Raw genomic sequence first — 144179 nt, forward strand, 5'->3', positions numbered from 1 at the left:
TAATGTTGGATCAGTAGAATGGATTAGGTACATAAGACATAGTAGAAAATGACTATAGTAATCTACTGTTTGACGAACCCAAAGACTCCAGCTTCTGGGGTAAGAACTCACTATTTGACAAAAACTCCTGGGAAAACTGGAAAATAGTATGGCAGAAACTAGACATAGATCAACATCTCACACCATATACCAAGATAAGGTAAAAAATGGGTACATGATTTAGACATAAAGATGAGACCATAAGGAAATCAGGAGAGCAAGGAATAGTTTACCTGTCAGATCTATGAAGAAGGGAAGAATTTATAACCAAAAAAGGGAGAGAGAACATTATGAAATGCAAAATAGATAATTTTGATTATGTTTTGTACAAAGAAAACCAAAGCAAGCAAGATTAAAAGGAAAGCAGAAAGATGGGAACCAAGTTTTATAGCTAATGTTTCTGAAAAAGGCCTCATTTCTCAAAAACATAGCGAACTGAGTCAAATTTATAAGAATACAAGACATTTTCCAATTGATAGATGGTCAAAGGATATGAATAAGCAGTTTTCAGATGAAAAAATTAAAGCTATCTATAGTCACATGAAAAATGCTCTAAATCACTATTGATTAGAGAAATACAAATTAAAACAACTCTGAGGTACCACATCACACCTATCAGAGTGGCTAATATGACATAAAAGGAAAATGATAAATGTTGGACAAGACATGGGAAAGTTGGGACACTAATGCATTGTTAATGGTGTTGTGAACTGATCCAATCATTCTGGAGAGCAATTTGGAACTATGCACAAAGGGTAATCAAACTGTGCATACTCTTGATCCAACAATACCACTACTAGGTCTGTATCCCAAAGGGATTATGAGAAATGGAAAATGACCTACATGTACAAAAACATTTATAGCAACTCTTTTTTGTGGTAGCAAAGAATTGGAAATGGAGGGGATGCCCATCAATTAGGGAATGGCTGAAGAAGTTGTGATATAGAAATGCAATGGAATACTATTGTGCTATATGAAATGATGAGCAGGTGGATTTCAGAAAAACCTGGAAAGATTTGTATGAACTGATGCTGAGTGAATTGAGAAGGAACAGGAGAACACTGTACACAGTAACACTGTGCCATGGTCAACTATGATTGACTTTTGTCTTCTTAGCAATTCAATGATCTAAGACAATTTCAAAAGATTCATGACAGAAAATGCTATCCATATCCAGAGAAAGAAGTATGAAGTCTGGATTCAGACTGAAGAACATGATTTTTGGTTTTGGGGGCTTTTGTGGCTTTTTCCTCTTGTTCTGTTTCTTGTTTTGCAACGTGACTAAGGTGGAAATACGTTTCTATGACGGCACATGTAAAACTTACATTAGTTTGCTTGCTGTTTTGGGGAGGGGAGAGGGAGAAAAATGTGGAACTCAAAAACTTACAAAAATGAATGTTGAAAACTATCTTTAAATATACTTGGAAAAAAGAAAATGCTATTTACAAACAATCCCCCCAAACTGAGGCTCAGGGAGATTGTGATTTGTCCAACATTGTTTCCCCTGTGCCACCCCACATCTCTGCTTTATGGACAGCTATCTCTATTAGAGGAAAATGAAAGAGATTGCCAAGACTCACTAAAAAAAGAAATCTAATGTTTTATTTATGGAACTATCAACTGATGAAATAGGAAAGATTTTTTAAACTGTTGGGATTTATTTGGAAGCAAATACTTAATAATGTGGTTGGGCAGGGTGAGAGATTTTTTTAACCCCTGCTTAATCTATCACAGTAACTATTTCTTTCTAGTTGGCTTCTTGAACGTTGCTGATAACCTTGCCTATCAACCTACTGCAGGTCATAAGCTGGCAGCCTTCCCCCTCTTCTTTAAATGAACAGGGAGAATAGAAAAAAAAAAGATGTGGAGAATGAATGATGCAATTGCTGAAACAGCCTTTCATCTTCCCCCTGGTACTGAGTGTTGTTCAGGCAGGCAGGACTAATCTTAAAGATACTGTTGTGTGCTGATCTGGAATCATCCAGGCTTTGGCTGTCTCCCTGGTTGGGAGGGCTTGGAGAGCACGTTAAGCTTTTTTTTCCCTAATGCTGAAAATGCCATCATAAGGGATCCTTTGGCTAAAGAAAGTGTTTCATTTCAAAGGGCAAAACCCCTCACCAATTATTTAGACTTCAGTGTAGATGGAATTCTCAGACCTTTCCTATTTTCAGGCAGGTGGCAGTGGCTGTCTGAGGTGAAAGGAGGTGGTGGATCCATGATGGAGAGGTAGAACTGATAGGACTTGGCGAGACTCCCAAAAGAGAGGGAGGGCAGAAAACTCCCCTGGTTCCAGACATGGCCAACCAGCCTCAGGTCAGGGTTTTTGTGACTCAACCATATGTCATAGAATCAGGATACTAGTTACTGTAATGCTCAGGTGCAGAGAACCATGGGGAATCTTCTTGCTAGTTTTCTCTTCACGTTATTTCTTTCTCCCACATTGAAATTTTTTTTTGCTGTTGCTGTTGTTTTGTAAGGAAGTTTTTTTTCCCCCTTAGCTACTTGCTGCTTAATGCTATGACACCTTGGTTATTAACTTCAGCTGAAAATGTCAAGGCTGACTGTGTGGGTAGTGAAACCATTAAAAAGGGAGAGAAAATGAGAGAGAGAGAGAGAGAGAGAGAGAGAGAGAGGAGAGAGAGAGAGAGAGAGAGAGAGAGAGAGAGGGAGAGGGAGAGAAATAATGAGAGACAGAGAATGAGGGGAGAGAGAGAGAGACAGGAGGGTAAAGAGAGTAAGAGGCAGGTAGGAGGAGGGAAAAGAGATGTAGACAGACACAGAGAGATAGAAGGAAGGGAGAGCAAGGGAGGAAGAGGGAAAAGGAAGAGAGAAGCTAATAATAAAGCAGAGAGAGGTTGGGACTAAAGGTAAAAAAGGAAAAAAGAAGAGTGGGATAAAATTGGTTTGGCATTTTAAAGAGCAAAGCAGGAGGCTTATTTTCTGAGAACTCTTTGTCTTTGGTTTCTAATATGGAACATTTGTAAACAGGTTTCATGGAGACATTATCTCTAAATTAAATTGATTAAAAGCCATGAAGTCATGACTATCCCTTCTTCTTTCTTACTTCTGACTGCAGCTTGGGCCCAGCTCCAGGCCTACTCATTCTTGTAGCCAGGTAAGAGAGCTTCTATGAGGACTTATGGCTATTTTATAGAGATTGAAATCAGTGGCAGACCCGTTGGGGTGAGGAGGATGTCTAGCCGCTCTTTGTGCTGTCAGAATTATCCATATAATAAAGAAGGGGAGTTAAAGGTGCTTTGAATCTCTTCTAACAGGAGTTGCCATTAAGAATTTGTAGAGTTCTAGAAATGGAAGGAGCCTCAGAGGTCCTTTAGGGTAACCCTTGGAGCGTGAGCCCCCTGGACCATATTCTCCTCCCTCCTTTCTTGGTTTTGGGTGTGGTGAGACAGTAGGTCAGTGACTATTAAAGACATGAAAGACACAGCCTTTACCCCACCTGGAAGAATTTATAATCTCATTGGAAAAACAGGGCACACTTGTATCAGTAGCTTAATTTCTCATGTTAACAGCTATCACATGACACCAAGGTTCCAGGCTCAGTGCCCCAAATCAGACCGCCTGGAAACTTCACTATCTGATATCGACCAGGGTATTTTCACCAATTTTCTCAACAAACACGAGTCACAAATCTCATATAAGAAAATGTATATTTTCTAGGCAATGAATATAAATGAATCTACAGAAATAACACCTGCCCAGTGAACACTCCCTCCCCAGTAACTTATGTAGCCTCAGTTACTTAGAAGCATGTACTGAGTAAAGCTCTTAAATGCAACTTTCTCATATGTTTCTTCAGTGCATTTCTCCTACAGAGGCTCTTCTAGTCACTATATGTGGAGGTATGATTGCATAGCAGTTGTTCTGAAAAAGATTTGGGGCCTTAGTGGACTGCAAGCTTAGTAAGAGTTACTACTGTGATGCAGCAGTGAAGAAAAGCAAGTGTGATGTTGGGCTTCATTAAGAGGGGCAGAGCTTCCAGGAAGAGCAAAGTGTTAATCCCACCATACTCTGCCCTTGTCAGAAGTCATCTGGAGTTTCCTGATCCTCTCTAAAGCTAATGACTACTTTTTCTTTTTGCCAAGTTAGCCTGTACATATCGTGATCATATGTAGTCATTTGCATGCCATCCCATCTGTTAGATTGTGAATTCCTTGAGACCAGGGACCATCTTTTCCCTTTCTTTGTATCTCTAGCACATGGCACAGTATCTGACACATAGTAGGAACTTCATAATTCCTTTTAGTGGACTGACAGTATTGCTTTTATTTCTAGACTCCTTTTAAGGAGGATATTGATAAAAAGGAGAATGTCTGTAGGAGGGCAACCAGGATGGTAAAGTGCATCAAGTTCTTGTCAAACGAGGCTCAGTTGAAGGAACTGAACATATGGTAAAGACTGGAATTGGGGCAGGGTTGGGGGGTGGGGCAAAGTGCATCATTGTAGCTGTATTTGAAACGCTGTCATACAGAGGAAGGATTAGATTTGTTTTGTTTGGCCCCAGAAACTACAATCAGGAGCAATGAGTACAAGTTGTCAAGATGTTGACTTAGGCTTGCTGTCATAAAAACAAATAAACAGAAAACAAAACCAAAAAACTTCTTAACGATTAGAGTTATCCAAACATGGAACGGATGCTTGGAGATGTAAGGGTTTCATCTTCCTTCAAGGTTTCCGTCGGAGGCTGGGTGGCCACCAGTTCTATACTACAGTGAATAGCCTTTTCCTGTATGGGTTGGCCATTGCTGAGGTCCTTTCCATCTCTCAGATTCTGTGGTTCCAAGGTTCTCTATTAGAATTCTTTTCCATGGTTACTCTGGCCACCTTTTTGGTATAGCTCTTTGCCATCCTTGTAGTTCTTTCTAACTCCCAGGACATGATGGAGCTGTTGCCGCTATTGTAGCTTCTCATCATTATTCTTCCATGTTTCACTCCCCCACCATCTTTTTGTATAGCGCTCAGCTGGCAGAATCTTAGTCAGGTCACTCCTCAAATGAAAATTTTATATAGAGATGAGAACTATTTCTTTTTTCTTTTTGGTGAGGCAATCAGGGTTAAGTGACTTGCCCAGGGTCACACAGATACTAAGTGTCAAGTGTTTGAGGCCTGATTTGAACTCAGGTCCTCCTGACTCCAAGGCTGGAGCTCTATCCACTATGCCACCTAGCTGCCCTGAGATAAGAACTATTTCCAAAGATCCTTCTGTAAAAGGACTTGTATTAGGGCATACCCTGGTCTCCTAATACGGAGGCACTCTGCTATGCCCACCCAGATGGTAGGGGACATCAAGTGATTCTGCTTTAGATGAGCTGAGCACCCTCGAAAGGCCCCTCGGGTTACTCTCATGTTCGATTTGGATGTTCCCAGCACAAACCCCATTAAACACATTGTGTTGGCTTGGAACACTTGAGTTACCCAAATGTGGTTCTAACGTAGTGGTACAAATGAGCATCCTCTTGATTTTGCTTTTGTTGTACAAGTCTACTCGGCTCTGGACTCATGGAGATGTGCCCAGCTGCTATCCTCCCAGTTGTTCCCAGGGTGCTCCATGCCCTCTCTAAGCAAGGATTTGTCCTCCAGCAACCATGAAAGCTTCATTTCAAATCTCTTATCTTCCTTTTATAACCATTTAGGGGGGATGGATGAACCAAATCAGCTACTTTGCTGAACACCACCACTGGATAGGGAGGAAAATGCACAGCTCCCTTACACATATAGAGAGCAGGGAAGAATGCAGCAATGGTAAAATACCAAAATGAGTAGTCTAGAAGTGATATAGTAGAAAGGGCATGAGTTTGGAGCTGGGAGTCCCAGGTTGAATCCTGGCTTCGTTACTCATTACTATGTGGGCAAGTCAAGTTGCTTCATCTCTCTGGAATTTACTTTTCTCATTTTTAAAATAAAGAGGTTGGCCTTCCATCAGTTTGCTTTGATTCATTTATTCACTGGAATTTCACTGGACAATGACCTTTGGTGGTTATCTCCATATTGTGGAAGGTCTTGAATTTCTGGATTAGGAACTTATGCTTTCTTTGGTAGGCAATGAAGAGCTACTGAATGTGTTTTGGTAGAGGAGTGCCAGGAACATGGCAGCATAGTTAGATTACTCAAATAAGAGCATAATAACCATGAAGTGTATCCTCCTCATTTTATAGAAGTAGAGACTGGAGCACAGAGAGGTTCAATGATTTGTTCAAGATCATGCACAAAGTAAGTGACAAAACCAAGATATGAATTTCGCTTGTATGATTTTAAATTGAGTGTTTGTACACTAATATCACATAGTCTTGTTCATTTATTGTGGGGAGGAGCAAAACTTGCAGAGTAATGCAGGGATTCACCTGAGCTCTACCAAATTCCCCTCCAAACAACTTAAAATAGTGGCTCAAAATGAATTGTGGAGTGGCAGAACTTACAAAAGGATGGAGTGAAACAGTTTTCCAGTCCCAGACAATTTAAAACGTCGACAGGAGAGATCTGTCTCACTGAGGTGAGAATACATTGCAATCTCGTACAGGCTACTCTTGGCAAGCCAGGCCATGCCTTGAAATCCAATAGCTCCTTGGCAAGCCAGCATTAGGCAATGTGACCATAGTAATCTAGGGTTGGATAAATGCAAAGATCCCAGCTTTAGGGATAAGAACTCACTATTTGACAAAAATTGCTGGAAAAACTGGAAAGCAGTTTGGCAGAAACTAGGTATAGCCCAACACCTCACGCCATATACCAAGATAAGGTCAAAATGGGTACATGATTTAGACATAAAGAGTGATACCATAAACAAATCAGGGGAGCGTGAAATGGTTTGCCTATCAGATCTATGGATAAGGAAAGACTTTATAACCAAACAAGAGACAGATAGAATTACAGGAGATAAAATGGACAATTTTGATTACATTAAATTAAAAAAGTTTTGCATAAAACAAAACCAATGCAACCAAGATTAGAAGGAAAAACTGAGGAAAATTTTTTTCAGCAAGTTTCTTTCATAAAGGCCATATTTCTCAAATGTATAGAGAACTGAATCAAATTTACAAGAATGTGAGTCATTCCCGAATTGATAAATGGTCAAAGGACATGAATAGGCAGTTTTCAGAAGAAGGAATCAAAGTTATTTATAGGTATATGAAAAAATGCTCTAAATCACTATTGATTAAAGAAATGCAAGTTAAAACAACTCTGAGGTACCTATCAGATTGGCTAATAAGACAAAAATGTAAAAATGTTTGAGGGATGCGGGAAAATTGGGACACTAATGCATTGTTTGTGGAGTACTAAACTAATCCAGATGTTCTGGAGAACAATTTGGAACTATGCCCACAGGGCATAAAACTGGGCATACCTTTTGGCCTGCAATACTACAACTAGGTCTATAGCCCAAAAAGATATAAAAAATTGAAAAGTACTTACATGTGCAGGAATATTAGTAGTAATAATTTCTGTGGTGGCAAACAATTAGAAATTGAGGGGATACCCATCAATTGGGAAATGGTTCAACAAATTGTGTTATATGATTGTGGTGGAATATTACTATATTACTAATATTACTATGCTATAAGAAATAAGCATCAGGATGCTTCAAGAAAAACCTGGAAAGACTTACATGAATTGGTGCAAAGTGAAGTGAGCAGAACCAGAACTCCATTGTACACAGTAACAGCAATATTGTACAATTATCAACTGTGAATAACTCGTCTATTTTCAGCAACACAATGAAGCAAGACAATTTTGAAGAACTTATGATGAAAAATGCTATCTATCTCCAGAGAAAGAACTAATGAACTCTGAGTGCAGATTGAAGCATACTCTTTTTACTTTACTTTTTGTGTGGTTATTATTATTATTATTTTTTGGTCTGTGCTTTCACAGCATGACTTTTGCATGACTGCACATGCATAACCTATGTCAAATTGTTTGCCATCTTAGAGAGGGGAAAAAGGTGAGAGGAAAAGAAAAAAAAATCAAATTCAAAATTAAAAAAAAACCAAATGTTAGAAATTATTTTGACGTGTAATTAGAAAAAATATTAAAGATTCAATTGGAGGAAAGGAAAAAAGTAATTAACAAATACCCACTATATGCTTAGCACTATGATTGTTTTTCTTCAGTAATTTTTCAGTTGCATCCAACTCTTTGTGACCCCATTTGGTACTTTCTTGGCAAAGATGCTGGAGTGTTAATGCCATTTTCTTCTCCAGCTCATTTTACAGATGAGGAAACTGAGGCAAGTATGGTTAAGTGACTTGCCTAGGGTCACAGAGCTAGTAAGTATCTGAGGCCATATTTGAATTCAGGAAGATGAGTCTTCCTGACTCTATGCCAAGAACTCTATCCACTGCTCCACCTAGCTTCCCACTATGATAGTAGCTATGGAAAATACAGAAAATTAACATGGTCACTGGCTTCCAAGAAAGAGCACAAACAAAAATGACAAGTAGGAGAAGCAGCATAATATACTGTGATAGAAAGTGTTCAAGACTTGGAGTTAATTAGACTTATTTCTGGTCTCGGGTCTCCCATTTATTAGCTATGTAATCTTGGGCAAATGAATTAACTTCTCTGGGTCTCAGTTTTCTCATCTGGAAAATGGTACTTTACTTGTCCAAAGCCTAGAAGTTGGACCAGATGATCTCTAATGATTTCTTTCAGTCTAAGATTTGTGATTCTATGCTCTTAGGGAAATTGGGGTGAGGAGCAGGTTGTATCTGTGCTGAACAATGTTTTCTTTCAAAGGTTTGAGGCTCTTATCTCTGTAATGAATAAAAGGCACTCGTTTCATTTTTGTCTTTGGAAAGAGTTAATTTTGTTTTCATATTTGAAAAAATAGTTGTTTGGTATTACAAGGAGGGAGATTGATAACAATAATTACGGGAATGAGCAAGGATAGTTTTCAATGGTATTCAGTCAAACACTGTAAACACAGATAAACCAGTCCACTTCTTTGGAAAGAACTGATAATTAGGTTCTCATAATTATATGCTCTGCCTTTCTACAGATAGCAAAATAGAAGTTTCTCAAGTCTAGGGATTGTACTTTACAAATTCATGGAAATGAGGAGGGGAGAGAAAAATTTTCCTGAATTGAGGGAAAATACAAGCCAACCAATGAAAATCTTTAGAAGCTACTATTAGAAGCTACAGTAAATTGTGCCTCTATCCAGTGCCAATTGCTTTATTGATTGTGTTTGAGTAATGCTTAAGATCATACAACATTTTAGTGCTAGAAAGGACCATAGGCAATTTAGTCCAAAATCTTTGTTTTTGCCAACAGTGGAACTGAGACCCAGAGACAGCAAATTATTTGCCTAAGTTTGCAGCTATTGCCTAATTGGTAGAGCTTATATATAGACCCAGGTGTGCCTGATCTAAATCCAGGGCTCTTTCTCTGCCCTGGAAAAATTACCCTGCTTGAGGGCCAGTGCCATGATTTATATGGATGAGGGAGCAGAGAGTGAAAAGAAGACAAATACGTGTATCTACAGTACAAAGCAGAAAGCCAGGTGGGAAAAGAGCAGAAGTGCCATGAGAAATCTGAGGGGCAGGAAATTCAGAGAAGGCTTCAAGGAGGAGGTAGCAGGTGAGTTGGGCCTTGAAGGAAGGGAAGGACTTCAATAGATGGAGGAGGAGGAAGAGGAAGAAAAGTACATGCCAGTAGAGGTGAAGGCATTAGCCAAGGCAGAGAGATGGAAGAGGGCAGGATGAGATCAGAAGACCATTAGTCACCCAGATTGGCTGGAATGTTGACCACATAAAGGTGAAGGCTATTGCCATATCATAGAGGGTCTTGAATTTCTGGATTGTGTATTTATGCTTTATTTGGTAGGCAATGAATATTTTGTTTGTGTTAGTTTAGTTTTGTTTTTAGTAATAGAGGAGTGCTGAGAACATGGCAGCGTAGTTAGACTACTCAAATAATAGCATAATAATTATAATAACATTATATTATGTAACATTTACATAATAGTTTATATTTTACAAAATGCTTTTACATATGTTAACTCATTTGTCATTTACAACAGCTGTATGAAGCAAATGCTATTATTATCTTCACTGTACACATTGGGAAACTGAGGATCAGAGAGGTTAGGTGTCTTGCCAGGGTCCTACAGCTAATTAAGTATCCATAGTGATATTTGAGCTCAGATTTTCCTAACTCCAAGTCCAGCACTCTGAATAGGATGAATTGAAGGCAGGAAGATTAGTAACAAGGCTATTAAAATAGTTTCATTGAATTGAGAAGAGAACTTCACCAACTTTGGTTATAGTTGTGGTAGATGATGAGGTTAGGCTTAATTATTTGATATTTAGGGTATCTTCTAGTACCCACAGGTGAAGATATCTAACAGCCTGCTGTAGACCACAAGGTCAAGGCAGAGGTGACAGGTAGATATATCATTTTGCAGATATCTGCAGAGAAGTGAGGAAGTCATGGAAGATCAAATCCTGCCTCTGACACTTACTAATGATTCACCCATACCCAGACTACTTACACCCTCAGAAACTAAGTTTCTTCATCTGTATGATGGGAAATTACATCTGTAATCCCTATCTCACAGAGTTGTCTTGGAACCTAAATAAAATAATGAATATAAGGCATTTTTTAACAGATGAGGAAATTGAAGTAAACAGGATTAAGTGACTTGCCTAGGGTCACGTAGCTAGTAAGTCTCTGTGGCCAAATTTGAACTGTCCTCCTGACTGGCACTATATTCACGGTACCACTTAGTTGTCCTTAAAATGAATTATACATAAATTATCTCACTATTTATTAACTGATGAGAAGTGTTTTCTGAACACACCAGTGTTCTGTTCCAATCACATACTTCAATCTGCTGAGATTCCAAAGAAGCTCAGAACACCAGACCATGAATGAGGTCAGATATCCCTGCTGTTATCTCTGCTGCTAGTATCTTTTTATCCAACCATTAAAACAAATCAAAAGGTTTTAGGAACCAAAAGCTGCTAGGAAAATAAGTCAAGAAAAGAGGCTGAAAGAAATGGTGAAAAGGAGCTGTTCTTGAAGGTAAATAGTGTATGACCCTTAGACTTGACTAGGGTGGGTACGAATGGTGGCAAAGTCTGTCCAGAACCATCCAGGGTTCTGCAAGTTAAGGCAAGGTCACATAGACTTGCAGAAGAAAAAGACCTAAGCTTCCAGGAAGACAGTGGAGTCTGGACAAAGTATCAGCTCTCAGGCTGATTTCAGTGCTGGATATCAGTACTTGCAGTCTCTAGAAGGCATAAGGGCAGGGGTTAATGGACCAGACTGGCATTTGGCTATATTCCTCCCGCTTTAAGCCTTGGTTCCTCTACCTCAATAGGTACCCACCGTGTTTCCTTGGGATGACCAGAGCACCTCTTGATGAGCACAGAAGCTCTCATGTGATTTCATAAACACTAAGTATCCTTTTTCATAGCGACCTTTCAGAGACTGACAGTTGCTTCACACTTGCTAGTTTTATGTCCATGAACAAGTCACTTACCACCTCTGAGATTCTTTTTCTCACCTATAAAATGGGATTAATCATACTTGCTTGCCTGGAAGATCTGGATTCAAGTAATCGACTTTGATAGTACTATCTGTATGACCTTAAATAAGTTCCCTAACCCTGAGGGTCCCAAATAATTCTTTAAGACTTGAATTTGGGTAGGTAGCTGTTTGCATTGGTAGAGGAAGTTTCCTCCTTGGAAGCTCCCAATGAAATGAAATGTTCAGTTGTACCCATACCCTAAGTAGATATATCTAGATAGATTACTATATGTTAACATATTAATATATTTGCACTAACATGATTGTTAAAAGAAAAGTACTTTATAAATCTAATAGTACAATGGAAATATGGTATTATTATTATTATCCCTCCACCAAAGTACTTTACCAATAATTTCTTTTCTGAAACCTCAATTGATTTTTTCAATTAATAACACATTTATTTTCTCTCCTTCCCACCCAATCTTTGGGAAAAATGATAAAAACAAAACCTTTGTAACACATAAACATGGTCAAGAAAAGCAAGATGAACCTACAAAATGACCATGTCCAAAAATGTATGTTTCATTCTGTAGCTTGAGTACATCATTCTCTGTTAAGAAATGGGTAACATCATACATGTTAACATCATACATCTATGATACATCATCTATCCTCTAAAGACATACTTGGTCATTTCATTGATCAAACTTCTTAAATTTTTCAAAGTTGTTTGTCTTTACAATGTTATTATTGCATAAATTGTTCTCCTGTTTTTCTTCACTTTATTCTGTATCAGGTCATACAACTCTTCCTAAGTTTCTTTAAAATCATCTTTCATTATTTCTTATGGTATAGTAGTATTCCATTACATTCATATACTGTATTTTGTTCAGCTATTCCTACAATTGATGGGCACTGTGTTAAACTATAGTTCTCTGCTGCTGCAAATAGAGTTTACATATGCATGCATGTATATGTATGTGTGTGTTGTGTGTGTGTGTGTGTCCTTTTCCTATTGTTTTGATCCCTTTGGAGTATGTACCCAAAAATAGTATTGTTGAGTCACAAGGTATATGCAGTTTAGTGATTTTTGAGAAATAGTTCCAAATTACTTTTCAGATTTCTTGGATGTGGAGATCACTGCAAGGTATTGAAGACTAAGCCAAGTGAGTGTCATCTCTTATAGGTCCTAAAAGCTGGAAAGATTTTGTGTATGGTCTAGTGATGAAGTATGCACAAGTTATCTGAGAGCTAACCTACCTATATTTGGAGAGACTTGTCATGATGTTGACTATGTGGATGAATTTTTCAGCCACAGCAACTCTGCAAATTATCTACTAAGTTGTAGAAGGGCTGAGACATGTGTGTAGGGAAAGACTACTCATACACACTCCCATCACAACTCTTTGAAATGAATTATTATTATTGTTATTATTATTGTTATTATTATTTTTGATGGTGGTGGTCGTGGTGGTGGTAGTGATACTGTGTTCTACCTGTTCACTAAGAAGCAGCATAGTAATGTAGATTAAAAAAACCAACCTCATAGTCAAGTAGAACTAGTTTCAGATTCCTCCTCTGAAATATTCTGACTGAGGGAAAAGGAGCTATTTGTACAAAATATTTAGAACAGCTCTGTTTGTGGTGGCAAATTAACGGATGCCCGTTAATTGGGGAATGGCTGAACAAATTTTAGTACATGATTGTAGTGGAATACTAATATCCTATAAGAATTGATGAGCAGGATGATTTCAGAAAAAAAAAACCCAAGAAGATTTGTATAAACCCTTACAAAGTGAAGTGAGTGGAATCAGGAGAACATTATATATAGTTACAGCAATATTGTAAGTATGATCAACTGTGAAAGACTTAGCTACTCTGATTGATGCAATGATCCAAGAAAATTCCAAGAAATCCATGATGAAAAATATTCTCTACCTCCAAAAAGAGAACTGATGAACTCTGAACGCAGACTGACACACCCCGTTAAATTTTTCTTTATTTTTCTGTTTCTTTTTTTCTTTTGCAACATGGCTAATATGGAAATATGTTTTTGTGACTTCACATGTATAATTGATATGAAATTGCTTGCCTTCCCAAGTAGGGGATGGACAGATTGGGCAAGGGATGGAGAGTATTTGAAACTCAAAATTTTTAAAAATAAATGTTAATTTTTTTTACATATAATCATGAAATCTTTAATAAAATAAATAAAAATATATTTAAAAAGAAATATATTGGCTGTATGACCCAAAACAAATTACTTAACTTTTCAGTGCCCCAGGCAGCTCCCTAATACTATAGCTGCAAAGCAGCCCCTGATTTGTATTGGTAGAGGGAGTTTCTTCACATGCTCCCAGTTTCTTACCCCACTGGGGTAGCTACATGACATAGTAGATAGAGAACCAGGCCTGGAATCCTCCTGAGTTCAAATCCAGCCTCAGAAACTTACTAGCTGTGTGACCCTAGGCAAGTCACTTAATTGTGTTTGCCTCAGTTTCCTCATCTGTAAAATGAGCTGGAGAAGGAACTGGCAAACCACTCCAGTATCTCTGCCAAGAAAACCTCAAATGTGGTCACAAAGAGTCAGACATAACTGAAATGGCTGAATAACAACACCTATTCCTCATGAACTCACTGAGGTTTCATTGCTTCTACTAACCCTTCAGAGCCATCTGGTGGTACAATAGAGCCAGTGAGCAGTGGGCCTGGAATGAGGAAGACCTAAGTTCAAATCTGCCTTCAGACACTTACTTCCTGTGTGACCCTGGGCAAGTCATTTAATTTCTGTTTCAATTTCCTCACCTATAAAATGGAGATCATAATAACACCTACCTCAAAGGATTGTTGTGAGGATCATATGAAATAATATCTGTAAAAAGTGCTTAGCACACTGCCTGGCATATAGAAGGTAATATATAAGTGCATATTCCCTTCTCTTTTCCTCTTCTTTGTTCCAGAACTCTAGACCACACAGCTCTCTTGTTTTAAAGAGTCCTGGTTTTCTTTTTTCTTTCTTTCTTTTTTTTTTTTAGTCAAGGGCATTCAGCCAATACAAAGATTAATTTCAGAAATGCAGAGGAACATGAAGCATCATTTCAGAATTATAATTTATAATCAAGGATGGGAACTCAAAAAGAAAAGGAGGGGATTTTGCTTCTTTTGCTGCCAGCTCTTTCTGCTCTTTTGCATTTAGTGTTAGGAGTGGGGTTCATAGAAAGGATGCTGAATTTGGAATTAGATGAAATGGAATCTATTTTGGTTTTGGAGCTTGTAGGAGCTTGTGCAAGTCATTTTACCACCTTGGTCCTCAGTTTCATTATCTGTAAAATGACCATGAATGATCATTCAATGAGTTGGACTGAATGATCTCTGAGGTCCCTTTGGATTCTAATCCATAATCCTTGAGAACCAGGAATCATCTTTTTTCCTTATTTATTTCACAGTATCTAGCACAGTGCTCAATTAGTACTATTTGACCAACTCACATCTGTGGACATAATTAAAAGATATGCACGTATATAAGAACAAATACATTTGTCAATAGATGGATGAATAGGCAGTGTTCAAAAGAAGTTATAAACAATCACATGAAATGCTATAAATCACTAGTAATAAGAGGAATGCAAATTAAAACAATTCCAAGGCTCTACCTCATGCCCAGATTGACAAAAACAACAAAAAAGGAAAATGGTAATTGCTGGAGAGTCTGTGGGAGGCTAGGAATATCAACATACTGTTAGCAGAGCTGGGAATTGGTCCAAGTATTATGGGGATTGTTTTAGAACTCTATCTCAAAAGTCAATATACTATGTGAGTTCTGTGACCCAATGATGCTACTACTAAGCATATTCCCTAAAGATGTCAAAAACAGAGAGAAAACACCCATGTGTAAACATGAGTTACCCTTCGTAGTTCATTTGTATGAGGCATAAGTCTGCTTCTGAGAAGAGCGGCTGTTGATTCAAGGCTGGCTTAGCAGTTCATTTATTTGAAGCACAGATCTGCTCAGATTTTGAAGAAAAAGCTATTCTGACTAAGAGTTCTAAGACATTTGTTGTTCATTTTGAATATGACAAGCTGTATTACACTGGGACTTTATGAATGCCAGAACTATTTTATTAAATGGGACATATCCGATTATAGACAGGAGATGAGCATTTGACTGCTAATCACAAACTTAAGGTGGGGGTCATTCACATAGAAGAGCAAGAGTCTAAATCCAGAAAGATGATGATGATGATGATGATGATGATGATGATGATGAAAGACAGACAGACACAGTTAAAAAGAACAGATTTCAGAGCCACATCAAGTAAACTTGAAGCTAGAAGTTATGGTTAGCATAGTTGTTGTTAAAGAATAAGTCCAGAGGGCAGCTAGGTGGTACAGTGAATACAGCTCCAGCCTTGGAGTCAGGAGGACCTGAATTCAAATCCGGCTTCAGATACTTAATACTTACTAGCTCTGTGACCCTGGGCAAGTCACTTAACCCCAACTGCCTCACCTAAATAAATTAATAAATAAATAAAGATAAAGAATTAGTCCAGCTGAGTAAAGAAACAGCTTGGAAGCTGAGGATCAGAGATGCTACCCAGAAGACTGACTGGTTCAACTGAAACAGGATGCTGTACTCAGTGAGGTGTTAGTCAAGTTAGTAGAACCATTTGTTCAACACAGAAACTAAGTTCATTAATAAACTTTTATAGATTATTCCTAGCTCCAAAGGCAACACTAAAGTTTATAGTCCCAGAGTTCCAGTGGATCAGTTCAGCTTAGCAGTGGAAGCATCTATTCAATAAAGAAGTTATGTTCATCAAGGACCTTTAATGGACAGTTCCTAAAATAGAAAGAGAACACCAAAATTTACCGTTCTGCACTTACAAGTTAGCCTGAATACTTGAGTTTTCCTCTCTTTATGTGCTTCTCTCCAGGTCTTTTCTGCAAGTGTGTCTGCTCACTTTCTCTCATATATACTGAGTACATGTTAAGAGAGCATTGCCCTGGTTTAGTGTGGAGTTTGATGGGTTTATTATTCCTGCCATTAGTTTGGCTGAGCATATTATTCTCATGGATGAGTGCTTGTGATTCTATTATTTCTTTTGTCTTATTCTTAAGTAAATGATTTTGTGTAAGGTCTAAATGTGTCATCATTGAGTGTCTCATTTTGTGTAAATAGAAGCACTTCAGTCACGTCTTAAGAGCTGAAGTGTTGAATAGGGGAAATGCATTCCCTCACAAAAGGGTTACACTTAAAACTCTAAGCTATTTGAGGGTAACTGCATTGTTGTAGTCTGTTTGTGGGAACATAAACCTGCCATCTTGGAGGGCAGATCGGAGTGTGTGACAGGTATGAGGCACTATTGTGGAGGTGGAGACACCACACTCATTTGTCACATTAAAATTTAGAGCAAAATTTTTCGTTATAGCAAAGAACTGGAGAAAGTAGGTGCCTATCAATTTGGAATAGATGAATAAATTATGGCACATGAATACTGAATATTATTGCACTGCAAGAAATTGCAGAAAGAATAGATTCAGAGAAACTTGGGATGACCTGTATTAACAGATATAACATGAAGTGAGCTTAATGATTAAATGATTAATCAGTAAATGATTTATTAAACGATTAACCATTTTCCTCTGTCATAAGGGATGGTGTTGGTCGGCACAGGGTATATTAGAAGTGAGCATGATGTCAAAATGGGCATCAATAAAAGTTCCTAAAATTCCAGGAGAACAATTTATACAATATCTACAATAAGGGAAAGGCAAACAATTTTGAAAGGTTTAAGACCTCTGATCAATGCAGTGACTTAAGGATACTGATGATGAAACATACTTCCCACCACTTGGCAGAGAGATGTTGGACTAGAGATGCTTAATGAGACGTATTTTCAGACATGGCCAATTTGTGAATTTGTTCCCTTTGACTAATTTGTTACAAGGGACAGCTTCTGTTTGGGGAATGGGAGTGATAATAAGGCAGAAAAGAGGAAAATGAATGCCAATGATTTTGTAAAAATACACAGAAAGAGCAGAATTTCAGAAAGGAATGCAGACAAGGACAGGTTTGTTATATCATGTTAAATATACCACCAACTTTTTTTTTTAAAGTTCAGTCCCATATAAAATCTTCTTTTTCTTTTCTTTATATATTGAAATGTTCATGTTTGTCTAGTCCTTAATAAAATTAAAAAGTGGAAAGCAATGTATGTGGAAAATTATTAATATCAATACTGGAATATTAATATTGATAAGTAGCTCATTTTATAGTGCTACTTTCCTCACATTTTGCCCTTTGGTGAAGGGGTAGAATGGCATTGCTGGAAAGCTGGGACCACCATTTGAGAAGCTGGATTCATGAGGGTTTCCTTTTAATAGAAACTGACATTTTACAATGCCACTTTCCTGCTAATTATCTGGGAAGGTGGTCAGTACAAGGATTATTGTCCTCATTTGACAAACAGGAGAATGAGACTCACAGAGGCAAGATGTGTGGAAGATCATGCAGCTATTAAATACTTGAGCCCAGACCCCAACCCATATTCAAACTCCAGATCCAGAGCTCTTCCTGCTCTCATTTTCACTGGCTGAGAACCTGTTAGTAGAACGGATTTAAAGAAATCACGATGATGATGACAGCTGGTATAAGAAAGATGCAATTCTGTGAAGCATCATCCAGTAAATGTTTTCAATGGTGGGGGGGGTGATGGGTGAGAGGAACTGTTTTTTGGCTGTTCAATACCTGTCACCCTTCAGGCATTGAAGGTTCTTGATGGGGTTTTGGCCCTACTCCTGCTTTTCTCATTGAGTCATAATTGAGGCTGATTTAGCCAGAGCTCTCTCTTATTAAGGTGCACTTAGCCCTTAGGAATGGCTGCATTGATTTTTACCTTTTTTCCTCAAGAAATCAATATTTTGGGAGAGGCAAAGAGCCAGAAATGAAACATTTTGGATCAAAGTCACATCCAGAATTAGAAATTCTCCTTGAATTTGACACAGAAAATCTTTCTTCTTAGAGAATTTACAGCCAGAGATGAGAAAGGAAAATCTATGCCACAAACTTGCTCAGAGATCCAAATTAGATGTATATTTTTCCCCAGAAGCCAATGGCCTACTTTGCTTAAGAATTGTGGTTAAATAAACTGTTATATGGGGTTCTCAAATGATATTTTTGAAATGTTTTTTTGGGAAATATTGGTTCCAAAAGATAGACAACCTTGGTAGAAAGGCAAAGGACTTAAGGAGCAAAAAATTGAATGTGCTTTCAGAAGAGATTACTGTGTCCATTGATTTGATTAACCATTTCACTCTATCATAAGAGATGATGCTGGTGAAGATAGGGAATATTAAAAAGTGAGTATGGTATCAAAACAGGCATCAATAAAAATTCCTAAAAGTATTTGACTGCCATCAATAGTTACGCTATTTGATTCAACAAACATGCATTAAACACTTACTATGTGAAAAGTTCTCTGATGGGCATTAGATAGGAAAAGAGATATGGAGGGACCGTAACCCAGATTCTCTCTGGTAGTGCTAGGCTGAGAGTTAAAAGACTCAGGTTCAATCTTGACTTTTCTAAACCTTAGATGCATGACCTTGGCAAGTCATTTTATGTCTCTGAATTTCGATTGCTTCTTCTGTCAAATGAGGATAGTCATACTTGCCACATTTACCTCACAAATTCCAAGACCAATAGTGTAATGCACTATAAAGCTTAAAGCTTTCTTGTGGCTGTTGTTATTGCTGAATGGTTGAATGGATGAAATGAATGGTTTAGAGGCCAGGAGTGGGGAGCCTGCAGCCCCGAGGCCACATGTGGCCCTCTAGGTCCTCAAGTGCAGCCCTTTGATGGAATCCAAACAGCCACACTTGCAGACCCAGAGGGCCACATGTGGCCTCGAGGCTGCAGGTTCCCCACCCCTGGTTTAGACAGTTACTGTTCTAGGAGTTTGACAATTCTAGGGCAGGGATTTCTAAATGTCATTTAAAGGCGAAGCCTCTGCCAAGAGCTCTAATCTCCTAATTAAAAAGAAGTAATAAAAATCTCCGCACGTCAAAGGAAAAAAATGTCAATAGTGGTATATTGGATCAAAGTGCAACACCGCATGTCCAATTCCATCCACAAGTATTTATTAATTCCTCACTATATGTAAGGCACAGTGTTAGGTACTGAGGATGCAACATAAAATGACTCTTGTCCTCAAAAAGCTTCTATGCTATTATGCAAAAGACCTAGGCGTGGGTAGGTGGTTGTAATAGACCACAAGCTGAGTGTGAGTCAGCAGTGCCATAGCAGCTAGAAATATTCATGAGAACTTAAGGAACATTGGAAACATAATATTCAAGAATGAGGGAAGGGATAGCTCTGTTGATCTCTGCCAGGGCCAGGTTACATTTGAACTAAAATTTGGTTAAGGATGGACATTGTTGGGAAGGACATTGAAAAGTAAAGCACATTCAAAGAAGGGCCACCAGGATGGTGAGGGGGTCAAAGAACATGCCTCGTAGAATGAATGGAATTAATTGGGGCGATTTAGCCAGGAAAAGAAAGGCCACGGGTGGTAGGTGCGAAGGTGGTAGAATGGTAGCTGCCCATAGGTATCTGAAGGGCTGACATATTGAAGAGGAATTAGGCTATTTCTTCTTGTCCCCAGAAGACAGAACTTCAAACAGACCTGGATGACCCTCTGGCAATAAAGCTGAAGAAGAAATCCTGCTCAAGTAAGGATTGGACTACATGACCAGAGATTCTATGATTCTATGCCCTCTAAACTCCAGACAATGGCTGACTTCATTGAGACAATATGGTAAAATAAAATGCAGCAAAATTCAGTCTAACCAAAACAGTTGGCACAGCCCTTTGAATCTGGGGGTCATGAGTTTTGACATGGGGACTTGGGCAAGTTCATAGGATGTAGAGTTGGAAGGGACCATAGAAATCATTTAGATGAACCCCTACATTTTACCAATGAGGAAGCTGGGACCCACAGAGGTGAAATCTCTTGTCCAATCTTAAGTAGTAAGGAGCACAGCCAGAATTGGAAACTTGGGTCCTATAACTTCAAATCCCATGCTCTGTGAATCGTTTTCAGCACTGTTTCTCCACTATCTGGACTTCTGTGAAATGAGGGAATGAATGAGGGCTAATGTCTCTTTTAATGCTGATGGTCTGTGCTCCTATTTTAAGAACACTATCATCTCTAATATTCCATGAGTCCATAACCTACTCACATTGTTGGCTTCAGCCAACTGCGTCAGAACTACAGAGTCGATGGTGAGAGTGAAAAAAAAATTCTACTGTGTCTTCTCCTTCCTGAAACTGTTTGCAGCCCTGAACAGAGCGCCCCACCCCCATCCTGCTCACATACACGTCAACCAAGTAAAGCCCCCTTCCTTGTGATTAATCTCTCCTTGCTGAAAAGGCTGCTTTGGGTGTTCGACATTTCCCGAGTCCCTTTGCTTCTTTCTCTAATTCTCCATTGAGGTTGTTTTTCTTTTTTTTTTTTTAAATTTTATTAGTATCCCTTCCCACTCCAACCCCAAGAAAAACCTTTACTAGTTTTATGACTGGATTTGATTTTTATTTTTTTAAAGCTCCAACAAAAACGACCAGAAGGGGGAAAACAAATGATGCCCCCTTAAAAGAAATTGCTGCCTGCTGCAACCTGACAAATCTTCCCTTTGTTTGTTCAGTTTTTCATAGCCTGCTAATAAAATTCCTCAGGATGGCACAAGCCTGCTTCCCATGTTGGCTTCTGGTTACCATAGCAACTGAGCTCTGGCAAGAGTTCCAAACCTAGAAGCCTGCGGATTTATTTGTGGTGCTTATGGGGAGCAGAACCGTATGTACTAAGGTGGAATGAGCGTTTGGGTCTCTCCAGCTCACTCTTTGGTGAAGAGGTGGGGGTGGGGCACTGCTGTGAAGCTGTATTCACAAGGGTCTCCTTTTAATCGCTCCATCTCAAGGAGTCCAGGCTCTGTTTGCCTTAATCCTATCTAAAATGATCCAGTGTGGAGTGACCCAGGTGAGGAGCAAGCAGCAGGAGCTGGGGACGCACAGAATGAAGGGAAGGATTGTTCTTTTGCACAATCTGGCGGTTCTTATGTCCAAGGACACACTTTGTGAAAGCCAGGCCTGGCAGTTCTCTCCGTGCAGAGGGACATGTCTTGAGGGACTGCTGTGAGATCATTCATTCATCATCAAACATTTGTTAAACATCTATTGAGTGCAAAGGCTGAGTTAGGCGAGTCTTTGAGATTCTAGAGTTTCCCTGAGATAGGATTTCTTCTCTTGGACTCTGGCAGGGACATGCAAATCATGTTAACAAACTTTTGTTACACATCTACTACATTTAAGGCACTCTCTAGGCCTGGGAAGGAGCAGCTAGGTGGTGTGGTGGCTAGAGTGCAGGGGCTTGAGTCAGGAAGACTAATTTTCCTAAGTTCAAATCTGGCCTCAGACACTTTCTTGCTGTGTGACCTTAGGCGAGTCACTTAATCCTGGTTGCCTCAGCTTCTTTATCTGTAAAATGAGCTGGAGAAGGAAATGGCAAACCACTTCAGTGTCTTTGCCAAGAAAACCCCAAGTGGGGTCATGAAGAGTTGGACATGACTGAAATGACTGAACCACAGCAGTAGGCCCTGGGACTACCGAGACGAAACGAAGCACAAAGATAGTCTTTGTCATCCAGAAGCTTACATTCTACTGGGGATGCACCATGTATACAGAGAAGCAAACAGGAGATAGATGGAGGAGGGAGATTACCAGCAAGTTGGGCAGGAGTAGTGGGAGATCAGGGAAGACTTTAATGAGGAGGTGGCTCTTAAAGAATGGTAGAGGAATCTTAAAGGAAGGTAGCAATTCTTATGAGCAGAAGTAAGGGGGGAATCCACCCTAGACGTAAGTGACAGCCTATACGAGAGCATAACAGGCAAGAGTGAGGGAGGAAGAAGGGATGCAATATTGTATTATAACTGGTGCCATCTTTTCCTCAGAATCTGAAAGGTGCTGGTTTAAAACCAGACCTGGAGTCCTCAGGATGAATCTTTAGAAGGCTGATTGTTCTACTTCTTAAATAATAAAAAAATCACATTTCTGTAGCATTTTAAGGCTTTTTTCTTCTCATAGCAATGCTTTGCAAATGGAAGTCTCAGCAAGATGACAATTTGTGCAGGTGTCACACAACTAGTAAGGTTTAAAGCTAAGGCTTGAATCCAAATTTTCTGGTTCTGAGTGTAATGCTCCTTCCAAAATACCATTAATGAAAATTGTACCCTCCCTCATTTTTATGCCTGTGTGTAAGCCTTGACTCTGACTAAGATTGAGTCTCCCCGTCTGCAAAATTAGACTGAAATCCCTGCTTTACATGCACTCTTTGGATTTTATGCTCTTTAACTCTTATTGGGCAAAGATTGGAAGTCCCTAATATCCCAGACTGAGCTTCTAGCAAATTCCCAATCAGTCAAGATGGTCTAGATTTTTTATAACTGACTGAGGCCCTCAAGTCTGCAATTTCACTAGTCTGGTAGAGGCCATGCCTAGATCTGTTCTGCATTTATATCTACCTCTAATTTTTAGGTGAATGTAAGTAGATTTCAATAAACTTCACAAACAGCAAGTTTTTTTTTCTAATCCCTTCACCCATGAAAATTATTTCCTTATGAGGATTGATTGGGACAGATCTTCTCTCCTGGTTTTCCTTTTACCTATCAGACTGCTCCATCTCAGTCTCCCTTGCTGGATCTTCACCCAGGTCATGCCTGATAAACATAGGTGGCCCACAGGTGGCTCTATCCTGGGCCCTCCTCTCTTCTCCTACTACACTATTATACCTGGCAATCTTATCAGTTTCCACGGATTTAATTGTCATCTCTATCATGAAATGATAATGGTGATATGATATGATATGATATGGTCTCTATGCTGATGATTCTCAAATCTAATTACCCTGCCCTTAGCCTCTCTGTTGACCTGCAGTCTCACAGCTCCAACTGTCTTTAAGACATTTTGAACTAGATGTTTAGTAAATATCTTAAACTCAAATGGATGTCTAAATCTGAACTCATTTTCCCTCCATAAAGACTCTCCCCATCCAAACATCCCCATTGCTGTTTAAAGCATCTCTACTCTCCCAGTTCCCTAGGCTGGCAAGCTAGGTGTCACCCTTGACTTACTCTCTCTTACCTCCTATATCCAATCTGTTGCCAAGGTCCGTCAGTTTCCCTTTGCAACATCTCTTCGATATGCCCCTTTCTTTTCTTTAATAGTGCCACCAGTTTGAAGTAGGAGCACATCACTTTCTGCTTGGACTAATAGAATAATCGCCTGCTGGGAGGTTTGCTTGCCACAAGTCTTCCCCCACTCCAACCCATTCTCCATCAAGCTGCCAAAGTGATTTTCCTAAAGTGCAGGTCCAGCCATGTCATCCCTGCCTCCACTTAATAAATTCCACTAGCTCCCCAGACACTCTCCCCTACCCCAACTCACCTTTCCATTCTTTTTATGCCTCCCTCCATGCCACATACTTTTTGATCCAGTGACCCTGGCTGCCTTGCTGTTCTGTGAACAAGAAACTCTATCTTTCAATTCCAGGCATTTTCTCTGATTGTCCCCCGTGTTTGGAATATTTTCCCTTCTCATCTATAACTCATGAATTCCCTGGCTTTCTTCATATCTCAACTAAAGACAAATTATCTACAAGATAAATTAGAAGTAATTATTAGAAAGAAAGCACTAGAATTGAGGGTTTGGGAAACAGATGGAATTTACTATAGGGATTTAGAATTAGGTCATCATCAAAAGAAATTTCAGAATGGTTATTCTTAGGGAGCCTAGACTTATTGACCAATATGGATTATGCAGTCAAATGATGGAAATTATACAATATATCACACAGGCTGAAAAAGTTGAGCATCTACTGGATACCAAAAAAGACTTAGTGAGTATCAAAGGTTGGGGCTTTGACCTAAGTTTCTGGTTCAAAATCTAATACTCTTTCTACTAGAATGATATACTAGACCTCAGTATCCTTTGGTAGCAATGTTGTAGGGTGTATCAAACTCTGGACTGAGAGGTAGGAAGTTATGAGTTCAAATTCTTCCTCAACTTGGTAAAGTTGATTAAGTCACTAACCTCTCTGAGCCTCAGTTTCTTTATGGGAGGAAGCATCATATAGTGGAGGGGGAACTGTATTTGGAGCTAGGAAGACCTGAATTTGAATCCTGGGGTTACATGTCTACTCACTTGTGATACTGGACCAGTCACTTACCTTCTCTGTGCCTGTTTCCTCATCTGTAAAATGAGAGAGTTGGATTTAACATATAAAGTCCACTCTATGCACTTAAAATTTAAGAGACAACATATCCTCGCACTATAAGTACAAACCCCAAAGCACCCTTGAGAATTTAGCAAATTATTTAGAACCAGAGCATCATTACAGACAGAACTATTGTGCACATTAGCCTTGCCATAACATTGATCCACAACAATTTAAGAACAATGTTTTTAATAGATCTCACCCATTTTGAGTACTTACCATCTCCCAACTATGTGGAATGAAAAGCTTTCAAAACATAGAAACCTAGAAGAAAAACTGAAGCCTTGTCAGAACAGGTACATGTCCTCTTTGTCATTCTCTCTGCTGTTGGAGCTGTCCCAAAGATGTTTTCAGTAAGCTTACAGAATTGCTTCCCAATACTCTTAAACAATTATGAAAAGCAGTGTTTTTAATCTATCTGTTCAACAATCCTGAGAGAATTAAATATAAAAGAATAATAGTAGTATAGTGGCTTGTCCCTGGACCACTTCTGCCTAATCCCATCAAAAAAGATGACACAATGGAGATAACCATGCAAGTACATATAGCAGTGGAACTAGCTCATGCAGTTTTATTTTTATTTTGAAGTCTGGAACTGATTCTCTGTCAGGATATTAAAAAAGATAACCATCATAAATTAAAAGATTTATAACTAGAAAGGACCTTGGAGATGATTTAGTTCAACAGTTCCCAAAGTTGGGTCTATAGATCAAAACGATTTTCATAATGGTATTATGGCATTTTAATTTCTTATGTGGCAGCTATTGATAGATATACCCTCCCCCCCCCAAGACAAAAGCTTTGGGGTTCTCGATAATTTTTAAGAATGTAAAGGAATCCTGAGACCAAAGAGCTTGTGAATTGCTGATTTACTAAATGTTCTCATTTTACAAATGGAGAATTTGAGGCCCACATTGAGGTAGTGACTGAACAAAGCAGAGCCAGATTTCAAATCTAAGTTCTCTGATTACAGTGGCTAGATGGTACAATGTGTGGGACTTGGAGGTGGAAAAAACTGAGTCTGAATCCTTCCTCACATACTTATTAGTTTTGTGGACCTGGGCAAGTCATTAAATCTCTTTGTGCCTCAGTTTCTCATCTATACAATGGGGTTAATAACAGTACCTATCTCACAAAGTTGTAAGGATCGAATGACTTTCACATGTAAAGTGCTTTAAAAATCTCGAACCTCTATGTAAATGCTAGCTACTGTTATTTCCAGACTCTCATACTGCCTTTGATCTTTTGTGCCTTTGTTTTTCTCCTTTCAGCAGTTCCTTGTCCTTCTTCTTGACATGCTACCCCTTTCCTCCAACCAGGACTGCCCTGCTCTATCCCAGGCCCTATCCTAACCTTATTCCACATAAGGTCTTTCTAAGGTGTTAGTAGATAAAGCTTAATATATTCCAGGAGTATTTGCATAGTGACCAAGAAGGTCTCCTAAATGATTTTTAAGATCCCAAAATCTCCAAGGCCCCTTCCTACTCCAAATTCTATACTTCTGTGAATGAAGTTATAATGGTGTAACTTTTGGCAATGTCCTGTTTCGGGCTAGTACCCCATGTAACCAATACCCTTTCAAATCGTGACGCTTATTCATCTGTCAGCTCTGCTGTTTGTTAAGAATAGCCCAAAGAGTATGTATGAAAGACGGTATAACATCTAACTCCTCAAAGATACACAGAAAGGCTCCAAAAGAGTGCTTTTTATTCTAGACATGCATGTGTGGGTAAAGACTAAACATTTCTAAAAGAATGTCATTTTTTTCCATTCTGTGATTGGCTAAAGGAGTTGTCCATAGCAACAGCTTTTATTTCTACTTAGAATAACCCAGCAGGACAGTGCTGGGAAAGATTGGTGGGAAGTAGAGTTGTTTGAGGACTGACTCTGAGCCACTACACCCTGTCCACATTTTAAAAATGCCAACATGGATTATTTTCCCCCTTGAATTAATCAGACTGTCCTTTCCCCTCTCCCAGTTCTAATCCACCAGATAATTACTTAAAGCTACAATTCGTTTGTCTGTTTAGACCTGGACAAAGCCTTAAATAACCTGTTCTCTCCTCACCTATTAATGAATTAAAAATAGGAAAAATATTGGGTAAGAGCATAGAGAATCTTGGATTGGGTCCTGACTCTTCTACTTAATTACCTGTGTCTTTTTAGGCAAGTACCGTTTCCTCTCTGGACCTCAGTATACTCATCTGTAAGGGGATGGAGTCAGACTAGATTATTTCTAAGCTTTTTCTAGCTTGAAATCTTATATTGCCTTCCCTTAATGAATAATTCAGTCTCTCTCCTGCAGTCATATTGGTTTATGATCTGCTGGTCCATTGGCCAGTTGCAACAGTTTTAGCTTGTTTTATCTTTAAGTTGCAAGGGCATTTTCAGATTACATAACAAGAATAAAGTTGAAAGAAAATTAACCAAGTCCATTTAACTGTTCAAAAAGTAATAAGACCAGATTTTAGCACCTAATTTAATGGATGGTACTTAATACGGATTATAACACTTTGTTTTCTAACTCTCTTACCCACTTACGTAAGATTTAACGTTGTAGTTACATGCATTGGTATCTAATAGCACAGCAATTGACATTTACATAGTACTTTTAATTTTCTAGAGGGCTTTAGATACATCATTTCCTCTGAGCCTCTAAACAACCCAGTGAGGTAGGACCCCTCTTTAAAAAAAAATTCCCACTGTTCAGATGAAAAAAAAAAAACCCTGAAACTCAGAAAAGTGAAGTGATTTAGTCATCATCATGCAGATCATAACTGCCAATGGTGGAATTTGAATCCAGCCCCCATTGAAGGCGGGGAATATCTTTCCTGAAATTGGTATCTTTCTTTGTCCCAATCAAGCACAGAGTTCTTCATAAAGTACAACCACAACAGTTAACATGTACTAGTGCTTTGAATGATTATAAAACACTTTACATATATTATCTCATTTTATCTTCAAAACAACCCTCATTAGACAAGTGCTAAGAGATGCTTAATAAATAGTTTAATTTCACTAAATTTTTAAGATTTTATATCAAGCTACAAGATACCCACCAGTATAATCCCACCAGTTTTATACAACAGAAAAAAGTGAGTTATATTCTAGACGTGTTAAAAATTATACCAACAAACATGCAAAAAGTGCTATTTTAGTTATTAATTTCCATGCTACTCTCCCAGGAGTAATAATAATCATTTAATCACAAGGACACGTTACTAGCTACTTACCTGACACTATTCACCAAAATGACTCAGTCTTGCGAAATCTCATGCTCCTCCTAGCAGATATAACCTGAACCCTTCTCTAGAAGGAATTTCAGGAAGTGTTGAGCTCTCTGTGGTTTTCTAACTATGTCCACTAGCAGTGCCACCTAGCTTCCTCTTACTATTGCTAGATTGTTATCAGAGCAGCTTCTGTCCTCTATGTCCAGTGCTTTCTGGATGGCTGTACTTGTCTGATCAGGTTAAAGGGCATGGTTAGTGTTGATTTACCCAATCTGAGTTAGGTATGGTGCTCTTAGCTACTGGAGACTCTACTTTGTTTTTCTGATATTTCACTAAGCTCTAGCTGGCTGACCTTGACATAATATAGTTAGCTACCCAACCAAATGGAAAGATGTGCAAAGTTACAGAATAAAATGTTTTTACTCAATCTAAAATCAATAAAAGGAAAAAGTGAATACATAATAGAGCATCTACTCTTTCATTGCATGCCCACGGCATCTCCTAGACCCAGACTGTCTCTAATCAATGCATAGATATTATCCAAACCCATGCATTGTAGAAGAGACGACTTTTAGTTGCTTTAGTCTCCTAGGTTGTTTGCTCTTTCCTGGGGCTGAACAAAGGGTTTCATACAATAAAAAAGTAGTTCCCAATTGCTGTTCACCTTATGGCATGGAGGTGGGATGTCAATGTTTAAATTGAGGTTAGGGGAAGCTCAAGAGACAGGCTGGCTGTCATTACTACTATTGTTTCCACTTAGAATTTTGGCACAATCAGCAATCTCTCGTTTTAGCAATTGCTTCGTAGCTCATTGTTCATGAGCTGGATTTATACAGAATTCTGACTACTTTCTCTCCTCGACCCCCCAAGCTTGTTCTTGGTTAATGGAGTTCTGGGGTACAGCCAAGGAAGGACTAAATATTAAATAAATAAATAATGAATAAACTTTCTCCTTACTGATACTCAGGTTTCCTGCTTGCCTCTGTTCTACAAACTCCTGTGGCACCTCCTCCGTGGTTGCCATGTCTCACTAGTTTCTTGTTTCTCTTCTGGTCAACACCAGAAATTGGCTGATACCTGATTAGACAAAGGGCCCAAAGAGAGTAAGGTGGACGCCACATATAATTGAAATAGGAAGGGACGTTAGAACATAAAACAGAGAGTGTTAGAACTCAAAGGGACCTTACAGAATGGAATGTTGGAGTTGGAGGGTATCATAAAATATAGACTGTCAGAGCTAAAAGGAACCTTAGAATGGATAGATGAATGAAAAATCATTTATTAATCACTTACAGAGTGCCAAGCACTCTACCAAGTGCTGGGGATATAAGGAACTCGCACTGTAAGCATAAGACTTTAGAACATAAAACAAAATATTGGCACTGAAAGGGATCTTAGAACACAGAACCTTGAATCTTAAAGGAACCTTAGAACATTAAACAGGATGTTATAGCTGGAAGGGACATTAAAACCCAATAGAAAGAATGTCCCAGTTGGCTCAGAATGTGGAATATGGGATGTCAGAGCTATAAGAAATCTTTATATCTCATGTAACCCAACTTCCTCATCTTCCAGATGAGTTAATTGAGGCATACGGTAGTTAAGTGACTTCCCCAGAATTGCGTAGATAAAAAATAGCAGAACTGAGAATAGGATCCAGTAGGAGACCCACTGACTCTAAATTCAGTGTCCTTTACTCTACATCATAATGGTAACAATGGCAACTCTTTCCCAAATCTCAATATAGAGACGCAAGTGATCGTGCATCAACATTTTTTAGTATAAAGACAATTCTACTGAGTTGTTCTTTGGGTTACGCAAGCGTCTGAAAACTCCCAGTTTGCCTAATTGTTACCTCTGTTTTGTTATTAACTTTTGAGAAGGTAGTGCATTCCATTTGACTATGTGCACCTTTATTTATCATTTCTTACAATGGTTTCTCAGGCTAAATTATTCTTCCCACCTTCTCTCTACTTACAAAAGTCCTACCTGTTCCTCAAGGTCCAGGTCAGGTTCTTCCTGAAGCTTTCCTCGATGAGGCCAGTGTGCATTGACTTCAAATTCTTTTGAATTCCATTTCCCTCTCTGAGCCTCAGTTTTTCCTACTGTAAAATGAAGCAATTGGAGTAGATGATCTCTAAGTTCCCTTTGTTCTCTGACAGTCTATATTGTAAGACCTTTTCTGCCTCTGTTATTCTTTACACTTATGACAAGTTTGAACATGCTACTCCCTATTCAAGGGTAAAACTAGTTAATAATAATAGATATCATTTATATGGCATTTACTGTGTGCCAGGAGCTGTGCTAATTGCTTTATAATTATTATCTTATTTGCTTCTCACAACAACCCTGGGAGATAGGTGCTATTATTATGCCCATTTTACAAATGAGAAAAGTGAGGTTAAGTGACTTGCCCAGGGTCACACCATTAGTGAGTGTCTGAGGCTGGATTTGAACTCAGATCTTCCTGATTCCAGGTCCACTGCACCACCAAGCTTCCTGGTAGTTCCGTGTGACTTCTTTGCAAAAACAGAGAATCCTCCATTTGACAGTTAAAGTTAATGACAATACATCTGTAGTCTATTTTTATAGGTTGATTACACATTACTTTTCTCCTTCCTCTCCCCATGTACACATACATGCTCTATGTTCCAACCAAACTGGCCTTTTTGCTGTTTTTCATACATCACACTGAATTTCCGGTCTCTTTGCCTTTTTACAGGCTGTCCTGGGCCTCCCTCTTCCCTTAGCTAACTTCAGGTGAGAATTAGCTCAAATGTGATTTCTCTAAAGAGACCTCTCTAGATTCTTTCAGTTTTCAGTGTCCTCTACCCCTATATTATGTTGTATTTTTCTTGCATTTACTCATCATGCATTTAGAGCTGAAAGGCATCTTGGAGTCCAGTTTATCTAATCTCCTTTTATAGATGAGAAAACTGAGGGCCAGAGAAGTTACATAACTTGCCGTCAGCCACACGCGTAGCAAGAGACGGGTTTGGGGTCCAAACCAACATCATGTTGTTTACCAGTAGGATATAAACAGGGGCCACCTCACCTTTATCTTTGTATCTCCAGGGCCCAGCATGTGGGAGGTAAAATAAAGGATTGCTGATGGAGTAAGTTTCCTTGTAGTTCTAATGTTCTATATGCTATGCTCTAAGCTTTTTATCTTCTCCAGTATTTGTTCATTCCAATGACAGTAATTGTCTCTGCTTTTATTATTCTATGGTCTTGATTATTACTTCATCTGTACGTATTTTATCTGTCTCCCCTCCTTTTCCCTATTATATTGTAAGCTGCTTGAATTCAGACACTATGTCTCATATTTTTTGTACCACCTGTGGTGCTTAATTATTTTTCATGAATTGAATATGAAAGAAATAACCAGGTGATCTACTTGTACTCTGGGGAAAACCTAAATCCTGAAGGATTCTAATGTCAATGCTGTGCTCGAGCTAGTCATTGGAGATCATTTCTGGGTACCGATGTCTGATCCCTACAGTTAGAGTTATGACGGCAAATCTTCAACAACTGACTTTCTGAGGTAAAATATACATAGGAAACACTTTTAAATTAAATCTGCATTATTAACATTTTCTCCATCACTTTCCTAAATCTAGACAATCAACAAAACAGTAAGTCAAGCCCTTGTTTGTAGTGTTTGCCAGTTTCCGAGATATAAAAGCTCCCACTGAAAATTTAACAATTGGCTCACAAGCTAGCTCCAGCATACCTGTCCCTCCAGTTCTCCATCAATGTATACAATTCTCCCTGAAAGAAGAGTCATGCTCTGGTACAGGAGGTGAATTGAAGGTCAGCCAGGAAATCCATCTTGGGCAAAGATGTTTTAGAGGCCTGGAAACAGGAATGATCTTTCCCAGTGCTGCTAAATCAAGAAGCAAAAAGAAAACACTGCATTTAGTAAAGACCAGGTCCTTAATAGGAAAATCAGCTATGTCAAAGACACAGGAAGAAATTGGTCCCTTTTAGTGAAGCAGCAACAGCATCAATGTAAAAGGATCAAAGGCAAAGAAAGACATGCAGATGATATCGGTTACTCAACACGTATTTATTAAATGTCTTTAAAGTTCCAGGAGCTCTACAAAGGCAAAAGTCCTCGTTCTCAAATCATTCTATGCATTCCCTTCTATAGAGAGGAAACAATAAATACACATATAGCATATACAAGACATATACAAAAAAAATTGTAAGGGAATTGGGCAGGGAGATCAATCGTATTTGAGGGCATCAGGAAAAGCGTCATGTAGAAGGTAGGTCTTCAGCTTGGTTTTGAACGAAATTAAGTGTTCTAGGAGGTGGAGGGAAGGAAAGATTACATTCCAGCATGGGGGACATCCCTACAGGCCTGGGAGATGGGGTGTGTGGGGAACAGCAAGATGCCAGATTATTTGTCCTGAAGCATGTGTGTAGAGGACTAAATGTATACTGAGCTCAGAAAGGGAGGTTGGAGCCAGGCTGTGAAGAGACTAGGCATTTGATTGCCTAGAGGCAATAGAAAACTACCGGAGAAGGGGAGTGAGGGGGCCAAACCTGGGCTTCTTTTTTTTCACTTGGACAACTGTGTTTAAGTTTACTTGGAGAGAAGAGAGACTTGAGGCAGGGAGATCAACTAGAAGGCTACTCTAGGAGAAGAGGATAGGTGTAGAAGAATAAGGGAGGTGTGGGGAGACAACAGTTCATATAAAAGGTAACTGGTATTTTAGTGGAACATAGGTTCGTATTTATAAGCAGCTAGATGGCTCAGTGGATAGAGCACTGAGCCTAGAGTCAGGAAGATCTGAGTTCAAATCTGACCTCAGACACTAGCTACAACATGAAAAAGGGATTATACTTGTTCTGCTTGACCCCAAAGGGCAGAACTGGCTGCAGTGGGCAGAAGTCTCCAGAGGCAAATTTATGGTCAAGGTAAGGGAAAACTTCCAAATTAAAGAAGTCCAGTGGTAGAACTGAGGCTGGTAGCAAGTTCCCCACTATTAGAGAGTTTCATACACAGTTTCAAAGGCTACTAGTAAGGGTTGCTGTTGAGAAAATTCCTACTCAGGTATGGATTTGATTAGGTCCTTTCCAGTTCTGAGATTCCATCATCCTATAATTCTAGGAACCCAGAAACTTAAAAATTGCATCCTGAAAGATGATTGTAAGTTATTTGCCAACTATCAATTACTATATCTCCCTAATTTCTTCTTCTAACTTGATTCCTTCTATTAGTGGTGCTCTTATTAAGTGATTTTGATATTCTTTCAAATCTTTCATTAACAAGTAGCTTGGTTGTGAAGGTACAAGTGCCCTCTCTGGAATTCTCTCTGTATCAACTGTCACTGCCCTGTTGTAGTTCTTATTGACAGTTTCATTATTCAGGTCAATGGAGCCTTTGAATGAGTCTAAGACATCAATTATAAAATCTTGGGATTTTAAGATTCATGGATTGGGTTCTGGAAGGGACCACAACGGGTATCCAAAGACCAAATTTATAGTTTCACAAATTAAATAAGCTGGTCACTTACCAAACTGACTGGGAGACAGGGACAAAATTGGCTAAATTTCCTGTTTGGAACTAGTCCTTGGAAGATATATCACCAGGTTGTAGAAATTCATGAAAGAGAAATACCCTTGAAATACTTTTGTAGTATTTTTCCTTCTGAAAAAGTTTTGTTCTGAGACAGGTGATGAGGATGGAAATTTATCAGCAAGAAATGATAAGATTGACTTTGATGATGAGTGGAGGGAAAAGAAGAAAGTGCTGGTCAGGATAAGAGGCAACATGGCCTAGTAGGAGTTCCAATCAATCCATCAATAAATAAGCTGTCATTCAGTACTCACTTTGTATCAAGCACTCTACCGAGCACTAGGATTTGGAGACAAAAGATGAAATAGTTTCTCCTGGGGAGGAGGTTATATTCTGTTTAAGGAGACAACACGAATACCTATCAGTATCTACAAAATGGTGATATACAAAATACTTATAGCTTGAAGTTGGGGTCCTAGGTCTCATACTTGCTGTGTAAGCTTGGTTGAACAAGTCATTTCATCTCTCTGAGGCTCAGTTTCCTTACTTGTAAAGTTAGGACATCCCTCATCTGACCGATTTTGTAAGGTAGTTGTGAGGCTGCATAAAACTTAACCATGATACAGAAATGAGTTCTTAATACTTTACCTTGGTTAAGAGTTTAAGGTTGGAGCTGAGGACGCTGAGTGGTTTTATATGTGGAAACTGAGGCCCAGAAAAGGGAGATGACCTCAGGTCACAATCTAATTAACTGCATACCTGGGTATCAAACCCAGGTCTTCTGTCTCCTAGTTGAGCATTCTTTCTACCTCTGCATAGGAAGCTTTCTATGTTTCCCAAGATTTAAAAGTAGCATTTAAATATGTTGCTGTGAGGAGGAGGAGGAGGAAAAGAAGTAGAAGAAGGAGAAGGAGGAGGAAAAAGAGGAAGAGGAGGAAAAAGAGGAGGAAGAGGAGGAGAAAACAAGGAGGAGGAGGTGAAAGAGAAGAGGAGAAGGAGGAGGAGAAGAAGAAGAAAGAAGAGGAGGAGGAGAAGAGGAATAGGAAGAAAGAAACAAAGGAAGAGAGAAAGAAGAAATTGTGGCAAATGGTAAAATATAACTGCCCTTTTAAAACAATTTCAGAAAATAACAAAGTTGGCTGGTCACTTTTGACTGTGGTAGGCAGCTATTATGTTCCAGAATAAGTATCAGCATAGGACTCAGGAGACCTGAGTTCACACTCTGGCTTTGTCTTTTACTTGCTGTGAAATCTCAGGCAGTCATTCAGCCTCTCTGGTCATTAGTTTGCTCACTGTGAAATGGAAGTGGCAGCTTGAAGGATCTCGAAGATTCCTTCCAACAACGTTGCTTGCTTTATGTGTAAAGGTCTTTTTAATGACCTTACCAACTGTCTCCTATGATTTTGGAGAAATTTGCTTCTTTGATACAAAGATAGAAAGACTATGAATTCGAGGAAGTAGGAAGTCTCTATAAAGTACTGAAATGAATTTGATTGTCATACAAAGGTTAGTGGTATTCTAAGATTGTCAGGGTAAATCTCCTGAGTCATTTTTTTCAGTCTGAACTGTTTGGTGCAGAGGAACTAAGGAAGATTAGAAGTGACTAAATAAAAATGCACAATGCTCTAAAAAAAAGCTTTGCCTTTATCATAAAGAGAGTAGGATTAAAAAAATTACAGAAACATCTGTGACATGGATTCTCTTTCTCTTGCCCTGGCTGGCTGACTGGCTGAATCACCCAACCTGAATTTTCATTGGCAGATTGGGAGTTTCCAAAGAGGGTAGCCACTGCTGCACCACTTTTTCTCATAGTCCTAGGGCCAACCCTGATTGGATGGCTGCTTCCCTGCTGCTAGACTCTTTAGCTCCTCAGCCATCACCAGTGTGCTTTCTACTTAATAAATTGGCCAAAATGAACTTAGTTAACTAAATCAGAAACATTTACTAAATAACAATAACAGTAATATAACATTCAACTCATAACTGAAAACATGCTCTCCTAGCAGTACATGCATCCACTGGGGCCTAAACTTATACAACCATAGCAAAGAAGCACATATTAGGGAACCCGTATGCCAAGGTCAACTGATAACTATGCACTGTTGACCTTAATATTCTTTATTTTGCTCAGAAATAGTCAATAGAACAATTTAATGATTGTAAGTACTTCAGAGGGAGACAGGGGGGAGAGAGAGAGTGTGCATGCGAGGAGGGGGGAGAGAAAGAGAGAGAGAGACTATGAGAAAGAGAGAGGGAGGGAGGAAGGGAAAGAGAGAGAAAGAGAGAGAGAGAGACAAAGTGAGAGATAGAGAGAGAAAGAGAGACAGAGAGAAAGAGAGAGAGATTGTGAGAGAGAGAGATAGAAAGGGAGGGAAAGAGAGAGAGAAATTATGAGAGAGAGAGAGAGAGAGAGAGAGAGAGAGAGAGAGAGAGAGAGAGAGACAGAGACAGAGAGACAGAGAGAGAGAGAGAGAGAGAGAGAGAGAGAGAGAGAGAGAGAGAGAGAGAGAGAGATTCAAGTCCATGCCACTGATAAATAGGGATGGCCCTTTGCTGACTGCTCTGCTGTTGTTGCTTTTCTTTTGGCCTTCTGAGTTAGTGTTTCATTATTTCAGCAAAAGCAGAAACCCTTAGCCAGGATCTGCAGAGATTTTCTAAGTCTGCTCCCTTGACTGTCCTCTGAGATAGTATCATAATCTCTCAGTAAAAGCAAAAATCCCAAGGCTGGGTTCTACAGAGCTTTTCTGTGCCTGCTTCCTTGGCTGGGCTCTGACAAGTTTCCATCTCTTAGACAATAGGTGACAGACAGAACATTTTTCTTCCTAAGTCAGTTCTTCCAAGCAGCCGTTGGCAATACAAGTCTTGAACTCTCTTCCCACTCAACCAGAGGTCTTTCCTGAGATCAACTCTCTACTCAGAGTTCTTCTCTGACGCATGAGTCAGGAAGACAGGAGTTCAAATCCATTTTCAGACAATTGTTATTTGTTTGACTCTGGGCAAGTTACCTAACATCTGTCTTCTTCAGTTTCTTCAATTGTAACATGCAGCTAATAATAGCATCTACCTCCCAGGGCTGTTTAGAGGACCAAGTGAGAATATTTGCAAAGTGCTTAGCAGAGTGCCTGGCACATACTAGGTGCTTAATAAATGCATGCTCCCTTCTCTTATTTTATTAGTATCAATAGCATTTGTAGGAATATTTCTAATAATAGTGAAAAGGGGAACAGTCTTATTTTAACTTATGTGGCTTCTATATTAGGTTATGATAAGAACAGATAAGAAGTGTTGAGGCCATGGTTGATGTCTGAGAGACTGGAGAGAAGGCAGTGGAAGACAGATGATTCCATGCTGTAGTTGACAGAATTTACCAACTGATCATAAGATTATTTATCACTGGAAAGGACCTTAGACATCACCCAGTCCAACCTTTACCCTCCATCTTCTTTTGTGGTTCTGTCTTCTATATCTTCCCTGTCCTACTTTGCTCAAATGTGACCTCACTCTCCACATGTATCATTCTTTTCCCTTGTTACCTCCGGATCTTCACTGCTCACCTGCTCCTTCCTCCAAGAGACATGTGACGTGTAGGCAGGAAGGATCTTGGAAAACTGCACAGATGAGGGTTGTGGCCAAAGACCATTACAGAATGGGGCATGAGCAACTGGCATGGGGAGAGAATGGGGGAGAAAAGAACATTGTATAGCATATGATTACAGTAATAGAAGAACAGTATTATTATGTTGGTGATATTCAAAATTTATCTTGAATGGATCACATAAATATGTGGGTATTTTTTCGAATTTCTTTTCTGGAGAGCTATTAATATTTGGGGGATTAATTTCCCATGCTTTCCCAGTTTACAAAAGCAGGATTTCTAAGGCCTCTTGGTATGTAGTAATTATCAGATCACAGGATTTAGAGTGACAGTAGAAGGTACCTTAGAAGGATCAAGAGCTGGAAAGGAAAGTCCAAGCCTCATATTTTACAAACAAGGGCACTGAAGTCCAGACATATTAAATGACTTTTCTAGGCTCAATCCCTGATAGGATTAGGACTGAGGACCTCTAAAGACAAATCCAAGGATCTTTCCAAGCCCCTCATTTTACGTATCAGAGCACTGAGACTCAGAGAGTTAAAGGCTTTGATCAAGGTCATACAGTAGGTGGCAAAGCTCAAGATTTGAACCGAGGTTCAAATTTCAAGCTCATTTGTCATGCCCTGCTAACTGATAGAACAGTATGAGATAATGTTCATGGGGCAATGGGCATCCAAATTTGGATGTAAGTGACTAACCTTCCTTGTGGCAATAACAATGAAGATTTTGACAGCAGCAGACTTTGTAGAAAGAAGCACTGGATCTGATTTTCACTGGAATAGAGAACTCCCAAGTGAGAAGGCTCCTTTTATCAATGCAGGCCACCCCCACCCCAGTCATCTTAGAAAGTTGCCTGCAGCTCTGAAAGTTTAAGAGATTTGCCCTAGATCACAGAGCCAGTATTTGTCAGAGGTAAGACTCGAACCCAGGTCTTCCTGAAGAGGCCAGCTCTTTATCCACTACGTCACAATGCCATGCATTACATCAGATGCATTCCCTTGAATTCTTGCATCAGGGTGTCAGAGTTGGGATAGAATATGTAAATCCTGTTTTCTGGTTAGTCTATACCGAGGAAGAACTTTTCTTTCATCTGTTTGAGTTCTCTTAGCATCACTCCAACCTCACTCTGCATCACCCTCCCTGTGTCTGCCTCTCCACCCTTGTGCATGACAGAGGTGTGTTTTCCTCCCTAACAAGCACAAATTCCGCCAGGAAATGCCAGCTGTCCAGACACAAGTTCCTGCTGCTATTGCTCCCCCAGAATGAGATCAGTGTGGAAACCAAAACCAGGCCTCCAACTGAATTACAATCTAGGACACATTTTGTCTTAGGGGTTCAGGAGAATAGAAATCAGACTTCCTGAGGGTGTGTGTGTGTGTGTGTGTGTGTGTGTGTGTGTGTGTGTGCACTTCTAAATAGAGTCAAGTCCAATGTAATTCCAGTTTCCCTCTCTCTTCTCTAAGTCCTTATATCTGTGCCTCCTATGCAACCGGGCTAACATGATGCCAATTTTTTTCAGTGGCAGGGAAATTCCATGGAGGGAACAAGGAGGGAGTGGGGCATGTTTAACACGGAAACATAAAGAAATTGGGCCTCCATTGACTTTCCAAAATTGTTTCAGGGCAGCATAATTGAGGATCAATCAATCAGGCTGATCAGTGTGCTTGAGGATGAAGGAAGGGCAGGCTGGCCCATCTGAATTAGAAACCCCCAAAGGCAACCTTTCGTGAAGCAGGTCATGGAGGTCAGTGTTTTGGTGTTTCTTAGAGGGGGAGCAAAGGGTTTTTGAGCTGAAAGTGACCACACAGAGATGCTTTCCTTTGACAGCCTCATTTGACAGACAGGAAAGAAAATAAGCATTTATATATGATGCCTACTGCATGCCAGGCACTACGTTAAGCACTTTATAAGTAGTATCCCATTTGATCCTCACAATAGCCTTGTGAAGGTCGTTGGATATTTATTATTATTATGCTTACTTTACAATTGGGGAGACTGAGTCCAAGAGAGATTAAGTAACTTACTGTCTCACACAACTAATAAGTGCCTGAGGCTGGATCTGAACTCAGTTCTTCTTGACTCCAGGCCTAGTGCTTTCTACACTCCACCATCTAGCTGCTTCCAAACTAAGGCAAAGTTCCAGCTCATATAGCAAGAGGGTGGCAGAGTGAGGACTCAGACCCAGATCTCTTGACCCCTCATCCAGTGAGCTTACTGAGACCCACATTTTATAATTCAGCAAATATTTAATGAACACTACATGCCAAAGACTGATCTGTGCGCGGTAATGGCGGCAGTATGATGAAAAATGCCGCCGTTCCTGCTGTCATGGAGTTTATGGCCAACTGGGGGGAATGCAATGAACACAATGCGAAGACTCTAGAGTACAGTGGAAAGAGTGCTGGATTTGGAATCAAGGGACTTGGGTTCTAATCTAAGCTCTACCACCTACTCCCTATGTGGACTGGTATATTTCTGCTCCTCAGTTTCCTCATCTGTGAAATGAGAGGGTTGGGTAATGTGACTTCTAAGGTTCCTTCCAGCTCAAAGACTATGCTTATATAATTTCAAATATGACATATGGGAAAAAGTAATAAAGGCAAAGAAATCTAAAGTGGAGGCAATTGCTTTCATGTGAGGCATAGGGAAAGCCTCGCCGAAGCCATGACACCAAGGCTTAGAGGAAGATGGCAACAGGCTGAGCATGTGGAATGAGTGCTCCATCAGCAGCCCTTGGATGGTCACAGATATGGGAGAAAGCAAGTTAAAATGGGGAAACACCTCGTGCTTTGAACACTGAGAACTAAAAACGGGGAAGCGTGAGATGATGTCTGAAAGGTAAAATGCAGAGATGTCATAGGGGAAGGGAATAAGCATTTATTAAGCGCTTACTGTGTGAGAGATACTGTGCTGAGCATTTTACAGATATTATCTTATTTGATCCTCACAACCACCCTGAGAGGTAGATGATCCCACCTGTAAAGTGATCCCCATTTTATAGCAGAAGAAACTTAAACAGACAGAGGTGATAGAGTCAAGTATCTGAGACTGTATTTGAACTCAGATCTTTCTGACTCCAAGCTCACCACCCTAACCACTGCACAACCTAGCTGCATTGGAACTTAAATTGTGAACTAAAAAGTTCATATATTAGAGGCAATAGGGAGCCTCTTAAGGCTGTTGACCGGGAGAATGACATAATCATTTCTGTACCTTAGGAAAATTATTTAGACAGGTATGTGAAGAATGGATTGGAGAGACAGAGAATAGGCAAAGGGAAATCAGTTAGTTGGCCCTTACAATAGTCCAGGTTGCCAGTGATTCTGACCCATGTTTTGCCACTGGACCCCGATGATTCCAGAGGAGAGAGTGAGGCTGGTGACTTTGCACACCCCTGCCTCACTTAGATCCAATTCACTTGCAAGTCAAAACATCACCCTTGATGTCAATGGTCCTCTTTAAGAACAGAGGAGGAAAACCAAACCAAGTCTGGGTGAGAAATGGGCCCTAAAGGAGAGTTGCAGCAATGAAAGCGGTAAGGAATGGAGAGATGCAAGGGAGAGAGAATGATCACGGCTTGATAACTGACCGGATACAAGACACAGAAGTTTCAAAGATGACTGTGAGGTTTGGGGCCTTTGTGTTCTACTAAGAATGCCATCCATGATGGTGCCATTAACAGAAATAGGAGAGAAGAGACAAGAGGCACATTTAAAGGAGAAGGTGGAGAGTCATTTCTGAACATGTGGAGTTTCCCCTCCTTTTGAGGGGTGGCATTCACAGAGGTAATCTCTGTGGTAGTAGTTCAATAGACCTCCAAAGTTTACAAGGCACTTTCTCCTCCCAACAACCTTGTGAGGTAGGCAGTGCAAACATTACTGCTTCCGTCTTCTGAATGGAGAAGTTGAGACTCAAAGAAGTCATTTGTCATGACAGAATCAAGGGACTTCGAGCTGGAGGACGTGTTAAAGCCCACATAGTCTAAGTACTCCTCACCTCTCCTTTCTTCTTTGACTTTCTACAGATGCCTCTTTTGGCTACCTGGCCAGGAATGCTCCTTGAGAGTGGGATTTCCTTAATTCTCTCTACATGTATCTCCAATGTCTAGTACAGTGGCAGTGACTACCCATTTACTGTCTCCTGTAACGTACACTTCTTCCACATCCATGGTGCCTGCTTCTATAAGTGCTTAATATTTGCTTGTTGATTAATTGATTGGGAGAGAGAATAAGATTTATTAAGCACTGACTATGTGCCAGGCATTGTGCTTAATACTTTACAAAATATTATCTCAGCAGTGATCGACAACGAATAAATGAATCTGAAAGCATTTCTTAAGCATTTACTATGTGCCAGGCACTGCGTAATATCTGTAAAATGGGAGATGGTCTCTGCCACCCTAGAATTTGTATTTCTATAGGAGAAGACAATATATATCATGCTGTGATTGCCAGAGAAGGGAATTTTGATCCAGGAAGTCACAGGGAGTGTCCATAGGGCAGTCAAATGCTTTACCCTTTTCAGAACAAATGGTAGCATTTATTTAATTGCTGTGACCCAGAAAAGGGTAGGGATTCAGTACTTGTGGCATATTAGGGAAGGCACCAAGAGAGTCTGGGTGGTTGGGGCTGGATGGGGTGGGAAATATGGGCTGGTGGTTGGCAGCTGCCTAGCTATAGTGTGTGGCCTAGGTAAGGTTGTATTCTCTCAATTGCCAGTTAAAGTGTCTCAGCCCTGCAAGAGCATTCCAAAACCAAGTGGATTAACGTTCCCAGAGTCTGGCGGCCCAGATTCTGGCAACCTCATGTGAAAGATATTGGGTCAGGGTAGGTGAAGATGAGCAGGGTAAGACTGGCTGTCTTGTGAGCTTAGGCTAGAGGTTGAGTGAGTGCAGAAGTTCATAAGGTTGAGCTGGAGGGTTTGGGCCTGTTCGAGTTGGAGAAGCCCTGACATGGGCCAGCTGCTGAACGCACTGGTGTCATGGTGTTGTTGGCTTTGCCAGCCATGATGGCCAAATGCCAAGGAGAAAGGAAAAGCTTCTCTTACTCTATGGGCAAGGGGCCAATCCCCTTTATCCCTCGATGAATCCCCATCTGTAGCTGAGCTGCTGTGATATGAGAATTACACGGTGACATCCCAGAGAAATGCACAAACATCTCCCTCGAGTGATGAGAGCTTTTTTCGTATTAGCAAACAGATACAGGGATCAAATAATCATGGGCCCCCAGGCTGGAAACCCAGCCAAGCCTCTGTGGGACACTTTCTTCTCTTTTGTTCTTTAGTTTGATTGTAAGCAAACCATGTTCCCTCCCCTCCTTGCTCCACTCCCCCGAAGGCTCAGGATGAGATTTTCTTAGTGCTAATCGAAGACACTCAGCTTTCCAGAGGATAGACTCTCATACCACTGACATAAAAATCACTCAACAAACCCCAATATTCTTCTTTCAGTATTTTACAATACTAATTCTGGTCTTGGGGCAACTAGGTGGCACAGTGGATAGAGAGCCAAGCCTAGAGTCAGGAAGGCTCATCTTCCTGGGTTCAAATCTGGTCTCAGATATCTACTAGATATGTAACCCTGGATAAGTCACTTAATCCTGTTTGCCTCAGTTTTCTCATCTGTAAAATGAGCTGCAGAAGGAAATGGCAAACCATTCTAATCTTTGCTAAGATAACCCTAAAAGGGGTCGTGAAGAGTTGAACACAACTGAAATGGTGGAAAAGCAAGAAGTCTGGTTTTTATATACTCTTTAAACTTTTCGAAATAGATTCACAGTGATTTTTATATCATATCTTCAAAGCAACCTCCTAAGTGTGGCAAGTATCAGTAGCCCCCTTTTCCAGATAAGTAAACATGTATATGCATAAATGTTTAATCCTAAACTCTGGCACAAATAGGAGCTGCACAAGCATGGGATGAGGGAGACATGACTAGTCAACAGACTGTGTGACAAATATCTCTGGGTCTTAAATTCCAAAAGACTCATGACAGAAAATGCTGTCCACATCCAGAGAAAGAATTATGGAGTCTGAATGCAGATGAAAGCGTATCATTTTCACTCTTTTATTTTTTGTGGGTTTTCCCTTTTGTTTTGATTCTTTCATAACATAACAAATGTAGAAATATGTTTAACATGATTATACATTGCTTGCTGTCTTGGGGAGGGAGGGAGAAAAATTTGGAACTCAAAATCTTATAAAAATGAATGTTGAAAACTATCTTTATGTGTAATTGAAAAAAATGAAGTACTATTTACTAAAGGAAAATAAAATATCAAGAATGCTTTTAAAAATATATTTATGGGTCTTAGTGGACTGAAAATTTACTAAAGGTCCGTAGAGTGACAAAATGTGAGATCATGTCTATGAATTGATGCAAAGAGTAGAAAATCAATTCAAAAGGACAGTATATATAATGACTACATTGAGAAATGTTCAAATTATACTAAACATCATAATTCTAGTCAAATATAATGAACAATATTAGTTCCAAATTATTAAAGTTAATTTCCTTCCTTTCTGATAAGAAATGGTAAAGTGGACATTTATGTATGCCTTCAATAGCAATTATCATATTAGAAAATTTTGTAAAATTTTCTGATGGGAACATACTATAGGAGACATTGTTTATTGTGAAATGACTATGACATCAAATTGAAATTTGCTGATTAAAAAAAACAACAATGTGACACCACAAACAAAAAAATGATAAACTGATAACAAAATTGCTAAAAAAAAGTAGTGTAAGTTCCAATGGAGGGCGATGATAGGCTAGTTATCCTTTGCTCTGGCCAGACTGTGTATGCTCAGTTTTGGGGGCCACATTTAAAGAAGTCCATTGACAAACTACCTCCAGAAGAAGATGGACAGAATGCTAAGAGTACTGGGGAGCACATCTGAAGAAGGTCAGTTGAAGAAACTGGGGAGGTTTAATTTGGACAAGAAAATTAATCAGTCAACAAACATTGTGGAAGACACCATGACTAGCATCTGGGGTGTGGTCATGATCACCATGATCCTGTATTTGAACAACATTCACATAGAAAGGTGTTGTTGTTCAGTCATTTTCAGTCATGTCCAACTCTTTGTGAACCCACTGGGGTTTTCTTGGCAAAGATATTGGAGTGGTTCGCTATTTCCCTCTCCAGCTCATTTTACAAATGAGAAAATCGAGACAAACAGGGTTAAGTGACTTGCCCAGGGTCACATAGCTAGCAAGTGTCGAGGCTGGATTTAAACTCAGATTTTCCCAGCCCTGGGCTCAGTGCTGTATCCTCTGTCCTGGAAGAAGGATCTTCAGCAGCTAAGTGGTGGATATGAGTTCTGGAGCTGGAGTCAGGAAGACTTGAATTCAAATTCAGCCCGAGACACTTGCTAGCTGTATGAATCTGAGCAAGTCATAACTTCTCTCTGCCTCAGTTGCCCATCTGACCTCCCTCAAAGGGTTGTTATGAGAATCAAATGAAATATTTCTAAAGCACTTTGCAAACTGAAGTCCTGTATAAAAGATAAAAATAATAATGATTAGACAGTTCTACTTGGTCCCAGAAAGTACTAGGAGTGCTAAGAGGTGTAAAGAGGTAGATTTTTAATCCAACCTTCCTGTCAGAGCAGTGCAAAGTGGAATGGACTGCCTCAAGGGGTGCTGGGTTCCATATCACTGGATGTCTTCTAGAAACAGCTGGATGTCCTCTGACAGGGCTCTTATAGAGGAGCTAACTGTTTAGACCTAGCTTGGCCAATATGTCGACTCGTGGTCTTCGCTCTCCTGGGCTTCTGAGAAATCGTTAACAGCTCGCTTTCTAGGATGTTTTAAGGAAAGGAAATAAAGGTATGAAGCTCTTCCCTCATCACAGTCTTACAGGATATCACACATAGCTGTGACAAAGAACAGGGTCTCCTGAGCAGGGTCTGTGGTGCTCTTTCCAGTTCACAGCCACAGGCAAAATGCATTTGGAAGGGCTCTTGCTGGTCATTTAATCTTAGGTTTGCCTTAAGAAAGACTTTTGGATAATGAAGGAGTGAGTGAATTTGTAGCCTCTAGATTACCATTGCCTTGTGAATAAAACTTTAAAAAAATAAAAAACAAAGAAGTATGTTTGATAATTAAGGAGGAAGAAAGCTTGGGCTCAATAGCCTTGAAACAGATTCATATAAAACATTTGGAAAATTGCTTAGGGGCATGAAGGTATTACTTACAAAGGTATTGCTATTATTAGGTAGCTGAGCTTTGTGGAACTGTGACAAATTACAGTATTATTAATGTAGATTTGTATCACCCAGCCAGAGATGGCCTCCAATGTGTTCCTTAAATTCTGGGTGGAATTTGTAGTCGCCCTGAATAGGAACTCGAGTTCTTTAACAAAAAACAAAAACAAAAACAAAAACAAAAAAAACCAACCAAACAAACCAAAAAACAAAAAACAAAAAGGCAAAATAATTTAACCATTTAGGGAAGTTTTCTTCTACAGACTATAACACCTGAGCCAAAGGAAAGTGCTATTTCAAGTGCTAATGGGTGAAGGAAAGCTCCCCTGCTGTTTCATCAAGTCACTGCATTAGGAAAGATGTATTTTTCAAAATAATCTGATTCCAAAACAGCCTAAGAAAAAGAAATTTCCCTTTATAATATTAATATTGGAATTAAAATGATTGCTGTTTCTGCTTTTGCTATTGTACATGATGCTAGCACAGAGAATTAAAGAGCTTTCCTGAGTTATCCTCAGCATCTTTGGAGGGATTCAGTTGATACAGGTTTCAATGCCAACATTTCTATCCAAACCCACGGATTTGTAGCTTTGCATTCTGCCTCTGTGTAAATAACGAGGCAGAGCCCCTGGCTTACTGGGGGTAGAGATGTTAGTCCCAGATATACTTAATGGCTGACACTAGGAGTTTTTAAAGTGATGGAAATACTTCTCCCTTAATATTAATACATGTAGGATCAGGGAATGTAGAGTGGGGGGGGGAGAAGAAATAAATCCCATTAAACTTTTACCTTTGGAAACCCGCTTAGTTTCATGGTAGAATGGTAGAATGATGAAGATGCTGCTGATAAGAAGAGTAGAGGGGGGAAGGTAAAGGAAGAAGAGAACAAGAAAAATAATAATTAGGGGCAGCTAGGTGGTGCAGTGGGTAGAGCACCAGCCTCGGAGTCAGGAAGACCTAAGTTCAAATCTGGCCTCAGACACATAACACTGAGTGTTATGCCTCACCAATTGCCTCACCAAAAAACAAACAAAAAAAGAAAAATAATAATCATAAGAAGAATTATTTCCATATTTTAAGGACTTGTGAGTCCCTTGGTGTTAGTAGTCCTTTCACTGATACAGCTTGCAATCTTCTTTCTCCTTTGTAGATGATCTTCATGGTTGTCTGTGGCTAAAAAGAAACCCATCAGCCTCTGATCAAACTAGTGAGGATCTCTCCGAATTCATCTAGGCTGGCCACTGGAAGAAAGAGGGATACTCAATCACTGGAACCATACTCAAAGCCTTTATTTCTTGGTAAGCCCAGGCAGAACTGCTGTTCTAATTGGCATATTATGGTACCTTCAGGAGAGAGATCATTTAGTAATATTAAGAGGAAGAAATGGAGATCTCTACTGTGAAGTACAGCAGTGACATAAATGATCTTTCAACCTCTAAAGTAGATTGAGGAAATGAACAGCCATCTGAGAAGATAATAGTTGAGAATAAAATTTGGATTTATTGATTATGGCTCAAAATATATAGATGCTGGGTCTTTGTCCAAGGATAGGGTACACCTAACAAGGGCCAATAAAAATGCTTTCCTGAAATTTTTCCTACTTACTTTTTGATATTTGTTTTTAATCTTCTATTTGAACACCATGGTCATTTCCCCTACCCACCCCCAATTATTCTTCTGGTGGGAAAGAAAAAAATATTTAAGTAGAGGCTACTCACACAATGACCACTTACTGATGTAGTCCTCTTACTGATCAAGTGACGGGATAGAGGGAGGTATTACTGTCAGTACTCCAAGATCTAGAATGTTCATTACAATTTATCAGTATTTGTTTGTTAGCATTGTTACTGTTTCTATTTTTGTAGTCATTGGATATTGTTCATATACCTTCAACTTGTTTTACTTCATACAAGTCTTCCCATGTTTCTCTGAATTCCTCACATCATTTCTTAGAAGTAGCTCGGTGACACCATGGACAGAACACTGGATCGGGAGTCAGAAAAGCCTGAGTTCAAATCTGACCTCAGATACTTACTAGCTCTCTGATCTTTGGCAGATCACTTAAATTCTGTCTGATTCTGTTTCTTCATCTGTAAAATATGGGTAATAATTGCATCTATCTCTCAGGGTTTTAATGAGGATCAGATGAGATATTTGCGAAAAGCTTTGCAAACAGAAAATGTTGTGTAAATATTAGCTATTATTACTATAGTGTAATAATGTTCTACTATGCCCATATGCTACACTTTTTTTTAAAGCAACTCTTTATCAAATATTGCCTGGAAATTTGAGAATCTGATCAAAGGAATTTAACTGAAAATAGGGAGAGGGAAGGGGGAAAAACCAACACATTTATGTCTGCCAAGTAACATACCATGGAGAGTGGCATGTGAAGCATAGAAAAAAAGAGTGTTAGAAGAGAACAGTAATTCACAGGAGGCAATATTTTAGAAAAGAGTTAGCCTTGAAACCCATGGCTCCAGATGTTTATCTATAAAAGTGTAAGGTATGGATAGTAAGTGGGGTAAATGATGCAAGGAGCCAAATTTAATCACATAGGAATCCCTGAGACTTAATATGGGATTTATGCTTTGAATATGAATTTGGAAAGAAATATGTTATTCAAAAGAAAGAAGAGATAAAAAGAACAGTGGAGTAGCATTGTGTAGTAAGACATACTAATGTGAGAAAACACAGGAACCTTAGGGAGCGGTAGTATGGGATTTAGGTGAGGATCAATGGAGAAAGAAACAGAAGCAAAATTGGAATGGGAAGACATAAATTGAAGATATATGTTGCAAATGTGGTGTGGAGTCATGATCACCTATCTAGACTTATTTGCATTCCTCTCGTGTAAGTATTAGATCATCTGTGTTGCCTGTGGTCATATAGCTAGGGACCAGCAAAGTTGGGATTCCTGTTTAGAATCAGAGTCTGAGTTCAAATTACAGAATCATTGAATATCAGAGCTGGAAGGGACTTCAGAGGGCATGTAGTCAAACCCATTCTTAAGCCAGAATCTCTCCTACAGCACTCCTTAACAACTGATGTCTTCAGCTTCCATTACTTCCAGTCTTGATGAACTTATTACCTTAAGAAGCATCCCAGTTCACTTGGGGAAAACCTTAATTGTTAGGACATTTTCCCTCTTCCTCAACAAGCCTAAATCATCTTCTCTGCAGCTTTTATCCATACTTCCTAGTTCTGCCTTATAGGGAAGGTTCAAAAAAAACCCCAACAACAAAATTCTTGATCCTTGGTGTTCTCTGTTGTGAGAATCCTGAAAGAGTATTTAAGTGACCTTGAAGGATAGCTCAGCTGCCTTTGGTTGGCGAAAGGAAGTTACCCATTTTAATTTTTTTTTCCTCCCAAGCAGTATTGATAAAGTTGGTGGGTCCTACAGGTTGATGTGAATATTTTAAAAAGTGACAACTGGTTTTGTATAACCCTATAAAGTATACAGAACGCTTACCTCTGCTTCTTTTCCTATTTGTTAGTCCTTGAGGCACTCTAGAAAGTATTTTATTTTGCTTAGTTTATTTCATGCTAGCCTAAAGGAACTCTAAAATAATTAGATTTGCAAGATAATTAGAATTGGCCAGAGGGCAAAATTATGACCTTGTTAGCCTGAGTTTCTCACCCCATGGCTATTCCATTTGCCTGGGATATTTTCCTTCTTTTTTTTAGTTGAATTCCTATTAATCCTTTCTTACCCAAAGCAAGGGTCACCTCCTCCCTAAAGCTTTCCTCTATCCCTCCCATCCCAGGGCTTCAGCTACAGTCTTCTCACCTGAACATCACATAACTCTATCTAAACCTCTCTAATGCCCTTACCATGTACTAGAGGATAGTGTAGTTACTTCTGTTTCTGTAGCCTCCTTTTCCTATAATGTCAGCTTCATTGGAAGCAAGGCCCAAGTTATCTCAGGTTATTTATGTCCTCATGTGGCCTAGAATAGTTCTCTGCACATAGTAGGTGTTTAATCCATCTTGCTCCCTCCTCTCCTCCCGGAGGAACTAGAGAAGAGCAGCTGCCCTCTGCTGTGTGATGGAACAGGAAACAATGTATCTTTCTCAGGCAGTGAAAGAAGGAGCTTGCAGCAACATCATTTCTCAACTAAGCTTGCTTTTCCCTTGTCCAATAAAGTTCAGCATTTAATTTAGGACAAGTTTTCCAGTCTTTATCCCATGGACTTGGACTTCCATTCTTTTCAAAAAGAGGAATTTAGAAAAAGTTGAATACCTACGGTGTAGGCAGCATAGTGTAGTAGAAAGAATGTTTGGCCTGAAATCAGGAAGACCTGGGTTTGAATGCCATCCCAGGCACTTACTAGTTGTTTGTGACTTTAATTTTTAATTTAAATAGTAAATTATTTCTAATAAATTGATGTAAATCAATTTAATTTTATTAAGTCATTTAACCTCTGTGGGCCTCAGTTTCCTCATCTGTAAAAGGAAGAGAGCACAGTGACTTGGACTTGGTGACTCCTAAGATTTCTTGTAGCTCTAAACCTATGATCTCATGAAAAATCTCCCATAGCAAGACTATGAGACCAATTAGGAGTGGGGGTGGTTCTAGTCTATAAAAGAAATAGAAGACAAAACAAGTAAATATAAAGCAAACAAAAATACATTTATACACATACATACAATTTATTATTGTTAGTATATAGATTATACCTTTTTTGTGACAAGGGTTCAGAGAGAAGGAAAATGGGGAAGATAAAAGACTTTTCCATTTCTATCTCCTCAGAATGTATGTGATTTCCCCATCCTCATTTTAATTATTATCATGATTACATCACAGGCTGAAATAGCCCATTTGCCTCAAACTCAGTGAAGTCGCTAAAGTTGATGAACCACCTTACCTCTCTGCCAACTTTCATATTTTGTGACTGGTACAACTCCTGTTTGGCCAGTGTTTTGACTGAACAAGATCTGGTGTTGAAGACCTTGGTTTTGATTTTGAACCCTCCATTTATTTGATATATTCAATCTGTTACCAAGCCGTAACTTTTCTTCCTTCAAAGCAGTTCTGTGTTTTGCACTTTCCTCTATGGTTCATTACCCTAGTCTCACCGTAATGACTTCATGCTCAGATGGTAGCAATTCTTTCTGAGATCACAACAATCACAGAATTTTAGATGTGGAAGAGATACGAAATGATGTAGTTTAACCTCTCAATTTCACACATAACGGGAATTGAGCCAAGAAAACAGTATATACAATGACTACAACAATATAAATGGAAATCATAGTCATAAAAAAAATGTCAAAGGGAATGTCGAAAAATTATAAAGAACCAGTATATCTTGAAAGAAGAGATATGAGAAGACTCCATCCCTTTGCAGAGGTGAGAGAGACATATGCATACTATATTACATATATTATTAGACTTTTTTTTGATATATTGATCAATTATGCTGATTCCTCCCTTGTTTTTCTTTTTTTCTGTCTTTAAAAATGTTGTTTGTTTATGAGATAGCTCTTTAGGGGAAGATGGGAGAAAAATAATGGGAGAAGCTATAATAATATAAAAAAAATACTAAAAATGTCAATAAAACTTTTTTAAAAAAAGGAAAAAAAAGGAATCAAAGTCCACAGAGGTGAAATACTTTGGCCGAGGTCATACAACAACAGAGTTGGGCCATGCCAGGACTGGAACCCAGGTCAGTGGATTCCCAATGAATTTCAATATTTCACTGGATCAGCATCTCATTGAGCAGGGCAGTCTCTTCACTGGTACAGATTGCAGTTCCTCGGTGCCTTCTCATTCTGTTCCGTTGTCCCTTTCTTCCTAAAAATCAACCAGAGAGGATCTGTCCATTGTGATGAAGCCTTTCATCTTGATCTTTTGTATTGGGCCTGTACATCTCTTGTACTACCATGATCTGCTCGCTTCCTCCAATCATTAGTTTCCTCAATGAAATCTTGTCTTTCTGTTCATTCATATACTCTTTCCCAATCATTCTTCTGATAAAATCGTACATTTAGAGCTAAAAGGGTCCCTAGAGATCATCTGATAAGCAAGTACATGGCTCATTGCATAGAGTATTGACTTGGAGTCAGGAAGACCTGAGTGGGAATTTTGCCTTAGCCTGTTATTCTTCGGGTCACTCTGGCCAAGTCGTTTAGCTTCTCCCACCCTCAGTTTCTTCATTTCCCTCGTTAGACGTGACTTCCCAGAGAGAAGGGTCTGTCTTGTCTTTCTTCACATACTTAGTGTTTGGTACGCAGTAGGCTTGTTGTGAGGATGAAATGAGATAATGTGTATAAAGTGGTTTGCACGCCTTAAAGCGCTCTGTAAATGGCAGCGTGCTCCCCTCACAGCAACCCAGATCAATAAGTCATTCACTTTGTGTCTTCACCTGAAGAAGAATTTAGGTAAAAAGAAAGGGAATAAGCCTTTATATGGCGCCTACTATATGCCAAGACTTGTGCTAAATGCCTTACAAACATTATCTCATTTGATCCTCACAATAACTCTGTTATTATCCACATTTTACAGATGAGGAAACTGAGGCAAATAGGTTAAGTGTCTTGCCCACAGTCACAAGAAGTATCTGAAGCTGGATTTCAACGCAGGCCTTTCTGACTGTAGACCTGGTTCTCAATCCACCATCTTCTATCTGCCTAGCTGCCTTTATAGACATAAATACAAAATCCTCCATGTGAACTGAGATAGGTAGTACAAATGTTATTATTCCTAGTTTTCAGATGAGGACACTGAGGCTCGGAGAACCATGTCATACAGAAGTAGTCAGGAATAGAACCCAGATCTCCTGGCAATGAATCAATCCAAGGCTCTTTCTATTGCATATCTATATAATTTAATCAAACTATTTTAGCATCAATTAAATTTTATTTTTAACCACCACAGTGGCCAATTGTTAATTTATTGGTGACCCTATCATCTCAAAGGGGCGTCATCCACCTGCTTGGCAGTTCACTCAAGGGAAAAGTGTGAGGCCCAGACGTAACAAGGACATTCCAAACTGGAGGGCTTTTGTTGGGTGACAAATTCTTTAGATTCCTCTGTCTAATTAACACTGGAATCTCTCTGGCCATAGATTCCCTGCTTTAAGCATTACCATTTAGTCATGAATTAAGAAGAAAAAAATATTCCTCTTCCATACTTCAGATAGAGTGAAATCTAATAGCCTGAAGTTCTTTTTTTTTCCATCTTGGTCCTATTATTTCTAAGTGGGGTCTCAAAGAGAACTTAAAAAAGGAAATCAATTAATCTTTGCTAATGGAGAGTATTGTTGCTGCTTGCCCCCCTTTCTTTCTGGGTAATAGAATTTCTTCTGCGCAGATGTATCCCCCCCCCCACCCTCCACTTCCGCCTTGCACAGCTGCAGCATAGATATCAGTAATGGGGCTTGAAGGATAAAAACAATCACCACCATCTGCCTGTCATGGATACTAGCTCATGCAATATATTTTATCTGCTCACCTTGAGTCAGGACAGTAACTCTCATCTTGGAAATCACCCCCATGGGGACGTGACAGCAGCCCCTGGTATATCTGCTGGCGTTGCAGGAAAGATAAGAAATAGTTCCAGGTTATGGTATTGCCTGTTGGTACCACAATTATGTATCTCTCTCCCACTGCAGACAGCAGATGTGTTGCTTTGCTCTCTGGGGCATATTCTTCGCATATCAAGTGCTATTGTAAACGTAAGCTCAGTCTCACCCTGGGAGCGTAGATTTGGAGTGAGAATTTAGAGAGAACCTTTCTGCAATGGCGGTCACAGAACTTGAGTTCTAATCCTTGAGCTGAGGCTTACTGTGAGTGACTTTCAGCAAACCACTTAAGCTGTTTGGTCCTTGGTTTACTCAACACTAGGAGGTCAGGCTAGATGGTCACTGAGGCCCCTTCTAGTTCTATATGGGATCTATGATCTTGTGATCCTTAGAGATCACCTAGCCCAGGAGTGGGGAACCTGTGGCCTTGAGGCCACATGTGGCCCTTTAGGTCCTCAAGTGCAGCCCTTTGACTGAATCCAAGCTTCACAGAACAAATCCTAAGGATGTAGTCAAAGGGCCACACTTGAGGACCTAGAGGGCCACATGGGGCCTTGAGGCTGCAGGTCTCCCACCCCTGACTTAGCCCAAATTTCCCCTTGACCTCTTAGTACTGGTTGTTTTACAAATTGCCCTCTATTTGGGGACAGGAAGGCCATGCTTCATTCTCCTCCCAGAATGCTAATTCTCCAGACTTCAAAGGTGTGACTTAGCTCTCTTCTCACCTTGGAACTTGCTTCAGCTTCTCCATCTTTCTTCCCATTGGTGAATTCCTTTCAATGTTCTCCATCTTGGGGATGGGCCCTGGCTGACTATGTTTCGTGCTTTTCCCAGCTGTGCTTCTAAGGCTCCAGGCTTTGACACCATGTCCCCGGCTTGGCATCTTCCTTCTCCCCTCCCACACCTGATGCCCTGCCACTTTTCATGTGTTATCTCCCCTTTTCAGACTATAACCTCCTTGAAGGCAAGGACTGTCTTTCATTTTGCTTGTTTGTAGCCCCTTCACTTGACCAATGCCTATTATGTGAGAAGCATCTAATAAATGCTTGTTCACTCACTGCCCACCTTAGTCCAACCCCCATCATTTTACAGATGAGGAAACTAAAGCCTAGAGAAGGAATGTTAGTTACCCAAGATTATACAAACAGTTAATAGCAGAAATTAGATTCAAATCCATCTTTTAACTCAAAATCCAGGGCTCTTTCAACTACTTCCTTGTCTGAAGCAAGAGCTTGAAAAACATTTTATCCAATGGTGGTCCATTTGGGAGCTAAAAAAGTACTACACATGGAGAGGGAGGGCCAATTTACTCTAGCAAAATCAAAATAAACAAAACCAAGCTTCCCCTGAGGGTAGGCAGGAGCAAACATCTGTAAATGTTAATGGAAACAATTTGGGGAAGGAAGGCTGGAGTCAATTTTGGATTTTAAAATCTTATACTTCTCCCCTCTGTGTTCCCACTCCACTGGATTTCTCTCCCTTTTTGCCTCTCAGCCTGGCCACTTATACATCTGTATCTTTGTTCATACTTTCTGAAATGGCCTCATTGATGCCCTCTCTGCTTGTAGAAATCCCTTCCTCTCTTCATGGCCAAGATCAGATCCTTCCCCATATCATCTACTCCTCCCCTCTCCCCATGTGCTCCTCACCCATGAAGTGATCTCTCCCACCTTGACTTTCTCAAGGTCCTTTGTTAGGTCTTCTTTGTATTTATTTCATTCTACTTTGCATCATGGATATTTATCCACCTATTCTTCCTATTTGGACACAAGCTTCTGTGGCAGAAGAGAAAGAACCTTGGTTTTCCTTTCAGAGCAATTGGGTTTGAATCCTGGCTTTACTACTTCTGATCTGTGTGACTATGGCCAAATCACTTGACGTCTCTGGGTCTCATTTACTACATGCATAACATTACACTCTTATACTCTTTCTATAGCATTCTCACCTTAGGATCATAGATGTGGATCTAAAAGGGACTGTAGAGATTATCTAATAGCTCTAAGTTTTATAGGATGCTTTCTTTGTCTATCTATCTATCATCTATCTATCTGTCTGTCTGTCTGTCTGTCTGTCTGTCTGCCTGTCTGCCTGCCTGTCTGTCTGTCTATCTATCTATCTATCTATCTATCTATCTATCTATCTATCTATCTATCTATCTAGATATAGCTATAGTTACAGTTATGGTTATATTGTTATATCAAGTGGGTCATTACCCAGTTTGGTAGAAGATACAAATCTTTTCTCCATGAAGAAGGCTTTATGGAGATGTGTCAAGTGCTGGACTAGATGGGAGCTGCTAGGTGGCACAGTGGTCAGAGCTCTGGGCCCGAAGTCAGAAAGACTCATCTTCCTGAATTCAAATCTAGCCTCAGACACTTACTAGCTGTGTGACCCTGGACAAGTCACTTCACCCTGTTTGCCTCAGTTACCTCATTTGTAAAATGAGCTGGAGAAGGAAATGGCCAACCACTCCAGCATCTTTGCCAAGAAAACCCATGTCATGAAGAGTTGAACACAACTGAAATGACTAAACAACAGTAACAAAAAATGGACTACATGATTTCTAAGTCTTCTGCCGTCTCTAATTTCTTATAAGGGCCTATGGTATATACATCTTAGTATCCCCACTGCCAATACAATGCCTTGTAAATACTATGCACTTAATACATACTCAATGAATTGAACTAAAGCACTCCACATATATTGTCTCACTTGATTTTCACACAGCCCTGTGAGGTAGTTGCCATTATTATCCTCATTTTACAGATGAGGGAAAGGAGGCTGATAGAGGTACAGTAAAGTTACTTGCCCAGGATCACACAGATAGGAAGGATGAATGTGAATTCAGTACTCAATCTAGTATTCCGCCTGACTCCTTCTAAGTGCTCGGTGTGAGAGGTGAGGGAGAGGGAGAAGTCAAAGATGGCCCCAGTGTCACATATGGTGAGTGGGGATGCCTCAGAAAGAAAGAATTAGTCTAAATGACCATCAGACTGATTCAACTTTGACATAATACAACCTAGTCTCATGGAATGTCAGAATTGAATTGAATGTCAGTGTCTATTTTACAGAAAACCTACAAACGACTTTGCCCCTGCAGCTCTGCCTGGTCTCGATGCCACAGAACAGAAAATGCCCAGCAGGAGCTCATTACCAGAAATCTCCCTGTCATGCTGTTTAACTCATACTCAGTCCCTTCCCAACTCCCTCAGCTTCCTCTCCCTCTGACTAGAGGACTGGGACAGTAGAGCACGGAACTCTACCCAAAGCTTTTCTTTTGAAGGGGCCAATTCAATTCAATCCAATAAGCATTTATTAAATGCCTGCTATGTTCCAGACACTGTGCCAAGATCTGGGGATACAATTAATAAAATAAAAAACAGACCCTGCCCTCCGGGAGCCTATAATCTAAAGGAGGAGACAACATACAAAAAGAGGCAGGAAAGTGTGGCTGGGGGAGATGAAAGGGTACCTAGTGTGGGGGAATCGTGTTCCGTGGAGCTGAGACAAGGTAGGGCAACAGAGGCAAAGTGGAGTGAGCCAAAAAGTCCGATTTCTACTCTCTGTAAAGGAAGGCATGGGAGGAGTTTGGTACTCCGCTCTCCAGTCAGAGGTGAGGGAAGGGATGTCAATCAAGGCTTGAATTAGCACCATGGTGGAGAGTTTAGAAGGGGCAACTTGTTCCGTGGAGCCGAAGCCAGACGGAGCAGCAGATGCAAAGTGCGGAGCTGGATTCTCCAGCTCATTTTCTACTTCCCATCTGTAGCTCTATTTAGTCTCAGTTCTGTAGGATAGGAGATCCCCTCTCTTTCCAGTTTCTACTTGTGTGTTGTCTTCTCTCATTAGATCGTAAGCTCCTGGAGGGCAAGGACTTTCTTTCCTTTTCTTTTTGTGTATCCCCAACGCTAAGCACAGCACCTGGCACTCAGCAGTGCTCAGTAAATATTTGTTGTTGTTGAACTATAGTTCCCTCGTTTGACAATTAAGGAAACAGGCCAAGAACAAGGAAGCGCCTTTTCTGAGGGAAGGCACATAGTTGTTGATGCAACTTATCTCTGACAAATTCTGTGATTTTCCTTCAACTGGAAAACAGAGTTTGGACTCCATTTTTAGAAAGTTTAATGGGGATAGTTTCTAAATTTAAAAATTATCAAGAAGCCTGAAATGTTCCATGGTTCCCAATTCAGAACAGATAGAAGGTTCACATGGGAGCTTGGTGCCAGTGTGGGATATAAGTTTTTTCTGCAGTCATCTTTGCATGGTGTGGGGAAAGAGCCCTGACCCTGGACACCAATGGCCTCCCTCTGACACTAACCATCTGTGTGACCCTGGGGAAACACCTGACCTCCTGGGCCTCTGTTTTTGCATCTGAAAAATGAGGGAATAGTACCAGATGCCCTTTGAGGCCCCCTTTCGATTGAATCCCGTGATCCTATAATTTGTTTTCTAGCCTCTATTTCATGAAGATTGTTTCAGTCTACATTCAGCAAAGTGCAGGAGAAGAGCTTTGGAATGAGCAAATGTACCTGGGGTTGACTCCAGCTCTACTACCTATTACCTGTGTGGTGACTTAGGCAATTCACTTTTTGGTACCTTTTTCTGGGCTTCAGTTTTCTCCTCTGTAGAATGAGGGAATTGGAGATGACCACTCCCAGCTCTGACAGTCAGAAAGTCTTTTATGTGTGTTACTTTTCCCAACTAGGTTATAAGCTCTGTACAGGCAAGCACTGTGTTATTCATCCTTTGTCTACCCCACCCACCACAGCATCTAACACAGCATTAGACTTGGAATATGTGTTTAATTAATGCTAATTGACTGCGGAAAAAAAGGGAGGAAGGTTAATAGATGATCCCTAGGGTTGCTCTTAGCTCAAAATCATTATCCTCCCCACTTCTCCCTAAGCTTTCCTCTTTCTATTCCTATTGAGGGCCCTGCCATCTTCCCAATCACACATCTTAGACTCCTCACCCTCACAACCCCTCCCCCATACCAATGTGTTGTTAAGTCCTATTAATTCTACCTTTTGTCGCATCTTTCCTATTTCTCTCCTCTAACACTGTCCCTATCCCAGTGCAGGCCCTCGTCCCCTTACCATTGTATTAGCCTGCTGATTAGTCTTTCAGCCTCAAGTCCCCAACCAGGGCCTCCTCTTCTTTCTCTAATCCATTCTATCTTCCACTCTGCTGTCAAGGTAATTTCCCTAAAACCCAAGCCTGTAACTCCTCTTTTCAATAAACTCCAGTGGCTCCTTATCACTTTCAGGATCAAATATACAATCCTCTGACTTTTCAAGCCTTTCATAACTTGGCTGTCTCCAACCTTCTAGTCTCCTTATAACTTACTCTCCCCTCCATACCCTGCAATCCAGTGACACTGGTCTTCTTAGTGTTCCTTTACAAGACAGTTCATCTTCAGACTCTGGGCATTTGCATTATCTGTCTCCTAAGCTTCAAATGCTCTTCCCCTCTAATCTCTATCTCCTGGTCTCCCTGGGTTCAGGTCTGAGCTAAAGTGCCACCATTTATAAGAATCCTTTCCCAATCCCCCTAATGCTAGCACCTTCCCTCTGTTGATTATCTCCAGTTTATCCTGTCTATATCTTGTTTGGACATAACCATTTGCATGTTGTCTCCCCCATTAAACTGTGAGCTCCTTGAGGGCAGGGGCTGGCTTTTGCCTTTTTTTCTCTTTGTATCCTCCTTACTTAGCACAGTGCCTGGCATGTTGTGAATACTTCTATGAGTAAACAAAGTTCCACGCAAAATAAGAAGGCAGAGGTAGGGAAATGAGGTGAAAAAACAACAAAAAAGGCAGGCTGGGAGTAACAGTCATTTTTCTCTAGCCTCCAGAAAGTGGCCATTTATGGACATTCTCCCTCACCAAAGTGTCAGAGAGCCAGCTGTAATGGGACTCAGTCATACGGCTGTTGTGCTCCATTTAAAATGAAGCCAATATGTGTGAATCTATGTTTACAAAAGAAACAAAAATAGGGGATAATTTTTATTCTTACCAAACAAAGAATGGCAAACTAAAGCAGGAGTTCTTAATCTTTTTGTGTGTGTCATCGACCTTCTGGTGATCTGTTGAAGTCTGTGGACCTCTTCTCCGAATCACATTTTTAAGTAATTGAAGGAAATGCTAAATTTCAGTTAAAGGTTAGTGAAAATAAAGATGCAATTTCTTTTCCCATTCAAATTCATAGACTCCCTGAAATTTACCCCCAGACTGGTCTGGGGCCCCCAAGTTAAGAACCCTGAGATAAAAGATGTTAGATTTTTTTTTCCTTACGAAGATATCTAATGGTGTGGTGGGGAAAAGGATTGATTTAGAGCTTTGGGGACAGAAGAGGACCTTGTTTTGAATGTTGACTATGATTTACTAGCTTTGGAATCTAGGTCAAATTATCGCTATGTCTCCAAACCTTGGCTTCCTCACATGCAAAAGGAGAGGGCTGATTAAATGATCTCTAATGGTCCCTCCTAAGCCCTAAATCTCAGAGCATTCATACAACAACTTCTTATTTCTTTAAAATAGTATTCACTTTATGAAAATTGATTATCTGAAAGATGATATCTTCCGGAATACATCTGTGGATAAATCACTTAACCTCTTGGACCCTCTGTTTCCTCATCTATAAAATGAGGGCTGTGGTTGAGTCAAGCTTTCCCATTTCCTGCACCAAGGATTAGCTTTTCCTAAAAAGCAGTCAAGCTGCCTTGGGACATGACTGGCCCCTGCTTTCTTGAGGAAGCTTCCCTGTTACCTCAGGTCATAAAAAAGTCCCCACTATGTGCAGTTGGCCTCCCTCTGATTTGGATCCCTGAATACCAGGAGAGTTACTCAGACCTTTACCATATCCTGCCCTGATGACCAAATGCATTTCCGTGTGAATACAAGAGGGAGGGGCTGGGCCCAAAAAGCCAAGAGTCACCGTATCCTTGTCACATATCTTTGCTAAGCCTCCAATGACTTTGGAGCTCCTCATTTTGTCTCAGCATTGAACCTGAAGTAAGAGAGTGTTGCGTAAGAGCCACCGACTTCCAACAAGGTCGGAGGGCGTTCAGACTTGATGCTCTCTAAGACCCCTTTTATCTCTAAATCTGCGATCCCATAATCCACCAATGGGGACAATTCTCTCCAGAGGCTGGCCTAGCAATCTCTCTCTCTCTCTCTAATCTTCTCTAAGCCCCCAAGACTTCTGCAGACTGGTAAAGGTTTTTTAGACTCAGATCAATCATGTATCTCTGACTTTTTTAAAGCAGTGATTCAAATGTGCAGTAAGAGGATTTAATTCATCTCAACAAGTATTTATTAAGTGCTTACTATGTCTAAGACATGGCACTGGATATGGAGACAGAAAGATCAAGACAACAATCTTTACCCTGAGGGGCTTAAATTCTACTGATTTCTACAGTCCCCCGCCCCCGCAAGAGGTAATTTTGAAAATCACGTGTAATTGTTAAAGGGGGAAGCATTTATTTTAAACATATATACATGTATGTACACATACATATATGTACATATATGTATATACATACATACATACATAGACAGAGAGAAAGAGCGATGTAATATTCCTTAGACTAGTTCAATTTTATAGTATGACTATATGGTGTCAGCCTCCCCCAGTTTCTTGTTAGACGTACACTTCAGTAAGACATCTAATACTACAGGCATCCTAGGAAATTGAACCTACTTAATTTAAAAACAAACGAAGAAACAAACAGAACACCTAGCAGCTGAAGGAGAAGCAACAAAATGTGAGGCCCAACATAACTCATCTTCATTAGAATGGCTGATTGCCCATTTGTTTTAGAGCCCTCTTCCTCTGTACTCAGCCCCCTTATATCTTGCTTTACAATAGTTTTGCTACCTTCTTGAATCCTTCTAGAACACTGCTAACCATCTCTTCAACACCATGAGCCATCATTTGTCCAGGCTGAGCAGACGTGTCCTGGAAAACATGGCCCCACAGAGTGGGAGTTCAAAATGGAAGGCAGAGATCAATCTGTCCCAGAGGCTTCCAAGGCTTGTCTTAACATAGACATTCCTATTGGAGTAAATGCCCCGTTGCTTTGCCACCAATTTATACTAAGCAACAAGGACCCTAATCTCACCCTCAATCCGGGGGAAACGTGTGCTTTGGACGCTGGTTTGTAGTGAGAAAATTGAGGGTTTAATCAAGAATGTGTTGGTAAATGTTTAACAACTGGCTCTCTGGGAAATAATGCAATTGCATTTAAGTTTACTTTTAAGTTTACTCTGAATTATTAAGATTTTTTTTCTCATTTTCTTAAGTATAAAAAATAAAACAATAAATCAAGTCCTGATTTGTAGTATTTGCTAATTTCTGAGTTATAAATGCTCACACTGAAAATTTAACAACCAGCTCTTGTTTCCCCTCTGGAACTGGTTCCCTAATCTTGATTTTGCTACTTACTACCTGGTGTGACATTGGGTAAGTTAAGTAACCCTAACCCTACTTGACCCTCACTTTCTTCATTGGTGAAATGAAGGACTTGGACTAAATGTTTTCAAATATCCCTTATAGCTCTAAATCCTATGATTCAATGAATCTTGCCATAGATCAGCTATAAAATGCCATTGGCTGCTTTGTGAATTTTTTGCCAACTTTTTGCTAATTAGAAATGCTGCTAATGATATTAGAGTTTAGAGTTATTTACACACACTAACCCTAACCTTCTAACCACCTAATAACCCATGACAGACTTAACATCTATGTGTAACCAGTACCCGTGCTGTGCTTTCCTCATCTATTCTGAATTAACATTTTACCGTGGGGCTTGGGTAATGAAAATTTGAGGACACAGAGGGAAAGTGACTCGTCAGAGAACACTGACAATAATTACTGTGATTTCCCCTTTTCTTCATAGGGAAAGAGAGAGTGTGTGCTCACCCAGGGGCAAAGCCTGGTAATAGAAGGGAACAGAAATAAGATCTAAATTTAGGGGTCTAGGACTCTTTTTAAAATTTTTATTTTTTCCCCTTTCTTGCCCTTGGGGATTGTAGTAGAAGCAATATACTTATAAAGACCTACTTATGCAGGCTTGGCTCATTTTTTACTTAAAAGCTGTTGAAACTGTCCTCAAGACAATTGGCTTAGGGAACTAAAGCTTTGGATGCTGGTATAGTTACCTGGTGGGCTAAGTACAAAGGCAGGTCCCCCATGAGGAATGTGTTGCTTTTCTCTCAGGCTTTTATAGAAAACACAGACTAGAGGAAGCTTTACTGTTGTTGATGTTGAGTCTGACTCTTCGTGCCTCCATAGACCATACCATCCCAGGTCCTTCTATCCTTTACTAGCTCTTGCAGGCTGTCCTGGCTCATTTTCACTGTTTTTTATCTCTCCATCTCATCCTCTGCATTCCCTTTTCCTTTTGCCTTCAATGTTTCCCAACATCAGGGTTTTTTCCAATGAGTCCCGCTTTCTCATTATGTAGCTAAAGTATTTAAGCTTCAGGTTCATTATTTGACCTTCTCAGTGAATAGCCTGGATTAATTTCTTTTAAGTATTGACTGATTTGATCTCTTTGCTGTTCAATAAACCTTCAAAAATCTTCTCTAATACCACAATTTGAAAACAGATTCTGTGCTGCTCAGCTTTCCTTATAGTCCAACTCTCACAGTCATACATGGCTACTGGAAAAATTTTAGTTTTGACTATACAGACTTTTGTGGCCAAGGTGGTATCTCTGCTTTTTAGTATGCTGGCCAGATTTGCCATAGCTTTACTTCCAAGGAGAAAGCGTCTTTTAACATCATAGCTGCAGTCTCTATCTGTAGTGATCTTTGAGCCCAAGAATATAAAATCTGACACTGCTTCCATTTCTTCTCCTTCTGTTCATCAGAAAGTGATGGGACCAGTTGCCAAGATCTCAGTTTTTTGATGTTAAGCTTCAAGCCAGCTGTGAAACTCTTCTCTTTTACCCTTTATCAAGAGGCTTCTTAATTCTCTTTCACTTTCCGCTATTAGAGTAGTATCATCTGCATATCTGAGATTGTTGATATTTCTTATAGGAACCTTAATTCTGGCTTTTGATTCATCCAGCCTGGCATTTCTCATGATATACTCTGCATATAAATTAAATAAGGTGACAATATGTAGCCTTATCATACTTTCCCAATATTAAACCAATCAGTTATAACTGTTGCTTCTTGGCCTGCATACAGGCTCCTCAGGAGGCAAGTAAAATAATCTAGAATTCCCATCTCTTTGAAGATTTGCCACATTTTGTTGTGATCCATGGAATCAAAGACTTTAGTATAGCAAATGAAGCAGATGTTTTTTCTGGAGCTCCCTTGCTTTCCCCATAATCCAGCAACTGTTGGCAATTTGGTCTCTAGTTCCTTTGCCTCTTTGAAAAGCAGCATGCTCTCCTGGTAACTCTTAGTTCATATACTGCTGAAGCCTAGCTTTCAGACATCTAAACATAACCTTGCTGGCATGTGAAATGAGTGCAATTGTTCAATAATGTGAATGCTCCTTGGCATGCCCTTCTTTGGAACTGGGATGTAAATTGATCTTTTCCAGTCTCTAGCCACTATTGAGTTGTCCAAATTTGTTGGCATATTGAATGCTTAACTTTACCAGCACCATGTTTTAGGGTTTTAAATAGCTCCCATCACCTCCACTAACCTTACTGTTAGCAGCGCTTCCTAAAACCCACTTGACTTTGCTCTCTAGGATGTCTGGCTCTGGGTCTGTTAGATCTCTAGATCTCTAACCACACCATAGTGGTCATTGGTGATGTTCAGGTCTTTCTTGTAAAGTTCTTTTGTGTATTCTTGCCGCCTCTTCCTAATCTCTTTTACTTCTATTAAATCCCTACCGTTTTTGTCTTTTGTCATGCCTATTTTTGCATGAAATGTTCCCTTGATGTCTCTAATTTTCTGGAAGAGGTCTCTAGTCTTTCTCCTTTTCTTGTCTTCTATTTCTCGACATTGCTCATGCAAGAAGACCTTATCTCTCCTTGCTATTCTCTGGAGCTCTGTGTAAAGCTGAGTGTATCTTTTCCTTTCTCTCTTCCCTTTCCTTACGTCTTCAGGTATTTGTAAAGCCTCATCAGACAGCCATTTTGCTTTCTTGCTCTTCTTTTTCTTTTGAATTTCTTTTGTTTTGTTTTTGTTGCTGTCTCCTATACAATATTGTGAACTTCTGTCCTAAATAACATCCCTTACGAATATGAAGTGGAGGTGATGGATAGATTTAAGGGATTAGATCTGGCAGGTACTAGATCTAATCCCTTAAGTCTATTCATCACCTCCACTTCATATTCGTAAGGGATGTTATTTAGGTCATATCTATATGGTCTGATGGTTTTCCCTACTTTTCTTCAATTTAACTCTGAATTTTGCATAAGAAGCTCATGATCTGAGCCACAGTCAGCTCCAGGTTGAGTAAGATACATTAAGCTGAATCAATGCCATCTCCTTGATGATTATCCTTTCCCTGCTCAGAAGAGACTTTCTTTTTTTTAGTGGCTAGGTAAGCACAATTCTTTCAGTAACTCCACATATCTCATTCAATCCCAATGTGGAACCTGAACCATCAGACTGACCTGAGTAGGGCATGGCCTACCACAGGGATAGACTCAATGGCATGTGGTTTTGGTACAAGATGCAGAGAGAGAGATGCTGCTGGCTTTTGCTATTTTGTCGTTAGGCCTGAGAATAACACAGAAGCCATGAGGATAGTGATCGTTGACTCTGCTGTGGCCAAGGCCTACGAGAGATTGTATGTTGAGGAAGAGAAATGACTTGAGGTAGCATTGCTTTGACTCTGAGGCCAAATATGTCAGTACTAATGAGACTGGGGCAGGTGGAGCTTAGAAGGGATGAGATGGGGAAAAGGGTAACTCTTTTCCCCTCCCTTGTTTGTTCTTTGCTTGCAGAGTCAACTCTACGTGGGTCCTAGACATGTAATCTATTCCTTTGAGCTTTCCTATGGAGGTAGAGATGGGGTAGGGTAAGCACTTTGAAACTGTGTCCCTGGGACTCAGTTGGTAGGAGGTTTTGGGAGACAGTTGGTCAAAGCCATGACCATGAAAAGAACATTTGCCAGTTTCCTTTTGAATTTTGCTAAATTTGCTGTATTTAATATACTGTACAGTTATGCATAGTTAATTGCCTATAAAATATAAATATAAAAGATCAAACTGTAGTAGGAGATTGCCAAGACACAGAGTTGGGGGCCTAGGGAGTTATATATCACACTCCCTTCTTAGGTTAATTAATTTTAAAGTAACATTCTATCTTTCTGTGAGATTAAGGAAACTAGGAGAGGAGACCCTTTGGGCTACTACTGTGACTCGGGCACCTGAAGTGTCTCATGAACTACCCACCAAGTACACAAACAGTCTGCACCAATGTCACTTAAGAATTTATTAAGGTATTTCTTGAACTTGCTCAAATTACAGGGTTGACAAAGATGGTCAATCATAGCTCTATGATTCTATAATTCAATTTTTAAAAAAGCATTTATTAAGCACCATCTTAAGCACTGGGGAAATGAAGAGAAGAGAAATAGTCCCTACCGTTAAGGAGCTTACCTTCTAAGGGAAGAGAGTAATGAGAACATTCAGTCAATCAATAATATAATCAATTCAAATTTATTAAGCGTTTACTATATGCCAGGCACTGGACAACAACAATAGCATTTATATAGTGTTTTAAGGTTCACACAGTATTTTTAATAAATAATTTGTTCCTCTCAATAACCCAGTGGAGGTGGATGCTATTATAATCTCCATTTTACAAATGAGGAAACTAAGACTGAGAGAATTTAAGTGAATTGTTCAGGGTCCCACAGTAAATGTCCGCGGCAATAAATACAGAGATGTGTAAAAGATATATCTATATCTATATCTATATCTATATCTATATCTATATCTATATCTATATCTATATCTATATCTATATCTATATCTATATCTATATCTATATCTATATCTATATCTATATCTAGATATAGATATAGATATAGATATATCTTTTACATATCTATATATATATATCTTTTACATATCTATATAATACATATATTATACATATATATAATATATATACACACACACACACACACACAAAATATACACATATTTTGTGTGTAATTCAAAGAAGTTTTGGGAGATAGGGGACATTGAAAACTGAGCAAATCAGGACTGGCTTCTCATAGGAGGTGATCCTTGGAGGGACCCAGAATTTCTGAGGTAAAGGTAAAGAACATACCAGCCTATGCCAGGGCATGGTGGTGAACCCTGGCTGGGGAACCTCAAAGCAGGTTAACTTGCTACCATATAGAATGGATGAGGGAGAGTTATGCAAGCCCATAGCAGCCCAGGGGAAAAGGAATGCCACAAGCCTTGTACTCACTGTCTAGTGGAAAGCTTCCTCTTCCTAAGAACAGAATTTGGAGCTGGCATGGACCTTTGAGAGCATTTAATCTTATCCTCTCATTTTTTAAGGGGGAGTGATTTGCGTAGGATCAAAAATGAATAAATAACCAAGCTGATATTTGAACCCAGGCCCGGTCTAGTTTTTTCCACTTTTATTTGCCATAAATTGACCTCTTTTGAGTTTCAAGGGGAAATCTCCTACCTCTCATGTGCCAGGATTTACTGAGCAAGTCCAAATTCAGCCTCCCCATGCCCTGAGTGACATTATTTATCAACTAATCATTTTTGCTCAGACTTCATTTTCCCAGATGGAAGAGCCCTGTATTTCTAGTCCACCCTCATAACATCAGCTTGGGGCTCCCTGTAAGAGATCAGGGAATTGCTGATGGCTGCCTGTTTGTACATTGTTAACAAGGAACAACTTTAGACAGGGAGTATTGCCAATCCTGCATCTGTCCAATGAGGGGCATGACCTCGTGCATATCTAAATAGCTTGGGGTGGCTCATATTTGCAAATCCCTAGCACTGAGCATTTATCTTTCTCTCTGTTATGATGCTATGTTAGGCAAACTGCCATACTCTGGAAATAATGATCAACTTGAAGAATCTCAGCATGTTGAGCACAGTGAGAAGAATGTTGCGTTTAGAGCCAGAACAACTGGTTTAAACACTGACTCTCTTTGCTACCACACAATGCTGGGATGATGTTGGGCACAACAGTTAACCCTCTCTGGGCCCATTTCCCCCCTCTATAAGTTATTTAGTTATTTAGTTTTATAGTTATTTCTCCAAGGTCCCTTCTATTTCTCTAAAGCCCCTTCTGACTGGCTTTGTTTCTGCACTTTTACTAAGTCCTGTGATTTTGTGCAAGTCATTCATCCTCTTTGACCTTCAGTTTCTTCTTCTGTAAAATAAAGAGGATGAGCTGGGTGATTTTTAAATTTTCTTCCAGATGTGAACCAAATGAAATCATATTGCTCTTCTCTCTGAGGACTTCCACCTTTATAGACTCGAGTCCTCGAATTCTCCATAACATCACAATGAAAGCAGTTGGAGGGCAGAAATTCAATTCAGTCCAGGAAGCATTTATTAAGCCCTTACTATGTGGCAGGAAGTGTGCTAGTATTTGGTGTTCTTGGACATGAAGGTGAGGAAGGAGGATATTCTAGGTCTGGGCAAAGGTACAGAGGAAAGAATAGACCACAGAGTTCAGGGAACGCAGAGTATAAAGAGGAATAATGTGTAATTAGCTGAGAAGCAGACTGGGATGAACGTGACATTCAGCAGAGCCCTACAAGCGTTGTGTTGCAGTGGAATACACATTGGATTGGAATGGTTTCCCAACTCAAAATAGGAATAATAACAGAACTTATCTCATGAGGTTGTTGTGAGGATTAAATGAAATAAAATGCAGAGCTGTGTAAGCCTTAAAGAGCTACATGAATGATAGTGCTAATAGTAATTATATATTCCTCGTTTTGTTATATCAGTATTTGTTATTATGAATTAAATATACACTCTATCTGCAGTTGGAGGACCTGGGTTCCAATCTCAGCTCTCTCAAGTCCTACCTGTGTGACCCTGGGTAATTCACCTCCTCTCTCTGGCTTCAGTTCTCTTTCTGTAAGGTGGATGGATGCTATGGGCCAGCCTTTTCTTTGAAGTCCTTTATCTCCAAGGTTCCTTCTGCTTTTAAAATCCTTAGAACACTATATCGTTGCTTAAAAAATATAAGCCATTCTCACTGGTTGGATAATATACTTCCTTGGGCACCGAAGAGCAGGTGAGCATGCTGCTTGTTCCTGGGCTCAAAGCCACGTGAGGGGGCTGAATAGTGCCTCTCCTTCCGTGGTCACTGTGGATTGCCCAGGCAGAGCCTTGTTCCCTCAGGGAAGGGACTTAGAGAACTTAGAGCTGGAGGGGACCCTTTAGAGCGTGAAAGCCTGCAGGTTCCATTTGTTCTTGTTGTTCAGTATTTCTATTCTTCATGATCCCATGGATCATACCATGCCAATACTGGCCATAGGGATTTCTTGGCAAAGATACTGGAATGGCTTGCCATTGCCTTCACCATTAGATTAAGGTTGAGGTTAAGTGACTTGCCCAGGGTGACACAACTAGTAAATGTCTGAGGCCAAATTTGAACTCAGGTCTTCCTGACTCCAAGCCCAGCACTCTATCCACTGAGCAACCTAGCTGCCTCCTGAAGAGACCAAAGAACATTGATAACAGAAAATCAGGGCTGGAAGGGATCGTCGAGGTTCTGGGACACAATATGCTCATTTTACAGATAAGAACACTGACAGTCAGGAGAGCGTTTTTGTTTGTTTGTTTGTTTGTTTGTTTTGTTTCATTTTGTTTTGGTTTGTCACTTGTTTTTTCCCTAGGTAGTAAGTAGAAGAAACAGAATTTGAACCGGGTTTCATGACTTCCAACTCCAACTCCTATTCCACTGCTTCTATCTAAGAAACGGTGGTATCTTGCTAACTTACAAAGGCAATGTTAGCTGTTTAATCCTGAAGACACTTAGGATCTCTCTATATTTCATAATTCATTTATGCCCATTATTCCTCACATTAACTTACAATTGTTCCAAGCTCATTGCCCAGATCTGGCTAATTAGGATGAATTGCCTCGATGGTTGGCAGATCACAGAGAAGGTAATGCATAGTCTGTTGACAAAGTCCAAACCCCAGATTTCTCCTGACATTCTTCCCTAGGTTTTGTGAATGGTTCCTATGACCTGAAGAGCAGCATTTTGGTTTTCCACAATCCGCATCACTCTCCTGATTGTTTTCCTGTCTGTGACCAAGCTACGGAGTAAGTGATGCGATTTAATTCCCATCCCATCGCAAAGCAAGGATTTCACAGCCATGAGGTTTGACTTTATTTTATGGCATTTATTAACACAACCATATGCCCCATCATAAAACGATGCACGGAAATACTATAATAACCAAGGCTGTAGTAAACAGTAACCCAGGTTGAGAATGCCATAACCAATCAGTTGCTAAGCACTATGAATTCTACCTTTGTATTATCTCTTGCATCTGGCTCCATTCTCCTTATTCCCACTGACACCACCCTCATTATCTTTTACATTTCATTTTAACAAGCATTGATTAAATACCTATACTGGGTGCCAAGTGCTGTGCTGTACTCTGAGAATACAGAGACGAAAGTGAAATGGTTCCTAGTCTCCCTGAGTTTCCATTGTACTTATTATTGTAGCAGTCTAACAGACTTCTTTGCTTTCATTCTTTCCAGTAGAGTACATATGCAGCACAGATCTGATATCCTTGCCCCCCAAGTTCATTGACAATTAATATGCCTTCACTCTGCCAGGTTGGCTGCTATGATTGCTACCCTCATGATTCTAGAGCTAAGCTTTGTGCAGGGGTGTGTTGGTAAAATATTTAACAACTGGCTCTCTGGGGAAAAAATCTGTTTGCCCATCTATATCACATACTTTTAATTTTACTCTGTCTTGTTAACATTTTCTCCATCACTTTCGTGAATCTAGACAATCAACAAAACAATAAATCAAAACCCAATTTGTAGCTTGTGCCGATTTCTGACACGTAAAATGCTTATGCTGAAAATTTAACACAGTTTCCAGAGATGGCTGAAGCTGGCTACAGCGTCCCCCCACCTTTTTGGTTGGCTGTTCCTGCTAACAACACTTTAACTCCTGAGTCTTCACCAGTGAAATTCACATTAACAAGTCAGTCATTTGATTCAATTAACTCTTCATTGAATGCAGTGTTTAAGATGAAAATTAATAATAAGAATTACATATCATTTCACCCATAAGAATAGTAACAAAGACAATAGCTAGCATTTGTATAGCTACTCATGTTTACTTTAAGGTTTGAAAAGAACCTTATCTGTACTCTGTCACATCTACAAATGAGCCCTCTGGGGGAGAGTGGGCACAACCAGAGCATAATGGTGGTGAGGCAGATGTGTGAGAAACAAATGGGGTGAGGGCAATTCACAACTCTGGATCTGTGGGCTTCAATCTTTTGCTTTCTTGGACACTGTCCTCACCACAAAGCTCTCCAATGTTTGTGGCATCTGTGTTGAATGGGTGGCCCCACCACTGAGCTGGCTTTCTCCATGGCTGTTTAGGACTAATGCCTCATAGGGCACAGTATCTTAGCTAGATGGGACAGTGTGGTGGATTGTTTTTCTGCTACCCTACTACTAACCTAGACCATTCCTCCTTTCTTGGGCTTGCTCCTCAAGGGCAGGTGAAACTCCCGTCGTTTCCGATTTCAGAGCCAGCTGATGCTTTCAGCTGAAATCAAGTTATGCTTTCTGAAAAAGAGAGTGCAGTCGGCCTAGTTAGCCTAGAATGGACAGGAGCTCATCTAGTTTAGATCCCTTGCCTGGCCTCTGAATTTTCCTCTATTTCCCAAGGGAGTAAGTAGCAGTTGAAACAGGTATATCCTTTCTTCTTTATCTTCTCTGCTTTCCAGGTTGCAGGTGGCAGGAAAGTTAGAAGTTCCATCAATCACTTCTTCAGGCAGCATATGGAAGAGGTGCAGTGTCGCCTTCACACGGTTCTGAGGTTTTTCCTTTGTCTAAATTTTCCTGCTTCAGAAACAAGTGTTCACAGTAAGAAACTTGGCTCCAGTTTGTGGTGAATAACTAGATCCTTGTCTCTGTTGGTTAAGCCATAACTAGGCAACATATACTTGTGCAATAACTGCAAAATAGTTCTGGGACTCAAAACTCTTCAGTTATTAATATCAGCATTCTCTAGTCACTTCTATGTAAATAAGCAACTGTAACAGAGAACATTAAAATAGATTTTGCCTTGGCCAAGCACATTATGTCTGTGGCTTTTTTCTTAATGTTTTTAATATGCAAATTTCACTTTGGATTTTGTCTTTGCTACTTTCAAACATCAAAATCCTCAGAATCTTAAGAGGCCTTCTCTTACACATACATCACATCATTTGTTCCTAACTATAATTGGAAGACTGGTGCTATTACTGTTATTCTCATTTCATAGACAAAGAAATTGAGCATCTAAGGTCAAATAATTTGTCCAGAGTCACATAGCTGGTGAGGTAGATTTAGAATCCAGGTCTCCCTGATGCTAATTTTAGTGCTTTATCCACTATGCAACGTTGCCCATAGCATCTAAATTCCAGAACGTGGCCCTCAAAGCTTGTGATCATGTTCTAACCTGTCTTTCTAGTCTTTCTTTATAGTATTCACCTTTAATCCCTCTCCCCACTCCTAATCTCCACACGATCACGTTCTAAAAATAGCCTAGGGAGACCTGAGAAAATACCTGATTCAGATAAACAAGACAAGAATAAATCTAAGTAGCAGCTTGTCACCACTCTTCTTCCGTGCTGGCATGTCCTCCCAAGTTGTGTATGAGGGGCCCTGGACCCAGACTTCCATGAACAGCCCATCTTGTATTATACCTCGATCAATTAATAGCCAAGTCGCAATAGTTTTCCAGTTTGTCTACCACTGGCCGTCTCTCTCTTCTGTATATGCTGACTGCCTTGTTTTCCCACTCACTATCTACTCAAACTTTCTAGGGCTCTAGGGGTGGGGAACTTGAAGCCACAAGGCCGCATGTGGCCCTCTAGGTCCTCAAGTGTGGCCCTTTGAATCCAAACTTCACAGAACAAATCCCCTGAATAAAACAATTTGTTCTGTAAAACTTGGACTCAGTCAAAGGGCCACAGCCAAGGATCTATAAGGCCACATGTGGCCGTAAGGCAGCAGGTTCCCCACATCTGTAGACTCTCTCCATCCAACTTCTTCCCCGCCGACGTTCACAAAATGTAGTGATTTTTAAGTCACGTGCGCTTCAAAGAAATTCGTTCTCTGTTTTCCTTTCCTATATCTCCCATCATTACAGTCATGGTAGTGTCAATCTGCCTTGTGACAAATGGCAGGTTCAACATCACACTTTGCTGCCCCCAAATAAAGCAAAAATAATCCATCAAGAGGGATTTATTAAATGGCTACTGTATTCCAGCCACTATGCTAGGTTCTAGGGATGCAAAGTCAACAGCAAAATAGACCCTGGCCTCAAGGAGCTTACATTCTACCAGGAAAAATGAACACACCTATATACCATTCTGTACAAAATATAAGTTAAATATATAAAGACAGCTATTGAGGGAAAATGCCCAAGCAGGTGGAGAGTCAGGAAAGGCTTCATTTCATGTAGAAGGTGGTCCTTGAGCTCAGCCTGGAAAGAAACAAAAGATTCTAAGAGACGGATGTCATGAGAGTGCGCATTCCACATATTGGATGTTGCCAAGGAACAGGAATGGAGGAAAGGGAGATGAAGGATTTCATGTCGGTAATAGAAAGGAGACTAAATAACTGGACAGTATAGTGTGTGAAGGGGAGGGAGGTGCTGGAAAGATAAGTTAGAGCCAGAGCTTTTGAAAAGAGCTTTAAATACTCGGCATTCAAGCGTCCCACATGTGAACAGCTATTTCTGCTTTCCCATTTGGCTCTATGTCATCTTTAACTAAATACTCCCTCTAATTTGATCAGTTTATTGCTAAATGTGCCTTAGTAGGTCTTTATCTATTACATGTAACTGCGTATTATCAATATAAAGAAGAAGGTTGTGGATATTCAATACAATAAGCATTTTAAAATGGGTTGTCATTCACTTTAAGAACTCAAACTTGTCTTGTATTAAAATCAATGATTTTTGAAATAAAAAAGACTTGAGATTTCATGGTGACCCAGGGTTGCTATAACTACTAGAGAGAATCAAACATGATGTCACACAAAGTTATTATTAAGGACCTGGTCATTGACAATTGAGAAAATTTCATGTAATAATGATTCTTGTTTCTTCAATTGTAAAAAATTGAAATTGGCCTTGGAAAACTAAGGTCCCTTCTATATCTCCCAGCAGAGGATTTGGAGTTCAGGTACATGAATGACGGTTGCCACAAGTGGGAAACAATGAAGCTCATTCAAGTTAGGAAGTGTGTCCCCTGCATGTAAGCATTTTCCTGCTAGTGATATTTCTGCCTTTCAACTTTACCACCATATAGTCTATGTTCTAAAGTCCCTTCCAGAGGACTTCATGGTCTGTGATTCTTATATGTCATAGCATTATTGATTTAGAGTTGGAAGAGAGCTTAGCACTCGTCTGCTCCAATCCCTTTTCTATGCAGATAAGAAAACTGACACCAGAAGAGGGTAAGTGACTTACCTAGGGTCACACAGGCAGCAAATAGTGAACAGGGGTGACACACGGGAATGCAGGTCCTCTGACTCCAGATCTTCGCACTGTACTAGGACGCCATCTTTTTTTCCTTTTTGCAGTTTATGGAAGGTAGAAAGAAGCAAAGCAGTTTGGGTATCTAAGTATGCCCTGTGTAATTAATCACTGAGTGAATACTGATGCTGTGTCTCTGGGTAACTAGCCATGAAAATGTTACCTGCATTTACTTTTGGCCTTCACCGAGCTCCAGCAGTTACCTCTGTCTGTCTCTCTCTTTCACTTTCCTGACTGAGAGAAATAAATGCTAAACCTTTGTTTTTCTGGCCAAAATGTCTTAGGGCTCCCCCAGCTGGATCTATAATGAAAGACAAATGTTCCTCTCAGAGCTGGTCTGACACATCACCTGTGTAACCAGGACAAACAAGCAGCAGGTAGAGGGACCTTAGTGTTCATCTGGTCCATTCACTTGTTAATATAGGGGATGAAACTGTGACCCAAAGAAAGGGACTTTGTCAAAGGTGACATAGGGAATAAATAATAAAGACAACACTCAAACCGAGGACTTTGGATTTAAAAATTAGTAAATTCTAAAAACACCAAAAACCCCTCATTCATTCATTTATTCACCAAGCATTTACTAAGCTCCTATTCCACCCCAGTTACTTCATCAAAGGAATTATAAAGCACCATGAGTCTTTCTATTTCTTTTTCTTTCTATCTCTATTTTCTTTTTCTTTCTTTCTCTCTCTCTTCCTTTCTTCCTTTCTCTTTCTTTCTTTCTTTCTTTCTTTCTTTCTTTCTTTCTTTCTTTCTTTCTTTCTTTCTTTCTTCCTTCCTTCCTTCCTTCCTTCCTTTCCTCCTCCCTCCTCTCCTCCTTCCTCCCTCTTCCCTTTCTCTTTCCTTCCTTCTTGTCCTTTTCTTTCTTTTTTAAAGAAAGAAGTTAATCAGGAACAGAATAGCAATGTCATTCTACTCCAGCTCCCTCCTCCCTTTCCCCCATTGCCCAATAAAATGTAATAGGAATTAATTTTCTCCAGGAAATGGACCCTGCAATTAGAAGTCTGTGGCACCAGCTCTATTGAAACATCATCATGACTGGAGCCCTTCGATAGCAGCCCCCTTTGAACCAAGCAGAGACATCTACAAATTATCATGAAAAAGAAGATAATGGGCCAGACTGCCCCTAAAAGCAGGATCTGGGGAAGGTTTCTCTTTTAATGGAAGCTAAACGCTGGCCAGTGATAATCATTAAGCAATCAACATTCTTCCTCAGATAGGCTGACGTCAGTCTGCTGCAGACAAACCAGCAATTACAATCCCCATCCTATTCAAGTGGGCAGCCTCCCATTTCCAGTGGGAAGCAGATCCTCAAAGGATCCAGGAACCACCAGCTGCCTTCACTGCGATGCACAATTTGCAGCGGTCTCAGGGTATGAAAGCTTCTTTGAGCCTCTGAAGTCTCGATCCCCTCGCTAGCTGAGAGGTGCGGGTTTATGGACAAAGGATCCTCTACTCCCTCCATCATTTTCTTTCTCTACACTCAGGTCTCTTACCCTTGTTTGCATTTGTTTAATTCAAGGATACATTAAATGAGAATAAAATAAATTGAATTTGTTTTAGAAAGTGATGTGCTGCTTAAATCTAGCCTAGGGAGAAATGAGCCACAGAATGAATTTGATGTGAGATGGTAAGAATTTAGACGACATGCAGAAAATAATTCTGCTACTCATCTGGACCAGATCTTCTGACTTGGAGAGAGTGAAGTGGGGGCAGGTGGTTTTGTCTTTACAGAAAAGATGATCATGGCATGGTCCTGTTCACTCATCCAGGTCAGTGAAATAATCACCAATCTCTTGAAACATTGCTTTGTTCAAGATCAGACTTCCATCAGGAGCTGACCACCTTTGCTAATTAATTTTCCAAAGCATCTGGCCAGTATCCCTTTGTGCAAAACCTTCTTCTAGCTTTAGTACCTCCCCCCCCCCCCGAAAATAAGAATCTACCATTCTTCATGATCCAGCTCCAGGTTCTTATGGCCAATCCATCACTTAGTCAGTCAGTATGTTTATTAAGTGTTTACCATATGCCAGGCACAGTGTACATTGGATCATGTCAGTAAGTTCTTCCTCCACCCTCATATGGTACTTATGATCCTAGCAACCTATATCTAGAATTAATTTGGAGGAATTCTACCTGCAGCTAGGTGGTGCGATTGATACAGTACCTGACCTGGAGTCAGAAAAACTCATTTTCCTGAATTCAAATCTGGCCTGAGACATTTACTAGTTGTGTGACCCTGGGCAAGTCATATAATCCTGTTTGCCTCAATTTCCTCATCTGTCAAATGAGCTGGAAAAGGAAATGGCAAACCACTACAGTATCTTTGCCAAGAAAACTCCATGGACGGAAATCTATGGGATCATGAAGAGTTGGACACAACTGAAAAACAAAACCATCTAGTTCAAACACCTCATTTTATAGATAAGCAAACTGAGTTTCAGGGAGGCAAGTGATTTGCCCAAGGTCACACAGACAGTAAGTTGAAGAGGTAAGGTTTGAACTCAGGTCCCCTGATTCAAGAGACAGTTTTCTTCCCCTGTACTATAATGGCATTTAATCATATGCATCCCATACTTGATTATTTCTAGCTTATACACATTCTTTATCCCACCAACAGAAATGTAAGCTCTTTGAAGGTAGAAACCATACCTATATCCACATAGAACTTTATATATAATAAATATACAATAAATTTTCTTTCTTTTTTTTTTTTAAAGGCAATTGGGTCTAAGTGACTTGCCCAGGGTCACACAGCTAGTAAGTGTCAAGTGTTTGGTCTGATGCCGGATTTGGACTCACATCCTCCTGACTTCAGGGCTGGTGCTCTATCCACTGCGCCACCTAGCTGCCCCCAACAATCAATTTTCATTGGTAAAATGGATGATGACTTATGTAGTCTGGAAAACCCAACCAATTCAGTGAGGAATTCAATTTAGCAAAGATTTGTTAAGTACCTACTATGTACAGAACACTCTGGTAGGTATACAAAGGCTAGATAAGATGGGATCCCTGCCCTGATGGAAGTCACAGTTTGCTTTGTAAGGCCTCCGGGAGGGGATGAAAAGCTTCTTGGAAAAAATATCATTTGTTATAGCTTTTAAAGGATGAGTAAGAATTCAACAGATGAGGAAGGTGGAGAGAGACACTCCAGGTAAAGGGAATAATGTGCACAAAAGGCATCAGGGCAGGGATGCCCAGGGATGGGGCAGGAATGGAGAATGGTCAAATTTGATGGAAGCATAGAATACGTATAAGGGAGTAATCTGAGATTAGGCTCCAGACGTTTGGGAAAGCCAAGTTAGAGAGGGGCTTGAATTCCATACAAATCTGAACTTGTAATTAATAAGGGACCACTGAAGATTTTTGAGCAAATGATATGACCAGATCAATATATATGGGGGAAAATGTCTGGCATGATTTTTAAGGATGCATCAGAGGGTGAAAGAGTAAATGGTTGTAACCAAAGACTGAATTAGTGTTTCAGATAAGGAAACTTCCTCTACCAAGGCGTATTAGTACATTCTTCACAATTTTAGTGAGTTGACCAGTGAGAGCTCAAAGGACTTGCTCAGAATCACACAGCAAATTTGTGTCAGCATGGAGCTCGATTCCATGTCTTCCTAGCTGTGGGACTAGCTCTCTATTCCCTACTTGGGATACAGAATAATGAGCTTAATCTTTAGACATGTTGAACAGCTAGGTGGTACAGTGAATAGAGCACTGGGCCTGAAGTCAGGAAGGCTCATCTTCATGAGTTCAAATCCAGCTTCGGACATTTACTAGCTGTGTGACCCTGTTTGCCTCAGTTTCTTCATCTGTAAAATGAGCTGGAGGAGGAAATGGCAAACCCCTTCAGGATCTTTGCCAAGAAAACCCCAAACGGGGTCACAGAGAGTTGGATACGACTGATATGTTTCTCTACGTGTGTGTGTGTGTGTGTGTGTGAGAGAGAGAGAGAGGGAGAGAGAGAGAGAGAGAGAGAGAGAGAGAGAGAGAGAGAGAGAGAGAGAGAGAGAGAGAGAGAGAGATGTTGAGCTTTAAGTTGTGGTGTCACAATCAGGTAGAGACATCTGATAGGGAGGCAGGGTTGTGGCTATGGAACTTAGGAGAGAAGTCAACTTGAGACATACATTGGAGGACTATCTCAATAGAAACAATAGTTAAATCCCTAAGAGTGAGAGTGATTGCTAAGGTAAAGAGTATATAGAGAGAAGAAGATTAAGGACAGATCCTTCGTAGACACCTACTTTAAGGGGTGAGGTACTAGAGAAATAAACAGAAGAGAGGTTAGAGAATTAGGAGAAAAAAGAGGAATGTGTGTCTTTAAACTCAATAGAGGATAGAGTATCTACAACTAGGTAGAGGTAGGTCAACAGTGGCAAATGCTATAGAGAGAACAAATAGGATCCGGATTGAAACAAAGCCATCAGATAAGGAAATTATGATGACATAAAACTGTAATCATGGATACAGACCTAGAAGGAATCTTCAAAATCATCTAGTCCAGTGCCCTTACTTTACAGAGGAAGAAAGTGAGGCCAAGAAAGTGTATATGACTTTTCCAAAGTCATACCAGTAGTAAGTAGCAGAATCATGATTTGAACACAGATCCTCTGACTCTAAATGTAATGTTCATTCTGCTGTACCAAAGGCTTCTCAAAGGTCATTGCTGACGAAAGCAAGGACCTGAGAGAGAGGGAGGAATGGTAAGATGCTGCTGAAACACCGTCTTGCCTGGACCCCTGGAAGCCATAGCCTATAGAAGAAAAGTCACTCAGCTTTGGAGCTTTACCCCCGAGTCTTCTTAGTGCATTAAGAGGGTAAGTAACTTGATGTCAGGATGGAAGATAATAAGTTCTTTGAGTTCGGGGACCATGACTAATTTAGCATTGCAATTTTTTTTAGCACCTAGCACAATGGATTGTCCATAGTTGGTCTTTAATGTTTGTGGAATGAATGAGTGAATGAAAGAAAATTATCACAATGGTATTGAGCTACGAGTCTCCATCATGGTGCATGACCACATGTACCATCTCTGCCATCAACCAAAAATGTTTAAAGAGCCAGGTCTTATAGGGTTTAGATGAAGAGTTTTTCATGATCATAGATAATGAGTTCTAACTCTTCCCTTTTGAGCATGAATTGTATACCATGTGCACAACAAAGAGTGTCAGGCAGGCATGTCACTGAAAGTGCACCTTAGTTAACAGGGTAATTAATGTAGAAACTAATGCTGCTGTCTTCTCATGCTCAGTTAGTTCATCACTTTTCTGGGCTCTATTAAGCCAAAGAATGGCACATGTTTACAACAAATAGTTCCAAAGAAGGATGTTAGTTACAATGCTAGTGAGGTGAGCTATCCATGTGGCGAATTGAATTCTTATCCATTATATGGATGAGGAATGATTGGGTGTAGTGGAAAGAGCAACAGATTTGTGGTCCCAAACTCCAGATTCAAACAGACCGTCTCACTTCTCTGATTTTTAATTTTCTCCAATGTGAAGTGATATTTCAATTTTTTTGTTTTGTTTTTTGGTGAGGCAATTGGGGTTAAGTGACTTGACCAGAGTCACACAGCTAGTGAGTATTATATGTCTGAGGCTGGATTTGAACTCAAGTCCTCCTGACTCCAGGGCTGGTGCTCTATCCACTGCTCCATGTAGTTGTCCTGATATTTTAAAATTTAAACTTGAAATTGATAATATTTGTTTTCTCTCCCTCCTATCTCCCCTACCCTCAAAGTGAAAAAGAAGAAAAACAAAACCTTTTAACTAATAAACATAGTAAAAAAAATTTTTTTTAATCCCTCATTGGTCGTGTTCAAAAATGTATATTTCATTCTGCATGTCAAATCTATCACTTCTTCATCAGAAAGAGATTACACGTATCGCCATTGGTCCTCTGGAATCATGGTTGGTCACAGCATTGATTAGAGTTCCCAAGTTTGTTCTAAGTTATTTGTCTTTACAATGTTGTTGTCCTTGCATAAATTGATCTTCTATTTCTGTTCACTTCACTCTGCATCAGTTCATATAAATCTTCCCAATTTTCTCTGAAACTGTCACTTTCATCATTCCTACAATGCAGTGATATTCCATTATAGTCATATACTTTGATTTGATCACTATTCCCCAGTTGATAAGTGCCCCCTTATTCCAGTCCTTTTCCACTACAAAGAGAACTGCTATAAATACTTTTGTGCTGATGATTATTTTCCCTCTTTATTTGATTATTTTTGGGCATAGACTTCATAGTATCATTGGGCCAAAGAGCATATATGCATAAGTTAGTTAATTTTTTTTGCATGGTTCCAAATTGCTTTTGGCAATATTTGTATTACTTACCGCATGGTAAGTAATGTGAGTAATTATTATTTTTATTAGAATATGGAAACATTACTAGATTGTGTAACTCAATGTGCCCTGGAAAAACAGGGAATGTCTGCAGTATTTGCTTTCTTTAAGAGACTAGACAATTCTCTTGGATCCTGGAAATTAATTTAGTAGAGGCAGTAGAGAAGAACCAGGTGCCTGGCATAATATGAAAGGGAGGAGTTGGATGAAAGTTGAAAAGGGAGGTTTTTATGTAAAATATTTCACCTAGAACAAGAACAGATTTTAGGGAAGGACTAGGTAGACCCATGGAAAGATCAGATTTCTTGGAAACTCATAGACGATGGTAAGGCCTGAGATTTCAAGGAATAGAAAACAATTCCACTGTAAGTTGATTTATTAACAGCATGCAAACAATTAGTGAAACACTTAGAGAAGAAGGAAGCTAGATGTGTAGAAACAAGATATTTGCATATATTATATCACTATTCCAAGTCCTAGATTTGTTCTGGTTGTAAAAAATGAAGTCATTTTAGGCAATAACAATGAGAATCTTCTAGACAAAAACTAAATTCAAACAGCAGGCTGGTTTTAGGAGACTATTAGGGGCTATGTGCTTTTAAACTAAGGTAGACAAAGGGAACTGGAATATGTTCGTGTGTGTCTGTCTATCTATTGATCTATCTATCTATCTATCTATCTATCTATCTATCTATCATCTATCTATCTATCTTTCATCATCTATCTATCTATCTTTCTATCATCTATCTATCTATCTATCTATCTATCTATCTATCATCTATCTATCTATCTTTCATCATCTATCTATCTATCTTTCATCATCTATCTATCTATCTATCTATCTATCTATCTATCTATCTATCTATCTATCTATCATCTATCTATCTATCTATCTATCTATCATCTATCTATCTATCTTTCATCATCTATCTATCTATCTTTCTATCATCTATCTATCTGTCCATCTGTCTATCTATCTATCTCTCCAATCTAAAGCAGGTTAGATATGAATGAACACAGAGACTGTTAGAATTCATTTGGTGTCAGGACTTATAGTTACACATCTTTTTCAGACACTTGACTTGTCCCTACCTGTATGTGACCCTTCCTCCATCTAGGTGAAAGAGACCAGCCTAAATAGCTTGCAATACAAGATAAAATTTGATACTGATTTTATACTGTTGGCTTCAAGGACTGGAGAAGACTTATGAAGATCGAATAAAGATGCTGGGGGAAAAAAAGCTGTTCCCAGACAACAAAGATGGAATGTCGTGCTGTTTATTTTCTTTTCTTTGTATACCTAGTGCTTAGTATAGTGCCTGGCATACAGTAGGTGCTAAATAAAAGCTTGTTGATTGACTGACAGTGTGCTTCTTCTCAATACCTGTCCTTACTTACTAGCTGTATGATGTCAAGCAAATCCCTTCCCTACTTTAGGCCTTACTTTCCTACATTGTAAAATGAAGAGATTGGCCTAAAATATCTTCAAGATTCTTGGTAAACTAAACTTTATGATTCTATGACTCCACTCTATATCTATGGAAACCATGACTTCCTTACAGGTACCATAGGGTAATAGAAGTCCCAAGACCTGGGTTTGAATACTATTTCTGCTAATAGCTGTGTAACTTCAGGCGAATTAATCCTTTAAACTCTTTGGGCCTAAATTACTTGAACTGAAAAAACAAATGAACAAACAAAGGGGTGGGATTCAATGACCTTTAAGGTGTCTCCAGGGTATAAAAATGAAATCTTGTGATCCTGTACAATTAAATGACTTCTTCTTAACCTTCCAGTTCTAAGCCTACATCCATACCCACACCCCCACACCCATACCCACACCCCACACACCCCATATGTCTATGTCTATGTCTATGTCTATGTCTATGTCTATGTCTATGTCTATGTCTATGTCTATGTCTATGTCTATGTCTAAGTCTATGTCTCTATGTCTATGTCTATGTCTATGTATATGTACACACACATACATGTGGGCATAGTTGGCAGAACGCCAGGCATGAAGTCAGGAAGACTTATCTTCCTGAACTCAAATCTGGCCTTGGATACTTACTAGCTGTGTGACCCTGGGCAAGTCACTCAACCCTGTTTGCCTCAGTTTTCTTATCTACAAAATGAGCTGGAGAAGGAAATGGCAAACCATTCCAGTATCTTTGCCAAGAAAACCCCAAATGGGGACATAACTGAACTTGTATATGTGCATACATACATATATGTGCTATATGTTAATATACTCCTATACATAAGGGTTTATTATACACATACACATAATACTTTTCCAGCAGGATCACAGATGTGGGAATACATAGGTTTTCCATTGGGAGCAGAAGCAGGTTAAGACTTACTGATCTGCCCCCATGAAATCATATAAAACTTGGAATATGGAACATTTATTTAGTCATGTCGATGCCATTTCTCTTATTGTCAACATTGCTGCTATAGCAATGTAATTTAAGACTTTATCAGCTTTTTAGGATGATTCACCCCATTGTTGATTCATGTTGAGCTTGCTATTTACTGAAACCTCAAGACCTTAATTATATGACTACGGTTGCCATTTGTCTTCTATACCTATGAAGTTTGTTTTTGTTTTTGATTTTGACTTTCTTTGAGTCTGCATGATGGTACTTTTTTTTTCTTAGCAGATTTGCCCAACAGTATCTAGAATGTCACAATCTTTTGGAAACAAGATTCTCTTGTACAACATGTCCACTGTCCCTTCCAGATTTATGCCATTTGCAAATAGAATAAGCCTAAGGTCATCGTCTTCTTCCTAAATCACTGTTAAAATTGTTGAATGGCACAGGGACAATCATAGATGCCAAGGGTGCTCTGCTACAGCCCTCCTCCAAGGTGACATTGATTCATTACTTAAAAAGTTGACTCTACATCTGATTTGAAATCTCTTTACTTTATTACCTAGCATCACATTTCTCTGCCTTCTCTATAATGACGGTATTAGACAGTTTTGTCAAATGCTTTGCTGAAATTTAGTTATATTATATCTTCAGCATTTCCATGATCTACTTGTCTAGTAACTTAGTATTAAAAAAAGGAAAGAAGTTAGTCTGTCATGATGCATACTTGATAAAACTGTGATGGTTCTTTATGATGATTGCTTCCCATTCTAAATGATCACATACTTTCCCTCTTATATAAGGCAGCTAGTTCTTACAATGGATAGAGTGCTGGGCCTGGAGTCAGAGAGACCTGAACTCATATCTAGCCTCAGACGCTTACTAGCTGTGTGACCTTGAACAAGTCACTTAATCTCTGCCTCAGTTTCCTATAAAATGGGGATAATAATAGCACCTACCTCACCGGATTAATGTGAAGACCAAATGAAATAATATTTGTAAAGCACTTAGTAACAGTGCCTGACACATAGTAAACACTATATAAATGCTAGCTATTATTATTATCAATGCATTTTAGAATTTTTCTAGGAATCAATGTCAAGCTTGGTAAGACTATAATTTGCAAACTCCATCCTCTTTCCCCTTTTGAAAATTAGGACCACATTAGTCCTTTGCCATTTCTGTGGGATCTGCCTATTCTTCATAATCTTTCAAAGATCAATATTAGTGGCACAGACACCATATTGGCCAGGTCTTTCAATACCATGAGGCACAGTTTGTCTGGGCCTGGCAATTTGAACTAATTGAATGGAGTATGATCTCAGTGCTTTCTGACTATCACTGAGCAGAAGCTGCTCTCAGTGTCAGAGCATCGGTTCAGAATGTAACCGTTGTAACTTGATTATTTTAGAAAAATATAGATAGATTTCACTAAATAATGAAGAGTGAAATGAGAAGAACCAAGAGAATACTGTATACAGTACAGCAATATTGTTTTAAGAACAGCTTTGAGCAATGAAGTAATTTTGGCTATTAAAAACATCCAAATTAACTATAAAGGACATATGATGGAAGACTCTGTCTGCATCCAGAGAAAGAACTAAGAAATAGAAGTATATATAGAATGATTTTACACACACACACACACACACACACACACACACACACACATTTATGTCTAATTACAGCCATCTCTAGGGTAGAAGGAGGGAAGAAAAAAAGGAAAAAAATTTAAATGATAACTCATTATGTATTTAAAAAGAATAAGAAATTGTATATAATAGATTTGCAGTTTCATGAGCAATCTTTTAAAAAATTATACTATGCTATGGAAATGCTTGTTTTATTCCATAAATTAAGAATAAAATAAATAAAAATATTTTAAAAGAATGTAACCATTGGACTCTTTGGGGTTTGCAATGAGAGTTGCCCCTACAGAATTCAGATTTCTAGTACCAAGGCAAGAGGAGTGCCTGTGACTTCCATCTCTGTTACCACAAAAGAAATGCTGAGCTTGTTAGAGAAGGTGTGCATCTTGTAGAATGTAAACTCCTTGAGGGTGAGGACTGTTTCCTTCTGCCCTTTGTATCCCTGGTGGCTTGTACATTTTTTTTTTGTCCAGACCTATGATTTCTTTGGTGCTAAAAGATCCTGTTGAGGAAAGCCCCTTTATCAATGCCAATTAGCATCTCCTCTGCAATTGAGAATCTTAGAGATTTGTGTGGCTTGAACTATGACCTCTTCCTCCAGAAGGATTCTCTCCTCAGTGCCCCATCCATTGCCTCTAATTATCAGGTAGGTCTTGGCCCCTCAATAGGGGATGAGGACTGAAAATCAGGGCCTTTTGTTGCCAGAATCTCAGCATTCTTCAGCACTCACCAGGTAATCTCAAGCTTTCAGGGGAATGAGAAGTAGTTTTTCCCACCAATAGTTTGGAGACCTCTGCTTTGTTCTGTGAGCTCTTTAACTAGCTCATAAGCATCCACAGTATGGGGTCTCTATTTAAATGTCTTTGCATGACATTTTCATTATAGTGTGTGCTCAATAAAAACTTGTTGACTAATTGGTAGACTGCCGCCATTTATGAATTCCCTTCCCATCTTGTTCTGTCAGAGTTTCTGTGGTTGACCTTTTGAATGTGATACAAAATCAATCTTTTAAACCACCTCTGTCCTGCTGGGGTAGGAAGACAATAATAGTATCTATTTAGCCTCAGAATTATATGATTTTTAACTGGCCATATCAGTGAGTCCAACTGTCTCTCTTGACAGAGGAGGAAACTGAGGCTCATAAAAGGGAAGTGGCTTACACCAATTTATACCAGTAGAAAATAAACAGTCAAACTCGGTCTTCTGACTCCCAATTCAAGTGCTCTTTCCATTGCTCAATACTCTCTATTATGCCTTCCCTACCTCCATTCTAACCCTTCCTCTGAAATCATGATTCCAATATTGGTCTATGTTGCTCTAAACAGAATACTTGTTCTCTGCATAGACCCTGGGGGCATTGGAGGTCAAGGGTATAATTAGAAAGAAGAAATCTAAAAATAGAGAAATTCCATTGATGCCCCAAGCTCTTGTGCTACTGGAAATTTTGTTTGGCACAAGCCACTTCATTTCCAGATGTCACACCAAGTCATGCTGGTTAGGCAAGGACCAGGGAGAGAACCACTAATTGGTAAGAGCTCATTAGCTTTTGGCACTTCAGGCCACTTCTCATGATCTTCAATGCTGCTTTAAAAAAAAAAAAAGGTCCCCTTGTCCAAATGACATAGGGGTTGGTGCTCTGTACTTCATCTCCAGCCGTGACTTCTCCATCAAATCTTCTCCCCTGGCAAGTCAAAACAAGGTTTTCCTAACTGCTGATACCACAGGCTCCATCTGGAGTTTGAAAACCATGCTGTGTTCTCTGTACTTTCCACCTTGCATCATCACCAACAGTGAAGATTTTGAAATCAGAATTCTGTCTGGGAGCCAGGGTTAATGAAGCATGATGTGGACCAGAGGAGACATTTTTCAATAGAAACAAAAAATGATATCTTTCCCCACAAGCACATGAAAGGAATAATTGAGTTAACTTGGTAATTAGCTAGCTATGGTAACATTGAGGGATCCTAGGTTTCCTTGACTGAGAACTGGAAGGGGAGGGGCAGAGCCAAGATGGCAGAGTACAGGCAACATCTCAGCCGAACTTTTCCAACACTCCCCTCCAAACAACTCTAAGGAACACCTCAAATCAAATTTTGGACTGAAAGAGCCAACAAAAGGTTGAGGTCAGATATTTTTCCAGCCTAAGACAACTTAGCAGGTCAGTGGGAGAGATCTGTGACACCAGGGTGTGGAGCTGGCCTGTAGTCCAGCAAGGACACCAGCAGTGGACCTTGGAGGCAATTGTCACAGCAGCGGCAGCAGCTTCAGGAGCTCTCAGTGCAGAGATGGTAAGGGGGTCAGATAACTGATCAGAAAGAAATCACAGGGGACCATTTGCTAGCACCAGGTTCAGCTGGAGCTGATTGCAATGCTCTTGCCCATAAGCAGTTTTGGGTCACAGTTCCAGGGTGAACAGGAGCACTTGTGATCAGTCACAAGGGAACAGAGGTCCTTGTCACAGTTCTAAGGCAGAGAGGAATACTAGCCTCATGACTACAGGAGAGCAGGAGACCTGGCCATAATTCCAGGGCCGAGAAGAGTGTTTGTGGATATAAGGAAACAGGGACCCTTCTTGGGTAAAGACCAAAGCACAGACCAGGAGAACAGTGACTACAACTCTCTCTGGATCAAACTACCTTGGAAACACCAAAAACTTCCAGACTTCCAGATCTAGCTCTGGAAATAGCAGCATAAAAATACCTAAAGCTTGGGACAGTGCCTTCCTACCCTCAGCTTAGCAGAGCCCAACTTTAACATGAAGTTTAAAGTCAAGAAACAGGCTAGAAAATGAGCAAACAGCAAACAAACAAACAAATAAATAAACAAACCAACAAATAAATAAATGGGCTGACCATAAAAAGCTAATATGGTGGCAGTGAAGACTAAGACACAAACTTGAAGACAACCACAATTTGAAAACAGCTATAAACAAACCCTCAAAAAATGCTAATTGGAACCAAGGCAAACAAGAATTCCTGGAAGAGTTAAAGAAAGAGTGAAGAGTAATAGAGGAAAAATTGGGAAAATAAATGATGTGATGAAAGAAAATAATGAAAAGAGAATTAACAGCTTGGTAAGAGAAACAAACAAACAAACAAAAAAGAACAACACTGAGGAAAATGACAGCTTGAAAAAAAAATTGGCCTAATGGTAAAAGAGGCACAAAAATTCACTGAAGAAAAGAACTCCTTAAAAAGCAGAATTGGTCAAATAGAAAAAGCTGAATAAAAGCTCACTGAAGAAAATAATTCCTTAAAAATTAGAATTGAGGAAGTGGAAGCTAATGACTCCATGATGCATTAAGAAACAATAAAACAAAGTGAAAAGAATGAAAAATAGAAGAAAATGTGAAATATGGCATTGGAAAAACAACTGATATGGAAAATAGATCTAGGAAAGATAATTTAAGAATTATTGGAATATCTGGAATATGTGATAAAAAAAAAGAGCCTAGATATTATATTTCAAGAAATTATCAAGGAAAACTAGCCTGAAATCTTAGTTCAAGAGGGTAAAGTAGAAATTGAGATAATTTCCTGTTTTCTTCTTTGAAGAAATCCAAAAATGAAAAACTCCCAGCAATATTACAGCCAAATTCCAGAGCTCCCAGGTCAAGGAGAAAATTACAAGTAGCCAGAAAGAAACAATTCAAATAACATGGAACCAGAGTCAGGATAACACAAAATTTAAGCTTCCACCTTAGAGGAGTGGAAGCCTTGGAATATGATATTCTGGATGGCAGGATTACAACCAAGAATAACCTATTCAGCAAAACTGATTATAATCCATCAGGGTAAGAAATGGAAATTTAATGAAATAGAGAATTTTCAAGCATTCCTGATGAAAAGACCAGAGTTGAATAGAAAGTTTGACATTCACACAAGACTTAAGAGAAGCACAAAAAAGTCAACATGGAAGAGTAATCATAAGGGATTCAATAAAATTGAACCATTTCCATTTCTATATGGAAAGAGGTACATGTAACTCCTAACTACTTTATCATTATTAGAGCAGTTAGAAAGATTCTACGTAGGCAGAGGGCATGAGTGTGAAGAATCAATTATGTTGGGATGACCTCCCCCATAAAAATGAGAGACTGAGAAAGAGGGATGCACTGGGAGAAGGGGGGAGGTAGAATGGGGAAATTTTCTCACATAAAAGGTATACAACTTTCTATCTACTCTGTGTACCTATTTACGTGTTAATTTTGAATGCATGCTCCTTAAGGGCAGATACTGTTTTTGCTTTTCTTTGTATGTTACATCGCTGGTATTTGTTTTCCTACTGCTGGTGCATAGTAGGTGCTTAGTAAATATTTGCTACTCAATTATTGTTTTGTGTCTCTAATACTTAGTATAGTTCTCGGCACATAGAATATGTTGAATAAATACTTTTTGATAGATTCTTGATTTGTATTTTCATGACTTAGCACAGTGCCTAGAATATACTAAGTGCTTAATAAATATTGGCTTGAAAAGAAAAAGGTGGACAAGGAAAAGCTTTTATAGTAGAGGGGGAATGGGGGGAATGGGCAATGCCTGAACTTCACTCTCATTGGAATTGGTTCAAAGAGGAAAGTATATACATATATAACACATACATATGTAACACATATACATACATATGTGTACATGTGTATGTACATATATATGCATACATACATCTCTCTGTATGTGTGTGTGTGTGTGTGTGTGTGTATCCATAATATGTGTATATACCTATCAGAAATGACAAATGCTAGAGGGGATAAAGGAAAATGGGTAGATTAATAAACCGTTGGTGGAATTGTAAACTAATCCAATTATTCTGGAAAACAATTTGGAACTATGCCTGAAAGTCAATAAAACTTCATACCCTTTGACCTAGCAATACCACTACTAGGTCTGTATTCCAAAGAGATCAAAGAAAAAACAAAAGGATCTAGAGATACAAAAATATTTATAGAAGCTCTTTTGGTGGTGGCAAAGAGCTGGAAATTGAGGGGTTGCTTATCAGTTGGGAAATGGCTGAACAAATTCTGGCACATGATTGTGAAGGAATGCTATTGTGCTGTAAGAAATGATGAGAGGAGTGGTTTCAGAAGAAACATATGAGGACCTATATAAACTGATGCTAAACGGAGTGAGAAGGATGAGGAGGTCATTGTGTACAGTAATGGCAATGTTGTAATGATGATCAACTGTGAAATACTTGGCTACTCTGATCAATACAATGATCCAAGACCATTGCAAAAGGCTCATGATGACAAAATGCTATCCGTCTCCAGAGGGAGAACTGATGAACTCAGTGCAAATTGGAATGTAATTTTCTAGCTTTCTTTATTTTTTTTTTTTGCATTTTCCCCTCAATATGGCTAATATGCAAATATACTTTGCATGATTTAACATATATAATTGACACCATATTGCTTGCCTTCTCAGCAGCCATGGAAGGGATGGGAGGAGGGAGCGAATTCTAAAAATTTATTTTAAAAATAAATAAATAAATAATGATAATAAAGAAAGCTGGAAAGGACCTAAAAGACCATCTAACCCAATCACCCCCCCCCAATTTTACAGAATATTGAAGTGTGGAGAGAGTAAGTGACTTTTTCCAGGCTCACATAGCTATCAAATATTGAAGGATTTTTAACCCAGATCTTTCTGACTCCAAGGCTACCATCCTAGCTACTACATTTTCTAGAATTTATTTCTTTTGGCCACTGGCACCCTTGAAACAGCAGTACTCATTAAGCAAGACTGATTCACTTAGCAAAATGCTGAGATTTTCCCAGGACTTGCCTTGGGTTATATGGGGTTTGTTTGCCAATACCATATGGTTGGAAAAGAAATCAATCTGCTTATCGTTTTCCAAACTGAAATACTTCTTGGTTCTGGTAGAGCCAGATAACTGAGGCATTTAGTGAGTGAGAGCTTGGTGCATGTCTTACCTTATGGGTGACTTGGTTCCTTAGCTCAACAAGTCAATGAAAAAGAGAAATTTTGTTAACTGTTGCTCCCAAAACTTGATAGAATCAAGGAAAAAACTTTCAAGAGGAACAAGATTATTGTGGATTAATTCAACCTTGATTTGGAGTTTCATGTTTTTATTAATATGGGTCTTCCCTCCATTGACACAGACACTTATTCCTTTCAGGCCTTTTATTTTGGCTGGGGGTGGAGGTGCAATCATCCTCTGGTGGGACCTCTGAAAACAGAGAAAATATCACCCCAGAAAAAACCCTGGAACAGCTGAACTAGAAGAAAGATGGGGAGCAGCAGTGCAGCAGCCCAGCAAAAGGGTCTCCCAGTGCCTCAGCAAAAATAAGGGAAGTAGTACTACAAAGGGCCCCAGGTGGATAAGCACCCTGCAGCATTTATCTGAAAGGAGCTGAAGAAAGCAGCCTAGAGTCTTCCTAAAGTCCCAGCCTTGCTGATTCCAACCCAACACCAGGTAAGCTGTCAGAACCCTGCAGCCTCCAACTGTCAGCCAGGAGGAGATCCTGAAGCCCAGGTGGTAGAGCAGGCAAACACCAACACCTGGACCTCCGAGTGCCTCAGTGAGGGCAGGGGAACTGGTTGAAACCAGCTCAGAAAACCACCAGGTACCTCAGCACTGTACCACAAAGGAATCTCCCAGTGCATTAGCAGAAACGAGGGAGACAGCACTGCAAGGGGCCCCAGGCAGATAAATAGCCTGCAGCACCCATCTAAAAGGAGCTGAAGAAAGCTAAAGGAAAGGAAAAGCAGGCAACCTAGAATTGCCTAGAAGTTCCAGCCTTGCTGATTCCAGCCCAACACGAGGTAAGCTGCCAGAAACCTATAGCCTCCAATTGCCAGCATAAGAGGCCCCAGCACACAAAGCCAGTGACCAAGACCTAAGCTCCCAGCACAAGAAGCTTGGGTCAGTGCCCTCTGTTCCCCAGCAGAAGAGCTCAATCTCTTTAAAGGCCAGGGAATAAAGAAACACTACGAGTAAAAAGAAATGTACCATAGATTCGTATAATGAGAAGAGTGAAGATCATGATAGAAATTCTGAAGAGGGCAACATTGTCAACAAACCCATATCTGCAATCAAAAGGAATATGAACTGGTCTGAAGCCCAAAAAGCCTTCTTAGAAGAGCTCAAGAAGGATTTTAATAGTCAAATGAAAGAGGTAGAAGAGTCTTTAAAAAATACAATTGGCCAATTGGAAAAAAAAGTACACTGAAGAAAACAAGTCCCTAAAAAACCCAACTGGCCAATTGAAGAAGGAAGTACAAAAACTAACAGAAGAAAACAATCTGTTAAAAACTAGAATTGGACAAATGGAAACTAATGACTCTATGAGAGAGCAAGAATCAAGCAGAAACAAAAAAATGAAAAAAAAATAGAGGAAAATGTAAAACACCTCATCGGTAAAACAACCAACCTGGAAAATCAATTCAGGAGAGACAATTTAAAAATCATTGGACTGCTGGAAAGTCATGATGAAAAAAAAGAGCCTGGACATTATCTTTCAGGAAATCATAAAGTAAAACTGCCCTGAAGTCCTAGAACCAGAAAGTAAAATAACCATAGAAAGAATACACTGCTCACTACCTGAAAGAGATTCCAAATTGAAAATACCAAGGAATATAATAGCAAAATTCCAGAATTACCCAATGAAAGAGAAGGTGCTGCAAGCAGCCAGAAAGAAACAATTTAAATATCAGGATTACACAGGACCTTGCCGCTTCTACATTAAAAGACCACATAGCGTGGAACATGATATTCCGTAAGGCAAAGGAGCTTGGATTGTAGCCAAGGATCAACTACCCAGCAAAAATGAGCATGATTTTTCAAGGGAGAAGATGGATATTCAATGAAATTGGGGACTTCCAAACCTTCCTGATAAAAATACCAGAGCTCAACAAAAAATTTGATCTTCAAGTACAAGATTCAAGAAAGACATAAAAAGAAATGATAAATAGGCTGACTTCAAAAAAAACCTGGAAAGACTTGTATGGTCTGATGCTGAGTGAAATGAGCAGAACCAAGATAACATTGTACACAACAACAGCCACATTGTGTGATAAACTTAACCCTTCTCAGCAATACAAGGATCTAAGACATCTCCAGAGGCCTCGTGATGGAAAATGCTATCCACATGCAAAGAAAGAACTGTGGAAGTTGAATTGCTATCATTTTTTTCTCTTCAGTTGAGTTTTGTTTCCTCTTTCTGATGGTTCCTCCTATTGGTTTTAATTTTTACTTACAGCTTCACTAATGGGAAAATATGTTTAATAGGGAAATGTATAGCCTATATCAGATTGTGTGCTGTCTTGGGAAGGGTGGTGGGAGGAAGGGGGAGAAAAATTTTAAACTCAAAAGCATATAGAAGTGATCATTGATAAATCAAACTAAATTAATAAAATTTAAAAAAAGAAAAAAAATCATCCTCTTGTGGCCAGTGTTCTCATGAAGAGCCTTTTCAACCTTAGTTAAACTTGTTGCTAGACAGCATGGTCATTGTCCATCACTGGACCATCCTTAAAGTCTTGTCAACTGATAAGACCTAAGGACTTGGAAAGAGAATATGCTGTCCACTGACATAGCTTTCCAGAATCCGTAGTTATCTATACACCAAAATGAGATGTCAGAGGAAACAATAAACACTCTAATCAAGATGACTTGACTGTTCCCAGTCAGTTAAAACTTTACACCTGAAAAATGTCATGGCATAGTAGGGGTTATAATGAATAGGGTATGAGACTTAGAGTCAAGAGGACCTGAGTTTGAATCCTGCTTCAAACACTTACTAGCTGTATGACCACTGGTAAATCACTCAACCTCGCTGTACCTCAGTACAAATAGTAATAGCACCTACTTTATAGGATTGTTGAGAGGGTCAAATGAGATAACATGTGAAGTGCTTTGCACACCTTAAAGTTCTATATAAACATTAGATGATGATGATGGATACAGATTTTTCTGAGATTTATGGAGGCCTGCCTCTGACATGTACTGGCTGTGTTAACTTGAGCAAGTCACTTTAATTCTCAAAGCCCTAGGCAACTCTCTAAAGAAATGCATTGTAGACAGTTGCTGATCTACTTTGTTAAAAGTAGTTTCCTCATTGCATGAGGATGCATGAATAGATGAAATCACAGTTCCTGATCCCTCTCGACCCTTCCAAAAATGGTCTTGGCTCAGAAAGGTAATGGTCACCAATTTGATCCCCTGATTCGCATATAGGCTAGTTAGTGTCCCTTTGCTTCAAGGCCATAGACTATAGCACTAGTTGTGAGAAGTTGTCTCACCATTACATGCCATTGTGGGGAATGTGAGAGTGATGAAGACAATGCAAGCTATCCCCACTTTAGAAACCTAACTCAGAGATCTCACTGCTAGGTGAGGAGGGACAGAGTTGGAGGCATGGAGGAGAATAAGCGCTAAGGGAGACAGGAGGTGGAACTAGCAAGTGGGCCAGGATGGTTGGATTGTCATAAGCATAGAGGAAATAATACATAAGAAAGCTGGAAGAGCAGATAAGGGGTCAGGTCTTAAACAGAGATATTCACATTTGATCCTAGAGGTAATAGAGAGCCACTAGAAGTTACAGAGGAAGGGGCTGACATGGAAGCTGCACCTTTGGAAAATCACTCTGATAGCTTTGTGGAGGAAGGATTAGATACCCCAGATTGTCCCACATAAGACCTTCTGAGGATGTGGACAGAGGCCAAAAGCTTAAAGGGAGAAGGGAGAAAACTCATTCTAGATGTCTTGAGTCTGACTCCTGAAATCATGGTCAGGTGGGTACAAATTATGGAAAGCTAAAAGTTTCCATCATGGAACACTCCAGAGAAAGGAATGGGCAGGGATACCGGGAAGGAGGAGAGAGCATTTCTCGAGTTGCAAGAAAGACCAGGAATCAAGAAAGCAAGATATATTTTTCTCTGATTACCACAGCTTTAAAAAAACAAAAACTTTCTTATGTGTCACTTTTCTCTCTATTACAATAACATGCTGAGGGAGAATGAGTTTAAATGAAACTAGCAATAAAAGTATAAGATGTTGAATCCAAGTCACATCTGCTACTCTTTTGAATCCAGGAGACACATTTAAAGTCTTCTCCCCTAAGCAGAAAGTATATAGCACTTTCTGCTCACGTCCCAAAACTTGCAACAATTTGGCTTAATCCTTATTTATAACAACCTTCGACAGCATGGGCAAGAAGAACCAGTTCTATGCATGGATTTTCAAGGATCTCTGACTCTGCCCTTTCCCTCTATTTTAAACCTTTACCCTCTCACTAAGCCAAAATAGCCCCATGAACTTGTGAGTAGTGAAGATGATGTGTTACCACTTTCACTGGGTGTGGGTAACACATAACCTCCACTAGTGAAAAACCATGGAAAGATGCTAATGATGTCCTCCTAGGACTCAATCTCTTCTGTCCTTTTGGAATCCAAAGGGCTTTAGTCTAATCACTTCTCTTTGTCCCTGTCCAAGATGCTGGTCCTTAACCTCTTACCCTAATAAAGCAGGTGTGTTGTAGCATCCCATTCCTTTTCTCAAATGAATTAGGGTTATTTGGGAAGCTCTGTGGGAAATCATTGAAAAAGAGAATTGATCAGATTCTACTGTCATAAGACTTCCTGCATTAAAGCTACCCAGACAATGCAGAAGTCTGTGGTTTCAGATTGGCAAGTCAAGGAGGGCAACTCCCAGATGGCTTATAGCGTTGCAGCCTCAAAGATGGGGAGAAAGAGCTCTCGATGGGGTGCCAGTGCCAAAGAAGACTTGTCAGATTTCCTTTTTTGTGTGTATGTGTGCAGAAAGGATCCCATTTCTAATGCTGGAGGAATGTTTCAGTTTTCTAGTTTTCGAGGATTCTAGGGCTGTGATTGACTAGATCAGATGACACATTTAGGATCAGAAGGTATATAGTTCTTGCCTCTACTTAGGATTCAGGAAATCTGTTGTTCATAGGAACTTGGATTACTACAAAATTATGAAAAAAAACCATGAGACAGCAGCATGGTGATGTTCTTTCAACAGGATGCTAGATGTTCACAGAACTTTGGGATATAAGGAAAAACAGTGGAAGTGAAGAACAGCATGGCTAGGTAAGGAAAAGCAGCAAAGGAACTTTCTTTATCTTCTTAATAGTTTTTATATGGCCAAGGAAAATGACCTTAAGGAAAGTTCCTTTGAGGAAAATAATAGAAGCTTTCTTAGGAAGAGTTTAGAGCTTTCCTTATTACATTTTCCAATAAGCAATGGTAATTCATTCAAAAGGGTAGCATTGAAGTTCTGAAAGTACTATATAGCAGATACATCTTTCTATGTGTATTCAGTTATTTTGGTTGTGTCCAACTCTTCATGACCCCATTTGGGGTTTTCTTGGCAAAGATACTAAAGTGGTTTATCATTTCATTCTTCAGCTCATTTACAGATGAGGAAACTGAGGCAAAGAGGCTTAAGTGTTTAGCCCACTGACACACAGTTAGTAAATGCCTGAGGCTAGATTTGAACTCAGGTCTTCCTGACTCCAGGTCCAGCACGCTATCCCCTGCACTTATTTAGCTGCCCCACATCTTTCTATATTAATGCATACTCCTTCTCTCATGGTTGCAGTTGACTTGAGCACTTGTGAGTTTTTGCTCACCTATTTATTATTTACTCAGGAATCTTTTCCTATTGCTCAGGAAGCCCCATCCTCCAACACTGTTTCATCATTTAACATCTCTCCAATATCATTTAACCAATTAAAATTAATGAGATTTTACCAAAGAGTATATAATGAGAAGAAAAGGACCAAATTGCAAAAACACCCTCTCAAACTTGGAAGTGCACCATTCTCTCTTCAAACCCACTTGGCCCCTAGAGGGAGTAGAATGAAATTTAAAGTAGTTTCTAAACATTATATATTTATATATATATATATATATATATATATATATATACACACACACACACACACACACACACACACACACAGAGAAACAGAGAGAGAAAGATAGATTATATATATATATACAGATAGATAGATAGATAAATAGATTTCTTCCCCCTTGGGAGTAGGGAGAGGGAAGTATTTTCATGCCCTGGAAATTCTTTTATCCCTTTAGGAATTCTCTATTAAGTTTACTACTGGGAGGGGCATAGCCACAAGATAGGTCACTCTCTTTCTTCCAAGACCTGGTATCTCAGTTACCAGGTTGATTCATTGGTGGGCTGAGTCAAGAAGGATATTCCTCCGGGCTGGCTCCTTACTGAACTCATCTACTGCTGCTGTCAGCTCTGGTTACTGAAGGAACATTTTATGGCCCTTCTGACCTTTTGAAGCTCACAAGGCCATAAACTTGTTTGTTCTGTCTCTGATACTTATTCACCTAAAATTAGGGGGGAAATAAACACAAAAGCCAAAAGAAACAGAAGTGTCCTGAGTATATGGACACCTGGAAGCTATGTAGGAGTTAGCACCTAGTATCTCTCCCATTTAGAGTCCCATAAAATTTCTCCCTGCTCATTCGAGAACTGCTGAGAGTGGGGAGGGGGATGAGGAGGACAAAGAGGGGAGAGAGAGAGAGAGAGAGAGAGAGAGAGAGAGAGAGAGAGAGAGAGAGAGAGAGAGACAGAGACAGAGAAAGAGAGAGACAGAGGAGAGAGACAGAGAGGAAGAGACACAGAGAGATGGAGAAACAGAAAGGCAGAGAGACATAGACACAGACACAGAGAGAGAGAGAGAGAGAGAGAGAGAGAGAGAGAGAGAGAGAGAGAGAGAGAGAAATTGTTTATTTGAGCTTCATATATGACCATTCAACTATGGTTCATAACCAATTGGTGTTTTCTATTACCACAGTAAGCTAACAGGAAATGGTCAGAGGATATTTGTATGTGCTCTAAAGTAGGGAGAGGAAATTTGTCACACACACCTGAAAGCAGGTCCACCAAGCCTGATTAGTCTTGGGCAGGGCATATTACCCATACTCCAAGGCTGATGCCCTCGCTGGCCATTTCCCCCATTCCAGCTCCCTTATTCTGCTGTGACAAATTCTACTGATTCCTGGTGTTGACTCAGACTTGAATTGGTTTCTAAATTTTATTATGCCCTTTGGTTTTCACAGAGGGGTTTCCTTAAGGGAAACTCAGCCTGGCTGAGGCAATTTTTTAATCCCCTGTGTGAAGGGAAATGCTAGATGCACTTCTCCCTGGGGAAGGGTTAGGTGAAAGAAGTAGGACCTTTGGCAGTTTTTCTAATACCATTTCAAAAGAAACAAGAGGCTCTCCTTGGATCTTGCCTGCCCCTGACTTCCCAAGTTCTGTTAAGGATACAATTACCTTCCCACTCACTCTGAGCCATCCTGGCTCAAAACCTTAGTGAAATCTTTGGCCTTTTTCTGTCTTTCACTCCACCACCTCCATATGAATCAGTTGCTGAGTCCTGTGGATTCCACCTCCACAATTTCTATCAAATCCATCCCCTCCTCTACATTTGCATTACAAATGCCTTAGCTCAGGCCCCCATCACTTCTCACCTGGACTATTGTAATAGACTCCTAGCTCGTCTCCATGCAACCACATCTCTCTCCTCTCCCATCCATCATCCATCTTCACACAGCTGTCAGAATAATCATCCTAATGCATCCATCTGACCGTGTCAAGCCCCTACTGATTAAAAACTTTCTGTAGTTTCCTGTTGCCTCGAGGATAAAATTTAAAATCCTTAGCCTGGTATTTAAGGCCCTCCACAACCCAGCACCTTGCCTATTTCTAACCCTATATTCCAGTCAAACTGGCGACTAGCTTCTCTTTCACTTGCTCTTTCCTTCTCCTACCTCTGCACCTTTGCTTTGGATAACTCCCAGGCTTGAAATACATCCTTCCCTCTCCTATCCCCACATATTGAAATCTAAGAGCCTATAAAAGGGGTACTCTGAAATTCCTTTTTTTTCACCATTAGAATGTAAGTGATTTGTGAACAGTGATTCTTTCCTTAGTGGTATTCGAATCCCTAGCATCTAGCACAGTGCCTGGCAGTCCACCATCCTCATAATATCCCAAACCATTCTGATTCTGGGATTCGGCCATAAGCCTAGTTTGGAGCTTCATTTTTGTACTTGACGTAAGTATTGAGAATCAGCATAACATTGTAGGCAGTGTGCTGGCCTGTAGTCAGGAAGACTTGGGTTTAAATTTTGTCTAAGATATGTATTAGCCATGTGATACTAGGGCAAGTCATTGAATGTCTCTCTGCCTCAGTTTTCTCATCTGTAAAATGAGAAGGTCTCTCCAAGCTTTAAAGCTATGGTTCTATTATCCTAAAATCCATGTACTGCTTATCAAGCACATGCAAGCATGACCATCTCCCATCCATCAGCATAGTACGAAGAGGTGACCTATAACTGTGAGCAACAATGTGCAGTGTGGTTATGATTGGTGACACTTAAGACCTGACAAGCTAAGATTTTCTGGCAAACTAGTCACTAACAGTAGATCATAAAATAAAGGGCTTTGAGCTTCCTCTTGTGTGTTGTCTACCTATTAGATACCTAATGTTCCAGTGACAAGTGTAGATCTGGCTCAAGGATGCTCCTCTAGCCTCAGTAACTCTACAAAAGTAAATACCTTCCCTTGCCCTTGGAATTATCTCCAGCAATTTTCCTACCCTCAAGTCAAAGGCATGTTGGTTTGTGGGACAAACTATAACCTCTGACTAATCCCTCACCATGGTCTGGGACATTTCCTAGACTCTTCAGGACCTTTTGGGGTCCTTGTGGAGCTACTATGACCACTGACTCAATCCCTAACTATTCTGTTGGTCCAGAATATTTCCTACACTCTTCAAAACCTGGTGGGGTCCAGAACCCAACAACACTGATGAGACCACTGTGAGCTCATTCATTCCTGCTGCCAATGAGAGAGGTATTACTGAATAGAGGGGACAGTCAGAAATGGGAAAGGAGATATTTAGGTGATAAATTTCTACCACAGGAATGTGTTCCTGGCAAGATAAGCCTTGGGCATGGCAGAGTTCCATGAATAGAGCCATGTGTATTTTAATATTTCCTGGGTACAAAGTCATTTCATTAATCCTGGAAAGAACCTGGCGTGAATGGCAACAGAGGTCCAGATTAGTTGCCAGCACCTCCAGAAAGTCTTTCTTGACATTATCACTAAAAGTCCTTTCCCTTCCCAAATACTTTCAAAACGCTTTATCTAGCTCTCTTTTTCGTCCATCTAACTTTCTACATTGTCATACTTATTTGAATATGTGTCATACCCTCCTTACTAGAGTGTAACCTCCCTGAGAAGAGCTAGACCATTTTCATTTTTGTACCCCCAGTGCTGAGCATAGTGACTGGCCCATCCTAATTTATTAAATGTTTGTCAAAATGAATTAAAGAGCTTTGCTGAACATTAATAAATGTCTCTATCTGTAAAAGCATCTCTGGCAGAAGGTGTCCTACATTCCAACATTCTTTCCCAAGTACCACTGTAAGTGATTACCTGCTATTGGCTCTCATTAACTAATCAAGAGGCAGAATGGTTCAATACTTGACTACTGGCCATGGGCACCAGACCAATTTCTTAGCTAATCAAAAGAAATACTCTGCTTTGCCAAGTGCTCCATCCTCCCCCCTGCCCCCCACCCGAAATCTTCTAGAGATTTTGCTTTGGGTATATTCTTTCTAAGGGAAAAAAAATCAAACCTATCAAGAAATGCAAATTGCTGTAACAGTTTAAAAATTTGCAATTTTTGTTCACAAGGCTATGTAACAGCGTATTAAGTAAAAATTAGATCATAAAGAGTAAATATAAGAAAATCAGAGAGACATCATTGTAATGTATAACCCCAAGCAAAGACAAACTCTCCCCAGCAACTCTTTGTAAACAGCATCTGCTGAAAAATTAAACCCCAATTAAACACTTAGTCCTATTCTTTCAGGTACATAAAAAGTACTATGCAGCTTGGATACTTCAGGGCAGAATGGTAGCATATGTAGCCATCTGGGCATCCTATGGTTCACAGAACATCTCACAGAGTATGAGGAATCCTGAGAGGTACAGTAGAAAGAGAGCTGGTTATGAGTTCAAAAGACCCAAGTTCAAATACTGACTCTGGCACATACTTGCTTAGGTGGCTTTGGATAAGTAACTTGATCTTTCTGGGCCTCAGTTTCCTAACATGTAAAATGAGGTTAGTCTGGATGACCTTTAAAGTCCTTTTCATCTTTAATACTATGTATGAGAGAAGACGATTTTGTGTCAAATTTTATTCTGTTATGTTGAGACTTGGAGAGAACCACAGGGAAGGACTTTATACTTCCATGTGGATATTTTGGTCAAAAACTTTACAGCCAATCAATTTCCCTGAGTAAACAACAGTGTACATGATATGGTCTCTTAGTCCAGCATGCCAGATTGACATACGCTAGAAAAGTGTATAGCTAGAAGGGTCATCTGAAGTCATATGGGCCACCCCTCTACCAAATTCATCAGCTGTGTGGTAAATACACTGTATTGGACCTGGAGTCATGAAGACTTGAGTACAGATCCAACCATAGACCCAAAGCAGGTCACTTAATCTCTATCTGTCTTGGTTCCTTCATCTGTAAAACTGGGGACAATAATAACCCCTACCTTGTAGGGTTGTTGTGATAATACAATGAAATAACGTATGTAAAATGCTTTGTAAACTTTACAATGCTATATAAATGTTAGCCATATTCATCCAATGTTTTTGTTCATTATATTTTCAAAACTGACAAAGAACCTAGAACTCTATTTCATTCCTGAAAAGTTGGGTGCAAAGCAAAACAATGTATAGAGAATATGATTTTCCCTTTTGTTTCCATATGAATTCCAGAGATATATTCTCTAAAAAAATGAGAAAATCTAGCTGCTATGTTTGAGAATCTTAACATTTACTTCGAAGTATGCTGACTTTGTTAATGCCCAACTTATGTGCATTTATTTTCTTCCCATATCACTTTCCCTCTTAAAAAAGATAGCTCAACAGCCCATTGGTCTTCATGCTCTTTTAGGCTCATTAAAAGCAAGTGTATTCAATGTAATGCACAGTACTATGACTGTATTGGGAGTTCTTCCTATTTTCATGGGATGTGAATATTTAAGTTGTCATAGGTACTGTACATCAAGTGAAGAGATTTAAGGCATAGCAATGATATCTGGGGGATGGATACCATACAAGATTTCAGATGCCAGATATATTTGTCCAGTGACAGGAAAATGTACCTCAGAAATTGACAATCTTCACCTAAATCTCCCAACATCTCCCCGCCCCTGCCAAGAACGAAAGCTCCTCAAGGAGAGGAGATGCTTGATTTTTCATCTCTGTATCCTCAGCTCCTAACACAGTATCTTACACAGAATAGGTACTGAATCCATGTTAGCTGAACTGAATTAAATTAAGGATTTATATTTTTAGCTCAGTCCTGGAGGAGATATCAAGGGCGTGCAATTTCTAGTTGTCATAATATCTTGTCAGAAAAACAGTAAGTTTAAAAATTAAATATCCTACTTAAAACCTAAAGTGGACAAAACCTCAAAGAAATATAATATGGACACAGTCAGTCAACAACCATATGTTTATTAAATGCCTACTATGTGCCAGGCACTGTGCCAAGTGCTGGGCACATGAAGAAAGGCAAATGACATTATCTGCTGTCAAGGAATTCATGTTTTAATGGGGGAAACAACACGAAACTATGTAGAAACAAGATGTACATTCACAAGATAAATGCCAGATAATTAACAGACAGGAGACAACATTGCTTATTCTCTGGTGGGCTGACCTATGCAGTGGTAGGCAGTGGTAGGCAGTGGTGGCAGAGTGGGGATTACTGTAGGGGTGACCCCTGCTTCCTACACCTGCGTCAGTGAGATTAGGGAATTAGTGACAATGAGGGCAAAGAAGTCTCTGGATTGCAAAGGCCCACATTTCTGGAAAATAGCGTGAGCCCTGACAGAGTGGCAACAGCCTGCATTTGATGTGTTTTGGCTCGCTCAACTTCACCACATTGACTCCGACTTCTGATCGACACACCGACTTATCAACCCCTTGGGTATCAACTCCTGGCATTTTCAGGCTCTACTCTGGGAGAAGATTAACCTTCCCATGCCCCATGCAGGGATTCTCCTAACTGCTGTCATGTGTTGGCTCTGCTTTGGGGGTTGAGGAGAGCCCATAACATCTATCCCTGCATGCTGGTTTCCAGGAAGTAGTTCCTTTCACCTCTTTTTCTAGCAAGAAGATGATAACAATCTTAAGATTTACTTATGGAAACTTGTGCTCAGGAAAGCTGTACTTCCTTGAACCTACAATATTTCTATCCCACCTCACCTCATTCCACCTCAGGAATTATTAAATTATTAAAGTAGCCTGACCGTGGTTGCCTCCAAAGCCTTGTGAAAAGAAGCACGGCAGAGACAAATGCAAGGAGATGATGATGACTAAGGCAAGAAGATTGTTCTGTACCTTTTTAAGAGTCAAAAATCAGAATATCAGGGGTGGAGCCTAGATGGTGGAGTAAAAGCAGGGACTTGCTTGGGCTGTCCCCCAAACCCCTCCAAATACCTGTAGAAAATGGCTCTAAACAAATTCTCAAGTGGTAGAACCCACAAAGAGACAGAGTGAAACAAATTTCCAGCCCAAGACCACCTGGAAGGTTCATCAGAAAAGTCTTTTGCACCAGGTTGGGAGAGGAATGAAGTTCGGAGTGGGCACATGGGCAAAACAGGCCTCAGCAAACCTGGAGCAGCCCTCAGAGGACTGAATCACAGGGAGCTGTGGCTGTTTCCAGACTTCTCAACCCATGAACATCAAACAACTTAGAAGGTCAGTAGGAAAAGTCTGTGAGTGTGGTAAGAGACAAGCTTGATCCCAGCCCCAGTCCTGGCACAGTGATGGGACAGTGGCTGCTTCTGGAGCTCTTGGCCCACTGACTGAGGGGGAATCAAGTGGCTGACCAGAGGAGGATTGCAGGGATCTCTTTGCTGGTGCAGGATTCTCTTGCTTTGCCTATGCTTAGATCTGGGTCATAGTTATAGGTGGTGGTCCTAGGGTGAAGAGGAGTGCTGGCATGATGGAGCTTGTGGTGGTGGTGAAGAGCAAATCCTCCTGACAGTTTCAAGGCAGAAAATAGTGCTTGTGGTCACTCATAGACCAGAGCACAGGCCATGGAAGGAGTAAACACCTTGCCCTTCATCATACCACCTTGGAAGAACTGAAAATTTACAGGTCCCTAGAAGTATCTCTGAAAACAGCTGCACAAAATCCCCTAAGGTTGAGATAGTACATTCTCCACACTGGAAGCAGACCCCTATTTTAACAAAGAGTTTAAAACCCAAGTAATTGGCTGGGATCATGAGCAAACTTCACAAAAAAATTCAGACCATAGAATCTTTCTTTGGTGACAAAGAAGATCGAAACATACAACTAGAAGAAGACAACAAAGTCAAAGCTCCTACATCCAAAGCCTCCAAGAAAAAATATGAATTGGTCCCAGGCCCTGGAAGAGCTCAAAAAGGATTTTGAGAAGCAAGTAAGGGAAGTAGAGGAAAAACTGGGAAGAAAAATGAGAGTGATGCAAGAAAATCATGAAAAACAAGTCAGCAGCTTGCTAAAGGAGACCCCAAAAATACTGAAGTAAATAACACCTTAAAAAATAGTCTAACCCAAAGGGCAAAAGAGGTCCAAAAAGCCAATGAGAAGAATGCCTTAAAAAGTAAAATTGGTTAAACTGAAAAGGAAGTCCAAAAGCTTACTGAAGAAAATACACTCTTAAAAATTAGAATGGAAGGGGCAGCTAGGTGGCACAGTGGGTAGAACACTGGCCCCGGAATAAAGAAGACCTGAGTTCAAATCTGGCCTCAGACCAAACACTTGACACTTGCTAGCTGTGTGACCCTGGGCAAGTCACTTAACACCAATTTCCAAAAAGAAAAAAATAGAATGGAGCAATTGGAAACTAGTGACTTTATGAGAAATCAAGATATTATAAAACAAATCCAAAAGAATTAAAAATTAGAAAACAAGGTGAAATATCTCATTGGAAAAACAACTGACTTGGAAAATACATCCAGGAGAGAGAATTTAAAAATTATTGGACTATCTGAAAGCCATGATCAAAAAAAGAGCCTAGACATCATCTTTCAAGAAATTCTCAAGGAAAACTGCCCTGATATTTTAGAACCAGAGGGCAAAATACAAATTGAAAGAATCCACCGATCTCCTCCTGAAAGAGATCCCCAAAGCAAAACTCCTAGGAATATTGTAGCCAAATTCCAGAGTTCCCAGGTCAAGGAGAAAATATTACAAGCTGCCAGAAGGAAACAATTCAAGTGTTGTGGAAACACAATCAGGATAACACAAGATTTAGCAGCTTCTACATTAAAGGACCACAGGGCATGGAATATAATATTCCAGAGGGCAAAGGAGATAGGATTACAACCAAGAATCACCTACCCAGAAAAACAGAGTATAATCCTTCAGGGAAAAAATGGTCATTCAGTGAAATAGAGGACTTTCAAACATTCTTGATGAAAAGACCAGAGCTGAAAATTTGACTTTCAAGAGAAACATGAAGAGGTAAACAGTAAAGAGAAATCATAAGGGACTTATTAAGGTTGAACTGTTTACATTCCTGCATGGAAAGATGATATTTGTAACTCATGAGACCTTTGTTGGTATTAGGGTGGTTGGAGGGGGGAAAAAATTATATGTATATATATATTTCGATAGATAGATAAATAGAGGTCACAGGGTGAGTCAAAGATGAAGGGGTGATATCTGAAGAATAAAATTAAGGGGTGAGTGAGGGTTATACTAGGAGAAGGAGAAAGGGAGAGATAGAATGGGGTAAATTATCTCACATAAAACAGACAAGAAAAGGCTTCTACGGTAGAGGGGAAACAAGGGAAGGTGAGAAGGAATGAGTAAATCTTATTCTTATGGGATTTGGCTTAAGGAGGGAATAACATAAGGAGGGAATAACATACACACTTAATTGGGTATGGAAATATATCTTACCCTACCAGAAAATAGGGGGGAAGGGGACAAGAGAGCAGGGTGATGATAGGGGGGAGCGCAGATTGGGGGAGGGGGCAATCAGAAGCAAACACTTCTAAGGAGGGACAGGGTTAAAAGAGAATAGAGTAAATGGGGGGGGGAAGAGAAATAAAGCTGAACCAAGGATACTTAATCTTTTTCTTTTTTATGTAAGTTATATCAAAAATGTTGACCTAGCCAAAGAGGAACTCATTGATTTTAGGACAGAGAAGAGATAGCCAAGGTATTGTTGATTTTTTGATCATTTGAAGTTTTCATTTTTTTAAACCCAAGTTTAAGGCTTATCTATTCCTTTTCAATTTCATCTTACTGGATTTGGCTCGATGTTCTGGGCAAGGGGTGGGGAGCCTGTGGCCTCAAGGTCGTGTGGGGCCCTTTCACTGGGTTTGGGCTTTGCAGAATGGATCTCCTTAACAAGGGGATTTCTTCTGTAGGGCTTGGGCTTGGTCGGCAGGCCCTAGTTGGGCATATGGAGGGCATGTATGGGCTTGGGATCATGGGTTTCCCAACCCTAATTCTAGGCTGTCAAGATATTTTTGAATCCTGATTCTTTCATGCAGTACCTTGGCTATCTCTTTTTTATAGTTGGAATTTAACTCAAAAACTTAGGAAATTCTGGCATTCCTTGAAGGAAGCCTATCCTTCCTTACCTTATAAAACAAGCTGTGGAAGCTTTAATTCTATTTGCAACACTATATCTTCATGAATTAGGATTTTCAACACTCGTGGCCATTAAAACAAAAAATCAAAATTAATTGGATGTCCAACATGACATATATGTTACCTTGTCAAGTACCACCACAAAGTTTAATGTTCTTTTTCAAGTTAAATAGCAGTTTCCTGCTTGTATTTATTTAAAAAAAAATGAAACCGAACTTTGACTTGTCCTTGTTTTAAAAAAAAGAATCAGAATATCTCTCACTTGAAATCAGTGGACCCACACCAATGCCTGAGCATGAGTTACATCCCAGACACCTAGAGACCTCTTCCCCAAGAGAGCCTAATAAGGCCATTTTCCTGGTTCTCTGAAATCTACCACTATATCTTTTGTCTATCTTATTTCCCAGTTCTCTACATGGAGACTGTTCTCCTGTTTTCTTGTTTTCTCACTGTCTCTGCACCTGAATTATGCCAACAGAGTGTTGGAATCCCAGAACATAGATTGTTGGATTTGTAAGGGACCTTAGAACAAAGAAGTTAGAATGCCAAAATTGTAGGAAACCTGACAGAGAATCATATCATCATTGACGTAGAGCTGCAGGGGGTCTCTTAGAAGCCATCAGCTCCAAATCCCTCATTTTACAGGTGACAGAAGTGAAATGCCATAACCTTGGATCACCAAGCTAGTAAATGTCTGAGGCAGAATTTTAACTCAGGCCCTCCTGACTCCAAGTCCAATGCTTTAAAGCATAGAATATCATAACTGGAAGAAAGGATTCTTGGGACATAGAATGTAAAAAACTGAAGGTGCCTTAGGAGTGATCTAATTTGATTACTTCATTTCATATAGGAGGAAACTGGATTTGAGGTCAGAGACAGAAAGTAGAAAAAGGTAAGTGATTGGATCTATGAAGTGAGAGAGAGGGCAAAGCCCAAGAAAAAGCATGAGGATTTGAGCACAGGACATAGGGTGAATGGTGGTGTGCTCATTGAAATGACTCATGACATCTAGTTATGCCAGAACTGGAGATTTATGACTTGTGTCCACTTGGACTTTGCTTTGTCTCATTTGCTGAAGAGCATCAGGAATGATCTCATAGCTCATATATTAAAGCTTAAAATGTCACCATTTCCTGAGTCTAAATCTTATCAACAAACCATTTATCTTCCTAAGAAATCTCTCCATATATAATCTCAGTTTACACAACAGATGTGTCCCTAAAACATGTTTGTGTGTATTTAGAAAAACAAATCATTCCAGAGAGATTGTAATTTAATAGGAAATATACTTTAGTGTAGTGAATACTCACAAAACTTTGACTTGTTAAGGGACAATATCCCTGACAAGAGGTCATTGTCAACTGTCTAGAGACCTTTGGTGATGAAGAACCCACTACTTCCTGAAGCACTCTAGTAATAGGTCTTTTTGTCATTGTTTGTACATTTCCCCTTCTGCCTTCCATCAGGACTCCAGGTTTTGGTTTCTGGGGATAAGCAGAAGTTTAATCCCTAATTTCCCATGACAGCCCTTGTAGGATTTAAAGACGATGATTATGCTGCTGCTTCCCTGGCCCCCTTTGCCCAAAATACAACAAAAATCATTCTTCCTTCAACTGATCCTTAAATGTCAAAGTGTCTGGTCCCTTTGCCATTTTGATCACCATCTTCTAAATATGCTTGTTAATACTCTCCCTCAAATCTGCTGCCCAGAACTGAACACAATAGTTCTGGTGGGGTCTTACGCAGGTAAAACACAGTGAAAATGGTCTCTTTTCTCCTTGGCTTTATACTTATGCTACTAGTAATAAAGTCTAAGATCATAATTGGTTTTGGTTACCATGTTCTTTTGCTACATCATACAAACAAGGTCCACTAAAACTCCCAGATGTTTTTGCAATAATTGTTGTCTGCCATGTCTTTCTTTCATTGTATGTTTTCTATTAACTGTTTTGAACCTAGATTAGTGTAGCTTTACTTTTTAATTCTTATCTTGTTCATATAGTAGGCATGGCCAAGGCAAAAAGCCTCTTGTACTCCCAGAGAGCATTACTCTTTGGGAGAAATTCACAGGAATCCACTGTCTAAGAGATTGCATAATTAGATTCAGAATAGTTGCATCTCAAGGCAAAGATTCATTCATTCATTCATTCAGCCATGGAATTAGCAAGGTGAATACCTATAACTGAGACTTTAGCAGACCTCAGTTTTGCCACTGAGTCCAAGCAGACAGAAAATATAGAACAATTTAATTTTTCCTCTCATCCCAACTGCCTGAACAGAACAGAAAGGTTTCTTCCTCTTATATGAGAATCATTCCCTTCCTTGTTAAAGCTTAAACCCATAGGAGAATGTTCTCATTTGTGAATGTGGAAGAAGGAGATTGAGAATCACTCCACTACTTGATTTTCCCCTTTTATTGCCTTGCTATCCTCTTTTAATTATATACTTTAATATCTCATTTAGCATTCCTGCTTGCTTTGTGAATAGAATGTCCACTAGAATTGGGGCTCGAGTCATATTTGAATGCTTATGAGGTAAGAATTCTGATTAGTTTCAAATCCCTAAGAGAGGAGATTTGTGAAAAGGAATGTCTAGCATACAGGGTTGGGGGAGTAAGAAATAACAAGTTAGGCTTCTATCAGAGGAAGGAGAGGAGGAGTTTCATAAAGTAAAACAGGCATGGTGTCCCAGAACCCAGGAGTCCCAGCAGACTGCTGATGACACTGGAGCCAGCCAAGGCATCTTAGAGGTTTTCTCATACCTCCATGCTAACTAAGTTGAGAGGAGATGTGAAGGGACTGAATCTTTTCCCTTCCCTGTCTAACTGCCCAAGAAAGACAGTTTCAGTATCCTTATGCATTTTCCAAGGAGTTTTTCCTTTTATTGCCAGTTTGTGATCCTATATAAAATAATAAGCATTTATGCATTTGAGGTGAGTATGATTATACAGTTTTATTTCCCTTGTTGTTTATCTCATTATTCTGCCTCAGTTAAATGTTTTACTATTGTATTTTAGGTTCTTACCTAGTCTGTGAGAAGATCGTGCCCTGGAATGGAGGATATGACTGTATTTGTATAATTATAATTACCCCTCATTGAACTCAGGTAGTGACAGGTTACAAAATGGAGTGGGACCCCCTGTTACATTGGGTTCTGCCCAAGTGGATAACTTGTCAAGATAGCTTTAGTTCTTGCTCTCATTATTCAGTATGTTAGCTAATCTTTCCATTTTATCTCTTATGAAAGAATGGATTTATATGCTCACAGTGACCTAGCCCTACATTGTACAGATGTTATTGTTTTTCATTGATCCATCTTTTAGAGTCTAAGGATTGCTTGCCTTGATGTCTTGCTTTAGGAATGGCCTTTATGGAAAGTCAATTTGTATTGTGTGAAGAATGAATACCATTATTATGGGAAGAATCCATGTTCTTCCTTCAGAGATCTCCCCAAAAGTCATATGACTTAAGGAGGCCCAAAACAGAAAGAAATATCCCATATATACCAAATATTCGTAGTAGCACTTTTGTAGTAGCAATGAACTGGAAACAGTTGGTCATTGACTGAAGAATGATTTTCAGGCTATCCAGAACCCCTGAAATCCTATCATCTTCATAACCACGAACCTCAGCCATAGCTATGACTCTTTTTCTATGAATCAATGCTCAATTAAACTCAATTTTAAAATATTTATTAAGCACCTACTATGTAAAAGGCCCTATGCCAGGCACAATAAATAAAAAAAAAATTAAATAAACAGCCCAGCGCTTCAAGGAGGTTAGAATTTACTCAGAGACATAATGAGTACAGAATAAGTAGATAAACTAAAGTAATCTGAGGAGGTAGAGAGCATTAATAACTGTTGGGGAGATAGGACTAAAAAAATGCCATGAAGAAGGTGACAGCCCAATTAGGCACTGAATGAAGACAATGAATCTGAGAAGCAACATTGAGAAGAATGGTGACCACCTGTGTGATGGCTGAGTTTGGGGAGCAGCTAATCATGAAATGGGGCTGGAACATACAGTAGAGTTTATGTAGAGAATGGGACTGCAGAAGTATGTTGGAAATGGTTTCTAAAGGGCTTTAAATGATAGGATAGGGAGTTTGGTTTTTATCCTAGAGGCCAGAGGGAGCCTAGCTGCCAAGATGAGAAGGAACTGAGCCATTTCTGTTTTTCTGGGGCAAAAGGTTAGGGAACAAAGCCCTCATACAAACTTTCTGCCCCTTAGATTCCCACTACTGACACAATAGGACTCCCTCTATTATCTATTCAAAAGGGCATCCCAGGCAAAGTGAAAACAGGAGAAATGCTGAAAGTAGCTCTCCATGGAGGCTAGCAGAGCAAGAACACTGTTCTAGGCAGGATAGTGAATCAAAGAATAAATCCAGATGTGACAGACTAAGATAATTGACTTTGTGTTAAAGGAGGTGTGGTAAAGTCTCTGAAGCCTGCCTCTAATGCTTCATTGCAACCAGTCAGGGACCCTGATTTCTCAAATCAGTACCTTCAGAACACACGTTCTGGTAGGTTTCATTGTACTTTGAGTATTAGTCTAAGCAATGTTTTTTTGTGTCTGTTCTGTGAGTGTTAGCCTCATTAAGCATAAAGAAGCCCACAATTAGAAAGTGAACAGCCAGGGGATGGATTATTTTTGGTAACAGAAACTAATGAAGATAAAGGCATGGAGAGTGTTGTGATCTGCACTGGCAGAGGGAGGATCCATATAGATGAAATCAGAGATTAACAAAGCCATGGAATGGTTTATGGACTCTGAGTTGGAAGGACCTCAACAGAATTCTATTCCAACCTCCCATATCCATCTGATGATGGAATTTCCGCTGTAACATCAATCAATCAATCAATCACACAATAAACATTTATTAATTACTTTCCGTGTACTAATAATAGTTCTCTGGACACAAAGACAAAAGCAAAATAGCTTCTGCCTCCAGTAGCTTACGTTCTAAAATCCCTGAAAAAACAATGATGCAGCCTCTGCTTTGTTTCCAGAGACAAGGAATTCTCTACCTATCAAGGTGTACCCCTGCCCTGGAGCGAAATCTGTTTTTGGGGATAGTTCCACCTATTTGATCCAGTCCAGACAAAGAAAAATATACAGTCAGGCTACTTAAATACACAGCACTTCTTATTACCTTATGCCAAAATATGGTTGTCTATTACACTGCGGTAGACTAAGTGGGAGGGAAACAGGATGACCACTAGAGAAGGAATCAAGGATATATTCTTTGATGGAGAAGGAAATATGCTGCAGTGGAAAGTGTGCTGAGCTTGGAGTCACAAGTGTTGAGTTCTAATTCTGATTTTGCCCTCTTGCTACCTATGTGACCTTGGCAAGTCACTTAACCTTTTTCGGTCTCAAATTCCTCATCTATACAATTATGACATTGGACTACATGCTCTGTAAGATCCCTTCCAGCTCTATAATATCTATTATTTTTATCTTTAGAAATGGCAGTAAAAAGTATCCAGGAAACCTAGCCAGAGGAAAGGACAGCTCATTTAATCAAAAAAGTGGTGGCAATGGGGAGGGAGTATGAAAACAGTCACTGATTAGATTTCCTCATTAAGCAATGCCAAGCTGCTGGAAAATGAAGAAGTAAATAAGTTCTCACTCAACCTCATAACTTGGAAGTCTAGACAGGCAGCAACTCTGCTTTGCTCCATTCCCATTGTATTCTGCAGCAGCCTTTGACTTCCCACACTTCCTCCCACATTGGGCTGAATTTGGGATGCAAATAGGTAAGGAAAGCTTTGGTGTCTTTCTAAAGCTAAAGCCAGCTCAGTGCTTGCCCTGACCCAGGATGATCCAGAGAACTTTTCTGAATCTATACCCACTTTCTACTTTACTCATGTAAACAAAATACCAACCTGAAGCTCTGTGTCAGGACTTCTGGAAGACTTCAGCACCCTGAGCTAAGAACAGCACCTTCTGCTATGTTCGGAAGGCATAATAGCCTCCTTCAAAGACTCTGCATCCTCTGCATCACAACTGTGTAAAATGTGTGCCCTAAGAGTCTGTCCTTGATCAACCTTTACTTTCACTACTATCTTAGTAATACCATCCATTCCCAAGACTTCAGCTGCCTCTTCTCTGTAAGTGATTCCCTGAATGATATCTCCAGCTCTGATAGTTCTTTGGGCTCTAGACTCACAGCCCCACCTGTCCAAAGGACGTTCTCAGATGGGTTGTGCCACCAGAAACTAAAGTTCAACAAGTCCCAAACTAAGGTCATAACAACATCTTTGCCTCTTAGATATCTGTTCCTTCTGACTTCATTATTTCTGTCTGTGATAGCAACATTCACTCAGTCTCCTATATTTGAAACCTTTGGGTTAGAAAACCATAAGTTTAGAGCAGTAAGGAATGTTAGAAGCTATCTAGACTAGCCCCCTTCACAGACCAAGAAATTGAAGCCCAGAGGGGTTGTGCTTTACCCAAGGTCACATAGTAAATAGTAGAGCTTGGATTTGAATCCATGTCACAGGATCATAGATCTAGAGCTGGAAGAGAACTCAGATACTATATAGTCCAACATCCCCATTTTACAGATGAAGAAACTGAGCTATGGATCGCACAGAACCAATATAATTTAGGTGTTTACTATCAAAGGGAAGACTTTAACTCATGTCCTTTGACTTCAGGGTCAGTGCTCTTAGATCTTTCATTCTTTCCTCTCCCATATTGCTTATATCTAGGCTATCATAAATTCCTTCCAATACAGACTCCATCACAACCCTTGCATTTTCCCCTGCTGCATCCTTATTATAGTTCACCTAGACTATTCCACTATCATTCTACTAGAATCTCACCTTCATTTTTTTCTCCTCTTCTTCTTCAGTCTTCATATTGTTCCTAGATGAATCTTCCTCATGAACAAATTTACCAATTCTACTCCTTTGGTTAGAGAGTGAAGTGAGTACCAGCTTCTGAGGAAGAGGACTTGGGTTCAAATATAGCTTTTTAGGGCTACCTGTATGGCCTCAAGTAACTAATTTATCCTCTCTGGGCTTATGTTTCCTGATTTACCAAATGAGGTGTTAGACTACGGCCTCTAAGATCCCTTTCATCACTTTTTCCAAGATCCTATTGAATCTGAATAAAATTCAAATGCATTTGCCTCACATTCAAGGTTCTTTGTGATCTTACAGGACTCAATGTTTCTTTTTAAACATATTTTATTTTTTCCAATTACATGTAAAAATGATTTTTAACATTAATTTTTTTCAATTTTGAGTTCCAAATTTGCTCCTTCCTTTCCTTTCCCTAAAACAGCAAGAAATTTGATACAGATTATACATGTTCAGTCATGAAAAACATATTTCTGTAATAGTCATGTTGTAAAAGAGAACACATACCAAAAAAAAAAAACCCAGCACACACAAAAATAAAGTAAAAACCAGTGTGCTTCAATATGCATTCAGACTCTACCAGTTCTTCCGCTGAAGGTAGATAGCATTTTCCATCATAAGTCCTTCAGAATTGTCTTGGATTATTACATTGCTGAGAATAGCTAAGCCATTTAGTTGGTCATCATACAATGTTGCTGTTATAATATACAATGTTCTCCTGGTTCTGCTCACTTCACTTTGCATCAGTTCATGTAAGTCTTTTTAGGTTTTTCTGAAAGCATTTTACTCCTCATTTCTTATAGCAAAACAGTATTCCATCATAACATTCCACAACTTGTTCAACTATTCACCAACTGACGAGTATTCCTTCAATTCCTCTTTCTTTGCCATCACAAAAAGAGTTGCTATAAATATATTTGTATGCATAGGTCCTTTTCCTTTTTTGAGATCTCTTTGAGATATAGGCCTAGTCATGTTATTTCTGGGTCAAAGGGTATGTGCAGTTTGATAACACTTTGGGCATAGTTACAAATTACTCTCCAGAATGGTTGGATCAATGCACAACTCTACCAACAGTCCATTACTGTCCTAATTTTCCTACATTCCCTCCAACATTTGTTATTTTCCTTTTTTGTGTTTTTAGCCAATCTGATGGGGTGAGGTGGTACCTCAGAGTTGTTTTAATTTGCATTTGTCTAATCAATAGTGATTTTGAGTATTTTTTCATATGGCTATAGATAGCTTTGATTTCTTCATCTGAAAACTGCCTGTTCATATCCTTTGAACATTTATTAATTGGGGAATGACTCATATTCTTTTAAATTTGACACAGTTCTCTATATATTTGAAATATGAAGCCTTTATCAGAGAAATTTATAAAAACCATTTCCCAATTTTCTGCTTTCCTTCTAATCTTGGCAGCATTGGTTTTATTTGTGTAAATTCTTTTTAATTTAATGTGATCAAAATTGTCCATTTTATATTGTGTAATTTTTTTTTACCTCTTGTTTGGTCACAGAGTCTTCCCTTATACATAGATCCAATATGTAAACCATTCAATGCTCCCTTAATTTGCTTATGCCAGAACCCTTTATGTCTAAATCATGTACCTATTTTGGCTTTATCTGTGTGAGATTTTGGTCTATGCCTAGTTTCTGCCAAATTGCTCTCCAGTTTTCCCAGCAGTTATATCAAATAGTGTGTTTTTGCCCCAAAATATGAGATCTTTGTGCTTATCAAACACTAGATTACCATGGTCATTTATTATTGTATGTTGTATACTCAATCTATTCTACTGATCCACCACTACATTTCTTAGCCAGTACCAGATTGTTACAATGATTATTGCTTTGTGATATGATTTGAATTCTGGAACTACTAGGCCATCTTCCTTCACATTTTTTTTTCCATTGAAGCCCATGATATTCTTTAACTTTTGTCTTTCCAGATTAATTTTGTTATTATTTTTTCTAGCTCTATAAAGTGATTTTTGGTAGTTTGATTGGTATGGCACTGAATAGCTAAATTAATTTAGGTAGAATTGTCATTTTTATAATGTTAGCTTGGCCTTCCCATAAACAATTGATATTTTTCCAATTATTTAGATCAGTTTTTGTTTTGTGAAAAGTATTTTGTAATTGTGTTCATATACTTCCTAGGTTTGTCTTGGCAGGTAGACTCCCAAGTATTTTACACTGTCTACAATTATTTTAAATGGAATTTCTCTTCCCCCTGTTTATCCTTCTCTGTCTGTCTCTCCTTTTGCCCTGTCAATCCTCAAAAGTGTTTTGCTTCTGACCACTACCTCCCTCCAACTGCCCTTCCCTTCTATCAGCTCCTCTCCCCCCTTTTCTTATTCCTCTCTCCTACTTCCTTGTAGGGTAAGCTAGATTTCTATACTCAACTGAGTGTGTATGTTATTCCCTTTTTCAGCCAATTCAAATAAAAGTCATATTCAATTAAGCATGGTCCATCTTCTCCCTCTACTATAAAAGCTCTTTCATCCCTCTTTTATGTGAGACAATTTCTCCTCCTTCCTTGATGTTCTACATAAAATGATGATTCCCATTAGAGTTGACTTCCTTTCTCTGCCTAATGAAGTATCCTAATATTGACTTTACATAATAGAACCAGTTCTCCCTGAATTAGCAGGAGAGCCATATGGCGCATCATGGAGTTGTTCTCTCTTCTGGTTTCCTTGACTGATCAAATAATTAACTTTTTCTAAGAAGCAAACGCATTTCAAAACCACCTCAGTTAGAAGCGACGATGGTGGACCAGTGGAATGTACTGAAGTGAAGGTTGGGAAGACCTGGGTTCGAATCTGAATTCAGATATTTAGTAGCCATGTGACCACAGGCACTTAAGTTCTCCCAGCCTCAGTTTCTTCATTTATAAAAGAGTAGGTTTGAATTGCATATTGGCTACTTCTTATACCATCCTGGAACAATCATTCAATCTTACAGAGCCTCAGTTTCCTCACTTATAAAATGGGGGGCTGAACTAGATATTCTATAAGATCCTTTCCTGGTCTAAAACTATGAGCCTTAAAATGGGGGTAATGATAATTCCTATACAAACAGATGGATAGAGGGCTGAACTTGGAGTTAGGAAGACCTGAGTTCAAATGTAGCCTCAGATACTCACTAGCTGTATGACCCTGGACAAGTCACTTAACCTCTATATGCTTCAGTTTTGCCAACCATGAAATGGGTATTTACCTCCCAGGGTGGTTGTGAGGATCAAATGAAATATTTGTGAAGTACTGCAGAAACCTCAGAATACTATGTAAATAGTAGCTATCACAATCATCATCACCACCTTTAGTACCTGTTTCGTTAAGTTGTTACGAGGTTCAAATCAGATATGATTGAAGCTCTTTGTAGACCTCACATTGCTATATAAATAAAAGCTGTTGTTGTTGTTACCAGCAGCTGTCTTTTGCTCTAAGAAGTTGCACAAAGATAGATTTCTTTTTTGCATTGGAATAATACTTATTACTGATGTAGTCATATAGATTTGCTGGTATTTTTTGCTTCAGGCTTGTGATTTCGTTGGTTTGGGGAAATCAGAGCAGAAACCCTCTACTGATGCAATAAATTCATTTGTAACTGAGAGAATTCCCTAGGACACTGATAGATTAAGGGACTTACCCATGGCCGTACCACTAGCACATTAATGTGTTAATTTGATCAAATTACATAATCAAATTATATAATTTGGTGATATACATCCATGAAGGGATAGCCACATTGCACATTTCATAGACACTGAAATAATGAACTATCCCTAATTCCCAGCACACACTGGGTCGGGGGGGGGGAAACTTGTCTGGGTCACTTGGCTGAGCTCCATACAAGCTGAAGCTACAGTTATACACCATGAATTGATTAAGATTTTAAGTGCCTTATGTCCCAGGATCTTAGAAGCGACAGAGCATAAGCCTGGAGGCAAATTCACTAAATGAAAGAAAAAACCTACAATAATACATTATATCTTGTTGTTATGTGATGTTAAGTTTGTAAAGCACTTTCCTCACAATAACTCTGTGAGGTAGTTAGTGCTAATATTTTTATTCCCATTTTATAGGAGTAGAAGTTGAGGCTTAAGACGGGTTAAATGACTCAGTCAGTGTTATACAGCTAGTAAAGGCTACAGTCCACTCTGAAACACATGTATTCTCATTTTAAATTTAATTTTCTTTCCACTTGACCATGGTACCTTGGAAGCTCCCTCCTACATCGTCCACAATCTTGTCACCATAAGCCTCTTGAAGGCAAGGACTTGTGTCTTTGTATTCTTTACACCTGTCACCACACTGGGCACACAACAGGCACTTAATAAATTCTTATATCCCACTACACAAGTGGGCTTGCTGTCATAGCTAGGCTGACTTAGCAGACACATTCATTCGAGTGCTCCAACTAGTCAAAATGAGTTACTAGGAATAACGTTGCTAGTAGTAGTAAGTGTTTAAAGTGCACTGTGGGTCCTTTACTGTGCTAGGTCCTCTAGCTTTCATTCCTTTCAAGAACCCAGGATATGAATGTTCATGGAACATGTGATTCTAAGACTGGCACTATCAGTGAATTAATAATAAAGTTTTTGCTTTAACTAGATTGGGTTTGTGTGTGTGTGTGTGTGTGCGCGTGTGCGTGAGAGAGAGAGAGAGAGAGAGAGAGAGAGAGAGAGAGAGAGAGAGAGAGAGAATGGACATAATTTAAAAACCCATCTGATACAAACCACAAATCGGTATTATATTTTAATTTTTTCTTTCTTTTTTTTTATTCACATATTACTTATCTCCTTATTTGGCTATAAGCTCCTTGAAGACATGAGTTATATCACCTTTGTAGCTGTGTTTCCCCCAGCACTTAGTATGGGGCCTCACACAATAAAATCTTGTAGAACTAATTTATTAGTTAATTTATTGTTTGAGGAGTATATTAAAAATGGATTTTCTCTATTCCTAAAGCCTATGATGTAAAACAAGGAAATTTATGGGAAGATGGCAAAGAGAACTATATTCTTGGGATACCTTTCAAAAACAGTAATATAAATTGTGAAAAGAAGCAAAAAATTGTCAGAAATTTTCACAGCTAAATAAAACCACCTGAACAATGAAACTGGAAAAAATCTCTATTAACAATGAAAAAAATATTGTAGATTAGAGAAGCACAAACAAAATCATCCAAAATGAGATATATTAAAATAGCATCAACAATTACATTAGGAACAATACAAGAAATTCCTAAGGAGACAATTAAATGGATAATAGCTATACTCAAGGAATTAAAGAAGAAATGAAAACAGGAGGGGGAAATCACAAGAGGAATTAAAAGAATATCTAACTATAGTTAAGGAATATAAAGAGAGCATTTCTCAAATATATAGACAATTGAGTCAACTTTATTAGAACTCAATTTATTTCCCGATTGAGCAATGGTCAAAGGACATGAACAGGCAGTTTTTGGAAGAAATAAAAGCTATGAAAAAACGCTCTCGGGGCCGCTAGGTGGCACAGTAGATAGAGGACTTACCCTGGATTCAGGAGGACCTGAGTTCAAATTTGACCTCAGGCACATAACACTTACTAGCTGTGTGACCCCGGGCAAGTCACTTAACCCCATTGCCTATCCAAACAAACAAAACAAAACAAAAAAATGCTCTAAATCACTATTGATTAGAAAAATTCAAATTAAAAAAAGAAAGCTCTGGGATATCGCCTCACACCTATAAGATTGGCTAATATAACAGAAAAAGAAAATGACAAACGTTGGATGGAGGGAGAATTACGCACTGTTAAAAATTATGATATTAAGGCACTGTTGGAAATATGAATCGATCCAACTGCTCTGGAGAGCAATTTAGAACTATACCTAAAGGCTATAAAACTGTGCATACCCTTTAACCCAGCAATACCACTACTAGGTCTGCATCCTAAAGAGATCAAAGAAAAAAGAAAAGGACCCATAGGTAAAAAAAATTAATGGCAGCTTTTTTTGTGTTGGCAAAGAATTGGAAATTGAAAGATGTCCATAAATTGGGGAATAGATGAACAGTTGTGGTGCATGTTTGGGATGGAATATTATTTTGTTATAAGAAATACTGAGCAAGGTGGCTTCAGAAAAACCTGAGAAAACTTATATGAATTGATGCAAAGTAAAGTAAGCAGAACCAGGAGAACATTGTACATATCAACAGCAATATTGTATGATGATCAATTGTGAATGACTAAGCTATTCTCAGAAATACAATGATGCAAGACAATTTTCAAGCACTTAAAATAACAAAAAATGCTATTTACCTCCAGGGAAAGAACTGATAGAGTCTGAATGCATATCAATTATACTTTTTTAAACTTTACTTTTCTGAGGGTCTTTTTTTTGTCTATATTTTCTTTTGCAGAATAGTGAATATGGCAATATGTTTTGTAGGACTTCACATGTATAATTCTTACCAAATTGTTTGCCATCTCAAAGGGAAGGCAGAGAGGGAATTTGGAGCTCAAAATTTAAAAAAAAATGAGCATTAAATATTTTTACGTGTAATTTTAAAATAATGAAATTTTTAAAAAAGGATTCTAGAGAGAGAGGCAGTATGTCATATTGAACAGGCTCTAGACTTGGAGTGAGGAAGACTGAGGTTCAAATTTCACATTAGGTATTTAGTAGCTATAGAATCCTATGCTACTCATTTAACCTCTTTCAGTTTCAGTAAACAGGATTTAAAAAATAGCGTATTTTTTACAAGTATTAGGATCAAAGGAGATCATATTTGTAAAATACATTGCCAGCTATTCTTACTAGTGAAAAAGTGGTGCTGAAACTCAGCTGTTTGGAAATGAGCATGAAGCATATGAGAACAACAATGGAAGCACTTAAATTTTAATTAACGTGGTGGATAGCAGAATAATTAAAGATATATTTGAAATGTAAAAAAAAAAGCTCAGAAAGTGATTCTCCTTAAACAATTTGGAGATAATGCTTATGAAAATGACACATTTGGAGGACAGGTCAGAAAGATGAAAATACCTTAGTAGTATTTCACTCCCAGAAGATATTGAGGAACAAATAAGCTGAACATAATATTTCAGGAAATCTTACAAGAAAATTTCTTAAAAATAAAAAACTCATACTACATACTGCAAGAAGAAAGAATTCACAGAACCCCAAATTCAAAATTTACTCAAGTATATCTTTATCAAACTTCAAAACTACAATAATGAATTTCTGGCCCTCTAAAAAAAAAACAAACCTTAAGCTACTAAAATGAAGATCAAAGGACTTTAGAATCATTGATTTAGAAAGGGAAGGGTTTTAAAGATCAACTAGTTCAACACATTTTACAAAAAAACATTACTTATAAAAAACCCATCTATTTCTGTTTTACAGTATTTGTCTATAGAATTATAACTGCCTAAAGAAGTTAGAATATGACATGCATAAAATTAAGAACCAATAAATAAATAAATACATGTCACACAATCCCAGGATCAGTTTTCCAACAAATCTAAGTACTCTTTTGGAAGACAAAATATACCCATTAAAAATCAAGAAGACATTAAAGAATTCACACAGAGGGGGAAAAGACTAACAATTTTAGAGCAGCTTTTGGAGTAAACTTAGAGAAATAACAAGAGTATCCAAATGTTTCATTGAGTATTCCCAAAGAAGAAAATCTGTTTTTATCTTCCTTGACCTTTTTTGAACCCACATGGCACTTAATCAATATTTGTGCTATTGAGTTGAGATCAGCAAATCTAATTCAAAACACTAAGCAGAAAGTAGTTCGAAGGAAAATTGTCCTATGTGTCATTTAAGTGATATTTCAGCTCTTTGTGTGTTGAACCCGAGATACACCCAGCCAGTATAGCAAAAAGAAAAAAAAAATGCTGTTTTCTTCATCCACTCTCCTCCCCCTCAATGAAAATTCCTACAGGCCTGCTTGATTTTGGGGTTGAGGCAAGTAAACTTTAATAGCCATCATTTCCGTGGCAACTAACGCCATTCATGCACATTACAATGGAATTTTGCTTTGCAAAGTGGAGGAGGTAGCAGTACAGGCAAAACTCAAAATCTTTTCCCTGCAATCCACAAGTTAAATCTAAATTGCTGCCTTCTTTCTATTAAAATAGAGGTCTCAAGGTTTAAAGCTAGAAGAGATATTAAAGATCATCTTGTCCAACACCTTCATCCAAAGGAGAACGAAATTGACATACAGAGAAATTTGGTAACTTCCCCTAACGTTACCCAGATAGTATGCAACAGAGAAGGAGCTTGAACCCAGGTTCAGATCCCAGATCTAGTGCTCTTTTTCACTATACAATGCAGCCTACCTTATAGGCTTCTGTAAGAAATGATTAGACTCTGAAGACTATGAATCCCTCTATAAACTGCAAGGTAGGATAAGAGGAGAGAGGCAGGAAAAGGAGATAACAGTTGCCACTGGGGAAGGAGATGCATTCCAAATAAAAGCTGTGAGTCTTCACCTTTGTGCTCCTAACAGAAGCAAGATAATAGGAAGGAGCTCTTGTTTCTGCTGTTTTTAATAATGTATGTAGATAGCTAATGAATCTGCCATTTTCACGCTTTTAATTGCCAGAGTGTTCTTCTGTATCCCTAAGGCGTTCTTTGCCCAGCCTGATAAATTATTGTTTCTTTCTCTTTCTTTTCTGAGAAGTTTAAAATTTATAAAATCTCATAGAATATTAAATAATGGAAAGTAGGAGGAAAGAGGGAGAAGGAACAGAAAAAAAGGCAGTTAGAACAGGGAATAAGGAAAAAAGCTTGAAAGGGAGATGATATGTGGGTGAACAAAAGAAAAACAGAGATTTAAAGTGTTAAAGGAAAATGGAAAAGAAAGATGAATTTATGTATGGGGGTATATGGCAATAAAAAAGAGGAAAAGAAAGTACTTAAGAGAGCAAAGACTAGAAAAAGAAAGGGATACAGGGATGAATGGAAGGAAGGGGAAGCAGAAATAGAATCAGTTGTGACCAGTTTTTCCTTTTCCCCACATACTATTTTCAAATCCTTATCAACTTTTGTCTGGGTGATAAAATGATAGAGGTAGATCTGGAAGGGAATTTAGTAGCAATATAGTCCATCCTCCTTATTCTATAGCTAAGGAAGAATGGCCCAGGGCAGTAAAGTGATTTGCTCAAGGTCACACAGCTAACAGGTGGCCAGGCAAGATGGCCACCATCTCAGCTCTGAGGAATTAGCTGGAAAAATGAAGGGCCACCACAGGTATAGTGAGTCAATTGTTAACATCTTCAAATGGGTTTGGTTATCTTCTCCAAATTCAACTGGTTCTTAGAATTCACCCAAGTCTAAGCACTTGAAAGTCGTACTATTGAACTCAAATAGAAGCGGGGACCACTAAACTGTACTTAAGGATCTCTGCTGGCTGCATATTGACTTAGTTTTAAAATGTGACATTATCTATTTGTGTACTTTTATTTATTTTGTTAAATATTCCCAATCACATTTTAATCTGGGTAAGCCCACACTCAGGAGTGTCATGGGCCTCATGTGTCTTGTTAGATACCCCTGTTTTACAGCATGCATCAAATGCCATGCCTGGTACCAACCCACATAGAGGATGGGGAAACCTGTTTCAGACATGTGTAAGGAAAGGGCCCTCACCCCACTGCAGAGCATGTACAGGTAGCCTCTGACTGCTTCTTGTGGGCTTTATGCTGATAAAAATCAGCTTTTAATCAGCTCAATTGGACCCTGGTGTGCATACAAAAGGCTTGAGGGGATGCATTCTTCCTCTTTTCCCTGTGGGATGAGAAAGACAAGAACTTCTCTTTGCTACCAAGTAGGGGAGCCACCTGGCCACCGCATGGCTATGAATACATGGCACTTCTATTTCTTAGGTCTCCTATTTATTCTTTCCTGATCTTAGGGGAATGAGTCTCTGGAACCAGAACAGACCAGGTTGTGGAACTGTGAGCTTCAAAAGGTCAAAAGAGTCACCGGGAATACAGCAGTGGGAATCAGAAGCAGAGTCTGTCAGTAGCCTCAGCAGCTAAAACCTATTTGACCTATACTAGCAAGAAACCACCCAAGCTGAGTGAGGGAATGTCATCCATTGGCTACACCACAGCCAGAAGTGAATGGTTGGTAATCTACAAAGGAAGAAAAGGACTCCCAGAGCCAGGAAGCGCCCCCTGCCATGATATTAGTTAGGGGGATATTTCATGGCAGCTGCTTTGTCTGAGTCCACTCCACTTTCCCCAGAGATCGAGTGGGTGCTCAGAGGGAAGGGTGTGCCCCTTGGCTTGGCAGGCTGTAGTTGTACTTCAGTCCTTGCTATACCTTCTCTATAAATACATATTTGTAAAAATAAGATATCACTTAATTAACCAATTGATTATGTTTACACTAATTATTATGTATTAATTAATCAACAATAATTTGTCAATTATTATATTAATCAACAATGATATGATATATTGATTATTACATTAATATTTTATATATTAATTAGTCAATAATAATATACTATATTAATTAGATGATTGGGGAGATATAAGCTAGTTATGTGATACTAGGATGGGGAAATCACACCATATGGGGGCTTATGAGTGATAGTGAGCATTTTATAGGGTTTTAAGGTTTGTAAAGTGCTTTACAAATATTAGCTCATTTTATCCGCACAACAATCCTGAGAAGTTGGCGATATTATTATTTCTATTTTGTAGATGAGGGTACTGAGATATAAAGCATTTAAATGACTTGCCTAGAAAGTGAAGCTAGATTTGAACTCAGATCTTCCTAACCACAGATGTAGGAAATATGTAGGAATGTGTAGGAAATATTTAGGAATGTATGTAGGAATATATAGGAAAAATTCCACTGTTGTTCAGGGTTACTTCTAGAGAGCCCTGAAGGAAGAAATTGTAGCTGCTCTCTGAGGACCCAACCTGGCCATCAACTCAGATTGGGAGAGTGAGACCAGACCCTGCTCTTCAGAAATAAAAACATTAACAATAGTTGATATTTACATAGTACTTTATAATTTTGAAAAGGAGAGGAGACTTTATAAAGAGGATTTTATTTGAATATCAGGACATCCCTTTGAGGCACTCATAGAAGTTTACAACTGGAAACCATCACGGGTAAGGAGCCTGCGGCCTTGAGGCCTCCTAGATCCTTGGGTGAAGCCTTTGACCACATCCAAGTTTTACAGAACAAACCTTTTTATGAAGGGGATTTGTTCTGCGAAGTTTGGATTCAGTCAAAGGGCCTCACTTGAGGACCCAGAGGGCCACATAGGGCCTCGAGGCTACAGGTTCCCCACCCCCTGAAATTTTAGATCACCTAGCCCAGTAACACCACCTTCCTGTCTTATGCACAAGGCCTCTGAGGCTCAGAGAAATAATGACAGAGCTGGGTCTTGTTTTCCTTTCTCAAAGATTGTTCTCATGTTGGACCACCCACTACAGGGTCAGTATTCACAGGTAAAAGAAAGTGGTGTCCCAGGAGCTGACCCAGCAAAGTATAATATGCTGTTTTCCCTCTCCTGTGTGATATTGCAACAATAAAGGTGGACATGGAGGCGGAGAGGACACATTTACAGCAGAGAGAAAAATGGAGGGTGATAGAAAAAAAAATTAATCTTCTAAAATAAAACTCTTTGGTTGTGAAACTGAGAATCACAACATTTAAAACAGTTGAGTATGAAACATTTTAAAACAGAATCTTAAATAAAAAGCTGGACGATAACAAGCATACTCTGGGTTCCATCTGGGAAGAGATTTTTATTATTTCTTTTGGCCCGGTCCTGTGGTTTTATTTTTGCAGGAAACTTTCAGTGAAGAGACTCTCTTTGTCAATGCAAATCAGCACCCATTCTAAATTTCTGGTCTTAGTAGATAAAGGGCTAGCCCTGAAGTCAGGAAGACTGAAGTTCAAGTGTCCATCTTGGACATCTACTGATTGTGTGACCTTAGACCAGTCAATGTCTCTGTGATCCAAGCAACTCTCTAAGATTGGAAATTTAGAATGGATGCTGATGGAGAACACAAGGAGAAAAAGGAAGTTGTGCCTCATCTTTCTGGATAAATTGTAACCCCTCTCCTGGGGCCCATTTGATCTCCCCTGTCCTGCTGATGCAAAATTCTAGAATGAACTGACTGTGAGGGGAAAGACGTGACTTGGTGGAATTGACGTCTGAAGTTCTGAGTTTAAATCTGGAAAGTATATCCTACTGGTGTGACCCTTGGAAAGACAATCTTTTTAGGCCTCAGTTTCCTCATCTGTAAAATAAGGCCACTTGGATGATCTCTGAAGTTCCTTCCAGCTCTGGCCTTCTACGGTTTTGGACTGTGGGCAGTTTACTGAGTGGCAGAGCTGAGAGGAAGACGAGGCAAGCTGTCTGAATCATCTTCCTGGGTTCCAATCAAATGTCTCAGGTGTGAAACTGGGGATAAAAACAGAGATTGGCAGTTCAGATTACATAATAGAGTAGTCTCACACAGAAGACTCCAGGAGACGGCAGAATCTGCCGATGATTTTTTGATATATTATCGACCCCATGAAAGAAGGCCTCAGATCATTAATAATAAGAAATGCAGATCAAAACACCTTTGTCTCACACTCAGAAAATTGGTAAAGGTGACAAAGTGGGAATAATCAATGTTGGAGGGGTTGTGGAAAGATGATCACACTAATATACTTTTGGTGGAACTATGAATTCACTGAACCATTGTGGACATCAATTTGGAATTAGGAAAAAAAAGTGACTAAAATGTCCCTACTCTTTGACCCAGAGATTCAATTGCAAATAATGGCTGTGAGGGCTGGACTGGAAGCAGGAAGCGGGTGTGGGGCTCTTGTGACTATCGGCCTGTTTGTGGCAGTCGATTAACAGTTATTGCTGGTGATTGTGAGAAAGCTATTCTCCTTTTCCACAGTGATTTCTCCCCTTGATGATGACTACAGGGGCCTAGCTGGAAACAGACCCTTCCAGTGGTTTGGGGAACCCTACTACTTCCAAGGTTTTTGAGTTCATAGCTCTGGGCTGTGTCCATCAAGATCTGAGGGGAAATGATAGTCAAGGTAGTGGTGGAGGTTTGATTTACTGGCACATGCTGCCTCCCATCTCTGTCTCGGGGTTTCCTGCACATTCTCTAACTATCAATGAGGCAAAAAGAAGGCTGGAGATGGGAAGGGGCTTCTCTACCATGATGTAATAAGTTAGCAGAGCTGGGACTTTAAGAACCATGCATGAATAGTATTTCTGAGCAAGCTGAGAACTATCTGAATATGTAGGCAGCTGCGAATTACTGAAACATGGAGATCTGCATAAAGCAACCCTGGCTAAGTCTATGCATGAGCCACAGAAGGATGTGTTTTGCTAGAGAAGACCCCCAAGACCCATGCCAATGCATCATGTGAAGGTCACTGCTTTGGACGTCCTCAAGACCTTACTGTCGATTTAAAGAAAGCTGTAGCTGACTGAATTCTCAAGTGTCGTCAAATATGACAGATGTCCCTGCTGACAGCTGGTCTCTTTATCAGTAGGAAAGCGACAGCAATGTTAGATTGAAATGTTGCTTCCCGCTTGTTCAAATACCAGGCAGCACAGCTGTCAAAATGATAATAATCATTAACAAGAATAATAATTCATGGTTTCATAGTGCTTTAAGGTTTGCTAAGTGTTTTCCCTCCAACAACCCTGTGAAACGGGTACCCATTATACAGTAAAGCACTTGAGGTATGGAGATGCACAATGACTTAGATGACCACTAAGTTGGAGAGTTAATATTTTCTGACAATCTAGAGGAGGGAAGTGACCGGTTCCAGGTTAGATGGACCTGGTGGGTAAATGACAGAGTTAGTACGTGAGAACTCAGGACTCTTGACTATTGGTAAGGTAGTTTTTCCATTATATTGACATCACCTCCAAACTTTCTCAGTATACACCTCTCCACTCCCTACTAACTGTCACTCCTCAGAGGATCAAGTCAATCACAGTTTTTTATCAGTGGGGAAGCAGAGGTCATCATAATCAGAGATGGATTGGAGCCAGCTCCTCTGCTTGTGAGAAGCATACTTAAATTGTCAGTATGAGCATTTACACCTTAGAAATTGGCAAATCATAGAAACTGTAGCATGATTTATTGTTTTGTGATTGTCCAGACTTAAGAAAGTGATGGAGAATATGTTAATATGCAGATGAAGCTTAAATGCATCTTACTTTTTTTTTGAGAACCAATTGTTAAACATTTATCAACACAACTCTGTCTATAATCATTGGTGACCAAATATGTTGGTGGAGAGTAAGGGTAGGGAGCGCCAGCTTTTCACCACTGTTCCTGAGCATTGGATAAATTTCTGGTTTTTATGTTCCATCTGGCCCACTACAAAGGTTCCCCAGTCAGGAATCGCCAAAATGGCAAATGTTAATGGTGGATATCTGTAATTCAGTTCAATTAAACCAATATTTATTATGACTAATTCAATGTAAGTCCTGTGTTAGGCTTTGGGAATATAAACAGAAAGCAAACAATATTGGCCTTCAGGGAGCTCCCATTCTATTGGAAGGACATCACATACAGCTAGATATAGGTAAACGTGATGTGATTTCTGGAGGGAAAATGCACTGACAACTAGGAAAATAAAGGAAAATTTTGCAGAGGAGGCAAGACCAGAATGGAGCCTTGAAGATAAGAACTCTAAGAGATTGAGATAAATGAGGGAATTTTACCTTAATATCCTAGCTTTTGGAGAGCTGGGAATGTTTTATACTTTATTCTTGTAACCTCTTACGATTCCTTGCATATGGTAAGCTTTTCATAAACACCTGTTCTAATGAGCTTTATTGGCCTGTCTCTAGGAACAGAGATGAGAGATGGAAACCACTAGTTGCCCAAATTGGCTGGATAACCTTGACTGAAGGGGAGAAAGAAGAAATTGGTGGAGGAAAAGTGGGAACCGGATAATGAAGAGATTTACATGCCAGGCTGAGAAACTTGTATTTTATCCGAAAAGCAAGAGGGAGCCATTAAGGTTGCTTTTTGTTTTAGTCTTTTAGTCTGTTTTTTGTTAGTTTTGGTTACAAGGCCAGAGAGCTGGGAAGCAGGGAGCCCAATTAGATGACTATTTCAGGAGTTCAGATGAGAGGTGATAAAGACCTGATTTAGAGGAATGGAATTTAAATGGGTAGATGGGAATGTATGGGAGAGATGTAGTGGAAGTAAAATTGGCAAGATTTGGAAATGATATAGACATGAGAAGAAGTAAAAAGAGGAGTGAGTTAAGAATGACTGAAGCTGTGAGCTTAGGTACCTGAGAAGATACAGAAACAGAGATGTTTGGTGGATATATGCAGGAACTAATGAGTACCCACGTTGCACATTTTGAATTTGAGATTCTGGTGGTAGTGATGGAATTCAGGAAAGAGGTTATGGCAGGATAATACAAAAAAAAGTTGGGAAGGCATCTGCATAGACATGATTAGAAAGTTAATAGGGGAAAGAATACAGAGTGAGAAAAAGGAGGACCCATTCTAGAAGTCTATCCATGCTTAGTGGATGGGAGAACAATGGTGACTTAACAAAAGAGGAAAACCAGGAAAGAGAAATCAGTCAACTAGCATTTACTAAATACCTATTATGTGCCAATATAAAGGAAGGTAAAGGACAGTTCCTGCTCTCAAGGAGTTCACAGTCCAATGGGGGAGAGACAGCATGCAAACAACTATATACAAATGGGATAAAGTAAGAGTGGAAAGGAGAACTGAAAAGGCCTTCTTGCTGAAGGTGGAACTGAAGCTGAGCTTTGAAGGAAAACAGGGAAACTAGGAGGTAACAGTATGTAAAAATGCTGGAAGTTGGGAGATAGAATATCATGGGGGAAGAACAGTGAGGCTGGTGTCATTACATTGCAGAATATTTACTGGGGAGTGAGGTGTAAAAAGACTGGAAAGGTAGGAAAGGACTAGGTCATGAAGGGCTCTAAAAGTCAGAGGATTATATATTTGATCCTGGAAGTAATGGAGAGCCACTAGTTTTTATGGAATAGGTGGTTGATTGGGTCAGACCTGCACTTTAGAAGGATCACTTCTATAGCTGAGTATTGAGGATGAATTGGATGGAGTGGGAGAGGTTTGAGGCTGAGAAACCAACCAGCAGTCTTTTGCAACAGTCTAGGCATGAGGTGATGAAGGTGTGTACCAGGGGGGTTGAAGTGTCAGAGGAAAGGAAGGGGGCATATATGAGAGATGTTACAAATGTAGAAACAAAAGGATTTCAGAATTGATTGCATAAAAAGGATAGAGAAAGGAAGAGAGTGAAAAGTCAAGGATGTGAGCCTGGGGGACTGGGAGGATGGTGATACCCTTGATGATAATAGGGGAGTTAGGACAGTTTGGTGGAGGGATGATAGCGAAATCAGTTTTGGATACGTTTAGTTTAAGATGTCTACAGAATGTCCAGTTCGAAGTGTCTAAGAGGCAATTGGAGACTTGAGGCTCCAGGTTGGGAGAGAGATTAGGGTTGATTGAGTAGATCTGACAGTCATCTGCATAGAGCTGATACGTGATGGGATAACCAAGTGAAACATCTAGAAGAAAAGAAGAGGGCCATGGACAGAGCCTTGGAGTTAGCAGGTATGACCTGAATGAAGATCCAACAAAGGAGAGAGTGGAGTGGTCAGACAGGTAGAAGGAGAAACAAGAGAGAACAGTGTCATGAAACCCTAGAGAGAAGACAGTATCAAGGAGAAGAGGGTGACCAACAGGGCCACAAAAGCCAAGGGAGGAGTGACTCTATAGGAGAAGTGGATGTTTACCAATGTTCATAACTACAGAAAGGTCAAATAGGTTGAAGGCTGACAAAGGACCGTCAAACTTAGCAATCAAAAAGACTGTTGGTAACTTAGGAGTGAATCACCAGTTTTAGCTGAGTGGTATAGTCAGAAGCAAGTTCCACAGCGTGGAGAAATACGTAGGTGGCAAGGCCATGACTGAATGTAGGTGATTCTAGGAGTTTGGCAGTGAAAGGACAGGATGATATCATCAGTGCAGTATAATGTCAAACAAATGGTCTTTTTTTTTTTAATGATATGGGAGACCTTGATGTGTTTGTTGGCAGGAAGTTAAAAGCCAGAAGAAAGGGGAGAGTAAAAGATGATAGAAATATTGCAAATGTTCAGTGGGGTCAGCTTGTAGAGACAGACTGGGAAGAAATACAAGAGAGAGGCTGAGAGGTTTGCCCTGGCAAACCTCATCATCAGAAATTGGAGCAAAGATTAAGAACGTGGAAAGGGGCTTGAGGAGGGGTGTAAGGGAGAAATAGAAACTCATGATGCTGATGTATATTCTGCCAAGATCCACAGAAGAGGGGCTGGCATATATGGCTTGAGGATAGAGAGGGTTTGTAATAGGCACGGTAGATAGAAAGAGAGAATCAATTCTTTTTTTCACATTGACAATTTATTTTTTTGCTGTACAAGGTGGAAATTTTGTGAATAGTTCTTATTTCATGTTATTTAAACATCAAACAAATACATACAAAAAAATGGGTGCTGTACAGTTGTGACAGCCCAGTTAAGAAACAATAACATAAATCTACGTCAAAGATAACAATTTGGCATGACGATGTGATTTCTGTGGGTGCGTTCATTGGAATGGGAGTAGGGATGGAGAAGACCTGTGTTGAGGGTGACATTGAGTTGAGGGCTGGCAAGGCATGACTGGCAAAAGGGAATAGAACAAAGAAAGAGAAGAGGAGAGAAATAGAGTTAATGGCCAGTGGATCAAGGACCTAGAGAAGGTAAGAGTGGAGGAAATTAAAATTATAAGTTTAAGGGTTTGTCTTGGCAAATAGTTTTTAAAAAAACAATTTCATCATAAAACACTGGATCAAAGGGGAAAAGTCAAGGGTAGAGGACAGAGAACAACAGAACTGATCAACTATCGGGTCATCGATTAGAAGAGAAGAAAGTGGGGCAGCCAGGTGGCCCAGTGGATACAGCACCGGTCCTGAAGTCAGGAGGACCTGAGTTCAAATCTGGCCTCAAACCAAGCACTTGACCCTTACTCGCTGTGTGACCCTGGGCAAGTCACTTAACCCGAATTACCAAAAAAAAAAAAAAAGAGAAGAAAGTAAGGACAGGGATGATGGACTGAAAGAACAGGGACAGATGAAGGGACTAGAGGTTCTAGTGAGGTTAAGAAACAAATTGTGAAGGGTTTAGACAGAGGAGGAATGAAAGGACAAAGGATTATGATTGGTGGTAGGGAAGAATTTTAGAGTCTAGGATCATAGAGATGGCAATTATAGTCGAAGATAAGCTATAGCCCTCCTTGTGGGACTCTTAGGGAAAGTGAATATGTAGTTATTGGTAATTTTAGTAACTAGGTGGAGTCAGAAAGACTCATCTTCATAAGTTCAAATCTGGTACTTACTAGCTGTGTGACCCTGGGCAAGTCACTTAACTCTGTTTGCTGTAGTTTCCTCATCTGTAAAATGAGCTAGAGAAGGGAATGGCAAACTACTCCAGTGTGTTTGCCAAAAACAAAAGAAAAAGAAAAAATACCCTCAAATGGGGTCACGAAGAGTCAGACACAACTGAACAACGACAACAGTAACTGGACTGACCAGATGACCCCTAAAAGCACTTCTACCTGTAACATACTAATACTCTGAGCATTGGTGTGTGTTTATATTTATTTAGGGTAGCTAGGATAGAGCACAAGGCTTAGAGTCAGGAAGACCTGAGTTCACATCAGACCTCAGACACTAGCTGTATGACCCTGGACAGATCACTTAACCTCTGTTTGCCTTAATCTACTGGAGAAGGAAATGACAAACCACTCCAGCATCTTTGTCAAGAAAACCTCACAGAGATTACGGTCTGTACAGTCACAACGAATCAGACGTGTCTGAACGACAACAACAAGCTTATCAATTGAGGAATCAGGAGGCCAGAGTATTGAAGGGGACGTGAGAATATATACTGATGCCTGAAAAGAAGAGCAGAGGAGGAACATGAGCCAGATACTGACATCTCAGAGAAAAGAACGAAGGAGGCCAGTTGATTATAGGAACCAGGATCTAGACCAGATGATACGGATGTGTGGAGTGAATCTCAAAGGAGACTGGGTTCCCGTGTGAGGTCAGCAGAGGGACAGAGAGCCTGAAGTTCCTATGAGGAGAAAAGAATGTCTACTTCTCTTCCCAGCCTAGCATGTTGAGAGCAGGACAGCAAAGCATCTTGTGTTAGAGACAGTAACTGGAGACGTCTAGGATGAAGGAGAGTTTGTTAACAGCAAAGCCTGGCTTTTCAGAGGACCCAAGGGATAGCAAGCAAATAAGAGAGAGACTAGAGAAAGGTATGGCTACACAAACTGGGATGAGAGAACAGGAGCAAAAACGATCGGCCCGGGGTTTGCCTCAGCAGGTGGTGGCTGAATCACAAAAAGGGAAGTTGCTAGCTCTGGGACACAGGAAGCAACATTCTGCCCTTTAGGGTCCTGTGATGATGGCATTCTCTCATTCTGTCTGCTTACACCAGGGAGATGGAGGCAGGAGGGAGATCGCATTGGGCAACTCAAAATGAATAGCTGAACAAGCTATCCTAACTCATCCTGTGTGAAGCTAAGTAGTTTAGCTACAGACAAACAAACAGGAAGGATGCCAAAGATGTGTGGAGCTCCAAAGATCTGACATCTTAGGCTGAAACTAACTTCTCACCAATGACAAGCTCCTGGAATACAACCCATTGAGACCTCCCCTTGCCAATGCCTCCTGAGTCTGATCCAGAGTCACGCTCCCTCTTTTGGCTCATTACCTTCACCTGTAGTTACTCCAGGAAAGTCTCCAGATATTGCTTACGTGTAAGTTATATCCCGGCTCTTCCAAAAGTGAGTAAAAATAATAAATGAAGGTTGAGTATGGAATGGTATTTATTTCATGCCACAGAAAATGAAGAAGATACAAAAGACTCACGGGAGCTCATAATCAGCGGCAAAAAATGCATGAGCAATTCAAATAGCCCATGAATTTCTCTCACAAAGAGTCAAACTTTAGATTGTCACTAAGACATTTGATACTCTGGTGAGTCTCTTATTCCCATGGGACCTTTAATATAGTCCCACCAAGATACGTACTAATTACACTTTGAGGAGATTCCCCCAATACTTTTGGGCCTACTGAATGAGAAGCAATCCCTTTCCCATCAGTCTATAACTAATTCACCATAGTAATGGGGGACAGGAGGTATCAACGTCCATTTTGTTCTCTCTCCATCCCTTCATAATGTTGTTATTGTTGTTTGATTGTTTCAGTCATGTCTAACTCTTCATGACCCCATTTGGGGTTTACAAAGATACTGGAGTGGTTGCCATTTCTATCTCCAGTTCATTTTATGAATGAGAAAACCAAGGCAAACAGGGTTAAGTGACTTGCCCAGAGTCACAGAGCTAGTAAATGTTTGAGGCCAGATTTGAACTCAGGAAAATGAGTCTTCCTGACTCCAGGCCTGGTGCTCTGTGCACTTCATAGTATAGCTTTCATCTTTTACCAGTAGTGTTCCAGTAAATGTTTAACAACTGGCTGCCCCACCCTACCCCACAAATGTATACATAGAAAACTTTCAAATTTAATCTGCATTATTAACATTTTCTCTATGTTAAATTTAGACATCAACAAAACAGCAAATCGAGCCCTGATTTGTAACTCTTGCCAGTTTCTGAAATGTAAATGCTCATGCTGAAAAATTCAACCGTCAGGTTTCAGATCAATTCTAACTGGCTCCAGCATTTACCTGCTCCATCTTCAGCTCCGTAGCTAGTCCTGGGTTTTTCTTCAAGGCTGGATGCTTTCCAGGAAAGCACAGGCAATCTTATTCTTTCTTTGGAAAATCAAGTGCCTAAATATTCTCTTGAACTTAGAAGCTCTCAGTCTGGAGATTGCCCATAAAATGATGTACAAGATTGGTCTTGGTCAGGACATCTCTCCTCCTTGTCCAGAAGTTTAGATTCTGGGATGGAGAAATTGCTTGGGAGCTTAAAATCCTTCCTTCTCAGAAGCACTGCTTACCTACTTCTGTCCTAGACCGAATGGACGTGTCTTCTTCTGCCATATGCTTTAGTGGGAAATCTTTCAGTGATCCAGATATCGTCATTTCTAGACCTAGGAAAGCCCATTATTAGGCTAATCCTCTTTGGCCACATGTAATTGCATATCTACTTTGGCAATGTGTTTTTGACACATCACCGTATGTTTCTCCCGAGGGAGAGAGGAAAGAGAAAAGTCTCTTCCTTTCCACCTTCTCCTTCCCCCCTTATCCCAGAACCCTGGGAGCAAAGCTACAAGGGGAAAATGTGGAAAGGAGACTGAAATGGGGCTGGGAGGGGCTTGTTGCCTTTTGACATACTTGTAGAAAGGGGTAGCTCCTGTGACAATGTTCCGTCCACCTGAGTCCCAGCCAGCCAATCATCAGGAAGGTACTGAACCTCAGTCATCGAAAACCAATCAGGGGTTGAGTCTGCCTTCTCACAGGGGCTGGTGAGCCTGCCTATTTGCCCCAAGTGGAGAGATGTGCTCAAACTGATTGGCTATACTCTTCTTGCACTTAATTCTATGATTACTAGTACCTCCTAGTGGGTCACTTACTGTGTTTATTCTTTTTATCAAAAGTTGAGAAGTAAGTAAATTTGTAATTCTAACAACCTTGCTTCAAACAAGTGTGGAATGATGCTAAATTAGGGTTTCTTAGCTTTTGTTGGGTATTGTGGGCCCCTTGGCACTCTGTTGAAGCCTATGGACCTCTTCTCAGAATAATGTTATTCAATACACAAAATGAAATACATAGGCTTACGAAGGAAACCAACTACATTGAATTATAGTTGTTAGTATGTGTGTGTGTGTGTGTGTGTGTGTGTGTGTGTGTGTGTGTGTGTGTGTGTGTGTGTATTTTTTTTTCAAAGTTCATGGACTCAGGTCCATGATCCAGGTTCTAAATAGTTCCCCACACTGTCAAGGGCAGGACTGATCTAGCCATGGACAGATAAAAGACAAAAGGTATGTTTTTGCATGAGAGACACAACATATATCTTACAGCAGTAGGTTTTTGCATGTGGGTCATAATACACAGGCAGCTGGGTGGCACAGTGGAGAGAGCACCCAGCCTGGAGTCAGGAAGTCTCATCTTCCTGAGTTCAGATCTGGCCTCAGACACTCACTAGCTGTGTGACCCTGAGAAAGCCACTTAACCCTGTTTGCCTCAGTTTCCTCATCTATAAAATGAACTGGAGAAGAAAATGGCAAACTCCTCCAGTATCTCTGTCAAGAAAACCACAGAATGGGGTCATGAAGAGTTGAAGGTGACTGAAACAGCTGAACAACAATTGTACAAAATATGTAGCCCCCAACAGTAGATGGAGAACTGTCCTTAAAGCCAGGGAGACAGGTTCAAGTCTCAGTTCTGATACATACTGTCCTGGCGGCATGCCTGTGGGCAAATCCTTAAGCTTCCAATATTAGGTAATTCTCTAAGACTGTGAGTTGCACAACATTTGCCTACTTGCACCAGTAGAGAGAATGTCTTCATTTTGGAGATTCCCGTACCAATTACAGGTCCAGGCTCTATTCCCATCCCTATGCTATTCATGTTTTTCTTATAAATAACTGAAGACCTGGACCCAGAATAGATGTGGTCTGGTTTGGCTGTGTGTGTCCAGTCATCTTTGTGTTATTTGTTCAGTCCTGTGAGTCATTTAACTAGTGTTGAGATACTGGCTTTAGAAAGGAGAGAATCATATGGCTCAGTTATAGCCTATCTTGTCTGATTCATTATAGGAAATGGACTCTCTTTGTCTTCTGAGAAGGAAATGAATTAAATCTCTTTGTTTCCTTTAAAAAATACAGCCCTCGGGTTCCCCCTTTTAATTGTCTCAGTTTGATGAGCTGAGGGAACAAGGGGAGGGCAATTAGCTATAGATACTCTCACACATTAAACAGCTTTTATGAAGGAAGAAAATTAGACAATGTATAGGAAATTGACCGAGTGATATAAAATTTGCAATATTCAAACCTCCCTACTCTCCTTCCCCTGGGGAATTTTGAAATAAAAGTGGTCAGGTTAGTAAGTACAAATCTAACACAATCAAATAAACTCGTACAATGTGACTTAAGAAATAACAATTACAGTATGTGTTACTGTGGCCATTTTCAAAGTCGATGTTAATTACTGATTAATAACATGATCAACATCACTTTGTTGACTGAGAAGATGGCTTGGCTCAGATGAAAGAACATGATTGCTACGCCTCATTTTGGAGGCTGAAATTTGTTTTTGAAATGGTTTATTCATACTGCACCAGTAGAAGTTTTAGTGGGTGATTTGCACAGAAAGGAAATATATTAGCAAGAATTTGCTGCCACATTGGACTAATGCATTTGTCTCCCAACACTCCCAGAACCATACCTTGTATGTAACAGGCATCCAACAAGAGTCAAATTAGATCAAGTGCCTCCTCTTGCTGATACGTGCTCTCCCACTTCAGTCTTCCTTACCAATGTCTGAGTAATCTTAATTATGCACAGTACTGCTCTAAAATTTGCAGTGGCTCCCTCTTATCCACTGAGGGAAGTTCCAACTCTTTTGCTTAAGCATTCGAGGGGCCAGCATTGCCTCCTACCTCCTTGCCTTTCCAATAATATCTCATTCTCATCTCAGGCAGTGAATGCTGCAGTCATTTACCTTGTTTCTTGAATAAATTGTACCCGAATAGACCACTAATAGTATTGCTCAAATATAGTTATTTCCTAAGCCTAGAATGTCATTCCTCTCCCTTTTGCCTGTTGAACTCCTATCCTGCCTTTAAAGTCCACCTCAAATGACCCTCCCCTAAGTAATCGTAGAATCTAAGAATTTTAGTGCTCAAAGAGACCTTAGTCCAATCCATTCATTTTACATAGGAAGGAAACTGAGGCTCAAAGAGGGGAAAGGATTTATTTACGATCACACACTGGGTCAGTGGCTGAACTGGAATTAGAATGACCTGACTCAATCTGGGATTTTTCTGATACATTTACTGTTTGAAACACTAAACAATAAATTGACCAATATATAAAGCCTCAATCCCAATAGCAGCCCTCTGAGTACAGTCTCAGGACTCAAATCCTGATCTCCTGATAGAGCCTGGTGCTCTTTTGACTCATTTCTTGTGTTGTAGGAAAGGGAGGTTTTCTGGGGGTGAGTTGCCCACTGGTCACATTAAGCCATCAATTACAGCAAAGATAAATTTATTAGTGATTTTTCCACGCTCTTAGTCCACACTCCCTAGCAATTCATCTTTGTAAATAAAGCTGTTTCTAGATGAAAGAAAGCACCAGGTGCTGCAGAATAATCTCTTTGTTGTTTTGCTTCCTTTTTTACCAGAGTGAAATAATGGTGATGATGATAATGACATCATCATAATAATAACCTAGGCTATAACTATACATTTTAAGACGTACAAAGCACATTCAATGACGCAATGAAGTAAGAGGAAAAGGTGTTATTATTCCTGTTCCACTGATAGAGAAACTGAGGCTCAGAGATATTAAATAACTTATTTAAGGTCATGTAGTTAGTAAGGGTCAGAGCCAGAATTCACACTCAGCTCTGTCTCCAAATCTGGCTTTATCGGCATTATCCTACATGACATGGACAGGCTGATCAATAGCGGATGACACAGTCAGTTGTCTACCAAGCCCCAAACTAGGACACAATAGAGCACGATGAGTTTGAATATATGCTACAAGCAACATGGATTCTGGGCAAACTGGGAAGGAGCCAAAGTGGCTTCTTCCTGCATCTTTTTCCATCCTGAGGGCTGTCTCTCTCCTTCCCTGCCTTGCCCTGAGGCCCTATCAGTCAGTTAACAAGCAGTGCTTACTATGTGCAGTTTCAGGAGTCCAGGGTCTTCATACTCCCCCATTCCCTCATCAAAAACAGCTTTCACGAAAGACATATCAGTAATTCCCATCATCATTTGATCGCAAGCCATCCTTATCTCCTCGTTCTTCCCTATTGAAATCCCCTACCATTCCCTATAAATTCTACTTCTGTCCATGTCTCTTTACATCTGTCCCTCTCATGTAGCTACTCTTACCAGCATTTCTTGTCACCGTAATAGCATCCTAACTGGGAGGCATGCATCTCATCTCTCTTGTTCAAGCCACCCTTCATATAACTGTCAAAATAATCTAAGTCACAGGTTTGTCCTTACCCTGCTCAAAGGCTATTGGTGAATCCCTATTGCTTTTAGGATAAAATACAATCTTCTTTACCTGGAGCTTAAAGTCCTCCACAGTTTGTTCCTAAATTACCTTTGTAGTCTTATTGTACATTACTCCTACTAATACATTCTACATTCCAGCCTATAGACCATGAGCTCTTTCGTCATCTCATACCATCCTTTCCTTCCTAATGATGCAGTTAAGTGGTACAATGGATAGAACACTGGGCCTGGAGTCAGGAAGATAAGAGTTCAAGTCTAGCCTCAGAAACTTAGTGGCTATGTGAATATAAATAAGTCACTGAACCTCTGTTTGCCTCACTTTCCTCAACTGTAAAATGGGTATCATAATAGCACCTATTTCCCAAGGTTATTGTGAGGATCCACTGAGCTAATATTTGTACAGCACTTAGCACAGTGACTGACACTATGCAAATGCTTTTCCTTTTCCTTTTTTTTTATATGAGGTGAGTGGGGTTAAATGACTTGCCCAGAGTCACACAGCTAGTGAATGTTATACGTTCGGAGGCTGGATTTGAACTCAGGTCCTCTCTTTTCCTTTCCCTTTGACTTTTATATGTCTTTCCCTCTCACCCCCAAAGAATCAGCTAATAGGATGATGTGGATTCATGAGAGGTGCTGTCAAAGAGAAGGGCAAACCGACATCATTGTTCCCAGGGAGAATCCCCGTTTCCTTCCAATCTGCCCAGCCATTCCATTCCCTTAGATAGGAGAGAGAAAAGATACTCTACAAGACACATCCTTTCTCCTCCTTCCCCCTTCCCCATTAACCTATCTATCCTTTAGAGTTTTATATCAGCTTTGTTCTTTTTCAGACTCAAGGAGTGAAAACTCAGGCATATGATTCCTGTGGTAAACACAGTTTAAATTCAGCACCATGGCAACATAGTGGGAAAAAACTAGGGGGATGGGTGGTGATGCCTTGGAAAGCACCAGGAGCTTCCTCTTAGAAACCTGAATTCTAATCCTTCATTTACATGATTTAACCCCTCTGAGCCTGTTTCTTAATCTGTAAAATGGCAATAATAACATTTGCAATACTCATCTCATGCAGCTCCATTCCATAAATATTAAACAGCCACATAGTTGTTGAGGGAGAAAGATTTTGGAAACTTTAAAGAACTATAGAAATTTGATTTGTTATTCATATCATGTCTATTATATTATTATATTATGGGACATGGCTCTTCTCTTCTGGTTCCATTTGTTCTGTGCAATGAACAAAACCCAGCATCTCTTGTAAGAAAGGGAGCTTTTTAGAGCAGAATGTGGAATGTTAGAAAGATGACTGAATTTGAAATCAGATGAGCTGGGTTCATGTCTTGGTACTGCTGGTTATTTGCTCTGGGTCCTTGGGTAATAATAATAATTCACAATTTTGCCCCTTTAAGATTTAGGAAAGCTTTCCTTATAACAAAACTGTGAGGTAAGGAACTCACCATTATCCTTATTTAACAAATGAAGAAATGGAAATTTAGAAGACTGAACAATTTAACCAAGATCACATAAGAAGTAAACAGCAGAATTGTGATTGGAGATTATGTCTCATATCTCCAGTGCACCATTCTGCCTCCATGATACTTAACCTGTCTGGGTCTCAGTTTACTTGTAGGTAAAATGAAAATGTTGGACAGACTAGACAATACCTATAGACATATTTAAACATTATGCTTCTAAGAAAGTAAGAGAAAGTCCAAAAGATGAAGGTCTCTCTTCCTATTCTATAGTCCAAGAGGAAGAAGATGGTCTCTTGGCTTGAACTTCTCAGATTAAACTTCTCCCAGTAGCTAAACACAAAGGCATTTATGTAATACTCTGAGGCCAGAGTGATTACAGATAACACCTCAAGTCCAGTAGGCTTCAACCACTCCTCCAAGCCACCTACCTGGCAAGCCTCCCATTCAGTCTTCTTGCCCCTTTCCACTTCTTGTTCTGGGAATAGTAAACAACAGGTTCTGGAAAGGCTGGGCACTTAATTGCCATATTTGTGCCTTTGCCATCCCTGTGATTTTACCCTTCCCTGTCCACCAATTTCCCTATTTGTGTTGTCTCTCCCTTTTAGAACATAAGCTCCTTGTGGGCTCCTGTCTTTAGCATTTGTTTTCCCAGTGCATAGCACATATTAGGTGCTTAACAAGTGTTTCTCAATCAATACAGCACAAAATGCTGCACAACTCAGCTGGCAACATTCAAGCCTCCCAATTTTTTATTTCCTTAGTCCATCTCTTAGCACAGTCTCCATCCCATTCCTGCACTCCCCTAAAAGTGCAGTGCATACAAAGGTACCAATTAATTAGGCCAAGTGATTTCAACAAGTCTGCTTTATGGAGAGAATATAATTAGATTGCTATGATTACATAGAAAATCTTGCTCAGAGTCTCAGAAGAATTTTAGCCTTCCCCACACAGAAAACTGCAGATTTCTTTGCCTCCTAAATAAAATTCCAGAGCCGTCTCCCACAAGGTAATGGGATTGCCTTGTTTATGTCAGATGTGAGATTGCTTGAAGGAGGTGATCGATGAACAAAGCCTCTTCACAACAGCAAGGTTAGACCTGGTTCTCACAGAGAAGAAATATGGTGCAGGACAGAAATGCCCTTTGCATTTGGAAAGGATGAGAGAAAGGCAGTTTTGTGAGGGGACCACCACCTCAATTTACTGGGGGGCAATGAGTCTGGGGAGCAAGCAAGCAATCAAAGGTGCTTGCTTCAATCATTAAAAATGTTCCCATTTCACATTCCTGCCCTTCATGCTCTCTGGGTTCAAGAAAAACTGGCCCATTTCATGTAGACTAAACTCAACATTCCATCTCCTGTCTCGGAGTTTTCATGCAGTTCCTCATGCCTGAAGTATAATCCTTTCTCATTTCCATTTCTCAGAATCCTTGTATTACTTCAGGTTTCTGTTCAAGTGCCATCTCCTCCAGGTAGTCTTCCCTGATACCTTCAGTCATTAATTAGTGTTCTGTGCGTGTACATGTGTGTTTCTCTCTGTCCATCTCTCTCTGCTTCTCTGTCTCTATCTTTCTCTTTCTCACTGTCTCTCTGTCTGTCTCTCCTTCCCTCACCTCTCTCTCTTTTTCTATGTCTCTTCTGTTTCTGCTCCATTTGTGTACATGAATGTTGTATCTCTGCATCAGAATGTACATTTCTTTCTTTTTTTTTTTTTGGTTAGGCAACGGGGTTAAGTGACTTGCCCAGGGTCACACAGCTATTAAGTGTTTATGTGTCTGAGGCCAGATTTGAACTCAGGTCCTCCTGACTCCAGGGCAGGTACATTTCTTGAGAGCAAGGGCCATTTCCTATTTTGCCTTTGCATCTCCAGAGACTAGATTAGTTCCTTGTACATAGTAGTCGCTTAATAAATATGTGCTAAATTGATTTGAAGTAGTTAGCTATACCCCAGCTACCACCTTAACCACTAGTTTTGGATTACATTTGAAAATATTTGTGGGTGTTTGGGGTCACAAGATCATCAATTTAAGAGACTTGACTATCAAAAATGGATATGCTCTCAAAAGGTTGATTTGCTTGTGTAATCAGAACATCTTTCTTTAAGAAGCAAATCTGACTTGCATAGATTGTGGTGAGAGGAGTAAGAGAGGAAGGAAGGGAGGTAAATTAGGAGGCCATTACAGGAGTCTGGATGTGGAATGATAAGGCCTTAGTAAGAGTGAGGGTAGTGGAATGGAAAGGAACAGAAGGACGTATAACAGCCTGGTACAGGAAAAAGAATCCTGGATTAAAAGTCCTAGTGTCAAGGGTTACAGGTTTAGGAGTGCTGGACCAGAAAATCACAACACACAGGGTCTTTCTGAATGAATTTGACTCAAGCCTTCTTTCAGTCAAAGACAAGGTTTATTGGAGCATCCATCAGGGGTGGGTGAGATTTAAAGAATCCGAGCCCTTGGTTAAACTCTTAAGGAATCTGAGCACCTTAACGGCAGCCAGATGGACCTTCTATACAGAAAGACTGTGGGAGTGATCTAGGAAAGGCCAAGTAGTCTGAGGTGACCAGAGGAGGGGTCTAAGGAGGATCTGGATGAAAGTAGCCAGTCAGCTGGGGTAACTGATCACTAGGGACCTCGACCAAGTGGCCAAGGGAGAATGGATCCCAGATAGGATTAAGGGGGGGAAGTGGCCTGGGGCCATAAATGAAAGGCCAGTAGATAGCATTTATAGCCTCAGGGGAAAGCCAGAGATTTGGCCATGCAGGGCTTTTCTTTTCTGGGGTCCAGATCCCAAAGACATGGTCTTTTCCTTTTAGGGGTTCAGATCCCATCCTTATCACAAGTACTCAATTTTGAATCCTGGCTTTGTCATTCACTAACTGTTTATGCCTATGAGGCAAGTCACATAAACTCTCTGGGGATCATTTTCCTCAAATGACTAAGAGAGACTGTAAGCATAGGATCATAGATTTACATCCTGGAAAAGATATTAGAGTTCATCTAATTCAACCTCCTTATTTTACAGATGAAGAAACTGAGGTTTAGAAAGATTATGTTAATTGCTTGAGTAATTAATGGGTTAAGATTTGTACCCAGGTCTTTGTGACTACAGGTCCAATGCTTTATCCTCCATATAACTAGATGACCTTCAATGTTCCTTCAAGCTATAAATAAAATAATTGAAAAAAATGATAGAAAGTCAGTTAATGGGACACAGATTTCCAGAAGGTTAGAGTGAGATCATCTATTCCAGCACCCATCATTTATTCTATTTTGGATTCATAACTGGAATGGAAAAATGTATCAATACTAGCAAAATAATAAATATTATAAATCAAATCAAGAAAAGAAAAGAATAAAGACCACATAATTATAGGATTGGATAAAGGCCTTGGATAAAATGGGCACTTGGTTATGTCAAAAACTTTGTAGAAATATAAGAATAAGAGTTCTTTTTTCAAGTGACGGTTGGATACACCTAAGAATTCATCGGTTTGGCTGCTTCCTCCAGCCACTCTCATTTTAAAGGAAAAGAAATGAGGTCCTGGAGATTTGAAGTGTCTGGTCCAAAGTCACCCAGGGGGTAAGTAGCAGAGCTAGGGATTGAACCCAAGTCTTCTGAAGCTCAATATGATATTTTTCCCCCTTCATCATGCTGCCTCTACCAATCCAAGTAAACATATGAATCCTGCCTCCAAAAACTGGTGCCCACAGTACTTTCCAGACAGTTTAATTTTATTTAAAAGCTCTTTTCCCCCCTGTTGAATTATTTGGAATTATTAGGAATAATTGGGCTTGGGGAAGTGGTACTGAGTTTAAATTATATGGCTCTGCTGTTTATGCTGTTCAAATTCCCAAGGTAATTTTAGCTGTACTCAATTGGTGGTCTCATAGATTTGCATGGCTTCAGTTATAACTTCCATGTGGATGACTCCTAGATCATTATTCCCAGGTCTTATAGCCCTCCTGAGCAACAGTCCCTCATTCCTAACTACCTTTTGCGCACTTCCGTTTTAGGTTCCCCTAATACTATAAACTTACCCTCTGATATTGAAATGGTCATCTCCTCCAAAGAGATTGTTTACCTTACTGATATCCCTAAATTTGTGAATGTTCATTACTGACACCCTCCCAGGCTCAAACCTTCAAAGTCGTCTGTGAATTCTGACCGCTCCTTTTTCTGCTCCCTCTGATATGCAAACAGGGAAGCAAAATACCGATTGATTCTTCAGTAGACTGTAAGCTCCTTAAGGACAAGTATCGATTTATTTTTGTCTTCATATCTTATCACCCAGCATAATTCCCACCATGTAATAAATGCTTAGTAAATGTTTGATGAACTACATATGATCTCAGACTTGGTTGTTTAGTTTTTGCTAAATTGCTTTACTTTTCTCTCTTTAAAAAACAAACAACAAAAACCCTTTGTTATAAGGTTCTATTTATTTATTTATTTATTAGTATATTAATTTTTAAAATTTATTTCCATATTATATCTTGGGTAAGATATAATGGGAAGTGAGAATGACAGAAAAAATAGAAGTCCATACAATTATTTTTAACATAAGGAAAAAAATGAAAAGGCATTCATTGCACCTGGGCCAGTAAGTATGGGAAAAATGCTTACCACTGGTTAGAAAAAGGTATGATGGCTTCCTAGAACACTCTAGTCTGGTTGGTCAACAAGCACTTTATTAAGCACTTTCTGTATACGAGGTACTGGGCTAAATGCTGGAGATACAAAGAAAGGTAAAAATTTGGTCCCTACCCTTAAAGAGATCATGTTCCAAATGGGGAGACAACATGCTAATAAATGTATGTATAAGACAAACGCAATGCAAATGGACAGTAACCTAGAGAGAAGGC

Source organism: Phascolarctos cinereus, unplaced genomic scaffold, assembly GCF_003287225.1.
Source record: "Phascolarctos cinereus isolate Bilbo 61053 unplaced genomic scaffold, phaCin_HiC Scaffold_2;HRSCAF=192, whole genome shotgun sequence".
Classification (NCBI taxonomy): domain Eukaryota; kingdom Metazoa; phylum Chordata; class Mammalia; order Diprotodontia; family Phascolarctidae; genus Phascolarctos; species Phascolarctos cinereus.